At 34.1% G+C, this 118,519-nt stretch overlaps 14 protein-coding genes across 27 annotated transcripts; 7 read left to right on the forward strand and 7 right to left on the reverse strand.

Moving 5' to 3' along the window:
• Positions 1-23,325: 23,325 nt before the first annotated feature.
• On the forward strand, positions 23,326-25,793 carry LOC122602749 (S-adenosylmethionine synthase 2). Its single transcript, XM_043775341.1, has 2 exons — positions 23,326-23,423; positions 24,327-25,793. Exon 2 carries the CDS (start codon positions 24,336-24,338, stop codon positions 25,506-25,508), a length of 1,173 nt encoding a protein of 390 aa, XP_043631276.1. The 5' UTR covers positions 23,326-23,423; positions 24,327-24,335; the 3' UTR covers positions 25,509-25,793.
• Positions 25,794-26,795: 1,002 nt separating this feature from the next.
• LOC122605299 (pentatricopeptide repeat-containing protein At3g22470, mitochondrial-like) lies at positions 26,796-30,339 on the reverse strand. Of its 6 annotated transcripts, none has more exons than XM_043778211.1 (5): positions 28,453-30,339; positions 28,282-28,364; positions 28,082-28,162; positions 27,809-27,868; positions 26,796-27,153 (listed from the first exon to the last, which is right to left on the reverse strand). In XM_043778211.1, the coding sequence occupies exon 1, from the start codon at positions 30,279-30,281 to the stop codon at positions 28,578-28,580; it is 1,704 nt and encodes a 567-aa protein (XP_043634146.1). In that variant the 5' UTR covers positions 30,282-30,339; the 3' UTR covers positions 26,796-27,153; positions 27,809-27,868; positions 28,082-28,162; positions 28,282-28,364; positions 28,453-28,577. The 6 variants fall into 6 exon arrangements, with proteins under 6 accessions (XP_043634146.1, XP_043634144.1, XP_043634145.1 ...); XM_043778209.1 differs by having other exon boundaries at positions 27,809-27,997; XM_043778210.1 differs by having other exon boundaries at positions 27,809-27,997; positions 28,077-28,162.
• A 2,332-nt stretch (positions 30,340-32,671) lies between these two features.
• LOC122605331 (FAD synthase-like) lies at positions 32,672-39,067 on the reverse strand. Its single transcript, XM_043778257.1, has 16 exons — positions 38,795-39,067; positions 38,179-38,224; positions 37,942-38,102; positions 37,361-37,478; positions 37,134-37,216; positions 36,716-36,775; positions 36,240-36,479; positions 35,464-35,560; positions 35,298-35,348; positions 34,875-34,955; positions 34,574-34,645; positions 33,861-33,923; positions 33,605-33,754; positions 33,322-33,379; positions 33,176-33,228; positions 32,672-33,085 (listed from the first exon to the last, which is right to left on the reverse strand). The coding sequence occupies exons 1-16, from the start codon at positions 38,893-38,895 to the stop codon at positions 33,008-33,010; spliced, it is 1,512 nt and encodes a 503-aa protein (XP_043634192.1). The 5' UTR covers positions 38,896-39,067; the 3' UTR covers positions 32,672-33,007.
• A 1,196-nt stretch (positions 39,068-40,263) lies between these two features.
• Positions 40,264-44,772, reverse strand: LOC122605009. Of its 2 annotated transcripts, none has more exons than XM_043777870.1 (5): positions 44,616-44,772; positions 42,708-42,877; positions 40,853-40,940; positions 40,640-40,706; positions 40,264-40,563 (listed from the first exon to the last, which is right to left on the reverse strand). In XM_043777870.1, exons 2-5 carry the CDS (start codon positions 42,823-42,825, stop codon positions 40,516-40,518), a joined length of 321 nt encoding a protein of 106 aa, XP_043633805.1. In that variant the 5' UTR covers positions 42,826-42,877; positions 44,616-44,772; the 3' UTR covers positions 40,264-40,515. The 2 variants fall into 2 exon arrangements, with proteins under 2 accessions (XP_043633805.1, XP_043633806.1); XM_043777871.1 differs by lacking the exon at positions 44,616-44,772 and adding an exon at positions 43,579-43,670.
• A 3,224-nt stretch (positions 44,773-47,996) lies between these two features.
• Positions 47,997-48,574, forward strand: LOC122605164 (multifunctional methyltransferase subunit TRM112 homolog A-like). The gene has a single exon (XM_043778057.1). The coding sequence runs from the start codon at positions 48,120-48,122 to the stop codon at positions 48,489-48,491; it is 372 nt and encodes a 123-aa protein (XP_043633992.1). The 5' UTR covers positions 47,997-48,119; the 3' UTR covers positions 48,492-48,574.
• Positions 48,575-52,473: 3,899 nt separating this feature from the next.
• LOC122603840 (acetolactate synthase small subunit 1, chloroplastic-like) lies at positions 52,474-56,889 on the forward strand. The gene is made up of 12 exons (XM_043776663.1): positions 52,474-52,831; positions 53,556-53,769; positions 53,845-53,928; positions 54,027-54,095; positions 54,253-54,336; positions 54,486-54,635; positions 55,032-55,118; positions 55,443-55,547; positions 55,649-55,771; positions 55,902-56,054; positions 56,137-56,202; positions 56,540-56,889. Exons 1-12 carry the CDS (start codon positions 52,602-52,604, stop codon positions 56,621-56,623), a joined length of 1,449 nt encoding a protein of 482 aa, XP_043632598.1. The 5' UTR covers positions 52,474-52,601; the 3' UTR covers positions 56,624-56,889.
• A 561-nt stretch (positions 56,890-57,450) lies between these two features.
• Positions 57,451-63,757, reverse strand: LOC122603838 (type II inositol polyphosphate 5-phosphatase 15). 2 transcript variants are annotated; one of them, XM_043776662.1, is made up of 11 exons: positions 62,790-63,757; positions 61,706-61,961; positions 60,808-61,609; positions 59,987-60,117; positions 59,745-59,829; positions 59,498-59,663; positions 59,351-59,388; positions 58,959-59,226; positions 58,723-58,846; positions 58,277-58,637; positions 57,451-58,180 (listed from the first exon to the last, which is right to left on the reverse strand). In XM_043776662.1, exons 1-11 carry the CDS (start codon positions 63,610-63,612, stop codon positions 57,818-57,820), a joined length of 3,417 nt encoding a protein of 1,138 aa, XP_043632597.1. In that variant the 5' UTR covers positions 63,613-63,757; the 3' UTR covers positions 57,451-57,817. The 2 variants fall into 2 exon arrangements, with proteins under 2 accessions (XP_043632597.1, XP_043632596.1); XM_043776661.1 differs by having other exon boundaries at positions 59,351-59,391.
• Positions 63,758-66,628: 2,871 nt separating this feature from the next.
• Positions 66,629-68,753, forward strand: LOC122606272 (protein MARD1-like). 4 transcript variants are annotated; one of them, XR_006324846.1, is made up of 5 exons: positions 66,629-66,825; positions 67,038-67,102; positions 67,572-67,665; positions 67,875-67,970; positions 68,509-68,753. XR_006324846.1 is itself a non-coding variant. In XM_043779234.1 (3 exons), exons 1-3 carry the CDS (start codon positions 67,487-67,489, stop codon positions 68,561-68,563), a joined length of 330 nt encoding a protein of 109 aa, XP_043635169.1. In that variant the 5' UTR covers positions 67,286-67,486; the 3' UTR covers positions 68,564-68,753. The 4 variants fall into 4 exon arrangements, 1 of the variants encoding a protein (XP_043635169.1); XR_006324847.1 differs by lacking the exon at positions 67,572-67,665; XR_006324848.1 differs by lacking the exons at positions 67,038-67,102; positions 67,572-67,665.
• Positions 68,754-72,922: 4,169 nt separating this feature from the next.
• On the forward strand, positions 72,923-77,711 carry LOC122603013 (beta-hexosaminidase 3). Its single transcript, XM_043775624.1, has 15 exons — positions 72,923-73,031; positions 73,868-74,205; positions 74,352-74,426; positions 74,542-74,577; positions 74,676-74,787; positions 75,164-75,234; positions 75,449-75,579; positions 75,648-75,713; positions 75,851-75,951; positions 76,052-76,111; positions 76,258-76,291; positions 76,435-76,533; positions 76,613-76,672; positions 76,878-77,128; positions 77,326-77,711. The coding sequence occupies exons 2-15, from the start codon at positions 73,885-73,887 to the stop codon at positions 77,490-77,492; spliced, it is 1,584 nt and encodes a 527-aa protein (XP_043631559.1). The 5' UTR covers positions 72,923-73,031; positions 73,868-73,884; the 3' UTR covers positions 77,493-77,711.
• A 2,397-nt stretch (positions 77,712-80,108) lies between these two features.
• LOC122603791 (protease Do-like 10, mitochondrial) lies at positions 80,109-84,843 on the forward strand. The gene is made up of 8 exons (XM_043776600.1): positions 80,109-80,559; positions 81,811-82,056; positions 82,185-82,380; positions 82,504-82,763; positions 83,095-83,222; positions 83,382-83,585; positions 83,841-83,891; positions 84,301-84,843. Exons 1-8 carry the CDS (start codon positions 80,136-80,138, stop codon positions 84,541-84,543), a joined length of 1,752 nt encoding a protein of 583 aa, XP_043632535.1. The 5' UTR covers positions 80,109-80,135; the 3' UTR covers positions 84,544-84,843.
• A 1,245-nt stretch (positions 84,844-86,088) lies between these two features.
• Positions 86,089-88,517, forward strand: LOC122603593. 2 transcript variants are annotated; one of them, XM_043776341.1, is made up of 6 exons: positions 86,089-86,288; positions 87,361-87,439; positions 87,534-87,677; positions 87,808-87,881; positions 87,970-88,107; positions 88,284-88,517. In XM_043776341.1, the coding sequence occupies exons 2-5, from the start codon at positions 87,395-87,397 to the stop codon at positions 88,103-88,105; spliced, it is 399 nt and encodes a 132-aa protein (XP_043632276.1). In that variant the 5' UTR covers positions 86,089-86,288; positions 87,361-87,394; the 3' UTR covers positions 88,106-88,107; positions 88,284-88,517. The 2 variants fall into 2 exon arrangements, with proteins under 2 accessions (XP_043632276.1, XP_043632275.1); XM_043776340.1 differs by having other exon boundaries at positions 88,249-88,515.
• Positions 88,477-92,128, reverse strand: LOC122603591 (O-methyltransferase MdmC-like). 3 transcript variants are annotated; one of them, XM_043776338.1, is made up of 10 exons: positions 92,007-92,128; positions 91,351-91,633; positions 91,206-91,259; positions 90,788-90,871; positions 90,459-90,584; positions 90,135-90,187; positions 89,776-89,845; positions 89,578-89,643; positions 89,426-89,503; positions 88,477-88,980 (listed from the first exon to the last, which is right to left on the reverse strand). In XM_043776338.1, exons 2-10 carry the CDS (start codon positions 91,612-91,614, stop codon positions 88,939-88,941), a joined length of 837 nt encoding a protein of 278 aa, XP_043632273.1. In that variant the 5' UTR covers positions 91,615-91,633; positions 92,007-92,128; the 3' UTR covers positions 88,477-88,938. The 3 variants fall into 3 exon arrangements, with proteins under 3 accessions (XP_043632273.1, XP_043632272.1, XP_043632274.1); XM_043776337.1 differs by having other exon boundaries at positions 90,135-90,202; XM_043776339.1 differs by having other exon boundaries at positions 89,426-89,520; positions 90,135-90,202.
• Positions 92,129-93,673: 1,545 nt separating this feature from the next.
• Positions 93,674-97,646, reverse strand: LOC122603441 (basic leucine zipper and W2 domain-containing protein 2-like). Its single transcript, XM_043776141.1, has 8 exons — positions 97,502-97,646; positions 97,177-97,200; positions 95,745-95,850; positions 95,553-95,621; positions 94,901-95,394; positions 94,556-94,817; positions 94,180-94,388; positions 93,674-93,925 (listed from the first exon to the last, which is right to left on the reverse strand). The coding sequence occupies exons 1-8, from the start codon at positions 97,504-97,506 to the stop codon at positions 93,859-93,861; spliced, it is 1,236 nt and encodes a 411-aa protein (XP_043632076.1). The 5' UTR covers positions 97,507-97,646; the 3' UTR covers positions 93,674-93,858.
• Positions 97,647-101,556: 3,910 nt separating this feature from the next.
• Positions 101,557-112,320, reverse strand: LOC122603101 (sister chromatid cohesion 1 protein 4). The gene is made up of 16 exons (XM_043775717.1): positions 111,775-112,320; positions 109,287-109,548; positions 108,972-109,069; positions 108,840-108,883; positions 107,728-107,786; positions 106,441-106,507; positions 105,812-106,349; positions 105,550-105,720; positions 104,905-105,465; positions 104,673-104,814; positions 103,781-103,917; positions 102,579-103,633; positions 102,419-102,452; positions 102,223-102,331; positions 102,008-102,137; positions 101,557-101,930 (listed from the first exon to the last, which is right to left on the reverse strand). The coding sequence occupies exons 1-16, from the start codon at positions 111,896-111,898 to the stop codon at positions 101,832-101,834; spliced, it is 3,630 nt and encodes a 1,209-aa protein (XP_043631652.1). The 5' UTR covers positions 111,899-112,320; the 3' UTR covers positions 101,557-101,831.
• Positions 112,321-118,519: the final 6,199 nt, after the last annotated feature.

Raw genomic sequence — 118,519 nt, forward strand, 5'->3', positions numbered from 1 at the left:
AAACTTTCTCATGAGTTTCCCATGGCCCTTGAACGTCTGCGAGAAACTTTCCTATGAGTTTTGGGCCTCATGTAGTGTATTACTCTGTACACCTCTAACGACAGATTATTTTGGCCAATAATCAACACTTTTAGACTAGTAGTTATTTCTAGACACACTTGCTAAAATGTCACACTGCCTTGTGAGATCATTAGATCAGAAGCAGCTAGCCTATGCCTATCCCATCAATTAAGTAGTAGGATTCTTAGATTAGGCAATTATTTTGATTGTCACTGGGTCGATATATAGTGCATAGCAAAGTTAATACCCTGTTAATTTAGAACTTAATTAACAAATAAAGAAAATGTACATATGTACATTTGTAATAATCTCAAAGTTCATAGTACATTTTGAGCATATGATTTCTAATCATTTGCACGGAAGCTAGCTACTCGTTGTAAATAAAATAAAATCGGGCTTATTTCGTGATTTTGGAGTGATTTAAACCGACCGGACCAAACTGGGCTACGGCTAGGCCAACAACCGGGGTCGGACTAAAAGGTCCATTTGTACTAAAACGTAAAAACAAACTTTCCCAAGGTTATGTAGTATAGCATGATGGCTTTAATTAACTTTGACCGAATCTCAATATTCGTAAAAGATAGAGTTGACTTGTTTTTTAGTAATAAGTAATAGCTTATGAGCAATATAGTACAACATTTTTATTTTTCAAGTGGATATATAATACAACAATGGAAAAAAATAAGGTACGAAAATATAGATATTATAAATCACAATTGGTTTCAATTGAGGACAAACTAAGTGTTATCATGTCAAACATATATCATAAAATATGATCAAAGAAAGTTGACTTTTTTTATGTTTAAATCATACTCCGTAATTGATAACGGAGTTTTATGTTGTCATCAATGTGATCAAAGCTATATATTCACTATTTGTGGGTGTTTTTTTAATCACCTAGCTATTTGCATTTTTATAAAAGATCATGACATAAACTACTGTTGATGATGATCAATATCAACTTGTCAACCAAATCAAAAAATTGGAACAACCCTCTTTTTTTTTATATAGTTGTACTAATAAATATTTTTGTGGTGGTAAAGCAAACAAGTTAGGCAATTTATTTGATGGCTTGATGATGCGTATCAGAGCAAAACGATATGTTTTTTTCATGAGTGTTCAAACAAGTCAAGGAGGTCGACCAGTGATCGGACACGCACTTTCAGCATTTTCACCTTTTAGATGTTCAATTTGGCTTTTGATTATTTATACAACTATACGTAATTAGTTCCAACTAATTAAGTCACTTTGTAACATATATATATCGATATATTATTCTAAATCTCTATTACATGTGTAAGAAAGAGCATTGTATATATATATATATCTTAGTTGCAACCAGATATATTTGAAGAGTAACATCAAGTCATATAAGTTCGATCCCGTATCAACAAAACAATCATCTAGCTATCATCTATATGTAACAGAGAGAACTATATGTAACAAAGAGAATAACTTATATATATGGTAATAATACTCCAATCTAAATGCTACTAAGGGAAATTTAATCAATTCATTTAAACACACTACATATAATCACTCATTTATCAAAAGCATCTAAATTATATCTATACTATATTATATTAAAAAAAGGGACTATCTATAGACACCCTAAAAATTTGCTTAATACACCCCGGTGTTATTTTTAGCTAGTACATGTCATTAATTAGTTAATTATCCCACTAATAATATTATATTTATTTCCTCTATCTTGCTCTTTCTCTCTTCTCTTTCACATTAACAGAGAAGCATGCGCCTAACGTAACTCTAAATCCAGCTTTTTTCTAAATATCCACACAAGAAAAAAGAAAAACGAAAATTTGTACTAAAATGAGAGACAAAAATTGAGTAATTGACCCATGCACCTGTGAGCCATGACCTTTAAAAAAATGATTAGAAAATAAGTCAAAACGGGCATAATGGTATGCAGTAGGAAAACATTAGCCATTAGATTTACATTTGACAACATTTCAACCAAATCCTTTATTTTTTTATTTACACACTCTTTTTTCTTATGTATTTACGATCAAGTTTTTTGTCAATATTTTTCTCAAAGTATTACTTGTTTAGTCAACATCTTTGTTGTTTCTCTCATTAGAAGAGAATTTGGAATTCAGATTTACATAAATGAATAAAAAAGACAAGTTGAAAAAACTTTTTATATCTAAGAATATATTTCAGATAATTTATTTTTTTAAAAGATAAGAATAAAATATTATTGATTTGATTAGATATTTTTGGTAAGTAGTATTCTTGAAAAAATAAATAAAACTTTTAAAGTTATGAGAGAAATATAATTTAGGGGGTGTAACTAGTACCATAGGGACCTATAGCAGCTCCTTAAAAAAATAGTCTTCTTGTTGAAAATTAGGGGAGAATTGTCTAACATGCCCTTAATGATTAAATCCTATTATCAGTCATTTATCTTTTAAAAAATATATGCATTAACTTTTTACATTAATTAGTTTTACATCAATTATCTATACAACTCAACGTCATCTCTTCCACCAACAGTCGCCTCCACCACCATCGACTCTCCCCGCTATCTCCCTACTTTTCCCATCTCTCCCCAACCTGTCCTTACCTTTTCTATCTCTTCCCAAGCTCTCTCCACTTACAAGGATTGCCTAGCAACCCCTTCATATATCCCTCTTCACTTGAAAGCAGATAAAAGAAAACACAAAGGAAAATAATTAAGGTGACATTTAAGATGGTGACAAAAAACAAGAGTTCTCCCCAAAGCACTCACCACTTATGAGATACCCAACGGTCGGGATATATAGTGTTCCCTTGGAAGAAAACGGGTACCGGAAAACTCATCAGGGCATTACTAGTGGCCTCATTGTCATATGTATCAATAGAAATTTAAAAAGAACTCATGTAACCCAAGTGATGTGATAATGTTATAATCAATTTCTTACTAAAAGGACAAAATAAAATTCCTATATATCTCGTGTTTTATATTCATATTTCCGTGAATATTTTGTAAAACATATCAACTTATAGTCAGTAGTGGCTCAAAGGTAAAGCAAGTGAAACAAGGGCTTTAGGCCACAAAATTTTATAGGCCTCATAATTTAAAAATTATACATAGAATATAATACAAACGAAAATTAAAATAGCTTAAGAAAATAAGAAATACGTATAAAATGATGTACTAAATGATATGTGACCATATACCTACACTTACATGTATATAGGTGTGAATAAATCAAGTGTACTAAATATGAACAATTTTATTAATACGAAAAGCCATGTAATAAAATTCGCTTTAGACCTTTTATTTGGTTGAGCCGCCTCTGCTTATAGTGATAAACTGATAATAATAAATGTTACGAAGTTAACATGATTTTGTATAAGGGGAAAAAAAAGGCGGATGGTATCCCGACCAGACTTTTGGTAATTAAACCAGACTATTTGCAGTGATTATCGCTGCAAATAGTGGTGTTTTTGTCCATATCCAACTATTTGCAGCGATTACCGACAGGGGACCCGCTATTTTTTTGCCAGATTTGCCATTACAGACAGGGGACCCGCACTATTTGCAGCATCGCTGAAAATAGTAGGTGTGGTCGGGATACCAAAAAAGCTTGGTTGGGATACGGTGTGCGGAAAAAAAAAATCCATAAATGGAGTTGTTAAATGTTGGTTAAAATAAGTACTACCAGATTTCAAAGGCTATATATATAGATGAGTGGTTAATGTTGCTTTACCTAACAACATATCATTTCTTACTTTTTGTGCCCAATCATCATAATACTCCATATTTTTGTAAAGGAACCTGTTTTGGGTTGACATGTGTTCGATGTGTGCAATCATTAGCATCTATATACAACTTAACCACCTACTATCATAACTACCCAATCCTTTGGAAATATAGGATTGGCAATATCTTTAGCCTAGCTAGCTATCGCAAATTGTAATTGATACCAGTCTAGAAGTGGTTTTCCTCTTTTCCAACTACCAAAATACGAAATACGTTATTTACAATACTTTTACATAACCAAACGACCAATTTAGTCATATCTAAAAGACTGATAATTGAAGCTTACAGCCTTACACTAAAGCATGAACAGTTCATTCTACAAGCTGTAAAATGAAAAGATATCGACTAAACATTATTACAAAAAACATATGACCAAACAGGATATGGAGAATTAATACTTGTACTTCAAAAATAAAATAAATAAAGATTGGAGAATTGTATTTTATAATTATTATTTTTTTGTATCACAATAATGTGTATGTTAGCTAAGAAAACTAATGTAAAAATTTTGAATAATATATGAAATGTTTTTTATACCATAGATAAATATCATATGAAAACTTGGAGGCCAAAATGTAATGCATTATATTGAAGATATTTGTAAAACAATCAATAAATAATCATCATTGGGTCAATAATACAGTGATAAAGAAGTCTTTCATTGGGTTTAATTAGACAGGCCCAAGTTTGAGTCTAAAAACAAGGTTTTCTGACTTTCTCCTACTATGTTGTCGTATATTTGGACGGACTATTAGGAGTTTTTTCTCCTACTGTATTATATATTAGGTATTGGGTGAAGGGGCTCCCTAGTGTGAACAAAGTTAAGACGACATAGTATAGAGCATTCGTTGTGATATTCGATCTGCACCTGTCAAAAAAACAGTTATATTTTATAAGAGCTAATAACATATATAAGTGACAAGTGTTTGAGTTTTTTCCCTGAATCACCTGTAACGGCTTATGGTACATCTCGTAGTGTAGAGTACGTGCAGAGTTTCATCATTATACGGTGAGGTGTTCCCTGATTTCGAATTCTGAATAACTGTTAAAAACAAAAAAGACATATATATATTTCAGGTTTGAAACTTTCCGAAATAAAATCTTGAGCTAACTAACTATTTTCGGTCCAAGATGATCTGAATAAAAAACCGATATCCATTAACAGCATTATTAATACAAATTTTTCGTCCACAAGTACGAAAATTTGGAGATATACCATAAATGTAACATGACGACCTTTATTTTCCATGGTTGTGTATGTGCGCGAGTGAGAAAGAGAGCGCTATAAGACTGTATAGACTAAATGAAATCAATACTCAATAGGAGATTGACCAAAATCTAGTACGTACTATTCTTTATTCCCCATAATCAAATAACTAAGGAATCTTTTATTTGAAAATTATATCTATGTTTATTTAGGTGTAATGGATGTTTCAAAAATTCAACTCGACAGCTTATATCGACAAGAATAATTCAACGTATATTATTAATGCCAAACGTTTTAAATATCAAAAGCTTTGTAGGGTCGTATCGCTCCCATTTTTTAAATTTGCAATGGAAGAAAATTATATCATTTTGAATTGTCTATGTATCATATCGTTATTTTGTCATTGACAGCCACATTTGAAATCAGTAAATTAAAACAACTTTTTGAACTATGAAGTAAACGTTACATTATGAACATAAATTTATTAGTATTATTATTTTATTTTTAAATCACTCTTTATAAAGACGAGAGCAAGTACCTGCGCGTTGCGACGGTGAGATGGTGTGGTGATACCTAGGTCATAGAGTATGATAGGTTATAAGAGTTGATATGTCATAGAGTATGATAGTCAAATGCCTTAGCCGTACGGGCTCCGCCCTCGAATTTAAAAATTTGTCGAAAGTATATCGAATGACAAATCTAATGAAAGAGCATGAAATTTTAAGAACACCCATACAATTTTTATAATTTATTGATGTACGGTTTTTGAGATAAAAATTTTTGAATTAATTGGTGGAATAAATGATTTATGAAGGAGAGAGAAAAAAGATGATTGATTGAGATTTGAGGAGAGAGAAAGGGTATTATAGTTATTTTAAATAAATATAGAATAGATAGGAGGGGCATTTTGGGAAAGTACTTAAAATCAATATTGAAAATTTCAAATTTAATGTTGAAAATTTAGGAAAAAACTGCTTTATAATATAGTATAGATATAGATAAAGATAGCACAAGTATATCTAAAAGATATGTTACTTTTGATGAATATATTTTATGTGTCTGAAATACTAGTATGGCCATAAGCATTACGACTATAAACTTATAATTAGCAGAATTATCTAAAATTAAGTAGAATTAATTAACTAAACTTTAACTATATATAAGATAATAAGAAACGAATCATATAAAAAAACACTGATAGTTAACTTATAACATTGGTATGGTTTGAGGTTCTCTGAAAACAAAATTGAAATTGACCCAATCGATATATGGAAAATGTTAGTCATTAATAGTTACGTATGGCCCAGTATGTTGTTCTTTATAGTAGGCCTAAAAATCTCAGGAGTCATGCACTCATGCTAGAGCAAATATAATATACAGGAGACAAGCCCATTATTAGTTTGGGTCGATCATTTTAAAATAGAGTTATCCTTTTTGAGTTTTAACATCCTAGCATTCGTTATGATGAGGCCCATGCAAGGGCGGTTCTCTTTAGGAGCTAGTGGGAGCCCGGACCACCGTCGTTTTTTCGCTTAGTGATACTAATATATCCGTATTTCGTCCAAAAAAATTATATCTATTAAGTCGGCCTCCAAGGATTATTTTTTTAAAATTTTTAATAATTTTAATAGTCCAATAAAATTTAACTTTTTAGTTTTTATAACTCACAATTCACTTAATCTATTCACAATTATATGTTTTAGCCTACAATTTACAATCCACGTAACAAGGTCTTTCTTCCTTTTTTGATTTTTAGGCTTCAACAGAAAATAAATTTTACGTTTTTAGTTTTTATAACCCACAATTCACTAAGTTCATTCATGAATTGGTAATTTGAATGGAAAACTTAAATTATTAGTCTTATTTTGTTTGACCCGGTCCGATTTATTGTATTGCATGACCATAATATAATGTCTGAAACATAACAATGACAAAAGGAAAAAAAAAAAAAATCTAACCCCCACCGTTAAAACTTTCAAGATCCGCCACCGAGCCCATGAATTAATATGTGCCAATGCATGCGACGATGTTCCATAGTTTTATCTGGCTAAAGGGAAAAAAAAATAATAATCTCCTTACACACTACTCCGGTCATCCAGGCTGGCTTTACTTTAATGGCCGCACTCGGTGACCTCTTCATCTTGATTAAAAGGTGTAGATTGGGAGGGACTATGCTCTTTAATCAAAACATTAAGTTCCTATAATAATTTTTTTTAATTATTTTGTCATCTAAAAGTTTCAGAAATTGCTGAATGGTTTTTACATCATACATACTTACATAGAGGTACTAAAAAAAGCGTAAACAACGTTTTATTTAATTACATTTTAAAGGCTCGGCCCAAAACTTGGGCTTTTACTAAGGGTAGTGGGCTGGTTGCAAAGATTCTCACAGAAATATAACATAACCAAACAAAGATTTTTTCTACTAATTACTAAATGGGTTTTAGTTCCGGTCCAAGCTTTGATTACTTGGGCTTCAGTCAGTGTTTAGTAAATTTGCAAATCGTTTTGCAGATTTTCTGGGCGTTTGGTAGAAAAGAATCATAGAGAATGAAAATATAATAGAGAATGAAAATAGTGAGAAAGAGAATGAGTATTTGGAAAGAGAATGGATTTTGTTGTTTGGTACTCACAGAGAATGAATATGTAAAAAAAAATAAAATTTTAAATAATAATACATTTATTACATATAACATCTTTAAAAAAAAATCCATTCTCACCATTCTCTATAATTTGTAGAGAATGGAGAGAATGAAATTGATTCCCCTTTCTTCTTTCTCCTTCCCTTTCTCCATTGCAAACAAACAAGAGAAGTCTTTCTCATTCTCTTTCTTCTATTTTCATTCCATCATACCAAACACCCCTTTAAGAAGAAATCGTCTATTTTTATTGAAGAAATATTTGTTTGCTTAGCCCCTCTAAAATTTATTAAATGTACAATTTTCCGGTATGTGACTATGTGACTATGTGAGGGGGGACAATACCCAACTTGGGTAGTGCCACGTTAACAATGATATTCCCTTTCTATAAACTCAATTAGAAAATGAGTAATAATATATCTGATTAATTTGATAAGTTTACTTCTTTTTGAACATGAATTTTACATATTTCCTTTCTTGAATTTAGCTTTTGATCTGTCATACATATGTAAGCTTATCAAATTAGTCATATTTTTTCATTTTTCTAATAAAAAGTTTCTGAGAAAGTAGTTTCAAAGGTCTAATTATACAATTCTAATAAACTAAAAAGCCTATTAGTGTAACAAAACAATATTATTTAACAGTTGTTTTTAGTTTTGTTTTTAGTTTAGGGAAAAATTCATTAAAAAGTAACCTATTTACACAAATTTCTTATTAAAGGTAATCTATTTTGTTTTCGTCTATTTAAAGGACCCTATTTTAAAAAATTTCCTAATAAAGGGTATCTCGTTAGCTTTTGACAGACGACTCCCGTTAAGTGACACGTCACTGATTCCACGTCATCAGGTTTGTTGATGTCATCAGATTTGCCACATCACCAAACGAATATAAGCTAGTCAAAGTCAACTGCCATGTCAACAAATCTGATGACGTGACATCGGTGACGTGGCACTTAACAGACGTCGTCTGTCAAAAACTAACGAGATACCTTTTATTAGAAACTTTTTGAAAATAAGGTTCTTTAAATAGACGAAAACAAAATAGGTTACCTTTAATAGAAATTTTATGTAAATGAGTTACCTTTTTATGGATTTTCCCCTTTAGTTTAAAGGGCTAATAGTAGTATTAGACTATTGATTCACGGAGGATTAATATTAAAATGATAAAGTTTATAACTAATACTCGTATGATATTATGAAATGAAACACACACATATTCAGTGTCACGTTTTCGATGATTTGGATGGGTTATGAAACACATGCAGTTGTCGTATACTTTTTGGCAAATGATAATCGTACCATTTGTTTTGATGTTTTTACCATAACATTGCATTACTGACTTGTACAATCTGCTACATATATTGTATATAATGGTATATTAATTGAAAAGTGTGGTACTAATATCATTTCTCATACTTTTTACATATACTTGAAATTTGTAAGCAGCCAAATGATAATGACATGACAATTTGATTAGCACGTGATATATGGCATTACAATTGACCAAATTACGATGACTATGTCCTCCTTAATTATCATAATCTATCAACAAACGAAAAATTCAGTGCAATTAGCCATAATAATCTTCATAATTAGAATTATTTTGATATTCAATGGTTCTTCAAATTTTGAAACTCTTTTTTTACTTATGGGAAATGCTAAATACAGCCCTAAATGCTGTATTTAATGTGCATAAAAAAACTTGTACCTTCCATATTAAAAACGCGTCTCCTGATTTTCATGATAAATGTACCAACAATCTATAGACCTTAAACACAGCCCTAAAGGCTGTATTTAGCAAACCTCCTTACTTATATATACATTAATACCCAACGATAAGTTGTACATGTTGCACTTCTTAAGCAGATAGACTATATGATAAATTGGTAATTATAAAATATTCACATCGATATAAACTTTTGCATCTGATTTGACTTATTATAAGGGAATGACAATGAAACTCTCATTTTTCTCTTACCTTTTGCTTCCAATAAATCCCTTTATGTCACCTTAACTTTTTACTCATTTTTCATTCCACTATTTTGTTGGCATCTCATCTCTCACTCACCTCTTATACCACATAATATCTCGTATATAAAAGCCTCACAAAAAACAAATAACCTACCATATAAGACAAAAAAAAACACTCCAAACGGTCAATTTCGTACTTCCCTTTCACGTCAAAGCTTCCTTCACTTTGCTCCCCTCACCGTTGGCATGGTGTTCCCGCGCGATGAAAGGGAATATTCCACCTTCCTTCCATCCTCTTCCAACCCCCTAAATTTTTTTCATTTCAACAAAACCATCAAATGTAACATATGCCCTCTTGTTAGTAGGCGAAGGCATGTAGCATGCCTTTTATTTGTTAAGTACGTACCACATTTACTATATGTACATCACATAAGATCAAGCAAAAAATGGTTGTTTCCACGCTAGTCATATGATCCACAAGCGTGTGAAGTGGGCATGAGTTAACCTGTCGTTGGCATGGTAACCACAACTCGACACTTTGAAATGCCACAAAGTGAAGATGGTCACGGCCGTCTGCTTTGATGAGGAAGAGCGTCCATGGATGCCCCAATTCCAAACGAAGACAGCGTGTAAAATGAGGGGTAGAAAAGTCATTTTATGAAGAAATGAGTATGAATGGCAACTAAGGGGTTGTTTGGTTGGTAGAATTAAAGAATTCTAAAGAATTGGAGTTTAAATTCCAAGTTTTACCATGTTTGGTTGGAAAGAAACATGGAATTAGAATCTAAAATTTTCCTTCAAATCCCATGATCGAAATGCTGGATTTAAAATTCCATCATCATATACCAGGAATGTTAAGGAATATAACTTTTGACCAAAAAAACCTTCTTTCAAAATTAAACTCTACACAATCTCTTCTTTCTATTTCTTCTTATCATCTTCTCCATATCTAGCTTCTCTTCTTTTCTTCTCTATATCATCTTCTCTACAGACTATATAAAATATGAACATCAATATCTTTTTTCTCCTATTTACAAAAACATTCTCTCATATCAATTTACTTTTCCTTTTGATTTAAATGAATTTAAGCAAATCGTCAACATACCGTCAAATCCTTTATACGTGGAGCTTTAATCACATTATTTTATTTAAATAGTGTTTCTTTTTCGGGGAACCGATTGAAGGGGTGGGGGGTTGGTTCGATTAATTGGTACTTGGTAGTTGAATCACATGATTTTATATAATTAATATTTTATCAGATTTATATTTTTGGTGTCGTAATTTTTTTTTTATTATATTGTTATATTGCTATATTATTATTATAAGCTACCAAATTATTATATGTATATGTATATTTGATAAAAATTAATGTTAATATTAATAATACATATTATATATTTAGGTGGTTTTAATTATTAGGGGATAATAATGTTTTTTTATCTAAATGAACATTTCAATTCCGTTAATATACTTATGAACCAAACAGGAATATAAAGTTAGATATATATTCTAATTCCAATTTTAATTCTTTTTAATTCTAATTCTTAATATGAATTTCAATTACATTAAAAACATTTTATAAACCAAACACTTCTAAAACTACAAGGAGTAGCCCGTTCTCTCTCAATTTTCTCACCGGAAACGCTCGGGAACGTCCCCGGAATGCCGGAGCTCGGTCCCGGGGGGCGTTCCGGTTGGTTGAAAAGCGTGCCCGTTTGCATTTCGAACGCGTCCGGGAGGCTGCACTCCTTTGTCTTTTTCTCATTTTTGACCGTTTTTTTTTTAATTAATCAAATATCTCCATCTATATATACTAAACACCACCACTTCCTCATTTTTATACATTTTCTTCCATTTCTTCTTCATTATCTTCTTATTTTCTCCATTATTCTCTTTATTTTATAAAAAATCAAACAACAAATGGCTAGACTATGGACTGAAGATGAGACTACGAATTTAGCGAGAGCTTGGCTTGAAGTATCCGAAGATCCAAACGCAGCGACCTACCAACAAGGGAGAACATTTTGGCTTCGTATAAAGTTAGTGTTTGATAATCTACAAAATAATCAAGGCGAGGAAAGGACCATTTTGAGTTTGCAAGGAAAATGGCGGAAGATGCGTCGGGATATTATGAATTTCCAGCACATCGTGGCTCGTTTGAACAACCAAAACAACCAGATGGTTCTCGAAAATGCTTTAGCCGAGTATCGTCTCACCCATCCTGATTTTCTGTACATCGCGGATTGGAATATTCTACGAGCTAGTGCGATATTTATGAATTTATAGTTATCTATCTACGTTATTCGGTTTTAGTTAAGTTATCTATGTTTTATTTATGTTATGTATGTTTAATTTATGTTATTTATTTTTAATTTATGTTATGTACGAGTTTAGTGTTTTTATAATAAAGGTTTTTCTTAACACATTACATTTATTAAAAACGAAACATTACAATTATTTCAGACACTTAACACTTAACATGAAATTAAAACACTTAACACAGATACATTAAATAAAAATTAAACATCAGGAGAGAGTGGTGGGTAACGCCAACCATAAAGGGAATCGGTCGAGGAAATGTCACTTTCACCGTCGTTACGGCGCTGGTATTCGTAGTGATCTTCCTCTTCCGATCGAAAATCGTTCACGTACTCTTCACCAGGATCTGTCTCGTATCCTTCGGGTCTCCCGTCATTGTGAATGCGGTTCTGCCCTGGAATGCATGGCCTAAGTTGGCCGCTCTTGATTTGAGCCATGGTAGAATCCCATACCGCGTTCAACTCTTCATCAGTGAAGTCGTCTGTTGATTGCAGGTTTAGGCGGGTTGAAAACTGCGCCGTCATTCTGAACTCCAGACGAAGAGCATGCAGTCCTTCAGGTTCACGTCGGCGTTGAACAGAGGCACGAGTTGCTTTGCCTCGACCTCTGCCTCGTGTGGATTGCGGTTGTCCGCTAGGACGGGTTGGTTCATCTCGTGCTCTTCCTCGCCCAAAGTTCATCTCGTTTGTGTGTGTTTTTGAATTTTTGTTGAGTTGTGTTTTGAGAATGAGAGGATGATGGGGTATTTATAGATGAAAATTCTGAATTTGAAAAGTAACCGTTACTGTTTAATATATTCGTGAATATTCAAAATCTGTATTTATTTTTATATTTAATTTCATTATTTAAAAAAAATTAATAAAAAAAATAAAATCAGGAAATGCCTCCACTCCAAAGGAATGCCCCAAAATGAAGGAAATGCCCCCAATCATTTATCAGTGTCACGTGTTGGAGGGGCATTCCCAACTTGGAGGGAATGCCTCCACTCCTCCTAGTCTAAATATACATCATCAGGGCGGTCAAAACAGCTTTACCAACCAAACTTATAAGTCTATCACTGTCATGGCTAGACTAGGCTACCTTAGTAAAAGTCAACACAACTTTTACAAACTTAAAAAAAAAAGAATAAAATTCCAACAAGCAATAGCCAACAGCCACTGACCACTATTTTAACTTTTTACATAAAGTTAATGCTATAACTTAACATGTTATGATAGTGTAGTTTATTGTTTTAAATTCAAAACACCAATATACGTGATTAAATAACGAGTAATGATATATCAATTTAAAGATCAACCTAAAACTTTTATTATATGACATATGTAATCTACTCATTATCTCTCTCAATCTCTTCCTTTGATTATGCCAAGTGTCATCATCATATAGTTAGGTTGATTATTAGGTTGTTTTGTTAGGTTGATCAATCATTTTCCTTAAATAACTTCTAAATTATAATTAAAGGATCAGCAGAATATACATATCAATCATTTATTCAACAAGGTAAGGTTAATGTAAAAACCAAAATAAGGGTGAGAATTGTCAAAACCATTATTTTTTTTCGTTCTTTCTCATTTTTGATGTGGTTTTTAATTTTTTGATTTCTTTTCTTTTTTTGATTTTTTAGTATAAACCCATTCCAAAAATATAAAAATAATAATAAAAAAAAAAAATTTCAAAATAAGCATATGGGTTATGTTTTGAAAACGTATGAAAACGGTACGTGCATTGTCCTTATCCGTTCTATCCAATATTTGATGACGGTTGGATACGATACGAACATAGTATTTAACTCTAAGGGCTATATGGCTTTTTTAATGGTCTGACCTCTCACGATTTTCACCTTTTTAATTTTTACTTTATGAGTTCACTTATTCAATAATCATAAGTGTAATTGATAACTATGAAATAAAAAATAAATTTTTTTACTAAGATGACATATATGGTTTTTAAATGGTATCGAATAGAATGTGTTTTAAAAAAAAATCGGTAAGAATATGCAAATGGAATCACAATCAAAAAAGAGTTCTTCCGGTAATAAATATATAAAAGTATTATCGGAGAGCAATATTTCTATTGAGAATATATTTTTTAGACGCCAATATCACAATTGGTGATATGAAGATAGTTAGAATTACACAAATAAACTATGTGATTTGTAAACAAAAAACTGTATTGTCATCTCCAATGACTTCTTAAAAGGATCGGATCTTCTATTTTTAAATATAGAGATATTTACTTCCAACAAGTCACCTATATTGAAAGAAATTTTTAACAGAAGACACTTTTCTCCATATATTGAAATTTGAAAATCACTATTCATCCCTTAATACTATTTTTTTTAATAGAAAATTACTTGTTGAGTACAAAATGATAAGTAGTCATTAAAGCATAAAGTAATTATAAGATTAAGATTTTAAAGTAATGATTAGAGATGGAATTTTTCAGATAAAAAATATGACATAAAGTAAGGTTTTGAGTTTAACCCTTCCCTAATTATAAAAATAATTATAAAAATGAGGAAATGAATATGAGGCTGTTAGTAATTTAATTTGGGCGAAAAATACCCCACATTAATTTTTAATAACATAAAAAACATGAGGTTAATCATTTATTCAAAATATTAAAAAATTAACATGCGATAGGTTTTTCACCCAAATTAAATGTCTAACAACCCTATACTCACTATTCTGGCATAAAAGTATGGTTGCACACGACCAAAACATATTTCCAAATACAACCAAATAATAGCTAGTATAAAATGGTTTTAGTGTAATTATCTGCACAATACTAAAGTATTAACTTTGTACAACATGGTTAGCGTGACCATACTATATACTCTCGAAGTCTCGATATTATTTAGACAAATGTGAACGTTGGGCCGTTGGGGGGTGTTTAGGATTGCAAGCATTTTTCTGTTATAAAATATAGGCAGGTATTTACTTGCTTAATCAAGTTTATTGATTAAAAAAGAAGCAAATAAGGAGTATATAATATATTATTTATGCTAAAAGAAAATCAACAAGCTAAGAAATAAGTGATGCAAACTACAAAGATATTTATTGCATATGCATATATGTTATCCGTTCTTTGTTTGCTTCTGTGGGTTTGTCGGTGATGGGTTTGGCCGGTTAATAGTGTATATACAAATTTTGTTGCCCTCTTAACTATTTTCATTCTACAATTGTTGTGTGCCTGCCCTTTCGACTGTTGTTTGCTTTTGGGGGACGTTTTGGATTTTAAAAATATATTTAAAGTTTAACATGGGAAATATCCTTTATATCTGGAAATGAATTAAATCATCACTCACTGTCTATATACTATATATTATCATAAAGTATTTCTATCACTATGATTATCTAATAGTGTTTGATTCGTGTCCGCATATAAATATCTTGGAATTGTTTATAGAAGATAGTCGACTAAGATGACGGCAACCGGTTTCACCGATTTTCGGTATGTCTGGGATTCAGTGTTGATAGATGTTAGAAAGGAGTTATCACTTATAATACAAATTAATTTATACGTATTGGTTGGTTTCTCTCAAGTCCTTAAGATTGTCGTACTTAAGATTTCAAATTTTAAAAACAATTCTTAAATGCTATATACTTGTATAAAAGAAGTAAAAGTAATCGATTTTTATCGACAGGCCCATGGTCATTTTGATCATTGTAGTAGACATCTTTAGTAGGCGTTGGCACTGACATTTGATGGTAAAGTTGTACCTCATAAATTGTCTCAATTTTAATGGATTGCCTTTAAATATGAAAACAGTAAACACTATCAAATAATTTATCAAGTATAACTATCAAATAATTTATCAAGTAATCCTATATTTGTGCTTGAGATCTGATGTGAAATTGTGAATTATGAAGCAACAAAGAAGTGGAAATCACATGGGCAACCAAACAGGAATTTGAATATGTAATTGAATGTTGTCCCATGATCTTCCATGTGGGGATATAAACATCCCACCCACTACTTCACATGTTCCTCAGTTTATATCTTCTAAAAATTACAACTATTCACCTAAATATTATACGAGTATTATATTTTCATAAATCTTATTGAAAGTAAACCGTTAAAAACATAGTGTATTATCTAATCGCAAACCACAATTACTATTTTTTATAAAGGCATCAACCGTAACACCTCCACCGTGCGCCCATTTGTATTTTAATCTTTCGTCTTATGTAGTAGTGTGAACTCTACCATCCTTATAGGCTACAGATTAAGGAGTATAACTAACATCAAGGATGGAGCCTAATTATGCTTAGGCCTCCATCCGCAGCCTCCTTTAGAACCGGAACCTCTCGTGAGATCAACTTAAAAGTACGTTGTACTACAAATGACGTATGATTTTGGACCATCGTCAGACCACTTTGTCTTAACTTGGCAAAGGGACAAAGTTTGTTACACAAGAGTCCACACCAAATAACGTCCTCTTGCCTCGTCAGCGTTACCCTCAGATTCTAGATCCCTCCATAAGACACTATAAATATCCTCCATTGGTGACTTTAGAACCCAATGACAAATTCACACAAACACCATATTTTTACATTTGGTGACTTGAAGCAACTGTGATACTTCATACCAATTGGGAATTGGCAGCAAGTCCAAAAAGTCTTCCAATCATTTCCTAATACAAGATTGACCTCCAGTAATCAAGTGTAACTTTACCCTTAAACATTTATATAAATGGAATACAAAGTAATTCCATTATTGTTTCTTTTTAACATTCATTCCATTATTGAATTACACTTTACACTTCCTATCATATTTTTTATCCTTCAACATTAATGGACATCTAAGGAATTGCTTTGATGATTGAGCAAAAAGTATCGTTCATTCCGTCATTGTCCCATTCACATGATCGACCAATCAACCATCCATTCAATTGCCTGAGCAATGGGAAGTTTGTTTTTATATAACTAACTAGATTACATTCCGTGTTAACATGTGACACAATTTAAATAATTTAAAAACTTTAAACATATAACAAAATAGATTTTTTAGTTGTTTAGTTGTGATTTAAAATTAAAATTTAAAAAATGTTTCATTTATAATCATTAAATATCTAAAAGTAATATTTTATAAGCATAAGTAAATAAAGTTTTCTAAGGACGTAGGCAATGGATGAAAGATAGGTGAATGGTGGGTGTGACACCACGCTGAAACGCCGCCACCAACTTTCCACTACGAGTGGTGGTGTCAAATTGAGTTGTCAGACCACGCACTTCATATTCCATGGGAGCAACTTACGAGGCATCATCAACGGCTAGATTCCTTGTGATTATTGTATTTTTTTTTAAACTTTATTTTTTTTCAATTGTAGTAGGTGGTGAATTGAGTGGTCGAATGCCAATAAAATTTGGATGAATGGCGAGTGAGTGGTGGAGTTGAAGTGACATAATATGATTGCTTAGAAGTGAGTGGTGAAAAAAGAAATAGGAGATGGGATGTCAACCCTCTAATTTATCTTGTTTTATCTTTTAAGGAAAAATAAATACAAGAAATATAACATATATATTTACTTTATTTTTGTGTGTTAACATGGGTTTAAATCTAGTTAAATAAATATAAATATGATAATGTTAAATTAAAAAAGAAAAAAAAAAGTTAGAATGTGAGGTTATAATTAGGCAAAGATAGTAAAATAATTAAACAAAGAGTGTAAAATATAAATTTTAATGACCTTTATGTAATTAATAGTATAGAATTATGCGGATGTGTTTGATTTCAGGCCAATCAGTCTCATTAGGGTTCAATACAAAATTATATCAAAGATCCTTGCTGACCGACTTGCCAAAGTTGTTAATCAAGTTGTAAGTCCCCAACAAACAACCTTCATTAAAGGCAGACATATTTTAGATGGACCACTTCTCTTAAATGAAGTCATTGACTGGTACAAGAAGCGGAAGAAAAAGTTGTTGTTCAAAATCGACTTTGCTAAGGCGTATGATTCCTTGTCTTGGAACTTCTTGTTCACTATTCTATCAGCAATGGGATTTGGTCAAAAATGGATAACTTGGATCAAAGCTTGCTTATGTTCTGCAAGATCATCGGTTTTGATGAATGGAAGTCCAACTGAGGAATTTCCAATACAACGAGGTCTGAGACAAGGAGACCCAATGGCTCCATTTCTTTTTATCATAGCTATGGAGGGTCTTCACGTTGCGGTTAACAACTTGGTAAGACGTGGTTTGTTTAAATGTGCTAATATTAACCAAGTGCTGGTTTCACATCTTTTTTATGCAGATGATGTAATGTTAGTGGGGAAATGGTCAAAGACGAATCTAGAAGTTATATCAAAGGCTTTTAATTTTTTCTACTACATTTCGGGACTTAAAATTAACTTCAAGAAATCCTTCATTATTGGGATCGGGGTTGAAATTGCAGAAGTGAACCAAATGGCTCATGAGTTCGGTTGCAAAGCCGAATCACTACCATTTAAATACTTGGGTATACCTATTGGGGCAGCCTAAAAAGGATTGCTACATGGAAGCCGATTATCTCCAAGTTTGAGAAACGTCTTGCGACTTGGAAAGCTAATATGTTGTCAATCGGAGGTAGGTCCACTCTTATATCCTCTGTATTGGGTTCTCTTGGAATTTATTTCTTATCTATTTTTCGGATGCCTAAGAAAGTCAATCAACTTTTGGAATCGATCCGTTGTTCTTTCTTTTGGGGTAGCTCGAAACAAAAAAGAAAACTTGCTTGGGTTAAATGGGGTACAGTTTTAGCATCCAAATATGACGGGGGTATTGGCTTTGGAAGCATCGATGCAATGAACCAGGCACTTATTTACAGACGGAGCTAGATGGCGTGCCCTTGATGAACTGCACAGTATTTGGGTGAAAGCTCTACAAGCTATACACGGAGATGATTGTTTTTCTAACTCGTATGCGAAGAATAAAGGGTTGTGGCACTCTATCATCGAGTCGATAAAACATACTCATGGAAATTCAAATTTGAAGCTCAATTGGATAAGCCGCAAAGTAGGGAATAGATCATGCACCAAATTTTGGACTGAAGCATGGTGCGATTGTGAACCTCTAGCTGTTAAATTCCCTAGACTAGCAGCCCTTGACTTGGATAAAAATTGTGTTGTTAGCGATCGGCGCGACGATTCTGGTTGGATTTGGAAATGGCGCAGGCCATTAAGAACAACTCGTGAAATTGAGCAAGTTAATCAACTCATCAATATCTTACCAAGTAACCTGGTTAATGAGGACCATGATAAATGGAGTTGGAGTTTTAATGGGAAGAGCTATTTTTCTATTGCTGAAATTCGTAAGTCAATTGACCACTACTGTCTTCCTATTGATGTCAGCATGAAAACCAAATGGAATTCTCTTGTTCCAAAGAAAGTCAACATTTTTATTTGGAGGTTGAGAAGAAATTGTATACCTACAAACGTGAATCTCTTTGCTAGAGGTATTGGCGTGTCAACATTTCGATGCAAACTATGTCAGTCAAGTGTTGAAACCGTTAACCATCTTTTTAATTGTTGTAAGATGGCGAAAGATGTAACGACTCTCCTCAACAAATGGACTAGGCTGGTTATTCCGAACACATCTCTTGAAGACATACTCAAATGGTGTGATACTTTGAGCATCTCTGGTAAGAATCGGAAAAGACTTGAAGTTATTTTATACACTTCTTGGCGGTATATTTGGAAAGCGAGAAACAACGTTCTTCATAACAACTTGAAAGAAATTACTATGGATATCTTTAATGCTATCGTTTCTTGCTCGTATCTTTGGGTTCACAACCGGGATAGAAAGGATTCTTACGTTTGGGAAGCGTGGTTAGACAATCCTTTTCATATTGACTAATGCTTCAGGTCACAATGTTTGTAGCCTTTTTGGACTGTTTGATTTTTGTTCGATTAATATTGGGTTACCTGTACCTTGATACATGTTTGGGATTACATCAAAAACACCACGAAGTGAAAACCGGTGGCTCGGCCTTCGTTGGTTGGGAGTTTTTCTTATGTCTTGGGTCACCGTAATCGGCATAAGTTTTTTCACTCCTTTTGTAATCATAACAGTTAATGTATCGGGAAGAGTCTAGATTAATTGATATTAGTACTTCCTAGATTTCACTTGTATTTGTACTTTTTGACAACTAGCACCTTGCTAGTTATGTATCTTAATAAATTTCTGCCGTTCTAAAAAAAAAGAATTATGCGGATGTGGATAGAGTTTCATTTAGATTATTATTGGAACAAAGAAATATAGTGAAACCTACATATAGTGTTCGGACTAAGATATTTTATTAATTTAGTGAGTTATTAATTTATCGATTGTTAGTTTTCACTAAATCCTTTAAGTTGGGTATGGACCAATTATTAATTTTATCGAGGTATTAATTAATCGAGTATTAATTTATAGAAGTTCGTTGTATTTTTTTTATTGGAGACTTTTTTTTATTGGAGTGCAAGAATTTGGCACCTCTTTTAATAGGCCATTTACCAAGATTTTTATTTAAAAACATAAATTACTACAGTAATTCTTATGGGCTATTCCTGCTAGAAAATAAAAAAATAGATACTTATAATACAAGTAGTTATTATACATCTAAGATCCAAAAAACACTAAAAATCATATCAAATCATAATCTTTTGATTGAAAAATAAGAACTTTTACCAAGTAAATTAACCTTCTATGATAAATCGACATTTTATATGATGTCTCATATTAGCTTTGTTTTAAGAACGAATTGCATTTTTGGTCCCTGTGTTATCAAACTTTTTGCAAGTTTGATACAAAAATGTGAAAAGTCACGAAATGCATCCCTGTCATATCACACATGTTGCAATTTTGGTCCAGAAGTAATGTGCCGTTAGAATTCAGCCGTTAATGCCCCAATGTGCTTGTCACATGGGGGTAGTTTCGTGCATTTATTGCTCATAGGACCATTTCTGCACAAAAAAAAGGAGAAAAAATAACAACAAAAAGTAATTTATATATATCTCCTTCTGCTCATATTCATCATTCTCTTATTCATTATCATCATCAATACCAATATAAACAGATTTTCTATATATACATCATTCTCTCTTATTCATCATCATCATTAACATCAACAAAAAAAAATGCAATTAAAACATATATGTGTATCTATATATACATTATCATCAACATCGATATAAACAAATTTTCTTCACCCCCAAATCCAAACTTTATGAGATTTCTTCAATCTCATTAACACCTATATATATATACACACTATACATAATTACACACACACACACACATATATATATAAACACATACAATTATTTTTATGCATGATAGTAATTCAAATTCCTCCATATACATACATATACTTATTCTGTTTGAATTCTTACTAGCCACCACCATCACCGCTGCTAGCGATGGCCTATTCATTTTTCGGCGAGAGATACATATAAAAAATAAGGTGAATAAAACGGATGAGATAAGATTGTTAATATTGATGTTGATGATGATGAATAAGAGAGAACGGGATATATATATATATATAATTAGTTTTTGTTGTTTTTTTTTCTTTTATTATAATATTTTTTTTTGCGTGCAGAAATGGTCCTATGAGCAATAAATAAACGAAACTACCCCCCATGTGATAAGCACACGGGGGCATTAAAGGCTGAATTCTAACGACACGTTACTTTTGGACCAAAATTGCAACCGGTCTGATATGACAGGGATGCGTTTCGCGACTTTTCACATTTTTGTATCAAACTTGCAAAAAGTGTGATAACACACGGACCAAAAATGCAACTCGTTCTTGTTTTAATAAGCCACAATTATAACCCCAATTCATTAGAATTGGAATTGTTTAACATTAACATAGCGCACCAACTTACTATTAATGGCAAAGATGTTGATCACAAGATTTGCACAGCAGCACAGGTTATATTGCTACCCCTCTCGGTGGGTGGAGACCCCCTCAAGTTATTTTTAACTTGAGGGGTCAAATTGGAAAAATTTTAGCCCTTAGATGAAAATTAAGGGTTATGATTAAAAGATCATCTTTGAATCTTGTTTATTGATTTTCATTTAAGGGTCAAGATCTTCCTAACTTGACTCAAGTTGTGATATCAACTTGAGAGAATCCTCATCCATATAAAACAAGTCAATTTGAAGCACAACCTGTTTTAGCTTACAATCGCCCCCCTTCAAAGTGTTTATTTTCTTGCTAATATAAGGAAATGAACCATACACAACATAAATTTACCATACACAACAATATATGCATTAAAAGGTTGTACAATACAACTGTCTAATGCATATATTATTATGTATGACAAAATTGTGTTGTGTATGGATCACCTCCCATTAATTAAGGGGCGATCGGTTTGTTAGTAGGAAACATTATTATGGGTAAATTATTCACCATAGGTTTAAATGAGATCAAAAATCAATTTCTAAATCCAACCTCTTACGTGGATTTTGTGTACGCTTATTTTCAGAGATTTGATACCTAATTTGATATGCAACATAAAACGAGGGATCGTTGTTCAAGCTATCCAAAAACTCTATTTCATTTCAATTGTTGTAAACCATACACACCATAGTATAAAACAATGGATCGTTGTTCAAACTATTCAACATAACTAGGCTTTGGCTTTCAAAATGTATGAAACCTAATCGATATTTCGTGACTTCTATTGTGTCAGTTTCAAGATAATTTATCAAGCAAGGTTCCAACTGAATTATTATTTTTGCCTATAACGTTCACTAATTTACTAATAATATATATAATGGATATAAGCCAGTCTATTCTCGAGCTTAATTGGTACATTTTGAGTTTTATACAAGTATATAACTTATATCTCTTAAAGAGTCAAAGTTATTGGCATAGAGATTGAATTAGCTTCGAAGACTAGACTGAGCGTTTTTACAAATCGAGCTATATGTTAACCTCAAGTTCATTTTGACTCGACTCAAAATGAGCATTTTTAAGGTTTTTTTTTCTTTGAAAAGTAAATGTCGTTGAAAACTTCATGTTGCGATTTGACAACAGGAACATTTTTCAAGTTGTACCGACTAACCGAGCGTGTAGACACTTTATTATAAATGTTAACATCTTCCATCTAAATATAGTAGAAAGAAAAAAAATAACCGTCGGTATGAAGCGTATTTACACAACTCCAAAAGCAAAAATGATTTAGACCCTCATAAAATTGCGTGGGTAAAAAATCGCGGGATGGTGGATAGGGTTGGTGAAGAGGGTGGGGACCACGAGAGGAGGTTGGTGCGGGGCCCACATACGTAAGAAGAAGAAAGAGTAGGTGAGTGGGTGTATGGCTACGCGCACAGCACACCTTCTCTCTCTCTGATTTTCCTATAAATATACCCCCACTTACTTGCATCCAATTCGTCTCACTCTCTCTATCTTTCCTCCTCCCCAACCTACTACACATATCTCTCCCCATCTCTTTTCTGGATCCGAACTTTATATCTCCAGAAAAAAAAGGTACACAACCTATAACTAACATTTTCTCATTATTACTGCTACATAATTTATTTACAGATCTGTTATTCTAGTTATAGTATCATTCACCTATTTTTGTTAGATCTGAATTATATACCTAGTTACCTACCGATCTGCTCTAAATGTAATAAATAAATAAAAACGTGACACTTGTAGTACTCCCCCCCATCTAGCTTCTTACATACAGATCTTGTCATTTATGCTTACTATTTTTTATCCTAAAATCTTAATCCAAAACTGGTATAGACAACTTATTAATTTTATACATAGACAACTAATTAGTTAGCTCAATACCAAGATCCATAGGATATATATATATATAGTTTGATATGATTGAAAGTCAAAGTCAACCACTCAACTTTATAGGTTTCGATACTACTCCATTAGTTTTAAGGTTTTCTTTTTTAGTTGTCGGATTGACTGCTTATTTTTTTTCTGTTAGATACAAACTTAAGACTATGCTATTTTGAGTTCCAACATTGTCTCTCATGGATGTCAATGTTTGGTAAAGTGTTTATATATTAATGTAGATACCAATAACCTGTTTGTTATTGCCATATAAATAAACATCATCAATTTAATAAGAATATTCAAAACACTACTATTTTATTATAACTAGGATATGTAATATTTGATCATTTTAACCCTCAAATCTTTAGATCTACTTAATTAGGTATCGAAAATGTTCGCATCTTTTACAGATCTAATAAGTGAGTTTCAAGTTTTAACTTTTTTGATATGAATAGAGTATATATTAAGTAATTTTCTAGTGTGTAAGTCGAATTAGTTGGTAAAATGAACTTCTCTATTTATAAAATATGTTTCTGTTTGATTTTAAATCTGATGTACTAATAGATCCCCATGTATATATATATAATTGTTACAGTTAAGAGATGGAGACCTTCCTATTTACCTCTGAGTCTGTCAACGAAGGACACCCAGACAAACTTTGCGACCAAGTCTCGGACGCCATCCTCGATGCTTGCCTAGAACAAGATCCCGACAGCAAGGTTGCCTGCGAGACTTGCACCAAGACCAACATGGTCATGGTTTTCGGTGAGATCACCACCAAGGCTACCGTTGACTACGAGAAGATCGTCCGTGACACTTGCAGAGAAATTGGATTTGTATCTGCTGATGTTGGTCTTGATGCCGACAACTGCAAGGTTTTGGTTAACATTGAGCAACAGAGTCCCGACATTGCCCAGGGTGTTCACGGACATCTTACCAAGAAGCCAGAGGAAATCGGTGCCGGTGATCAAGGTCACATGTTTGGGTATGCTACTGACGAAACCCCCGAGCTTATGCCGCTTACCCATGTCCTTGCAACCAAGCTTGGTGCTAAGCTTACCGAAGTGAGGAAGAACAACACTTGCCCGTGGCTCAGGCCTGACGGTAAGACCCAAGTCACCGTTGAGTACCACAACGACAACGGTGCTATGGTTCCTACCAGGGTTCACACCGTTCTTATCTCCACCCAGCACGACGAAACCGTGACCAACGACCAAATCGCTGCTGATCTTAAGGAGCATGTGATCAAGCCAGTCATCCCGGCTCAGTATCTTGATGACAACACCATCTTCCACTTGAACCCATCAGGTCGGTTTGTTATCGGTGGTCCTCATGGTGATGCAGGTCTCACCGGAAGGAAGATTATCATTGACACCTATGGAGGATGGGGAGCTCACGGTGGTGGTGCCTTCTCCGGGAAGGACCCCACCAAGGTCGACAGGAGTGGTGCTTACATCGTTAGGCAAGCAGCCAAGAGTATCGTTGCATCAGGACTTGCACGCAGGTGCATCGTCCAGGTGTCGTATGCTATTGGTGTGGCTGAGCCTCTATCTGTTTTCGTTGACACATACAAGACCGGAACAATCCCAGACAAGGATATCCTTGCCCTTATCAAGGAGAACTTTGACTTCAGGCCCGGAATGATGGCAATCAACCTTGACCTCAAGAGAGGTGGCAACTTCAGGTACCAGAAGACCGCTGCTTATGGCCATTTCGGACGTGATGACCCTGACTTCACCTGGGAAACCGTCAAGGTCCTCAAGCCAAAAGCCTAAAATGTAACAGTTTCCCAAGAACGATTCTTTTGCCCCTTGTATCGGCCCATGGAGAATAAACAAGTTATAGGCATGCTGTTTTCCTTGAAGCCCTAAGCTGGGCAACACTTAAAAAACATACGTTACAGGCTTTTGATTGTTTGGTCAAATGTTGTGTCTGTTTGTTTTTCATTTTTATATTTGGTTGCTGAGAAACATTTAGGATTTCTAAGTTTTCGGTATTGATGGAGAAGCCTATGTTATATGTACTCTGAACAAATTTTATCTACTCAAGTTTTTGAATTATGATAATGCTGTCAATTTTATTATCTGTTAGCATGCAGTGTTACAATTTGAACAATTAATCAGCAATTTATATGGATGGTAACGATTAAGAGTGCAACCAAAGACGATCATGCAACCCCTCATCACCAGTGCCAACATCTCATCGACATGCTCACCATCTCTGGGGAGCTGAAAGTAGGCATGTAGCGGATATTCTGAGTTGCATCTTGTCGTTACGGGAGCACTGCCAGCAGACATGACACCTGCAATTGGGATCTACTGATTAATTGTCCAACTTCATTTCAATATGGAAATACTATTTACTTTATCCGCAATTCCAAATGTCATAACAAACTAACAGATACAATAATCATTAACGGTGGCAACACCTTGACTAAGAATGCAGTATAAATGTTCTTTTATCCCGAATTAACTTATTTAAAAATGAACAAGATTACTGCTAATATATGGTGAAAAATATGTTAGTTGCTATCACTTAGAAATGACTTGAGCTTTCCAGTCTTGCCCAGTTTTGGCAAGTCAATGACCTCCATTGCACTTAGGAGGGGTGCGCCCTATGTTTGGCCCAAGTTTTCGAGCCTACTTTATAATGATCATTGAAAGATACTTGATAGCTCTATGGATATTTCAATCATTTAATGAGACCGACTTTAGGTATAGATAGCCGAAGAAGTTGGTCATTCTAATATACGACTTTAGGTGTAGATAGCCGAAGAAGTTGGTCATTCTAATATACGACTTTAGGTATACATGTTCGTATTTGACACTCTTACGTTGTACCTCCAAGGTCCAAACATATTACATTTGTGACACGAGATATCTGTGCAAAGCGTAAACAATGAGTGTTTTGTAACTTGAAAGAGAAGTCAAGAACAAGACTTGTGGCAGGCTTGTGATGTTGAGATGTAACTCCATACAACAGGATCTCATACTAACCATCAAAGATGTTCAAAAAGCATACATCTTAATAAAAAAAATGTATTAAGACAAGTAAAAAAACTATAATCCTGCAACATTTTTACCATAATGCATTCATTTGCTTTAAAAATGACCCACATGTACATTATCTGCACAAAACCATTTTGGTGTCCATGGGGTTTTGGCAAGTTTCGTGGTGGTTGGTTATGATTACAATTACATATCAAGTTGCAGTATAATATTTGCTATAACAGTAACCATAGTGAATATCGAGCAGCAATCACCCACACAGAATCAACTGACATACTTGACGAACATGAGCCTTGCGTCGTTGAAGTTGTATGTTTGATTTCAGCTCTGGAAAAGGGCTGAATAGACCTGGTCATCTTCACATTGATAGTCGCTTAAACCCCAACAGCAACTTCAGGGATAGTACTTGTTTCTGCAAGCAAACCAACACGTCTCGTCAAATTTAATTAGCTTCTTTCTGTGGTCTCTAATCTAACATGAAGAACTTGTGCAACACTAAATCCTTAATTATCTTCAGAAATCTCATCGCAAAGCAAAATAAAATACTTAAGCCAGTATTACACCAGATTATCATGGCACCTCATCAAACAGTAACTTTAATAGGTAAATAGTCTATAGTGGTGGTGAATCGTTACCCTTTATTTGACATATATGATCCTAAATGTCATATATAAGATATAAGAATCAGACTAATGCCGGTTAATGTACTCTTATGTATAACGTAAAAGAAAAAGATTAGAGTGCAGGCCTGAAAACAATTTGCTAGAAAATAGATCACATTATCTTGCAGTTGCTCCACATAACTGCATCTTTTTTTCTTTTTTTTTTTCTTTTTCTTTGTTTGGTAAAACAAAACTGCACAAGTATCAACTTTATTTAATTTTCTCGTGACCACTGCTTTGGTTAGCTAAAAACATAAGCTTAATAACAGATAAATAGCCTTTATAGTAGTGCTACATAAGGCTTCCTAAAATCAACACCCTTAGATCATACATGAACACTCCAAATAGATCTCTAAGATTTAAAAATGAAAATGTTCATAACGAATAAGATTGACATCTAGATACCTTATTATTCCCAAAGCATTTTCCACCATGGTTTACAATGTTCTTTAACTACTCGATTGGCTGCATGTACTAACATCATAGAGTTATAATCAAAGAACAATCACATAGCAGTGACCATCCGGTGATACAAATTCGTACATACACTACTCCTAAAAGTTCGTTTGTTATGCACTTATGCTACTACATAACCTGGTTGGAAATGTTGGATCAGCATTGGCTGGAATTGGTGGTTAAGCATAAAGAATGCAGTAAATGTAGAGAAACTTACATCACCTTAAATAGTAGAAATTTGTAGCTCAACTTATTAATTGAAGGCCTTGAAAAAAGGAAAGGCCTTCATCAATTCCAGGGGAGCTACAGGAAGAAGAAAAAAAAGAGAGCACATCAGGAATACCATAAGAAAGAAAAAAACATTTAAGGGGTAAAAAACAAGAATGTGATATATATCCAGTTGATTAAGCACGTAAACATACCTAGTGAGCAGTCCCAGATCAGATGAATTGTAGTGAGATGTAGCCTATCAAGACAACTTTGAGAAGACCCACTGTTGAACGACCTACACTTACTTACAAGTTAGACCTTTGAGACTTAAAAACCATAAAAGCCAGCATTGTGAAAGAAATTGGCAGAAGATTCACACTTACATCAGTAGGATAAGCGAGTCAAATATCTAGAAATATGGCTCTGTTTGGTTTAGCCTCCTGCAGTGTCTCCAGATCATTCCAATAGTTTAGAAAGAATCTTCAGTGTAAAGATCATCATATAAGTTCTATGTTATTTTATATGTAAGCCGGAAAAACGTTTTAAGCACTTCCTTAGAAGCATAATCCAACTTGTTTGAGGTCAATACGGTGACTAGGTTTGTTGACGTGTGAGCATCTGCAGAAAAGCCAGCATCAAGCATTCTTCTAAGAAATTGAATTGCCATTTCCGTTTCATTCAGTCGAAGAAGTCCCTGAATAATTATATTAAAAGTAAAACCATCTGGCATACAACCTCCAATCAGCATTTCCTGAAACAAGTCATCTGCCTCCTTGAGTTTATTATTCTTGAATAATCCATTCATCATAATATTATATGTACGAATATTAGGCTGCAAGCCTCTAGAAGGAAGTTTCCGAAATTCCTCCAGAGCGAGATCAACTTTCCCAGATTTGCACCTTCCATCAATGAGAGTGTTCCAAAAAACAATATTAGGAATCACTCCATCATCATCCATGTCTCTCAGTAGTTTAGAAACATTATCAAACTTTTCAAGTTTATATAACGAATCTATCATAGTAGAGTAAGTAACAATATTAGGAACAAGATCAGACTTTCGAATATCATCAAGAAGCAAATATGCATCCTTGACTCCGCCAACATGACACTCGCCGTTGATGAGAGTGTTGTAGGTCACAATAGTAGGACCAACTTTTATCCCAGACATTTCCTCAAAAAGACTCCAAGCTTTATCTATCATTCTACTCTTACAATAAGCGTTAATCATAATATTATAAGTATAGAAATTGGGTTCCAATACCGACGACGCAAGTAGTTCTCTAAAACGTTCCTCACCGGCATCGACTTTCCCGGCTTTACACATACCATCAATAAGAATATTATACAGATTAATATTAGGAACTACTCTAAACTTTTTCATATCCATATACAGTTCGATTGCCTCATCATATTTACCATCTTTAAACAAAAAATCAATCAAAGTAGAGTAAGCAACAACATCTGGAACAAGCCCACAACCCCGAATCTCATCAAAACACAAACGTGCATCTTCAATCCTACCTACCCGACACAAACCATTTATAAGAGTAGTATACGTCACAACATCAGGAACAATTCCCTTTTCCGTCATTTCTGCAGAAACACTCAACGCCTCATGTACTCTTCCATCTTTACAATACCCATTAATCAATATATTATAACTAACAACATCAGGCATACACCGATTCACCTTCATAATATCAAACAAATTCCTCCCTTCCTCGACCCTCCCATCTTTACAAAGCGAATGCAATAATATATTAAAAGTAACCACATTCGGCAAAACTCTTCTCGACATCATTTCACTAAACAAGTTTTCTGCTTTTTCACATAACCCCAAATCACATAAGCATTTAATCAAACAATTAAACGTCACAACGTTCGGGTTAACCCCTTTCACTATCATTTCACAAAAAACATCATACGCCTCGATAACCCGCCTATCCTTACAAAGACTTTTAACAATCTTATTATAATGTGTTATACCACCTGGAATTTTAGTTTTCTTTTCATACATTGGGGGAGTTAAAGTAGTTTCATTTATTGGGTTTTTGGGTTTGTTAAGAATTTGAGGTGTACAAGGGAAATTAATTTGTGGGTTTAATGAAGAAGATAAAATAATGTTGTGATTATGAAATAAGAAAAATGGGAACTTACTTGTATTTCGATGAAGAACACAAGCAGATTTCCTCATTGATTTGATGACATACATAAACCCTAAACCCTAATTTGTGAGACATTAGTTAAACCCCTCCCGAGGAAAAAATGGAATGAATTTAACAAAGTAGTAAATTGTTAATACAACATAGTGTTCAAGAAATTTAAGATTGTTTGGTTGAAGTTATTATATACATTTGTCCGAACCTAACCCCTTGTTCAAGAAGTTTGTTTGGGGTAAATTTCATCAAGTCCTTGTGTATATCTTTGAGTTAATTGCATTAATGAAAATCATATGTTTAAAAATCAACCTAAAACCTTAAAATTTTATATTTGTATTTTATTAATTTTTTTTTCTAATTTTACCCCCTGATTTTTCTATATGTCATCATCTTAGTATTTTAGGTGGTTTTCCACTTTTCGTCCATATTACATCTTTTCGGTAACATTTCCTCTGTTAAATGGCATCACATGCCCCACATGTGAGGTTTATTCGTCTTTTCCTTCCCCACATAGATGTTTTATGCAATTTGGTTTGAAAAAAAAAGATAAAATAAAAGATGTTAATTGCATAAAATGTTTTTGTGGTTTGCGCAACAAACGTCCGTATGAAAAAGGAAAAGACAAAAAAAAAAAAAAGAAAACCTTACGTGCGGGGCACGTGATGCCATTTAAAGGAGGGAAAATGATGGCGTCACCAAAAAGGATAAAAAGTGCTAAAAAAACTTATAGATGAAAACCATTAGAAAAACTTTGAAGAGATGTACACCATGGCTTTATGCAAACCACAAAAACGTTTTATGGAGTTAACACTATATCTTTTTATTGGATTATAAAAAAATTAATCAATAATAATTACAGGTTTTCCGAACCGATTAAACCTTGAATCACTCCTTAATCCGGTCTCACCTTTGATCTTTCATAGCATCACATAGTAGATTATCCATAATAACATTTAGTAAAGTAAATATGTATATTAAAGTAAACAATCAAATTTAAAAAGTAAAAGCATTCGTACTTGGGATTTAGTCCAACTGGACATTTAATGACTCTTATGTCTTTCAGCTAAATGTTGGTTACGGGTTTAAAACCTTTGAAAGACATATTGGGAAATCTTTGTATGAGGGTTTTTATTCTAGCATTAGCTAGTTTCCTCCAGAACGGTAGTGGACTTCCACCGCCAGTCATGCCCTTGGATTAACTATGCTGGTGACGTGGTCGATCTCTACCGGATGATGAGAGGCATACCGCTGAGTCCAATCACCACCGCTGTTAAAAAAAAAAAAAAAAGTTAAAAGCATTCCATCCGGTTTGATTTTTCTGTTCGTTTGGTAGAAAATTCAACCGTCAAGTTTGCTTTTAAAAACACAAAAGGCAAATTGTTGGTTGATAGCTTGTTTCAGTCTTTTCAAGATATGTTGTATTCGAGAAAAACTTTTATAATGCGACATTGCGACACATTGTATATTAATGTGTAACCGGGTCTGTATTGTGGTCTATAGTTGCACTATATTTTCAACTTGGTTTAATTAAGCTTTAGTAATTATTTTTTGCTCCAACATTTTTAGGTGTACATTTATAAAAAAAAATTTTATCACGAGTTTTAATTTTAAAATTTTATAATAATAGATGTTGGTTTGGAAACTTGGGATCGAATCTTGATTCCTCGTGGTTTCGGATATTTACCTATTGAGCGTGTGAGCGTACGTATTACGCAGGAGTATTCGGAATCCAACTGCTAGCATATTTGCTCACTTTTGAATGTCAATGTTGGGGTTTAAATCATTAACATCTAACACTTCTCTTAAAAAAAAAAAAAAGTTGAAACTTATTACTATTCAAGCTAATGTCAGTCGTGTTTTTCAAATTTAAACTTTACGTTCGATTAGTTCTTGCCCTTACGTATAGTTCTTGTAAATGAGCACTCTGTTCTTTAACTTTTGGTATGCTTCTATCATATATGAAACTAAAGGCACATATAATGTTTCCACCTTATATACTTCCATACTTCATCAAAACCTTTATTGAACCACTCATGAATACACAAAAGAATTCTGGGTTGAAACCGATTCTTTCCATCATCAATAGTTTGCCTCAAATTTGACTGAATCTACGTATTGATAGTCATACTAATATGCAATACTCCCTCCCTATAGTCCTATGTTGTCTTTCTTTCTATATTGAGTTGTATCAAAATTATTGTCCATTTTTTATATTCCACCAATTAGATGGTAAAGATATTGCAGAGTGTAATTGCACTTTTATTAAGATGTGGGATTTTTGTCTTGGGAAGGATGGAGTACGATGACTGACAGTCTCTCACCCCCCATAAACGACTGCCACTGGAGAAGTGGTGACAAGAAATCTTGTCAAGACATGGATTTACAGGATTTATAGTTGATACAATCTTTTTCCGGATGTTCCCACATTGTTCAAGACAAGTGCTGATATTTAAGCCCCGGGTATAGTATATAGATAAATATGAATATGCAACCGTTGATTGGCAACTCTAGTCAAAGTTATCCAAAAAAAACAGAATGTGAAGTACAACCCCTCCAATAACCAACTGCCATTCAGTGATGCTATACATTTGTCTATATATACATCCTGATAACAAAAGTCAGTTGGTCTCTCCCCAACCATATATCTAATTGTTAGCTTCTTCGTGTCGTCACAACTCTCAAGACAAAATGCTGGCTTACGGCATCACTTCATCATCTCGAGTCTCGACACATGAATTAAAGTGTTCAATCATTAAGCCATTTATGATGAAATGAGCCCTTAAACAGAAACTTGTTTCACACCAGATGATAACTTCTTGGAAAGCGATTCTATGGCTGCTTCTACTGTTTCTTGATCCTACAAGCCAACAAAACAAGCAGTTTTAGAGAGCTCTAAAGAATTTTAAGAGTTTTTTTTCTTATATAAGAAAGAACTTACAACCATTACCTTCCCTTCAAGGGTTATAACGAGAGGCCCAGCTCTGGATTTACGATAGCACCCTTCAATTTGACCAAAAAGACATAAGAAACACATGTTTAGAGACACTAAAGGTAAAGATCAACTCACATAGCTTGATATTGATATATTCATACCAGTGTAGATATCTGGAAATTCGAAAGAAATCTTGGATAAAGGCTGAGCAACTTCTAACTGCAGCACAATTAAAACATAAAAGGCTGGCAATTAAATAACAATCCAACATTGAAGGCATGGTTTTGACCTTTTAGGACAAACCGATATTATTTAACATTCTTAATCAGATAGATTTTATTCCAATTTAACAATCTGCATTGGGACCTTTATCATAAAAGGTGTCCATGTAACAACTCAATGGACAAAGATAATTAGATAAAGCATTAGATATAAAGATAATACATCGGAGAGGGAGGTCGTCAAATGCTTTGAATAAAATGGTCCCGTTGATGCTAGGAGATTAGTAGACCTTAAATCAACCAAAGCATCCCATTGCTGGTCCAGCTCATCAACATTTGTTGCAGTAAGAACGATCACATTATGACACTTGATCTACAAAAATGAGCAACCAAAATGATGATTAATGAATCACCTATCCACATAACAATATATGCATAAATGCAGGTAAAGTAAAGGGTGATTAATATCTGACACTTACCAATGGTACTGGAAGCTTTTCATGTTGCAACAATTCTGTAATGCCTTCAGGCAGTTGGGCCATCTGGAAAATGATAAATATACGTATTTTAGACAACATACAGTAACATTTAAGCGCCAATCAGGTATTTCTAAGTAAGCAGCTTTGCCTTAGTCCACGTGAAGCCCCCCCAATCTCCCCTGCAATTGCAAAGACTGACCATAAAGTCTTTGACTATTAGTCCAATGACTTTGATACCCCTTTGAAAATAAGACTATCTTATGGACCCAAATTTGTATAAAATTTTGTAACAATGGGGATGGGAAAAAAAAGGTCACCACGTACTTAAAAGCCTAATGTTTCAGTTTTCATGGATAAAGCAATAAAATTTTCTTGAGACAGAGCGAGTACTGGATCTATGCACAACCCCAGGTTGTTGAATCCCAGTGAAAATGTGATGCTTGTTTCATCCATCAAGAAAAGTAGCATTTAATCTTTACATGAGATAATGTGACAGCTACCTTTTTTATGTTTATTAAAAACGTAGGTAAATTCACTATTATATCTTAAGAAGGGTTGACATTCTAAGTGAAAAAAGGGGGATCAGCTAAATCACCTCTAATGTATCTTATTGCAGCAGAGGCTATATTTGAACAAAAGTAATCATATTACTTATAATCTACAGTAAAATTTACTGCAATGTTATTGGATTTTCTGATTTGGCGTCCACTTACCTTGTTCCGTTCGCCAGTGCACTTATCACCAAACAGGTGGCTGAGATATTCTTCGTATTCTTCATCTGGAGCCTGTATTTACATATTAAATCTTAAAACCAAAAAATTATGTCATTTTTATGGGCATAGACCAATAATTTTAGGATGCAACGGATTAGCAAGTTATTATGGCCATGAACAACCTAGGGTTCCCTAACACGTGTGATATTGGTAGAGTAATTAATTATGGCCACAAAAATATTGAGCATCAAGAAGATTGCAGCAAAGCATAGAATATACCAAATGAAAAGATTTGGCTCACCAAACGAACACCAAATGCTTTCGCAACCCCTCCAGAAGTAACATCTGAATGTAACGGGCCAACCCCTCCATATATGAACACCTGTGTCAATCAGTGGCAATCGAGCAACATCAAAAAAGGGTAAAAGCATCTATTGTATGAAACAGATTATATATCCTGTTAGGTTAGATTTCACAGGCTAGATCACATTGAATTCTTTATGGAATGTCCACTTTCATCAACTCAGACTCGGATAGAATTCATTAATTTTGAAAAAAATACTATTACCATCATTATCATTTTATTATCTAATTTTCATTTGTAAATTTAAGAAAGTTCTATGACTATTGCTACAATGATTGATTATAGTTATAACTTATACCAGTGTTAATGGAGAACAGAATAAAGATATGCCAGGAATCCACAGAATTAACAATAACCTACCAAGTCACTCTTAGACTTCCACCTTATAACTTCTTCAGCTACAGAATCTAACTGTACGAAATAACCAAGTGACATTGATTAGTTATCTCCAAATCAATGAATTCCTACATGGATTAAGTTTAATGATTCACCATTTGGGTAATAGCTAATAGCTAAAGTAATTTACCTCATTCTGCACAGTAGCAACTTGTGAAACCACCCAACCTAATGAATGAAGCTTTTTACACAATAAAGGTCCCAATTTATCCTCAACTATTCCAGAACTGAGCTATGCAACAAATAATATATCACACGTAAAGAAATAGCATAATATTAAAGTTTAAAAGAGCAAAAAAAGAAGATGGTAGAATTGTTACAAATGAGAAAATGTCCGGGGTAAATTGATACCAAGTAGGAACCAAGCATATTATTTCCCATTCCAAGAAACAATTTCACCATTTTAAGTTGTAAAGGTGACAATTTCGACAAATTAAGTTATGAATAACGGAAGTTGTAACATGGTAAAACCACGGAAAACACAACTTGAATGGGTCAATTTTGGGTTGGGTCTCGTAACAAACGATTAAAAAAAAATACATTAGTTAAGAACTGGTCAAAAGGGTTGAAAATCATAAGTGTTTCTTTAAGCATACAACTTCCTACACAGTCAAAGACAGATAGAACTGCAATACTGGTGTTCTTTTATCGCCTCCCATAGATCTTTATCATCATTAAGACATCATTTTCTTAACAAAAGAATACATATAGAGAGAATCGGTGTATGTGGTTCAACCCATCCTAGCTCATCTTGACTGCACGCCAAACTGACTCATTTAGCCGTTTCCCATCCCATCCAACCAACCCACCCACCTTGCCACCTCTATTAAACTGTAGTGAGTCATGTATGAAGCTTCCCCAAATAACTCTTTAAATTATATTCATCAAACTGGAATAAGAACTTACAGAATTTCATCACCCACAGCTACAATGGAGGCTGTGAGGGCATTGCTCTGATGTGGTAACAAACATTTCTGGCCATTGCAGGTAGCAGCAGTAGATATTTTTCTTGCTCTGCCTGCTCTTTCCGATCTACCATCAGAAAGCATATATGCGGGCTTGAACCTTTTTTCGCCAATTGGAGAATCATTGATAGATAGTAGTGCATTTGGAACGGTGTCATTAATACTTCCAATTGATGTGTAACTGTAAAGGCGGAAAAAGATTATAATGACAGCAAAACTGGCTAATATATCTGAATATGTACACCACGAGTTCTCGTATTACTATTAATTCCCCCGGTAAAAAAAGGCAACGTTGGCATGGAGTTACTTAAGTGACCACTAATAACCAAATACCTAAAATACTCTATAATAATATAGAATTCAAGATATATCTGAATCAGAACTAAGACTATGCCAGATTATATGGAAGAGAATTACCCTTGATCATAGAGACCACAGTATTGAACCTTGCACGCCAACAGAAAAGCCCATACATCCCTGTTGAAGTTTACAGAAATCATAGCTTCTCATAAATGACAAAAGGAAAAGGTCACTGATTCTGTAAGATTAACGGCTGAAGCAGAAGAATCATCTATTTAAGAGAACAAACGCAAAACCCAAGCAACGCACTACATTTATAAACACGTGCATTGTAGCAACCGACAGCAAAATGAAACACATCGCAACATAATTTTCTAAAAGATATATAAAGGAAAATCCTGAATGTAAAATATAAAAGATATCACGAGCCGCACAAGTTCAGACAAACTTGGTCCAAATACACCACTATTAACTACTATTACAATAACTTTTTCAAACTGATTTCTCCAGTCGAAAAATAAGAGCGTAGATGTACCTGTATGACCAGTCCAGGATTGGATTCACTCTCATGAAAGGTGGCCATCCAGGTGAGCTAGGAGAGAATTGTTCCTGACCAACCTATAAATGATGGACAACTTTTACCACTCTTTTATTAACCATAACAAACAGATGATAATTGACAACCATTGTCTAAGTGCTTCAGTTTCGTAAAAAGAATAAGTATGAAAATGTAAAACAAATTCTTGAAGACTAATTACTTACGGCAGTGGGATCTCCAATTCGAACACCAAGAAAAATAGCCCTGATCGGTTTCGACTTTAAAAGTGCCTCCAAACCAGACTTAAAATCTTCACGAAGGATATCTAACTGCACACCATAACTGAAAAATCAAGGACAGAGTAACGTTAACAATCAAATGCTAAGCACTCTGAAAAGGCCCCGTTACTATTATGTAATCCTTCCATACCAAAATATATACATTTTAACAATCAGGATGTTCCAAATCATGCCACACTTCCTCATTTAGCAACATTTCAGTGAAACTTTACTTTTGCCAATGGCCAACAGCTAACCAACTAAAGCTATTAGCTATGGATCACTGACACTTAAGGCAAACTTTGATTATTTTTATTCACTAGAAAAAAAAAAAACCTAGAAAAATAGCATTGATTTGGTCAACAAAGTTCCCCTATTTTGTCATCAGTGAAGGATAGTTAAATTAGTGACACACATTCAACTTTGCATTTGTAAGTTAGCAAATATTATACTACAGTAAAAGATAAATTGGGCAAAAAGAGTACTCGTAAGAAAAACAATATAGTATAAAAAAAAAAACCCCCCACCTAGCAGCTGTTTCATAAGTGAATGAATTGATTTCAGGGAAGACAGAAGAGGTTTCAAAATATATTGTCCTTATTGGAAACGTAAACTCAGCATCAGGTAGATCCCCATTTGAATGCCCATTATGCAGAAAATATCCTGCCCTAAGCAGGTGGAACAAAACCTACACACAAAGGACTGATCATTAGAGCTTATGAAAAGAAAACTCTACCTCTTTATAAATGAGCATAATTACTTACAGTTGAATCCTTTCCTCCATTAAAGCTGAATGCAACCTCTTCGATACTGGTAATAGAACAATATAAAAAAACGCCTAAGCCTCGTATATCAACTAAATGTATGCAAGTGAAGTGCATGACACATATCTAAACGAAGCTAAAGATACCCATATATCACACCATTAAAAGGAATACATTTTTTGTTAAACACCAGGTGAAACAAGGATACAGTAAGCTTAGTACAATAATATCTCTAAAACCGAAAACATATCTAGTTAAATTTATCATTAACTACATTACACTTTCAAACGTAAAACCAAGGGATAAAATGGTAACTGCTCTACGTAGTGTGAAAGGAAAGTAGTAAAAAACTAAAGCATACTCCTGTTGAATATCACTATCAGGCATAAGCAAACTAGATAAAATGTTGGCTGTGATGAAATTAACGGGTATTCCTATGGTCGTTTCAAACGGGGTCTGTTTGAGACCTCCTTAGCACTGGGTCAACTTATATCCCCTTACCTTAATAATTGATGGATGCACTATCAAATTAACCGAAAACCAAACCTCAAAAATGCCATTATACATTAATTCTAACACAAAATTCTTCCAAAAAAAAAGAAGAAGAAGGACTGACGAGTAGAGGGAAAGAGCTCGTTGAATAACGTAAATGGCGTTGTTATATTTGATCTTCAGCCTTCCATCTTCGCTTTCTCTCACTGCTTTATCGATCTCCATCTTCTTCTTCTTCTTCTTCTTTTTTTTATTATTATTATAAAAACAGATCAGTATGATTTATCTGTTTTATCAAACCATAAAAAGATTCAACTCACTCTGTCAATCAAGTTTTTATTTCTTACAATTCCGTGTGTTGATTTTTATTTTTTTTTTGGTTACTTCGTAATTTCGTATAGATAAATAAATACTGTGAAATGAAATAAAACAAGTTGGGATATTTTTCAATCAAAATACAAAAGTTAGTATTTTATTTAAAAAATTTGTATGTATTGATTGTTAAATGTTAATTGTCTTTTATTAAAAAAAAAAAAAAATCAACTTGTGTCGTGATGGATGACCAGTAAATGCCAAAGTGGGTTTTCTTTCATAGATGGAGCAAATTCTCGTTTTCTTTTGGCCCTGCACATGCACACAAAACAATGTTTTGTTATGGACCTCACAAGTTTATATCCATTTCATAATTTGAAAACTTACCAAAAAAAAAAAAATATGCGAAATGGACATTACACATTTAATTAATTATATTATACATATTTAGTACGAGTACCTTTTAATATATCCATATAATCTTATTTAAATTAATTAATTTTATATCAATTGCTATCACCTAAATTATGTGGGTATCCCTCTAGTTTTAGTTTATTTTTATGATATACGGATTATTATACCGTACAAGTTGATAATATAGTTAAGAAAACAAAGTTTGTGTTATCGTCTCCATTAAATGTGTAATCAGATGGGTTTTTTTTTAATAATAATTTTTTCACTATGGATATTAATTGGAATTTCTTTTTCTTTCTTTTTTTAGAAAAACCTATTGGAATAATGTCAGGTTACACAATATTTCGAAAATTTTACTCATCTTCAAGAAAAAGAGTTTTACATCACCTAATTTATCAATTCTATAAAAAAGATAACGCATCGTTCATCTTTTACACCATCCCCAATTTCACCTCATAACTCATCTCTTACACCACCGCCAATCGTCATCTCATCATTCATCTCTAACACCAGTCACCACAACAATTGGCCACCAACCCGCCACCTAGCGAAAACCATGCTTGCTTATATTTAGTGACTTTTAGAACTATATAAAGCTATTTATAGAATCACTAAACTTTTTCATACTTTGTAGTTTGAAGGACTGATAGATAATATAATACGAGTATTGACATGTTGAGGGAATCACCAAATCCAAACATCTGAGTTACCACCATCCACTAACCACCATTAACCAAATCACTATTAATAAAAATTTTTCTAAAAAAAAAAAAAAACTCACTTTGAATACCTTCCATCCGACCCATTTCCTGTTAAGTTCATATAACTTTATATCATCATATAACGAAAAGTAAATGGTCAAAAGTGCACCTTTAAAAGTTGCTAAAGCATGATATTGCCAACAAGTCTTTTCCCACAAATTGTTCTACCACCTCAATAATTTAATAACATTACGGATATTGTATTTGCTGTTCTTCTCATGCACTACATATATAATCAGATTACATATACTTTACAATGTTTCCACGACACTTATAGATATTGTTTAAATATGTTGTTTCAACTAAAGAATGACAGTTCTCTTAATAATGTAATGCTCTTGGGGTCAAAATATATGACCTAGGAACCTTCTTCGTCCCAAATGTCAACTAAAAGGTCAACGACATCCTACAAAACCAGCAGTTGCTTAGCAGAAATACACATGCTTGTTGGAAATGGCACATATAGAACACATCGAACTTACAGCTAACTGAATTGGGTCGGGGAATGGTTCACCGGATGCGAGAAAATCTTCAAAACTTGTGGTCCAACTGTAGCACAAGATATAAACAACTAACTCATTATTAGGCAATTTCAATATATTATCTTCATTCATGGGTCAAGTCATGGGCTGATGAGGCAAGTAATGGGACACACGGATGAAAATAGGATACTGAAGTTAGAAGAAATGTCAAACCTTAGAATTGGCTGTCTAAATTTGCTATGTGATGTTTGAGGTTTATCACCAACCCAGGCTCTTCTTATCTCATGCCAAGCTAACTCAGCTGCATGGTACACAAAAATTGGATTTTGTAACAAAATTAGTATATGTCTATAGAAAATGTCTATCGGGGGAGCAAATAGTAAAAGACAACTCCTAACTCATGCCATTGTAATGATAAGATAAGCAAGTTTAATTACACAAAGATTATATGAGTGAAAAGAAAGAAGATAAGAGAGATTTATAAATCACATATAATCTCAATCCATACCAAGAATGGAAGCATCCAAAAGATCACTTACAAAGAGCATAAGAATTAATGCAAACTTAAAATCAGAATGATTCAGTTGAATATGGAATGTAACTGTGCAAAGAAATTTTTATTGCAAAAAAAAAAAGAAAAACAAGTAAAAGACAGATAAGGTGAGTGGAAACGAAAAAGACATGATCTTTCATGTCAAACATAGGAATATAAAATCTAAATGATATTGCCAAATTATACATGTAGCTAATGTACGTTACTTGTGTGCAACTCGAGTTGAAGTCATGATAAAAGTGTCACTTAGTAGTTGCATAAGTGTTTGTACTTTGTAGGTTCATTCAATGATCATGGCGGAAACTGCACTTATTTGGATGCAAAAGTGGCCAAGTAACGGCTTAGAAGTGTACATGAGTGATAAGATATTGATCAAGCCGAGTTTGACACGTGTCCAAGTGAAGAGATGAAATTTGTTTGCTGTTTGAAAAATAGGTGCGACCCACCCCCTAGTTGTGTGGCGCACAAATGAGGTTAAAATCCCCTAAAGTTGAGCAAACCCACATGCAGCACACCCATCCTTTTGTGCGGCATACAAATGAGGCCGGGCAAGCCAGGAAATGAAGCAGCTCAAGGTGTGATGCACCTCTTTTTCAGTGTGCCACGCCTCTTCTTGAGTGCAGCGCACAAGTGAGACCGAGATATCCAAAAGTTGAAGCAGCCTGAAGTGCACGCACCTCTCCTTTAAATGCAGCGTACCTGCTGCAGTTTTTATGCACTTGGATTTTTCGTTCAACTTGTATTGACTGTGAATTGACCTCATTTGACCCGGTTTGACCTGAGGTAACCACTAAACCACAACCTACCTAGTCATCCTATGAACCGAACCAACCCATCTCACTAAACCACCTACATAAATCCTGTTACCCCCATTTTTACACACACCTTATCAATATTTCACCTTTCACACACACTAATCCTTTTAACCTCGACCCTATTTCACTATTATCATCATCCATAAAATCATCATCCATCCATCACCACCTAGATTCTTCCATCATCTTCATTATCACCATCACCTACACAAAACCCACAAACCACGTTTACCCATTTGTTGAAGAACCGCCACTTTTGGGAGATTTTGGGGGCTGAGTATAGTGGAGGCTTGGAAAAGATGAAGGAAATTACCTTCCACCTTCATCCTTTATTTAGATTTGATTTTGGGTTGTAATCTTTTACTCTTTTAATTTTTATCTAGTTGTAAAACATCCAATTAGGTCATTTCCATGTTTGATATAATACTAGAACACATGAGCAAAAGGCCGTAAAACGTGAAGTACAATGGTCAGATAACAAATCTTATAGTACAATGAACAAAACTTATTTTGCATGATACTAGATGTAGTGTCTATACCAAAGGGCCTTGGCCAAAATATAGGTTCAATTCCCATTGTGAACAAATCTGTGAATAATGTTGTAGTGTGTATATCTTTGCTATCAAAAGAAAAGATGCAAGTTCTATAACTGAAATGTTGCTTATAAACAGCAAATAAATGGAGTAGTTGGAGGACTAACCATGGTTCACGAAGAGAGGATTTGAAAACTCACTCATGGACTTCTTTTCCTCATTGACGGATTTAGAACCCCTTGAATTCTGGTTAACATTAAGGATACGATTGCTTTCAATATCCATCTTGGATGGTTAAAGAACCCTTAATTACCCAAAGGTGCAAAAAAAAAACAATCTGCAATTTTGGATTAATGACACAGAAAGAAAGCATAGTGAGAAGATCATTTATGTTACATGAAAACTAAAATCACAAAAACTGGTTGTGGCTTCCGCAGTATTATAATACGACTTGTTCATTACTTGACGTTCTTGCAGCTCATTCCTAGTAACATTACCGAATTATAGCAGTTCACACAACAGACCTTTTAGGTTTGTTTGCACGTTTAAGAGTATGCATACTCTTGTCCATAACCCACACTTGCAACTTGAAGTTACGAAATGTTTTTTTTTTCTCAAGAAGGGTATTACGTTCTTGAAATAATTTATTTACTAATGAAAGAGGTGAATATGATTAAACTTGAACAAACACCGTTAAGACTCCATAGTCATGGCAACTGTAATCCTTTTATCAACAAAGAAAAATAGTCAGTCTTTAAGGTAGATCTCTTAAGGCTTCACATGGGATCTAAATGTTAACAATATTGAAACATATCATCGTCTAAGCTATTAAAGATCACAGTGTCAGCATGGCAACAACATTTGACAATAGTGCATATCGGCATCTGGTGGTAAAAATTCTCCTAAAGCACTTCCTTCATAAATTATGATACAAACAAGATTACTTTTGCACTTCTATGAAGCATGAAGATTGGACATGTTACTGGATTTCATAATGAAATTAAGAACCAGCACAAAAAGAAATAGTACTGAGATCACCAATTAGAATCATGGGCAATCATGATCATTTTGCAACCAAACTCGCTCAACTACTCTACATGCATGCACGGCATCCAATTATCAAACCAACTCTGGTAATAAGTGAAATGAGTGAAAATGGTGAAATCAGAAAATATCAAATGACTGAAGCTAATGACTAGTGTCCTAGGTAGAACTTCAATACTTGCACTCACAAATGGCTACTAATTTAACCCAAAAAATAGTGAAGAAACCATTTTTACCAAAGTATTCAACCTTTAAAGTCGTACTCTTCCAATTTCAACAAGTCAACAACTTTGAATATTACACACCCTATAAAGGGTATGTTTGGTAAAAGCAGATTGTAATTGGAGGTTGTAGTTAGTAGCTTATAGATGGGGATCTTTTGAGTATGATGTGTTTGGCAAACTAGCTGGAGCCAACAGTTATAAATATAAAATGACGTACAAGAAAATACATATTAATTCAATAGGATGAAAATACAATTAATTTGGGAGTTTTTAGGTAACTCATTTTTCTACAGGCTCGAGCTACTTCAAGTATGCTTTCGAGCTTATGGAAATCATAAGCTACTAATAAAAGTTTTGGTGACCAACACTTGAGCTAATGAAAACCATAAGCTGAGACTCCCATAAGCTCATATAAGATGGATATCAAACACGCCAACCGACATCCTAGATTCCTAATAATTTCATTGCCTTTGGGTTCACACAGCATAAATCACTTAGTAACAAATAACTATCACAGTTGCATACAAATAGTCAAAACCTGAGTTTTTAAGGTCAATCAGATCTTCTTTATAACTTCACATTTAACAAGTAAAGTATCCTTTGTATCTATTAATGTAATAACTACATTCTTGTAAGAAACAAAATGCATGCAATTGGATCTTTAATTAATCAGTGGGTGTTATTATTAATGGTAACTATGGGTACAAAAAATAATAATAAATAAATAACAAACTAAATTTGTTTAAAAAATTAACAAATGGGGTGGACATAAATAGCGATTTGAATGCAAAAAGATTGAAACTTTACCTCTATATCAAAGCTTCAATGGTGGGAATGCAGCAACTAGGTAGCTAGATGAGGGGGTTGATACTTTTCTAATTATATTACTCGTGGTAAAATATGAACTATGGATATAGAATACAGGGTAGTCTAGTGTTCATAATTTTCTCAGGGTTGGGGAGGCAATAGTTTATGAATATAGAATCCTCCAGGAATTTGTGGGTTTACAAATTCGGACCACAATTTGGTTTTTGATTGTTTTGACCGGTCAGAAAACGGTAGCTACAAAATTTTTGTGCCTTGCCCAAACCGACCCTAAGCTGACCCGAACTTAAACCGGTTATTCGTCAACAAGGACTAAAATTGGATTTGACCATACCTCGGCTTCTAACCGGTTTCTAGTCAATGTGGACCAAATACAAACCATTTTCTTTGAAAATTAAAACTTTTTTATAAGTTTTAACAACACCACTATTTTCTATTACTCTCATTTTCTTTCATACCCGTTTAAATGCATCTCATTATTCACAGCCTTCACGAGGATATTCGCGACCCTCTGGTAGATTTTCAATGTCCTAATAAAATTTTTCACAAAAACTTGTTACACTTCTTATCATATTATACGCATGTTATGTTAAAATAAATGTCATAAGTTTGTTAATTAGTTTATTGCTTAAGTTATTTTCCTGTATTGAAAATAAGAATTAGTCTAATAGTTAGACCGATTATTACGGTTAGTTGGAGTCAACATTATTAGTGGGACTAGTGGACGGCTAGTTAAGTATTAGTGGTAGTTATGTTATTGGCCTATATATATGGCATTTTGTTTACTCAGTTAATGCAATCAGAAACTTAGCAAAATACTTTGTGTTTAAGTGTGTGTTTATATAAATTCTGATTCAACAATTGGTATCAGAGCGGGTTAAGAAATTGGGCCGTTTTGAGAGTCGCTTTAAGAGAAAGGGTGTAGCCCTTGGCTGCAGGGTGAAGGCAGCAGCAATAAGAACCCAATTTTGGTTCGTGGGGCTGTGATAAATTGATCACAAATTGAAAACAATAGAAGATGGTGACCCGAAGGTGGCTCGTGCCAATCGATGTAGCATCTAGAATACCGATTGAGTTGACGGGGGACGAGTGAACATCAGTGTCACTCATGGCTGTTACTTGCCATGAAAATAGAGGAAGAGAAACTGCTAGCTATTGCTAGAAGGTAAGATTAAAAGATGTGTAGAATTTGTTGCTACTGTTGTCATACCAGCAACAAAGAAAAACAAATGCAGATTGTTTCAAGAATACCCGGGTGAATAAGACGACCCGGCAGAGAATAATACTCAGGCAGAGGAAGAGAAGAAACCTGCCGCAGTTGTTGAAAAGATCCATCAAAGTAGAAGAAAAACCAGAATCCGATCGCGGGTGTGAAAGAATTCGGATCGAAGAAAAAGGTCTGGAACCTGATCGGGGAAGAACCTTAACCTGGTGTTGTTACTGTTTGAGAAAAGCACTGTTCATGAGTACCACCGTGAAGAAGAAAAATTGGCGAAGAAGTAGACCCGGCGAAGAAGAGAATAGTGTTGTGTGTGCCAACGGGGAGGTCCGCCAATAAAGAAAGGTAGACGGTCTGGTTCGCCGGATAAGATGACCCGAATCAGCCCTTGTGAAAGTCGTCAGGGAGAAGCTCTGGTAAGGAAGATGAAGATCGTCAATGGTGGTTGGTCGCCATAGATGAATGAGCATCAGAAACTGGCGTTGGAAGACATCAGGGTAGATGACATGAGATTGAAATATGGAGTGTTTGAAGTACTGTGTCTCCAAAGATAGAAAGTACGGTATTAAAAGACGAAGTGGCAATCTAAAAGATGGAGTGATGTTTAAAGTTCCAAGAGAGACAGGTAAAGTTCATATGGGTACCATTCTCAGTATATACATTGTACAAAGTAAAGACTTTACAAGAAAACTGGAAATAGTCACGTGGAGGACTAGAGGTGTAGCAAAGATGGTGATGGTATAAGAAATTAAGCGGGACCATACTAACATCTTTGTTTTGTAAAGTTTTATTCTGATTGTACAGATTTTCAACAAGTTGGACCATCCAATATTAATAATGCACAAGCTTCAAAGTGTGCATGACACTCCCCAAGTTCAAAGAAATATTTTCTTTGTATGTGATTCTACATTACAGTATTATCCCTCCAGGTTGAAGTCCGATCAATGTTTGATGTTCCATCCTCGTGTGTGTCGGGATAGTTTATGAGTCTCCTTGTGTCGGGGAGCTATCACCGCGTGTGTTGAGATGGCTAGGAATCTCCGTGTATCGGGGAGCTATCACCGTGTGTCGGTATAGTTTTGGTAGATTGACCGAAGAAAGAAAACTCATTCAAATAAAGTATTCAAAGGCAGTCTGACCAGATCTCGGTATACCCTTTGATTGAATTTGGTTGAAGGCGGTTGGAATGTATCCCTTCTAATGATTGAATGAGTTGAGGCGAAGGGTCACTTGAAGAGAGGTTCGAGGATCACTTGAAGAACAGTTTGAGGATCACTTGAAGAATAGTTCGAGTACCATCTCAAGAGGGAATAACGTTCAAGAGGGAGCTTTGGAAGAATTACAAAATGGATGTTGATAGGGAATGTTGAAATTAATCGCTGAAACATGTCAAGAAGATGGGAATGGTTGACTATGACATTTAGAGGGGGTGTTAAAATAAAATGTCATAAGTTTGTTAATTAGTTTATTGCTTAAGTTATTTTCCTGTATTGAAAATAAGAATTAGTCTAATAGTTAGACCGATTATTACGGTTAGTTGGAGTCAACATTATTAATGGGACTAATGGACGGCTAGTTAAGTATTAGTGGTAGTTATGTTATTGGCCTATATATATGTCATTTTGTTTACTCAGTTAATGCAATCAAAAACTTAGCAAAATACTGTGTTTAAGTGTGTGTTTATATAAATTCTGATTCAACATGTTAGATTCTAATTTGTTTATTTCAAATCTATCCGTTTTCAAATATTTTTGTAAGATTCTTGACTATATTGAAGTTAGAAAACTTTTGTATATTTCAATTTGTGAAATCATATATCTTCTTAAATTTTAACCTAAATTTTATTTTTTTAAAATAATAAAACAGGGAGATGTTCTATTTATCTTTGTTAATTTTACCCATTGATTTACTACTTATAGATTTATAAGCTAATTATTTAAAATGATTAATTATTTTTCAGTGAAGAGTTGAATTATATTTTAATTAAATTGTTCATTGAAAAACAAATTATTTTTTACAATACCTCTTATGCATTTTTAACATGTTTTTAATAGGAAAAAAAAAACTTTTTTCAGAAAACACAATTGGGAGGCTTTTATAAAAAGTTATTTGAAATTGAAATATTAGGGGGATAAATGAAAATCATCAGCGTAAAAATATAAGGCCACATCATCCATTAAAACCCCTCAAAACATCCATTAATTCTGCCTCTCCGCCGCCGCCACCAACAACTCCATCAACAACATATCAATCAGCCAACCAAAAAGATGAGGCTGCTAACACACAACATGCTCGCATCAAACATCAAAGGTGTAACCAACGGCTTCCCTCTCCGCATCGAGGCCGAAAAGGTCGTCGAAAAACAAGTCGATTTCAACCCCGATTTCCTCAAAAACATGTTCTCCAAAATCGACTGGAAAGCGCTGTCTGATGCTTGTAAGACAATGGGATATGCTGAACTCCCTGAAGAAACTCCTGACCACACTCTCCTTGATTCTGATGAGTTTTTGCAGAAGCTTCATCACGCGCTGCTTGAGCTCCATCTCGAAGAAGGCGCCCTTGTTTGCCCTGAAACTGGCCGCAAGTTTCCGGTTAATAAGGGAATTCCGAATATGCTCCTTCATGAAGATGAGGTCTAAAGCGTTCATTTGTTCTGCTTATTTCTATATCTATTTGTATTGGAACTCTGTTTGATGAAATATTAGGGTTTGTTTCGTCTTTCTTTTCCTGATTTTGTGTTGCTTTATTATTTTTAACCACAAATGTTAATAATTGTTAGGAGTTAGTTTTTTCAAAATTAGTCTTCATTGATTAGAGTTGATAGCCCATGAGTGCAAAACAAAAAAACAGAACTTTTGAGTTGGTGTTTCAATATCAAAAGGGATTAATAATTAAATGCCATTAAAGTGTTTCTGTCCATGTAGTTGTTGATAGCTCATTGAGTGAGTCATTGTGATGAAAAATCATGGTTGTAGATTGTGATAGTGATACAAAATGATTGTTTTCGTCCAATTGTTATGACGCCAAGATCTATGAATGTAGTTTTAGATGTCTTGGTTTTCCTTTACAAAAAGGATTAATGGTGCCCGTTTATATCCATGTAAGTTGATATATTATCTTATTGTTAATAGAATTTTGATCAGAAACAAAAGCCTACAATCTGTTGTTAATTTTCATGCAATGGCTATATGTATGTATTAAACAAGCGCCTGCGCCCCAAAGAAGGATTGTAGATTGTTATATCTTGTATTTGGCCTGAGAGACACAGATTGGGCACTTGTGTTTAATCGGTGTATTGGAAATGGTATACACATTATCTGTACATGCATACCCTACCTTGAACATTGGTCCAAATGTGAATTAAGTTTTCCATTTGGGAGTTTTTAGCAATAGGCAAAGAAGTCAAACTTCATGCTATCATTCTTATAATTGTATTATGCTTGTAAGGAGTGAATCTTTGCCGTAATAAAAGGAGATTGAACTTTGTTAGTAATTTGATGATCATAGTACCGGTCTACTCATTCCTTATGCTAGTTAACTTGAAAGTTGATTTGTTTGACTGACCAAGGTTTTGGCTGGCTCAATCTAGAGTTGTGGTTCTGGTGCTGTTCACACCATAAATCAGATATTTAATATCTCCCTTTTGATATATGTTATGGAATCAAAGTCCCCATTCTATATGCAAAACACAACATAAATTAATGAAGATATGCAGCATTTATTTGTAATACCTTAATAACCTTGACTATGGATAAATGTATAATGGAGTATGAAGAAATGTCTTCTCCCTGTTGGCGCAAATATGTTTTTGTTAAGTTTATTCAACTTATTTCATTTTAACTATTTAAGGATAGACGTAAAACCATCTCTTCCCCTATTAGCCAACCGCATTCTCTAAATTTGTGCAATCTACTTTTTCTCCCGGTCAATCAACTATGATAGGACCGGGGGGCAACTAAGGTTGATTTCGGAATTTCGATAGCCTTTGATCCTTCGATTGCAATACCATTTCAGAAACAGCAAAGTGGAATCAGGTATTCAGGAAAGGGAATCAATAACTTAACCTGGACTCCTGGGAAACTACGTTCCCTTTGTAAAGTAGGCCTTTTGATAACTATAATTAGAGTTGACAGGATACGAGATCACCGGTGCTCGACCTAGTGGTATTTTTATGGGGATTCTATTTATCGCTATAACTAAAAAATAAAGGGAAAATGATATATGCTTCACCAAACAGGCAACCCCTGTTTTTCCTCTCACAAACCAACTAATTATATCCCTATGTGTTTAAATAACCAAGAAATTTAAAAAAAAAAAACATAAGAATTTATGTTTGAAAAGTAGGCAACTACCTATTTAGTTTAGCAGGTATTATATCCTCAAAAATAAATGAGTCATCTGCATTTGGGACACTGAGATAACAAGAACATCGGGAGATTTTACTCTACTCTTTCACCTCACTTCGGCAACCGGCGCCTAGTCTTACCTCCCTAAACAACAAAAAATGAGGCTACTATAAAAGTACATTCTCGTGGGAAACATCAAGTGTGTAATTGAGGCAATCCATCAAAAATGCAAGTTAATTTCAATGTTTCGTTACATATGAGCTTCATGTCGAAAGAAATACACTCACTTGCCTTGAAACCAATCGCCCCCTTGTTCCCATTATCAGTTTGCCAACATGTTTAATCGTGGTGATACATTTCCAAGAATTTGCAATGGGTAGGTAAGTAAAGTGTTTAAAAGTAATATCTTTAAAAGAATTTGTTATACCCATCTAAAACACATTGAAAACAAATCTTTTAAGAGTGCATTCTTGAGTTTTAATTTTATGGATAAAAAAGGGAAGGAGATGAAAACTTATGTTTTTGCATTCTTGAGTTTTTTGATTAAAAGAAGGGAAAACTGCATAAAATAGAAAGCAACTTTGGTCCAATTCACGTAATTAGCAGTGACCTTTAAAACTTGTCGATATTAGAAACGATCTTTCAAAAATTACTCAATATAGCAATATTTTGCCCCGTCAGCATGTGACATGACATTTTTGGTGACATGGCAATTCACCTCCTCTCCACCAAATCCAATTACATTCGCTGTCAAAGAATACATACAATATTCATATACATCAATCCACATATATATATACATTCATATGTATTTACAAATAACAATCATAAACATTCATTCAGAAACAAAAAAAAAACAAGACACTTACCGAAACTCCTTATATCGATAATATGATAATATGAATCAAGGGCCCATCCTTGATGCTTATCCGTAGCCATAACCGATAACGAAACCAAAACTCAAATACCCGAAAACCCAATACCATCTTTTTCAGCATCCCTTCTTTCTTCGGGTGACCTCCACCTCCGCCGTCCGGTCGTAACTACCTCAGGCGGCCGTCCAATAGAACACTCATGTGAGCCATAGTCCATTTTCTTCATGGGCAGAATTTCATTTTTAACATATCGGTTCACCACAGGCACCGGACATGGAAACAACGATGGAAACCTAGCTCCGGTCAAATCAGTTAATGGGTTTAATGGCGAAGATCCATTTGGTTCCAGTTCTGGGTTTGGTTTCGAATCGGGTTTAAGTTCATCTCTATCAGGTGAGAAGCCATGGCTAAGTGATGAGAGAGCTGACATAAATGATACGGGAAAATTTTCCGGTGATCTTTGTGAAGATGAAAATGGTGGTTTTGATTGAAAGTAACCGGAAGAAGTTGTTGCCGGTGACTCATGTTTTTGTTTAAGTTATTTTTCCATGACTAAATAATAATAATAATAATAACAATAATAATAAACAGGAGGAAATTATGATATGTAAGATTTGTAGAGAATCAATGTGAGTTTGATGGCGATGAGAAAGAACAAAGGAAAGGCGAAATGAATTGGGTGGGGTGGAAGAGGAGGTGGACTGTCATGTCACCAGAAAGGCCATATCACACGCTGACGTGGCAAAATATTGCTATATTGAGTAATTTTTGAAAGGTCATTTCTAATATCGACAAGTTTTAAAGGTGACTGCTAGTTGCGTGAATTGGACCAAAGTTGCTTTCTATTTTGTGCGGATTTCCCTTAAAAGAAAGGAAAGTGATGGAAAGGAAAAGTGAGGGGTTTTAAAACTAAAAACTTTCCTTCCATATTTGGCATGATTTGGATTTTGAAAGGATAAGTTATAAATTTATCAATATATCCTTCAAACTTTTATATGAACTATAATAACTATGGGGCTATAAATGTAATATTATGTATTTTTATCCTTTCTTATTCTTCTCTTTTAACTCAAGAATGCCTTTAAATCCTTTTATTCACTTTCTTTTATTTTAAATGATAAAACTCAAGAATGCAATTTATAAATATAATTTTATATCCTTTCTTCTCCTATTCAATCTTCTCTTTTATTCTCCTTTAATAAAACTCGAAAATACAGTGTTAGGGTATTGCCAAAAGTCAAACCGGCAGAGTGCATATATATTGGAGGTGTTAGCCATTTATTTATAAAAAAAAAAAATCTGTACGGGCGTGAGTGCATATATATATATTGCGGTTTGGAAAAAAAAAAAGAAAAACCTTTAAACAAAAAAATATGATTGAGCACGTTGACATAAAAATGTAATGTGTACCGACCACGGTCAATATGTCCTTACCACCCGCCGCCTCCACCTTTAAGAGAGAGAGAGAGAGAGAGAGAGAATCATTATCAACATCATATAATAACACCGGAAAAGCAAAGCAACAAAAATGAGTGTCACAGCCACATTGCAGTCTGTCTCTACTCCGGCGTCACCACTAAGCCAGGGCTGCAGATTGGAACTACCACCTAAACTGCTTTCTTTCACTAAATCAAGTGTTGGTCGAAGGCTTGCTTTTAAGCTGGTTAATGCTATCTCCGACTCCGGTAATGGAGCTCCGGCTTCACTTCTTTCTACTTCTTCCCTTAATGGAGTTACTGCCCCGCCACTTTCTTCCAAGTATAACTCTTCTCTTTTCTTTAATTCCTTCTTAAATTACTAGTAACTATAATAATATTTGTTTTTATAGAACCTTTCATGTTTTTCTTTACCCAAGCAGCTTATAATTAATAACTTTTTGCAAAAGCTTAATTAAAAAGCATTTGTCATATAATAGCTAGAAGGAAGGCAGGATTAGCTTTCAAGCAGTCTTCAAGCATGACATGAATTCAAGACAGTCTGCTTCTGAGAATCTGATTCTACTTTCATGCCACATTTCACTTCCCCGTGGCAATGCCTTTGATTCTGGCTTTAGATTAGGGTCTTGCTTACAATGTTGTTATTTAAATTGTACATTTTTGTCAGTAATTTTAGTGTAACCGAGGTATTTAGCTCAACTTTTTTTGGGGTTAATTGTTTCAACTACTCGTAACCGAATTTTGATTGTTGTTTAAGATTCTCTTGCAACAAAGTTCTCAACTTTAAGCCTATAGTATGAACATATTTCCTTGGAGTTATCCCAGAGAGATATTCGAGATACCTAGGCACATACGGGTCAATAAGTTATTTAGGGAAAATGATTACAGTATTTGGAGGAATACCCGTTGCACCGAAACTCTTCCAACATGTGCCAGTACATTTGTAAAGTTACTGCAACTTAGTAAACTCTATGGGTAATACAACCATGTGTTTACAGGTAGGAGTATCTTTTTGATAAAATTTATTTGGTTTATGTATTGACCAGGGTGAAGCGCCACACTATCTCGGTGTTCGTAGGAGATGAAAGTGGTATTATAAACCGAATCGCAGGAGTTTTCGCTAGAAGAGGTTATAATATCGAGTCACTTGCTGTTGGTTTAAACAAGGACAAGGCTTTGTTTACTATAGTTGTTTCTGGAACTGAAAAGGTCTTGCAACAAGTGGTGGAGCAGCTCAACAAGCTTGTGAACGTCATAAAGGTTTGTATGACCATCAAATGTGAATCTTGGGTGCTCTTTGAACTTTATACATGATTAACGAGTTTGATGTATCAGGTGGAAGACCTTTCCAAGGAACCACAGGTAGAACGGGAATTGATGCTTGTGAAGCTTAATGTAGATCCAACCACACGAGCTGAGGTTTTAGTGTTTTGCATACTTCTATGATATTCAATTATAGAAAATGGCAGAGAGAATATTTTATTTGAGTCTGATACAGGGTTACTTTTACCCTTTAGATTATGTGGCTAGTAGACGTCTTTAGAGCCAACGTTGTGGATGCATCAGAAAGCTCGTTGACTATAGAGGTACGTAGCTTCTTATTCATTCAATCTGAACAGTTGCATACTCCCACAGTCTCACTGTTTTGTTATTAGAACATGCGTCAACAAAAAAAAAAGTTTGTAATTTTGATAATATTGCTAGTAATTATGTAATGCTAATTTTATCATCTGGTCAATTTAGGTTACCGGGGATCCTGGGAAGATTGTTGCTGTTCAGAGAAATTTAGCCAAGTTCGGAATCCAAGAGCTCACTAGAACAGGAAAGGTATGCAAGCACAAGCATAAGTTTTCTAAATTTCTGTTATGTGTTGCATCTATTTCATAGAAATTTAAATTTTCTACCAGAATGATAGTTGGTCGCAAAGACCATAAATGTCCATTGAATCTCCTGACTGAATTTGTTGTAACTTTTAGATCGCTCTAAGACGGGAAAAACTGGGTGAAACTGCTCCATTTTGGAACTTCTCTGCAGCATCTTACCCAGATCTAGAATCCGCAACTCCAATTGCTACTTCTTCAAGTGTTACTTGCACTGTTGATGAGGATTCGACTGCAATGTCAGGGGTAACCTGTCTAATCTTTAAAGGCTTTCCTTGCAATGTTTTGCTCCCTAATTGCATATCACCACCTTATAACTCTATTCTGTTTAGCATTTAGGAATTGTGACAGAGATAGAAAGGCAATGTATAAAATATCAATGATACAATTGAATGATAAAATGATAAAGACTTTTACTTTGATTTCTGCAAGACACAATATATGTAAGTTACTAAATCTGCAGTTTCACACAACAATTAATTCTTTAGTTGGCACACTTTCACTGTGTCTGGTACTGCTTAGACCAAATTTCTACTTATTTAACACTTTAATCTGTTAAGTGGTTAACAAGATTTGAACAACCTAGTTGTTAAATTGATTTTTGATTTCATTTGAGTTATTAATAATCTTGTTTGAATGAAGGGTGATGTGTATCCTGTGGAGTACAACAATAGCTGCATAATGGATCAAGTTCTTGACGCCAATTGGGGGGTAGTCTATGATGAAGATGTAAGATATCAATTTATCATCTTTCATTTGTTCCTTATCGCTATATTTATACTTGATCCCTTTATTGATGAAAGACAATTATATCTTAGATGGATCATAACTTATATGTTTCGCCAAACACACTTCTAGTTTCTAAGATAGCGAACAGTTCAGCTTAATTAGTTAATATTCTTCAAGCTAAAGATGTATGTTGTTATTCTCATTCTAACACCCACAGGTTGTTACTATTTAGAAAAGGGGAAATAGTTATGGCATATAATCGTGTTTACTGAGGCTTGTGACTACTCATAGATTTCACTTTTGACACCCAAATTAATGTTGCAGTCAACTGGTCGGCAGTCTCATACTTTAAACATTCTGGTCAATGATACTCCTGGAGTTCTCAACGTGGTCAGTGGAGTTATATCCAGAAGGGGTTACAACATTCAGGTTCTTCTTCTTTTTTGCTAATTCTGAAGATACAATTGTTTTAAAGTAAGATGTAGTTTGCAAATAATACTAATAATCGTCTTTGGAACTGGTGTCAACAGAGTCTGGCCGTAGGTCCAGCAGAAATGGAGGGTTTATCTCGCATTACGACTGTGATTGCTGGTACAGATGAATCTATTTACAAGTTGGTTCAGCAGTTCCGCAAATTGGTGGATGTTCATGAGGTGAGATTTATTTCTTTAAAGTTAAACCTCTTGAAATTCTCATAAAATCGACCACTATAATTTTCGCTGTATCTTACTTCAGGCATGGAAAACTTATAACTTAATGAAAGAAAATATTGTTTATATTTAGGTCAAAGATATCACCCATCTACCATTTGCAGAACGTGAGCTAATGTTAATTAAAGTTGCTGCTAGCTCTGCTGTTCGAAGGGATGTCCTAGACATCGCCACCATCTTTCGAGCCAAGCCTGTTGATGTTTCTGATCACACTCTCACACTAGAAGTAAATTTTCTACGTATTGATTTTGAGGTGTTTCTATGTCAAATATTCTTGTTTCTGATATCTTCTGTTATTCATATTTCAGCTCACAGGAGACTTCAACAAGTTGTTTGCATTGCAAAGATTGTTAGAGTCCTATGGAATTTGTGAGGTTCGTTCAAACTTTTGACCTCGAACTCCAATACTGGGTTTCACTTTTCAATCTTCTGCACAACTTTATTATGGCCTGCTCCTATCTGGTTAGGGACTTGGGGTTCTCCCCAGCAATTCATTCTCTCAAACCCCTAGTCTCGACATTGTATCATGCCTCACTCTGATATATCTTCTATTTTGGAGCTGTATTACTATCCAAATTGTGTTTATTACACGAAATATTATTACTAGTAAAAACAATAGTCATTAAGGTATAACTGTGCATGGTCTTTGATGCTGTTTTCTCTGCATTGCATCATTTCCCTAATGGTGCCTAATTGCATTTTAATATGCAGGTCGCAAGGACTGGTCGAGTGGCATTGGTGCGAGAGTCAGGGGTCGATTCTACATATCTACGTGGGTACTCCCTTCCGTTATAATAACACCGGAAGTTATCCCTCAATTGTATGTTGCATTATTGTAGCTGCAAGTGAACACAACTGTTCAGTGTCTTTTGCACTGATGGCTGCGGATGTGAGAGTATGACTTCTTGCTAGAAAAAGAAAAAAGGAATGTTTAGTAGATCAATTTATGTTGTATTATGGTATGCCGTGTGATGTCAAAACTGTAACAGCTTTCATTCATAGAAGTTTCATACTTAAAATGTGATGTTAAGCAAATTTATAAGTAATAATGTTTGTACTTCTATACTTCTATATAAAAGTTATAATCCCATATTGAAAGTTAAAAAAAATAAGACATACAAATTGACTAAATTACTTTTAATGAATTAAAATCACCACCCTTTAATATTAAATTACACCATCAGCTCCTTATATTATAAAAGATTTATATTACCTTCTTTAAATCAAACACGTTTACATTAATTACCTACACCATTTGACGTCGTGACCACCATCACCATCCGTCGCCGCCATCATACTACCACATTGCGCGATAATGTGCTAGTTATATACCTAGAGATTATTGGTGGAATTGGTTGAAATATACGAGTCTTTATTTTGTCAACGTTATACACTCGAGGGGTAGAACTGAACAAATTATGTATGTACTTGGTGGAACGGTGGGACAAAATGAGGAGAAAAGCTATATAATACTTGTCCCTGACTTCTTGAGCCATTTTAATGAAGCAAATGTCCTCCAAAAAACCTTTTTTCTTCGGGTCGAGCGTTAGCATCATTATAACATTTTAGACTAATTTCTAAGCATTCCATTATGATCCTCAGTATACCAGACTTTATACAGCTTTGAGAAATAAAACACTTGATATTTCTTGCACAAATATTTGCCATTATGATCTCAGTATACCAGACTTTATAAAGATTATATATACAAAACCCAAGTAACCCAAGACTTAACAACATTCGACTTCTAACCTTAATAAGTAATACATCACATACCCATCCCCATCCCATCCACCCAAAAGCCGAGAAAAAAAAAAGTTATGAACACATAATTAACACTTATACTCGAGGCAAAAAAAACTCTCAATAACCATGCCCTCTTCTGGAGACCTGGACAACGTATAAGAATCATTCTCTTGTCAAAATGAATATATATCGAGATCAGGAAGATGATCACCTCATCTTGTGAATAACTAAGCCAGATAACTCTTAAGGAGTATGCAGATCGCGTAAATGGTCAACAACATCACGTGAACCAGTCAACCACTTGATATCAGAACGGTGAAGTACATTTGCATGGACACGGGCTGAATTATCAGGTTTCTGCTCCATAGGCATTGACCTCTCTGAAAAGCTGTGGGTATGGCGCACACGAACTCTGTGACATTTTGTTTCTGTTGTACAGCTGCCCCTCACTTCAACCATCAACATAACTTCCTTATCACGAACGTCTTCGCACCAGCAGTTTTGCGGAGCACCATCTACATATTCCTCTAGGGTTTCATATCCTTGGTGATGAACTGATATCTCTACAATATGATTTGGCTCTATTATACCCACTGTTGGCTTGACCTGGTTCAAAGCAATAGACAATTGTTAGCTACCTTCACCGTGAGTGCATCACAACAAATTTTTTAGTCCAATGTTCAATGCATGTGATAAATTCACCTCAAGCCATCGTGGAAAGCCATAAGAACCTCTTGGACGGTGACTGGAAGCCTGTTTTCCATCTTTAATAGTACACTGGCCTTCACATATAACTTTAAACAGAGCTTCATCTTCCCCGCATTTATTGGTAATCCTCAAGACTGATGAATCCCTGTCATGAAGAATTATATTGTTCGTACTGGGAATAGCTTCTGGAACATTGCACTGTTCTTCAAGAATACTCCTAATTTTTTTATTAGATTTGATAACTTCTCCAAATATTTTTCTTCTTCTTGACTCATCTACTCGAGCCAGTTCCACGTTAAAGATGCAACGCACAGGCTTATGATCACTATCTGTCACATCCATACAAGCCTCATACCTGATCAGAAGTAAGCCACTCAGTCACTTATAATCATGATGATGATGTCATGGAGTAAAGCACCATCTGAATGGAGCAAACTTACTGTATAACAGAAGAAACTACAGGACAGTTTAAATTGCATGTGTCTGATGAATCTGGACGGCTGTCACGATACAAGACTCGATCACACCATGCAGGGATTCGCTTTTTTTCACCAGAATCATACCCTACAAACATAAATTTTAGAACATTAGACAACATTCTAACTATCTAATTACTCCATTTTGGCCATAGAACAATTATAGATACGAGTATCGACAGATATACAGCATCATATACCTGCTAAACCAGCTTGATGCCTTTCAAATTTGTAGGTGGGGGGAAAAGTAATAATAGCTTCACGCATTCCTTGAAAAACACTTCCAGCTTTCATTTCAATATGCAGCTGATCCTTCTCCCTGAGCCAATCAAAGCTTCTTTGAGAGATAAAATCCCGTGCTTCATCATACGATATATCATCGAGCCGATAATTGAAGTCGCCTAAAAACACAACCATGTCTGCCTCAGATAGCTCTGGCGACTCATCCATAGACAGAGCACCCAAAGCCTGCAATAACATCATTAATCTCTGACCATTTATGGAGTGTAATATTTTCTAACTTCTAATGATCGGGCGTTATTCACTTTCCTAAAAAAGGGTTATTGACACAAGTAAAAGAGCATGTACCTACATTTACAACACGGGGCATTTGGATTGCAGATGAGACTCCTGCTGCAAAAAGTAGGAAGGGAACCAAGCGAGAACCATAGAGAATCCAAAATGAGAAAGATGAGCAGGCAAGCAAGCAAGCAAGATAAGAAAAGGTATGGCACCATACCAGATGATGCATTCACAATATTCGGTGACCGACTGAAGGACATTGTCTTGTATACATGATCAAAATCAGCATTACGACGATTAACAGCGTCCAGGTGTGCAGCAAAGTGACAATTCACGAAACATATAACCCGCCCATAGATTCTCATCCTTAAACCAACTCCTCCCTGTACATACCAGTACATTAGTAATAAAATTCGATCTCAAGTAGATCAAATAAATTAGCATGATTAAACTGCAGCATATACCTTATTACCAATAGCTTTTCCAAATCCACATGGAACTGCTGCAACATCAATATCTCCAACATTACCTCTAATATTATTGCTGACCCTGAAATGACATTCAGTAGTCAAACATTAAAAATGACAAGTCAACTGAAACTCAATTACTGCTACTGAAAGTAAAACATTCTTCATTACACGAAGTTAAAAAAGAATAGTATGATTTAAACCCAAAACAGAATACCCAATCCTTTCAAAATACTCACCACACTGCAATAAGCATGCCTGCCAACTGTCTTGAACCAACACGATGATAACTAGAACCTTCGTCCAGGGTTCTGCCAATCATGTCCAGCCACCACTGCCCCGCATTACTTCCCTCAAGACCTAGCTGCATCTGCAGGAAAAAAGAACATCAAAATCCAGATGTCTCTTGGTGGAACAAGATGTAATTCATTAGCTTACCTTACACTCACATTAACCAAGAATGAAACAAGAATGCAGAAAAAGAGATGATACAAAAGTTTTTGATTGGTTTTAGAAACCTAGATATGTAATAAGAGACAAACAGATAAAGAATTTGCTTGCGAAATCTTTCTGGCTAACAAAATTGGATGAATTAAACCACTTTTAGGCACAATAGGTGACTGAGAACTGGTATGATATATGGGTGGCCCGACCCGACTTGTGGGACAAATAGGTTAATTTAGTAAGCATGAACAGATGCAACACCTAACAACTAATAAACTCATAAGTTAAGTATTTCTTTCACCCCAGAAAAGAAAGCAAGAAAGAACATAATGTAAATCCAGAATAACCATCATGTGAATAAACTCTAGAAATCAGAAGATTCTTAACATAGCCATCAGTGAATAATCACCAATCATGTTTATTTGATGTGATTGGCCATCGCAATAGAGCATCATGTTAAGTGCGATGCAACCATAATAAAACATGCTTCAATCATATCACAACAATGCCAATTAATGAAGCTTCTCTAATTTGATCTTTAAGTACGCAAAAGCAAATGAACCAAGAAAACTATGTGAAACATATAATTTCAAAAATATGATGTAAACCATCTTACACTTTCTCTAGCAGCAGACATTGCAAGAAACCCAGCACCCATTTCAACCTCCTGTAAGCCAACAGCAACAATATCAACATCTTTGGCTGCAGACCCCAGCCAGGATATAAGTGAATCATGTGTGGCTCTTCCTTCGGCAACATTCCATGTACCAGCCAAAATTTTAAAATGTTCAAGTCTTGTGTACTCTAATTCTTTGACAGATAACTCTGCACGTAATAATTTGTCTAGAGGCCCTGGAGACGATATACTCCATCCACGTATGCCACCATCATTCGCCAATGTAAAGATATAACCAGACCCCACAGCCATATCAATGATAGAACTGCGATGAGCAACCCACTCACCAAGCAAATTACCCTCAAGATCCAATACATGTAGGGTCCCACTCGCATACCCGACCCATACACGTAACCCAAATGTACATAAGCAACGAATAGCGTATGAGTGATACTGGAAATCTTGCAATCGGTTTCCATTTGTATCCCACTTCACTATTAGTCCATTTGCAGATCCAGTCCAAACGGTTCCATCAATTGTTATGATCAATGATTCAGTTCTACGAATATCATCACCAAAAGCCCCTTTCGCAGCAACTCGAAGAACAGCATCAGCTGCTCCCATTATTGCATTACGTGAACGCTGGAAGAAACTCATTGAGCTTGGTGCTTTTTCTTTCTTAGGATAAGATGCAAATTTCATCTTTGCCTCTTCTTCTGCAGTGAGATCCTGTATTACTGTCAAATTTTCAGCAAGACCATCGATATTGAACACTTTCAACAACTCCCTTGTATATGCATCCCTGCAGTTAGAAATATTTTTTAAAACTTGTAATTTTTTTCATTGAAGAACTTAGTATCAATAACTAGTGTCCTACAAATAACAACTAGTCCATTACCATAATGCAAATGATAGAGGTCCTGCACTCCAAACTTTTGCCCCTGAATGATCAGACAACAGATATTTAACGTCCGCTGTAAGCACACTACAGGAGATGCCTTTTGTGGTGACTTGGTTCTTGAGATCGATGTATGACCTCTCAATTACCAGAGATGACATATGTTTCTCCTCTTTTGTCAGCATGTAAGCTTTTTCCAGTGATTCCCATGGCCACACAACTATTGAACCACCCTCAGATCCAGACCATAGATCACCTGGATGCAGTACAGTATCAGATACCACCAAAATATAGCAATTTGATTAATGATTGTACAATAGTCATTCTTCTAACCAGTTTTAACATCATAACCACATATTTCTAATTTCTCCTTATCAACATAAGTAAGAAGATATCCGTTCTCATGAGGGACACAAATCATCAAAGTTTTAAGTTCTTGTAATGTAACATTAGAAGAAACTCAAGAAAGTCACAAAACATGACTTGTATGTACAAGGGAAAAGGTCTCTTGTGTGTAATCATATACGTTTGGATCAGATATCTAGAGGCATGAGCTGATGCGGTTTGAACTAAGCTAGACAGGATGTAAGTTGGGGCATGTAAACCAGGGCAGTGAAAGTGACACATGATTACACATCCAGGTTACCACCATCATTGACACCATATCCAGTCTCACTTGTAAGTTGCAACTCCTTTTATAGTTTTTGTTATGTAAAAGAGGTTTATGTACCACATAGTGTCCATTTAAGGAACTTATGCAATATGGAACCGGCAATCACATAAATTTACAGACCTAACATGATCCGAGCCCAAAGCATGTAATCTTTTCATAATCCTCAAACTTGCATGAGATGTTACCCAACGCGCAATAAATTCTTAAAAGTTCAACATGCTCATCTAAATTAGATCTAACTTAAACATATCATTCTAAAACAAAGACCTGGAAAATATATATCAGGGTATTCATGAAACCTATATATGGCCAATTCTATGAACTTGTAAGAGTGAATCATATTCATAACATTCAAAGAAACATTAATGCTAAACAATATCAATCAAAATTCACAACGGCAAGATACATTACCATAAGACGAAACAACCATGGATAGCACAGGTCCACGATGCGCCTGCCACGAAACACACTCTTTAAAACAATCATCACCTTCATCAAAAACTTCCAACATTTTCCAACACCTAATCTTCCCATCCTTATGTCCACTCCACACCACCTTATTCCCATCATCAACAACTAAACACAATGTCGGCGAAGTCTTAACCGACTCACTAAAGCGCACTTCCACTTCCCCTTCATTATACATATCCTTAGCATCCCAAACCCTTACACCACACTCTGATCCTGCCCATAATTGCCTCCCGTCCCCGTTCCCTTTTAATAACCTCAAAAAGCACCCAACTTGTGTCTCTTTAAACGGATGCGGCCTAAATTCGATGTTCGGTGGCCGATTCGGATGCACCGAGCCTCGAAACGGTAACTTAAACATTCCTAACCCTCCACCACTACCTATAAACTCCGGCAACGCTTGTTTAACATCAATATCATTATCCTTTTCATCAACTGTCAATAATTTCTTATCTAAATACTGCATCATATAATCTAACCGATTTCCGGCCGCCTGAACTAGCAAGTTATCGCCGCCGGCACTTCCGGTAGCTCCGCCGTCATCGGAAGATGAATCGTAAAACCGATCGAAAACCATAAGCGGTTTATTAGTATTAGTATTAGGATTAGTAGTGGCAGTTGTGTAATTATGGTAACTGAAATCAGCTTCATCGTCGAAATTGATTAAATTGGGAGAATTGTTGCCGGAATTCAGCTGAGGAGTTGACGGGGATGAGTTTAAGGATGAGAATAAGTCATCGACGGCGTGGTGGTGGTTGTTAGTCATGACGGATGAAATTTGGAAGATGGAACAACGACGCTGTTTTGAGGGAGAGAATATAGGGGGGTGAGAAGAGATCGTGGGAGTTTGTTATTGTTTCGGAAATGTTTTTTTGTTGAATAATTGAAGTAAGCTGGAAAAGAAAATGCAGGGGTGGGGAATACGGGGAGAATAAGAAGGTGAAAGATAGGTGAAACCGGAAAGGGAATTGATTCCTGGTTGGCTGGTTTTAATTTTTACAGTAAAGTAATTTACAAAATAACTGCTACAGAAAATATACTCCACAGCTAGATTAATTTTTTTTTTAACCGGAAAGGAGCTACTTGAGCTAAGCCCAGGGGCTATTTCATAGCACGACAAAGTGTCACACCGAGTATACTACATTGTCTTATCCAGTGTTATTGTCTGGGTAACTTTCTAGACATGTCAACTCGAATGTTCGAACCCAAAACCCCAAGTGCATCTGTCAGTGATCTAGCTCTTCTTTTTTTATTTAATTTTAACTGTAGTTTTTTTCATTTGTGTTATATATTAATTGACATGAAACGTATAAATGATTTGTGTTTGAACATTAATATATATTTTTTATCGACCGGTATATAATACTATAAAAATTTAGTTAAAGGTAAAAGATAAAGTTGAGGATCTTAAGTTGTTTTAGAGGCAGCTTAATCCTTAAATTAAAATTAAGATTTAAAAATCATTTTTAAATTTAAACCTTTAAAATTAATCTAACGATTAGTATTTTCAACTTACTATAATTTCAATTTGAGAAGATATCAATCTAAAAAGTAATCACTTTCAAAGTAAAACTATGATACTAATAAAATATATAAGATTCACACGTGTCCTTTTGTATTTATGAATTTTAAATGTAAAGAACATATTATAAAGAAGTTTATATTATGCATATTTGGTTTTGTGCAACAAAATGAATATTGACATTAGTGAAACTCCGGATATAAAATTTTATGTCCTCTCTAGTCTTCCAAGAATAAGAGACCATGCATATAAATGTAGAAATCTTTTTCAAATACTTAATTACGATCACTTGAGTTTACTTCTGGCCAGTAGCGGTTGTACTAGGATGGTCATCTCATCACCCCCTTTTAACCAACTCATTATTTGTCATTATATGTTGCGATGATTGGATTCACTTCATGCTAGATTCAGTTGAATTTTAATAACTAAAAAAAAATGTTTAATTTATAATTACTTTTTTTTTTTAAAGTTAGTTTCGATTCAAACGTGTTAGAGGCAATTTTAACCAACAATTCACTAGACCTCCAACCCCCTCCTTATGGAAAATACCTTGAGATGAGAAACCCAAACCTCAAACCCGAGACCTTGGAGAAAACTAATCAACTTGGATTCAATCTTGACATTTTTATCAAAAAATTTATAACAATAAAATATATTTAAAAAATGTATATAATGTTTATTATGACACAATAACCTAATAATATTTATATAAGATTAACTATTACATTATAATAAAAAATCATTTCATTCCAATAATTGGTTAGGGCTTTAATTAAACATTTAAATGGTTATTTATTTTTTAAATAATTTAAAAATCTTATGATATCGTAATTAAAATAGAAGTTTTCTAAAAGCTAATATAGGCTTGTTATATTATAAAATTTTCAAATCTTTATATATAATAAAGGAAGATTGTTTTTTAAAAGTATTTTTAGAAAGATTATTATGTGTCAATATCACATATTGTTTAAAAAGGTTTTTTCTTATTTATGATGTCATACTTAAAAGAACCCCATTTTAATGCTTATTTAAAATTTCTAATCTTTTAATTGAATATATATATATATATATATAATGTAATGAAATGCCTTTTATTTCTTATTAACAAAATAGGTATTATTATTTTATATAGGGGGATGGGAATATAAAGCTGTCGGGTATGTAAGCTTAGGTGTGGAATACTCACATATTGTTTTTTTAATCCATAAAAATCATGGGGGCCCATGCATTTATTCATTAAACAAGTAATAATAAAATATTAGTATGTGAGGGGTTCCACACCTAAGCTTAGGTGTCAGACAACCTTATATTCCCTTTTCCCTTTTATATATCATTGTATTGGTCGATTCATGTTCATATCAAGTTATAATATTAATAACAAAAATTACATACATTTTTATATATATATATATATATGTTTTTTGAAAGTTTTAATTAAAATGTCCGAATTAAACCCGGGGTTATTAACTAGTATATTTGTAAAAAACAATCTTCTTTATAATAAATAAAGATTTATGTTGCACTATTAGATGTAGGATCCATCCACTTCATATACAAATAGCTTGGGCTTGTTTAATTCTATTGGGTCGATTTCTTTCTTATGGTACTTATGGATCCATTATGATATAAAGAGTAATTTGACTTGGGAAGAACTAGTTTTTAATGGTCATGCGTTGTAACGGCAATGACTATTTCAAAACATGCATAATCGTATACAGACTAAGAAAAATGTTCCTCTTGGTATGTATTTAAAATATAACTCCTCAACGTTAAAATAAAAGTAAAATTATTTTATTTACGTCAATGACAATGACAATCCATAAAACTATAATCGAGAATAACCAATAAATTTGACAAAAGGTATTCTAAAAGCCATATTTGATAGAAAAGTACAATAATAAATTTGACAAAAGGTATTCTAAAAGCCATATTTGATAGAAAAGTACAATCTGAATAACACTCAATACAATGTCCGACTAATAAAAGAAAAAAGTTTATAATGATACAAATGATCATTTGAGAAAAACTCATTATATTTAATCTTTTAATTTTATAAGCTGAATAATATGTTGTAGTATAATCTATATGATTATTAAAACAGTAGGAATCCAAACGATTCTAGAGCTTCTAAAAACTCAAACCTATTTTATAATATTGTCACCTAAGCTTTTATCCTATGTGTCATTCTATAATTTTTTTTGACAATATTTAAATAAAAAAATATAACAACGCACGGATCCTCCATAAACCCGGATGATACACCCTAACCTCCTTCTCCTCTGTGTTAAACCAAACCCCAACCTCCTTTCTTCTTTGTCTCTCGACACATTTATCAAATCTTATTTTCTATCAAAACTTATTTTTTCTTTATCTCTCTCATCTTCATCTATTCTTATACGAAAAGTCAAATAACCTCTTTTATTTTTCTTGGATTATCATATTATTTATTCAATCAAGGTATGTATTAGGGTTTTTGGCTTTTTAGATGTATTATATTTATAATCAGTTTCATGGTTGCATTTTTATTTGTTTTTACACTATTCGATGCTGTTAAATTTGAGTACTGGTATTTAGAATCAGCTTGAGGCAAATGCTAAAGATTTTGTTTTGCTTTCTATATGTTTTTATTATGAGTAGAAAATAGTATAATATGTAGGTTTTCGAAGCAGGTTTTTAAATGTAAATGAAAGGAGTGGTGTATATTCGAGACCAGTGTGACATGTCTCGACTTCAGGTCTGTCTTTTCTACATTTATCGAAAACTCTTTGTTTTTAAACATTTATAATCAAAAGATGGTCATATATTTGAATTTTATTAAGGCATAATTAGCTAGCTAGAAAATTCAAGGAACTGCCATGAATGCATATCTTTGTAGAACTTTTTGATTATGTTATTTGTATTCATGAGTGTACATATTATGACTAAAATGATATGGCCCTTGCTTTTCAAGAGAACACTAAAGACAACACCTTTAAGATTAATAGTATTAAAGTAGAAAGGTTTTATTTGCATCAAACTTAAAGATCCAAATCCCAACACACTCACAAGAAAATTGTTATGATTTTGGGATGGATTCGGACCAATTAGAAGTTCAGTGGGTGGTCTGTCTTTGAGTGAAATGGGACTGTCTGAGGAATATAAAAAAGTAATCTCATATGGGTCTAACCCAAAAACAACCCATACTTATGATAACTATGTCTTAGATTCTGACCCCAAAACTCCATGGCAAAGCTTCCTTAGTTTCTGTCACACTTGCAAGGAACATCTTGAAGATGGTTGTGACATTTTCATGTACAGGTTCGTCTAAAGTTTGACGCTTTTTTGTTGAATTCGCAAGAATTGAAGTGAAAAAAATGGGTAAACATGTTGATGTTACCCTTTGATCCAGATGGATGCTACCTAACTGAGATTTTTACAAGTCTTTTCGAATTAAAGTGAGAAAAAGTTTCTTGTAAATGTGTTTAAGATTATGGTTGGTGATTAATCTTATTAAATGATGATTGTAGGGGTGAGAAAAACACAAATACACCAAGTTTCCGAGTTGAGATAGCCATGGAGCACTCGAGGAGAATCACTGGCTTCATGATGGTGCATATCTCATGGTAGGTATTGATTGTCTATTTATGTATATTCGTTGTTTGATATTGATTTGACTTTATTTTCAAGTCAAGCTATTAAACAAGTAGCATAATTTTATATCAAAATTGCACCACCACCAATAATAATTATTTATAATGTAACGCTAAAAATATTCAATCCTTACAAGGATTAGTCTGATTTATGGATATTTTGCTTTTGTAAAACTTTTAGGTAAAACAATAAAGATTTGTAGTCAACTATTGAATATTTATTTCATGATGAAAGCATTAGTACTTTAGATTATATTAGCAAGTGTTATTCTCAAAGACTATGTGTTTACTCGATTAGAAAATTACAAAATAGTTCAAAGATTGTAAACTGGTTATGTGTTGGTCAGCATAATCCTACATTCAAGTTAGTCTCAAGTGTTTATAAGTTTGCAGGAGTAGCATAGAGCTTCACTATGTTTTGCTTCAAGCATACCTTATCTGTTTCAAATATAATTGTTATGCCATTGTATTTTAAATGCCAACTTTTAACTTCAATCTGAATATTGTCTAGGCGTGCACCTCATGGAAACTACAAAGTTGCACTAGCAATACCTTGCAACCGTTAATAATCGTGGAATTGCATACCCATGGCTATGTTATTGGACGTGATTAACAGGGCTCATGTGTGATTGAAAACATATACAAGTTTACATATACTTGCTAATTAGGATTTATGTTATCATGTTAAAGAGTCCATGTGCTAATTAGGATTACAAGATGTTTATTATTCTAATATGCAAAATTTCTTTTTGGTAATGGACAGTTTTTTTATCTTATATGATAATGCAACGAACATTTATTGGTTGTTAACCTTTATTTGAGCTATTATTTATAACAACTCGCGCAATGCGCGGGTAAAAGACCTAGTATAATATATTTCAATTTTTATGTTCAATGCATATCTTCTACCAAAGTACGCTCGGTGCATTTTTAAAGTTTTAATAAAATAAATAGTTTTATTATGTAAAACCATGTGCTGGTTTTAGGAGCCATGGACTACACTTTATCTTTATCTTTATCTTTACTCCTTGTAAAGGAAATGATCTGTTTTTATTTTAGGTAATTCTACCAAAGTACTCTTGACTTTTTATGTTTTGCCCATAATGAATTATAGTTTACATTCTAAATCTTTATTTTTAATAATAAACACTTTAAGTCTTTATCTACTAAAAATTTACACTATCACAATTACATCAACCTACACCACTTGACACCACCGCCAATAGGACATCACCGACACCACTAGACCACCTTCTCCACCGCCGCCGCCGCATTGCGCGGGTATCATGCTCGTTAATATGAAAACAAACAACACATATTATCTTCATTCCACTTTCTACGAAACGGTGGTTTTATATACTACCTTTCTAACCTTTAGGGGGTGTTTGGTATGATGGAATAAAAAGGGGAGAAAGGGAATGAGAAAGACTTCCCTTGTTTGTTTGCGACGAAGAAAGGGAATGAGAAAGGAGAGAGGGGAATCAATTCCATTCTCTACAAATTGTAGAGAATGAGTGAGAATGGAAAAGAAAATTTTTTTTTTTTAAAGATGTTATATGTAATAAATGTATTATTATTATTTAAAATTTTATTTTTTATATATATTCATTCTATGTGGGTACCAAACAACGGAATCCATTCTCTTTTTCACTATTTCAATTCTCTATTACATTTCCATTCTCTATGATTCCCTCCTACCAAACACCCCCTTAACATTTCTCTTCACCATATCTCACTTTTCATCACCACTATCCACCTAGATTTGGCTAAGGATAAGCCTACAATTACAAAAGCAGTATGTATGTCATGGAGTGAAACTGATTTTCCAGCGTCCAAAGAACCACGATGGTGGTGGTGCACTGGTGCATCACTCGTAGTGGTTGGATGTACACACCGTTGACGTTGATGACAATAAACAGCGTCATTTGCCCGACACGGGTTTCGAATGTCACTTTTTAACTCTTTTTAAATATGGTGTTTGGCGCCGATGGGTGCGATGAACGAAAAGATTAACAGATGCCGGTGGTGGTTAATGGCGACAATTGTTCCCGACGATTTAGTCTGGCGACGATTCATCCCAGTTGTTTGTGTTCACAGATTTGTTGGGTTAGGTTTGAATGATGTTGTATATGCATATGTTTTTTTGATGGATTTGTATTCAGGCACAAATTTGATGTTAATTACAAACTTGTCATTGTGAATAAGATAAAATACTGAGTTGCTACAGTTTGGTTAACCCGACCCGGTACTGTAGCACCCGACTTTTGGATTGTTATATATATATAATGGATCGCAAATCAACTTTTTCGTTGAGTATTTTTTATTATAGGTGTTTTTTTTCTTCCCTAAGAATCTGTATGGGGTTGCATAAAAAAAATCACGAAGTAAAAAGTGGTGGTTTGGTTTTTGTTGATGAGATTTTTTCTAATTTCTCGGTATATCTGTAATTGTCATAAGTTATTTTCAACCATTTTGCAACTTTATCAGTTAAAGTTCCGAAATGAGTTTAGGTTGTATATATTTGTTGTATTTATAGATTTTTTACTTTGTATTTACTAGCATTTTGTTAATCGATTCTTTATTTTATTAATAAGTTAAAAGAAAAAAAAAGACCTTGAAGATTACCATACCCATTTTTGTTTCATATCTATATTATGGGAAAATGATCCGTACTGCAGACTTTACCTAAGCTTAGGTACTGCCATTTTAAAAAAAGTTACAAATTAAATCTTTGAATTTGATAAACATACATAGGGTGTGTTTGGTAGGAAGCTTTTAGGAGCTTTAAGCTTCAAGGTTTTGGGAAAAAGCTCCTACTCGACAAAAAGCTTTGTTTGATAGAAGGAGCTTCAAGCTTTTAAATTAGGATAAAAAGCTCCTATCTGAAACGCTGATAGGACTAGCGTTGAAGATCAACTACAAGCTTTTAGTGATGATATTACTTAAATAGGCTTATTATGAATTACATTACATTACGGTTTGTCTTTTGTCTATTTTATATCTTTCTATATTTATGAATCAAGTGTACCAACAGTCACCAATGATAAAAACACAAGCAACATTTTAAGTTTTTCGTTTAATATGAACTTACATAAGAACCAAAGTGAGCTTTTTTAAATACTTTATACATAAGTATGAGAAACATATTTAGTTCTTTTGATATATTAATTAACTAAGAAAACTTATATTAAAACTTATATATATACATATAAAGTATAATACTAAGTTTTTTTAACTTATGTCTATATTTGTCATTTTACATATTTTATTAAAAGCTACAACTACTCTACCAAACATCGAATTATACCAAAAAAGCTTCAGCTACCAGCTTTTGGCTACAGCTATCAGCTACCAGCTGACAGCCACTAGCTACCAGCTTACAGCCACCAACTACCAGCCAGTTTTGCCAAACATACCCATAGCCTCCCATGAATTTTACATAACCTCCCTCTGAGTTTTACAAAATCATCTATTGCTTTATCTAAGATAGGTACTGCATGCTTCACCTAACATTTCCCCTTATATTATATCACCTTTTCTATTTTTGTTTATCTATACTTTTTTTATGAGTGTAAGCTAAAATTGTACAACTCTCATTAAACACATTATATTATATACTCTAATAATTGAATAGCTTGTGAATAACAACTCGTCTGCGTGGCGAGTTACTATTTTTCAATGTTTATCATTATTCGGATTTTACCAAATCGCATTCGGTTTGAGATTTCTAATACGAGTTACTTCATGGGTTTTCCATATGTTTTTCCTTTCGGGTTTTTAAATAATTATATTGAAAATGTTATTATTACTTTTTTTGTAATAATATTCAGACTTTACCACATTAGATCCATTTCAGATTTAAAATTACGGGTTACTTATTAGTTTTTTTATATTCTTTTCCTTTTGGGTTTCAAATAATATATCAAAACTAATTTTTTTGTGCTATTGCCTTTAAATAAATATCATTTCATATGTCAAATATTTTAACAAACATATATAGCGACATATCATCAATAACAAAATATAATCGTTTTCAGATTTCCAAACAATATATTAAAAACCTCTATTATTTTTCTTGTGATATTGTCTTTGAATAAGTATATATTTTATTTGTCAAAGTTCTTAGAAACATTAATCATCAATAACAAAAGGTAATCGCACTAATTGAAACCACGTAACAAACAAAAACTATTGTAGTTTTGCTTTTAAATAAATATATAAAATATTTATTGGATTTGATAAACTTTTAAATAAACTTATCTATGACAAAATATTTATTCATTCAATGCAACTATTTACTAAATAACACAATCATTTTAACACGACAATTAATGTCCCGTAACGCGGATAGAAATTCCTTAGTTACTAATATCATATCATATCAATTTAATAATCATATAATATGGTCCCATCTCATAATGAGATGCTCATTAGTCAAACAACTTTAAAATCGACAATATCTTTTCCTAGATAAGTCAAAATAATAAATCATCATAATCAAATATTTTGAATTTAAATCTTTAAAATAAAATATAAATTTCATAAAAATACGGTGAGTGTAGAAAGTTAGGTATTGGGCAACCAAACTTGGCCAATGAATCGTAATCTGTGAAAACAGATTATGGCGGTTTCTCTCTCTCTCTCCTTCTCACGCACAAACATTACACTTTCTTTCTTCTATTTTTTTTTGTCTTAAAACTGTCATTAATAATACAATAATAGCAATAGTAAATTAGTAATTAACGACATAAAAAAAAAAAAAACTGAATAAAAACAAAGAAAGAAAGACGAAAGAATCGCCACCAACTGCTCTTTTACAACGTAATAGCTACATACACACCAATCCACAATCTGGTTAATTTTTATTCTATAATTAATTATAAATATGAATTAATTAATAATAGTCTAAAAGAAAATATAAAAAAGAAGATTATGGGCAAGAGGGCGGACTTACTTACAGATCCATACATCTATATCCTCTCCCGGTCTTTTTCTTTCTCTCTCACACCCATCATCATTTCCCATTTGTGACAGGTGCGTTAATAATTTTAATGTAGATTGTTTTTATTGTCATATATCTCATATATACCTTTCTATGTGTTTTCTAATCTTTATTCTGTTCAAGTTAAGAGTTAAAATGTATTTGGAGGAGATAACAGAGGAAAAACTATACTTATAATAACAATATGCATTTCCTCCGACATGGTATTTTGTGATACATAAATTTGTAGTGTTTTTTGATATATATATATATATATATATGATATAAAGCTGTGTACTTTTTGTAACAATAGCTTTTATAAAGTAGTCATACTACTGTTCATTGAAAAGTTTCCTTTTTTAATGTTTATGTGGAAATTTTCAAGCCAAAACAAATCTAAGTTATCATATATTGATCCCTACAAGTTACAACTTTGGTACCGGAATATAGACTATATGCACGTAACCGGGTTGGTTTCAAAGGAGAGGACTTTGCGATATCAAGTTTTCTAAATGTGTGAATATTTTCGTACACGTATTGTACTTGGTATAGGACGAATGGGGTGGTGAGTGTAGCCGGTTATCAAAGTTTTGTGATCATTGATTTTGGTCCTTATGATTCTTAATATGTGTCATGATTGAAACATGTTACAGAAATTTGACTAGTGGTTCATAAAAGTTTTGAATCAAGTTATATGGATTGTGTTGTACTACACATAAATTGTCATCATCCATCACTTTATATTCACTAGAAACAAGAGATATTGGAATTTGATTCATGTACTTTACTAAGCTATTAAAATTTTATGGATTGTAAATAAAGATTCCCCAAGCACATTTGAAATGATTAATAAAAAAACAACAATTTTGAATTTTTTTGGTTGGTGTAGATTGCTGAGAGGGAAAGATGAGATGGCAAACCATCGTTTTTGGCCTTATGCTTCAAGTTATTTTGGTATTTGGTTCTCAATATCCAAAAAATCTCAACATATGGCCAATGCCCGAATCAGTAGAATACGGCAACCAAACGTTTTATCTAAGCAAGGATTTCCATCTCACGACTGATGGAAGCAAATACAAGGATGCATCTGGGATCCTCAAGGATGGATTCGCTAGGTTGCTTGATGTTGTCACAGCAAACAATGTTATTGAATACAACTTTGGAAAAGTTTACGACTCTTTCCTTTTACAGGGAATCCACGTGGTTGTTCATTCAGAAAGTGATGAGGTATTGTTATAACTCACTTTTATCTCCTAGTATGTAACTTTTCTGTACTAATTTGATTTACCGTTTATATTATCCTAGTATGCAGTTATGGTAATTTTCGGGGTTTTTCTTGATTCATTTTGGTTACTAATATGGCTTCTTTGCAGTTGCAATATAATATAGATGAGTCCTACAAGCTTTATATTCATCCACAAGGAAATCCTGTCTATGCCAATATTGAGGTTTGTATCAACAACAGTTTGACCAAGTTAGAATTTGCAGCATTTGCATTCAGTGAAATGGCAAACTTATGCAATTCTTATATCAAGTTTTTTAATTTGATAAATCTTAATGCAGGCAGCTACTGTCTATGGAGCCCTACATGCTCTGCAGGTTACTTGTTATGTTACACACTTTCAGAACATTTTGTTGTGATCCAAAATTTTTTGATGGTCTTGCTTTACTAATTCTTGTTAATATAAATATGACAGACTTTCAGCCAATTGTGCCATTTTAACCTTAAAACAAGAAAGATAGTAGTTAATCAGGTACCATGGACCATTACTGATCGACCTCGTTTCTCATATAGAGGTCTCTTAATTGGTGAGACATTTCTTTTTTCCCCTTGTCTGGAATACACAGTTGATTTGACTTTTTTGTTTATTAGTCATTCAGTTTTTGTTTTAAAATTCTTACATTACATTTGTTCAGGAGAATATATTTTTGATCTTAATTACAATTATCTTGCACCCAAAAAATTTCATCTGTTTAGCATATGTTTGTTGCTTACATATCTAGTTGGTTCACACTACAAAAGAGTGCTGCAAGGCCTGTGATATATTAAATACTATTTCACTTTGTACAGTTGTAGTGCTATTTGCTTTACATAAGCATCATCATTAGTCATAAGCATCAATATTGGGAACCACTTTTGTTTATTAAAAATGGTTATGCTGAGATCTTGGTGACAATGGTGCAGATACCTCCCGGCATTATCAGCCCTTGCAGATGATAAAGAAAGTTATTGATTCTATGGCTTATGCAAAGCTGGTAAGCTTACTTAGGCGTTAACCATGATTATGCTAAAATTCTGTGCTTTTAATGGCTGACTCAGTCAATAATGTGTGTAATGAGCTTGGTACATAGTCTGACTTAAAGTGTTAAACTCAGAATTGGAAGATTTGCTATTACTAATATTTAGCACAAAATTTCACCTATTTGTAAAAAGCATAGTAGTTTATGAACTTCTGTTAATTCAATGCAGAATGTTTTGCACTGGCATATAGTAGACAGAGAGTCTTTTCCTTTAGAGATACCTTCATTTCCCAAACTATGGAATGGTGCCTATTCCATAACTGAACGCTATACAATGGCTGTTGCAGCTGATATCGTGAGGCAAGTAAATTATTGTCTTGTTACATAAAAGAAGGATATATATGAATGAATTTCTTTGTATTTTGTAGTTATGCTAAAAGAAGGGGGATCAATGTGCTTGCTGAGCTTGATGTTCCTGGACATGCTAAATCCTGGTATCCCTTATATATATATTACTCGCCTTTTTTCTTTTTTATGTTTATAAGATCTTCATTCAACTTTGAAAAAGGTTTTATTATGATTGTAATACATGATCCAAACACCTTGAAATTTATAAAGGGGGTTCTTTCAGGGGGGTTGGTTATCCTGCATTATGGCCATCGAAGAAATGTCAAGAGCCACTTGATGTCAGTAGTGATTTCACATTCAAATTGATAGATGGAGTTCTTTCAGGTGCATCATATCTCTTTATTTTTAATCGTATCTCTGCTTGTCACTGACCCATAAGGCAGCTAGATAAATAACCGATTAAAATCTCTTTTTCCTGCTTCAGATTTCAGTCAGATATTCAAGTACAGGTTTGTACATTTGGGAGGTGATGAAGTTGACACCAGTAAGTTACTAATAATCTTTTTTAAGCAGAGAACTATGTAATTTGACAAACAATTACTCGTATTTACTTTTTAGTGAAAGTAACCTCTATAGGAAGGAATATAAGGTTATGATTTGTACTATAACTATTGGAGTTTAATATGTCAGGTTGCTGGAGCTCCACTCCTCGTATACAAAAATGGTAAATATCATACAATCTCTGTTAACTTTTTTTACCGTCTGAAACTAACGTCATTTTTCGTGTTGCGATATTGTATTAATTTTGACTTTTCTGATGGTAAAGCTGTAACAGACAAATACTCAAACCATCATTTTCTAATGCAGGTTAGAACAGAAAGGTCTAAACGAATCTCAAGCTTATGAATATTTTGTCTTGAAGGCACAGAAGATAGCTGTGTCTCATGGCTATGAAGTTATAAACTGGTGCGTCATTATCCCTTATAGTCTGCGCCCACTAAACCAATATACAAAATTGCATCCTAATTTTGCTACTTTTAAACAGGGAGGAAACCTTTAACCAATTTGGTAGCAAACTGGACAGAAAAACGATTGTCCATAACTGGTATGTGCAGTGTGCTTTAAACGTTCACTTTAATTCTCACTCTACCTTGCCTCGTAACTAGAATCATCCATTGATTTTGGAACTTGAATCTAATAATTTTCAAAATTTATTGTTTAAGAATATTTTGGGTCCCTGAGTTACTTCATTTATCAAATATACGAGTTAAGACTTAAGATTTATTGTTTACCTTCAATGAAATACATAGGCTTGGGAGTGGTGTTGCTGAGCGAGTTGTTGCAACTGGATTGAGGTGCATTGTAAGCAACCAAGACAAGTGGTATCTGGATCACTTGGATACTGATTGGTCAACATTTTATATGAATGAACCCCTTACAAATATTACAAATCCTGAGCAACAGAAACTAGTTCTTGGTGGTGAAGTCTGCATGTGGGGTGAAACTGTTGATGGGTCGGACATTGAACAGACCATATGGCCACGTGCCGCAGCAGCTGCAGGTACTTAGACTTATTCCTTTACAATTAGTCTATATCGGGATAATACATGAATGTTCAACTGCTTTCTTGCATATAAGTATATATATATATATATATCATTAAATCCATGAATTTAAACTCCTGCTTAGTGCTTACAAATGATCTGTCAATAACACTTTCTTGACATTTGTTTTTAATTTTGTTTGTTGTGATTTAAGAGAGGTTGTGGACTCGTTTTGACAAGCTTCCCAAAGACCCAAGTCAAGTCGCCTCAAGGTTAGCAAATTTTAGGTGCTTGCTAAATCAAAGAGGAGTTGCAGCTGCACCATTGGATGGTCTAGGACGTGCACCACCGATAGAGGCAGGCTCCTGCTATGTTCAATAGTAGCATGAAGGTGGATAAAGTACAATTCTTTCGATAATCACAAATAAAAATGGTCAAGTTATAGTGATAAAATTTGGGAAACTTGAGGTATAGACTTTGGAAAAGGGAGCTGGTAAAAGCTGTACTAATCAAGACAATGAAATTGTAAACTATGTGTATTGTCTATGTAAACTACATTTATGATGCAATTTGTGTTCATGGATGAAGTAATTGCTACAATCCACCTTTATGGTCTTTCTTATAGTACAGTATGTAACAAGAAAGACAGTATGCAATCTTTCTTAGTTATTGCTTTCTTTTAGCTATTTCCAACGCCATATTTCCAGAGTACTGACAGTACTAGTAGAGTAGTAGTTATGATTACCAAGACTCCTGTTGTTTTGATACCAACTGGGTTGGATCAGTGATTGGAGCCATTGTCTCAAGATACAGAGGTCATGGGTTTGATCCTCATACCCAGACCAAGGCTGGAGGTACCTTTGGTAGAACCTGAAAGCAGTCTCTCTACCTTTGGTAGGGGTAAGGCTGTCCGCTGTCTATATCTCAACCTCCCCCATAAACCGTCGAAGACGGTATTAGGACCCAAAACCCATAAAAGTTACACACTTAGAGAGTTACTTTTTGTGGTATTATGAACATTTGGCTAATAACTAACTTTCATCCTTTTTTTTCCTTTTTTGAACAGTACTTTGATCCTATTATTGAGTGGCAAAGTGACAAATCAACCACTCAACCAGGGCCTAATTTTTGAAAGAGATTCCCTCAAATTAAACTTGACTCAAGTTGGGAAGATCTCAAGGGACAAAATTAAAAGATTATCTTTGAATCAATCAAGGGTTAAGATTACTCTAACATAACTAGTCATGTTAGAGTAACTTGAGGGAATCCTCTCCCTCCTCCCTTTCTATTTATTTTAAAAATAAAATAATTTAACTATTAAAATTTTTAATCCTTTTCATTACATTTTCTTATACTTCCTTTAAAAAAACTTAAAATATTGAATTATTATACTTTCCCAGCTTTAAAATAACAATAATGCCCTTAACTTAAAATTATCAAAAACCATTTTGTCTTTACATCAACAATCAAAAACCATTTTGTCCTTACATCAACACAAACCATTCATATTATTGTTTAATACCCCACTACCTAAAATAGGCTATTTTCATAAAAGTTGCCGTTGACATTACGGGGTGTCAATTTTCACAAGCGGTTTGGAGAGTGGTATGTCAATGGTGTAATTTCGCCTCATTTTATGCTTTCTCTATTCAGGATGTGCTCAAGTTTCATTATCATTACCCGGGGTCGAGGAAGAGAAAAAGGGTAGTTTATGCCGTTGTCCTCACAGTTTTGTGGAGTATTTGGAGAGCAAGGAATAAGGCAGTTTTCAGCAACATTCAACCAACGATAACTAGCGTAGTCGAGGAAGCAAATGAACTGTCTTTTCTATGGATAAGAAGCAGGTCGCGAGTGGCTGGTCTAAGTGCCTACCAATTGAGACTTTTCGACCTGGAATGTTTTGACTAATAATTAGGTGCTATCTAATACTTTTGCTATTGTAATAGTAAGCATTATCCGGTGATCACATGTTGTATTTAACTGTCGTACGTTTTGGTGATGACTATCCACTTGGTAGTCTTTTGTAAAATTGATGTTTTGTTGCTCGTTAAAATAGAAAAGTTACTGCTAACAAACCATTCTCTTTTACTTATATAAATGAACACCAACAATTAAACCTTTTAAACTCACCGTCTATTTTTTGCCACTACTATTTAATAGACATATACGGAGTAGTTTGAAATTTTCTTCTATGGCAAACATCAACAAAATATAGAACATTTAACAAACTTACGTGTATAAAAAGAAACTTAACCAATGACACCGTCAATGGGGTTGGTGGCTCATTGGTAAGGTATTTGACTTTGGTATGATCAACCTGGGTTCGAGTTCTACTATTCACATTTGTAAGGGTGGATTAATAGGGGGTTTTCGAGAGTTCTGGTTTTCAGGCATACGTGTAATTTAGGAATAGGAGTAGAATAGAATGTCATTCAAAAAAAATGACCAACGACAATCCATCTACTAAATGTTAATGCAAAGTGTCGATGGATGATTGCAATGTGGAACCATAGAACATGTGGTGACACTCTTCTCCGTGTCTTAGCGCAATATAAATCGTATCTGGCATAACGTTAAACTTCAGGTTCAGTTGTTGACGTATATTTGAAGAGGACTAACGTAGTTAGAAGAAAAAAGATACAAATCGAATTTACTCATGACTCATTTTAGCAATACCTAGAATTATAAACTTAATCGAATTTGATATTTGAAGCTCTATTTTATAGATTAAATAAGTTATAAAAATAAATTAAAAATCATTGTTAAAAACAAAACTAGATTGATAATTTAAGCTTGAATTCACCTAGAATTAAACTTTTAACTAGTAAAAGTCATAATAATGAATTCCAAAAACACCTCTTTAAACACTAGTTTGTTAAATTAAATAGAACTATAGGTAAAAAGAAAAAATTGACCTAAAACTTCATAAACCCCAAAACAAAACCTCTTTGAGTTTGGAGTTTTAAGTTGGCGTATATTTACAACGAGCTAGTCCTGCTCAATACTTTGACTTGTTTAACTAATATGCTCCGACCAATCAGCGGCGCTCTTCGCCACGCCGCTTCCTCATCCTACCACCATGTCCGCCGGCGAGCTACCACCTTCAACCACCCGCCACCACTACTCCGACACTACAACACAACCTCTCGTAATATATCAAACATACGAACATGTTCTTCTTGTCTTCAATCCTTTTTATCAAGTTATAATAATGTAAATCAATGTAGACCCATCACTACCACCGCCGCCACCACCACCACCAGTCCAGCCATCGCCGCCGTGGAGCCACTAAATTACGGCAGAACAACAGCGATAGCGGATACAATAGACGCATATTCAGCTATAGAATTAGCTCTTGATTCAGTTGTTAAAGTATTTACAGTTTCAAGTAGTCCTAATTATTTCCTTCCTTGGCAAAATAAATCACAACGTGAATCCATGGGTTCAGGTTTCTGTCAAATTTACCATCTTTTTTTATATGTTTAAATTCATTAGTTATTGTTTGGCATCAGGATATAAAGATATGTATCTCATGCTTTGAAAGACCATCACTTTGGTATAAAAAGCATAAATCTTTTCTCTTTATTTTTTCAAGTAAGTTAATTAGAGACCTTGTAGATATAGCAAGCTGGACTTGGAGAATTGTTTTAGTATAGGTATAAAAAAAGGTTTATATGTGAGAATTAATTGGCAAAATGGCAAAAGAATTAACTTTGCTAGGTTGTATCGAGAAGAAGTTATTAGAGTGAGAAGCAAGTAACCATACCTGTCGGCCGAGTATCACCTGACTACATAGAAGTAGAAGTAGAATAACAGCACATGTGGCATAACCGCCTTAGAGCTTATCCAACAAAACGTAGCAAATAGGAACCCATTTGGACATAATTATCCACAACATAAAAGCATATGTACACATAACCACAAGCATAAAACCAAGCAATTGAGGCGATATCAACTATTAAGAGTGACATGTGCAAAGATAACCTTATTCCCCTCCCAGCAGCTCATAGGAGCAAATAAGAAGATATTAACGAAGAAGTCAAAGGGTCCGATGAGCCCTATTATAATAACGTGTGCTAAACAACCTATGTTACAAAGTAGCTTAGGTCGCCTAGTTTGCAAGAAAACTACCCCTAAAACCTTTATGAATATTTTGTCTTGAAGGCCCAAAAGGTAGCTACCCTATCTACCCTATTCCTCTAAACTAATACTGGTCCACCAGGTATTGTTCCATAGGTCATGTCCTTCTATTAGTGTTACACGTAGATTAGTGTCCCATAAAATGTGAAGTTGCTAAAAAATAAATTAAAATTCTTTCTTATCAAAAGGAGCAAATGTTTAAACTTTGGCAAATTTGAGGACTCAATGTATGATTTAGTTCTGGCAAAACCTTTGTATCCTAATGAGAAATCACTCCTTTTAGTGGGCAGCTTTTTTTTTATACTTCACGTCTTCACATTTTCAAATTTGGGATCTTTGTTTACCTTTATATCTGATTTTCCCTTTATTTTTGGTGGAAGGCATGCATGATGGATTCATCATTCACATTCTAGATAAAGACATTCATAAAAAAATCAGTTAGAAGAGTAGTATGAACTTTTAGAAGTAGTCTATGGTGGTTGTCGGACTTTGGTTCTGTTTTTCTGTTTTAATCTCAAAATCCTGTTACTGAAACTGCATTCCTCTTACAAATGTGTAGGATTTGTTATATCTGGGAAGAGGATTGTAACAAATGCTCATGTAGTTGCCGATCATACATTTGTACTTGTTAGAAAACATGGTTCCCCTACCAAGTATCGAGCAGAAGTTAAAGCTGTTGGTCATGAATGTGACCTTGCCATTCTTACTGTTGAAAGTGACGAATTTTGGGAGGGTATGAAGTTTTTGGAGCTCGGAGATATCCCATTTATGCAGGAAGCTGTTGCTGTTGTTGGATATCCTCAAGGTATATAAATCACTGTTACCAAAATATCTACGTTTATCATTATATCTTAATTTTTAGAAATAATTGCATGTAATCTGGCATAATTTAGTACCCCACTGAAGTACTTGATCTCAAAAGCTGTTTTATAGGCGGTGACAACATTTCTGTGACAAAAGGGGTAGTTTCAAGAGTTGAACCTACACAATACGTACATGGAGCTACTCAGCTCTTGGCAATACAGATAGATGCAGCCATAAATCCAGGAAACAGTGGAGGACCAGCAATCATGGGTGATAAGGTTGCTGGAGTAGCATTCCAAAACCTCTCGGGGGCTGAAAACATAGGGTGAGTCTCATTTAGTTTTCCATCACTTTGACCTATTTTACCAAATATATGTTCTATTTAATTGAGCCCAATAAGTTGTTTTTGCTGTTGGTAAATGTTAATGATGAAAAACTAATCTGGCAGCTACATAATTCCTGTGCCTGTGATAAAACATTTTGTCGAGGGTGTTGAAGCTAGTGGAAATTATTCTGGTTTCTGTTCTCTAGGCTTGTCATGCCAACCTACTGAAAATAGTCAACTACGTGAATACTTTGGCATGCGCCCTGATTTGACTGGGGTGCTTGTGAGCAAGATTAATCCACTATCTAATGCATATAATGTCTTAAAGAAAGATGACATTGTTCTTTCATTTGATGGTGTTCCAATAGCGAATGATGGAACAGGTACAATTCCATTTTATTTATTTTAGTCTTTTGCTATTATTTTAGTTTGTCTTTTCATATAAAGTAAAGTAGGTTATAATGGAGTAACGTTCATTTGAGAACTATTCACATACGAACATAAGTAATATTAGTTATGACTTTATATGTTCATATTTGCACACAAATCTGTTCACATATGAACATCAAGTTATAATTTAAAGGTTCTCATGTTTCTTCCAATTCAAATGGTTCTCACATGAACCTTTTTCTGTTATAATGTATTTATCTTTGTCAATACACCCTTTCATGTATGTAACCTTGTATCTACACTTTACCTCTTTGAATTCTGCAGTTCCTTTCCGTAATCGAGAGAGAATAACCTTTGATCATCTGGTTTCGATGAAGAAGCCAAATGAGACAGCTAAAGTTAGAGTGTTGAGAGGTGGTGAAGAGCTTGACTTGACAGTTACACTTCGTCCAGTAAGTCTTATTCATATATTATTTACTGCTTTTTACTTAGATTGTATTTTATTTTGTACTGTGTATGGTTTCCATGAATTCATTATGAATAGTAAGCTTTTTTGGTCTGCTTCTATGCTTTGAGTATAAAGTGTTTGGAAAATCTATTTCGGTTTGCAGTTGAAGCCTCTGGTACCTATCCAGCAGTTTGATAAGGTTCCTAGTTATTATGTATTTGCTGGTCTGGTGTTTGTGCCTTTAAGCCAGCCATACCTTCACGAATATGGAGAAGACTGGTTCAATACCTCTCCACGTCGGCTTTGTGAACGAGCATTGAGGGAGCTACCTCAAAAGCCTGATCAAGAGCTTGTTATCTTATCCCAGGTGCTTCAACTTCTTTTACTTTACTTTACTTATTCTTATTTCGTTTTTATCTTAGAGGATTATATTGTCTGCATATATGCATTACGAAGTACTAAATTATATAGCTAATTAGCTATGTGATCAGATATTGAACTCAAGGAACCTATTCCTTAATTCTATGGCTGTGTTCCTTGTAATGTAATCTTGAGCATATCCATTTTCGTTATCACGGACTTCTGTTATCTGATAACAAAATTTTCTATCTTGTATGGTTAGGTGTTGATGGATGATATAAATGTGGGATATGAGCGTCTTGCTGAATTACAGGTATAACTTTAAAACCATATGACTTACCTAGTTACCTTACATGTCCTAGAATCAATCCATAATTGCAGAAAGATAGCAAATTACAGTTTACCTAAATGGACGGTTTATCATATATCATCAATGTTTATTTTTCTGGACCAGCAGTTTACGCATCACTAAAACTGAATTTACAGTAGTTGTTTGGCCTCACAGATGTATTTCACTTACAGCATGAGCCAAGTTAAACGCCTAAGTTCTGAAGAAGTGGGAAAATTTTGATTTTGTTGCATACAGTTACTGCCATTTGGCATCATCAAAGAATGTTTCTCAACTTTTGACGAATATATTATATATACTGTATGAAGGCAATATCCAACCTTACTTAGCTCTTAATATGCTTTACCATCCTTTTGTTGTGACTTGTGAGCAGGTTAAGAAGGTAAATGGCATCGAAATTAACAACCTGAAACATATGTGCCAATTAGTTGAAGACTGCAAAGAAGAGGAATTACGGTTAGATTTGGATGACGAGCGAGTAATTGTTTTGAATTATGAAAAGGCAAAAACAGCCACATTTCAGATCTTAAAGCGCCATAGAATACCTTCTGCCATGTCCACTGACCTTTTAACCCCAGAGACTGCACCTCAAGTGACTGCTTCTGCTTCCGCTTAGGCTGAGTCACCCAGTAGTATTTGTATTTTAGTTATTCTTTCACATTGTAAAATTTTTGACTGATGTAGTAAGTCATTCATATTTTCATAAAGCAGCAGGCAGATGATAGATAGCAACAACCTTTGATAAACGTGTACTGTAATAATGTGATATGCATGAATGCTGCAAGGGTGGTGGAAAAGGGCTCTAAAGGATGAAAACTAGTATGAGATAAGTCCTCTTTGGGGCAGATCGATTCATTCAAGAATGTATAATCTAATTACAGGAGATTGTGGAGATGGCATACCGTATTTTCCCTAATCCAACTTCATTCATTAATTCTACTTTCTTTGTTACGAATAAAACTACGTACTAAGAGGTTATGCCAGTTATGCGATGGTCTGGGTATCTAATCTGATAGTATACCTTTATCAGTGCATCAAGAGCCGGAATGTAACAGTCTTGTGAGTAGAAACAATCTATGGTATAGAATTATATTTTAGTGCACGGAGGTTAAAATAACGATTTTAGAAGATTATGTTTTACCTTAATTTTTTTAAAAAATTTATTTTATAACTGTTTAGCGATCCTCATAGACTACACGGATATCAAGGTAACCCAAGACTTCTGCCGATAATTCATTGCCAACGATGTAAAAAATGAAATGGTATGCTTGATAAAACTCACAAAAATATTCGATCTTATTTAAGTTATATAAATTAAACTTTATAAATTATAAATATTTTTAAAATAAGATCTAATATTTCATAACTTTACGTTAAACTATATTTAATACATTGTAAAAAAATATAAGTATAAGATAACTAATTAAGAAAACTTCATTCTGAGTAACCTAATATAATTAAAAAAAACTAAAATATTTTATGGTTTATTTAATTGTTAATACATCTGTTTTTATTATTAATATATGAAAATACAACTCCTTAATACAATGTTATGAGTAATGCCACTATTTTTTTAACATGGAAATGAATATGAAAGAAAAAATAATTGTATTTTTCTTTTTATTTATTTTTAAATAAGATTTTAGCAAATTTTATATGAATTTCTAAATTTAGAAATATATTAATCCTCCTAATATAATAGCCTAAAAATCCTCCTAATTTTTAGATGATGACATGTGGAAAAATCAAAGGGTAAGATTAGGAAAAAAAATTAATAGTATCCACATGTCACCATCTAAAATTATTAGGAGGATTTTTAAGCTAATCATTTAAGAGGATTTTTAGGCTAATCTTTTAGAAGAATAAATCATTTTCCATTCAAAATAAAAACTGTTTTTAGAATTTTATGAATTTCATGGCCACAAAATTAAATTAGCCACAGTAAAATTAAAGGAGATATAAGATAAGGTAAGTGATATTCGTACCACCAAACTTAATTAACTTATCATATTGTACAAGTATTACAATACACTGTATAAACAGTTAATGTATAAATTAAGTGGTACTAATATGACTTCCCATAAGATAAGTTATATGTTTCCTGCAACCATTTTAAAGGATGGATGCAATTCGTATATCAAATAAAGTTAAAGGGCAGAAATAAAATCTCTTTTCAAAGCAATCTTTATAAATAAATTCATATAAGCACTGAACTATTCCCAAAATTAAAATTCCCCAAATAAGAAAGAAGGCGGGAAACCTATTTTCAATCTGCTTATATATCGGAACGAAGCTCATCGTCAGCAGCAGCAGCAGCATCTCGACTTCAATCAACATCTCTCGATTCCTTTATCGGTCGAGGTACGTTTCGAATTCTACTTTCCGTCACTCTCGTTCCGTTGTTGATTAAGATGAAACCGAAACATACATCATGATTCGCAGTTAGTTAATCATCGGAATTGTTGACTTCAGCTCGTTATTTGTGTTTGTTTTTTTTTTTCTAGAAAATTGATGTTAAATGTTGTAGGACGATTATTATATACATCTAGTTTGTTGTTTATATCTATGTATTCTGATATTTGATCATGTAGTGCTCGAAAATAATTGACCTAGATCCATTAAGTTAATTATTATTAAGCGAATTCTCATTTAATCGCTTCAGTTAAGACTAGTTTCACAATCGAGAATATGATTTCGTTTATTGCTACATATAATTGCGATAGTAGTTATATTGTGATAGTAGTTATACATACTTGTGTACATGTTAGATGTAGATTTGATTCCCAATAATAAGTTAGGGTTCCAGTTACGCTATACATATCGTAGATTTGCAGTTTGCACAGTTGATGTTACTATCTCAGTTCATGCTCGCTTTAAGAGATGCGATTATACTTTTATTTTTTTGAATGTTTTGCCTGCTATAGCAGTAGAGCATATTTTGTCATGTTTGTTTTTGATTTTGCATATCTCATTAGGGGAACTTTAAAGAGTGGATCAGGATGTTTTACTTGTCGAGTATTGAATTCCTTATTTGCTGAGGCAAATGGTAGGACCAAAACTGGAACCGGTGAAAATCACATTCGTATGGACTTATCGTCTCATATCAGTGTAGAATTCTTTTAACATGTCTGACCAAGCTACTTTAATTTTGTATGTAGAGTTTATTGGTCCAACCTTGTTCACAGCTACATATATAGAAAAGTTTCTTTTTGTTGTCTAGTATTTACATTGATCTCAAACTCGACAGATCTGTAGGTAAATTGTATTCAATATAGAGTATCCAAATTTACTTGTAGAATACAAGTAATATATATCACATCGCAGATGTACAAGTGGTTCACATCTAAATGTCCTCCCTCTCTTTATTTATCATACTACTAATTACTATCAACAACTTTCTGACAAAATCTTATTTGTTCTTGATTTCCTATAGTGTGGTTACCTGGTCTTTGACAACTACATTGTAAATGGAAAGTGAAACGAGTGAACCCTTGAGGAAACGCACCAAAATTGTATGTCTTGTTGGACCCTAACTTGTATTATCTACATTAAGAACCTAACCAAAAGGAGATTAATCATTTGTTCTTGGGCACTGCTTTTGATCAGGTTGAAGAGGAGGAAACAATGACCGAAGATGGGGCTATAGTTGAGGTTGCAGAAGAAGATCCAGAAGCAAATCCTCCTGTATCTGAACAGATGGAGGTTTATATCAGTCAAATTCTTGAAAAGATTGATAACTTTACTCAGCAGGTATGCATGTTAGATACTAATCATTGTTCAGAATGCATCTGAGCTGCAAATTTGTTATCTGTAAATGTATGCATTGAGTTCATCTCTAAGTTCAATGAGTTTTTGAGATTCCGTTGATTCTTTTATGAAGGTGTCTGAACTTCTTGAATCTGGGAAATCGTTCTTTAGAGATTTGTCTACTGAATTTGAAGAAAGGGTGATAGCGTGAGTGGTTATATGTGCTTTTGAATAAATTTAAATATTCAAGGTTGGCATATGCTATAATATTTGTAACGAAACTTCATGCCCGCAGAATACACAAGGAACAGATGGAGAAATGGCAAGAGGAAATCAAGGAACTTCGCTTCATTGATGCTTCAAATGAGGACATTAATGCCGTCTTGCACAATGCTCAGCTTCTACTTCACAACGTCAATAATGATCCTTGAAGGTAGAAGTTCTGCATCACTTTAATAGTTTTCTGACTTTTGTATTACAGCAGGTATATAGTTATTAGTATTATTATTTCTACCACATTACCAAGACTTTTGAATAGTTTTTAATTTACAGCCTTTCTCCCCATTTTTGCCAGATTTTATGAAACTTGGCTGACATCATATTTAACAGATCAGCATCAGAGATTTTCCATCAGCTTGAAGAAATCATCAATAAAGTGTACAAGCATAGGGAGTTGGGCGTTTATTTCATTATGCTGAATTAATAATAGTAGGGACCTCTGATATTAAAATCACATGCTGTTTCAATAAGCACTTCGTTTATTAGTAGTAAGAATAAGAATAGTTTTCATATGCAACATTTCTTGTGTTTCTTGTAAAGAATTTTCAACTTGAACCTGCGTACTTCAAGACTTTGTTTTTGTCTTGATATTACAAAATTAATTGCAAAAAATGATAGTATACAAGAGGTTTTACTTTATAAGAAGGTTTAGCTTTAGCCTTCAAGTACAAAGTACTACTACAATGTTACTATTCAGGGTTCACAACCATCTCCTTTTCACAAAATTCTTCAAACCCCTGGCATTCCAAGTCTGTGATGTTGTATGCATTAAGTCCCGCTTTTTTTACTTCGGTTATCAACTGAAATTCATGTACCTCTCATCACTGGTGATACACTCAATTATCATTTGAGCTTGTTCCTTGTGAAACCCAAGGAGCAATGGATTTACAGGAGCCAGGATGTGCCAAAACAATTTCCATCAAAGGATATTCTAATGCCAAGATTCTTTGAGATTCAATACTTGGGTTTTCAAGCATGTGATGAATCACCTCTTACGACATATTGTCATGCCATCACCGACAGGAACCTAGCAAACAAAATTCCAAGCAACACATTAATGCACTTTGGTCGCAGCTCCAAAGTGTGTATGGACAATGTAAAGGGGTCACACATGTATTTAATGCACTAACAGATCAAAGGTGTCATGCCCTTAATAAAACTTGACTAATCATAAGTTGTTTAATGTAATCTGTGGACGAAGGCAGATAGTTAAAGCAGTAATAATACATTGTTAACTGTCTTGCTAATGGAAAATCTTAAATGGGCAGGATTCATGTATCTCAAACGATGATGTACCCTGTTCTTCTTTTGGGCATTCCTAACAAAATTTATTCAATCCAAATTTTACTTATTTTTACTTGAATCACAAATTCTCTAAATAATCTTGTTATTAAGAATATCTTTGGTAGATATTTAAGCTATTTGACAACTCAAACGTGAGGGTAGTGAGTTCTTTTGGAGAGGGGGCATACCATACTAATGCTAACACGCTGATCATCCATTAAAGCTCTGTTAAAGCTTCGTATGCTCTCGGTCTTTTTGTCGTTGAGCTGTAGAAATAGGGAACCTGTAAGATTTTAGAACTTAAAGATGCAGAATGTATAGTCATGCCAGTTCATTTTACCAGTGGATCAGCAACTTTTCCATGCCAAAGCACATTATCAATTACTATAACACCACCTACTCTCACCTACATACCAAACAAGTAAACTAACGATTAACATTTCATGGAAGGGACTAAACGTTCGACAGTCACTTCCACGCATACATATGTTAGGCTAAAAATGTATGATTGCTTAAAGAGGGAGTGTATGTTTCATACCAATTTTAGCAGCAACTCAAAGTATTCCTGATACATTCTTTTCTCGGCGTCAACAAAAGCGAAATCATAACTGAGAGTGGAAGACAAAGATGTAATTACACTCCAAGCTTCATCATGATGAAACAAAGACTATCATATGCTATATAACAATAACATTTGAGATTCAAAATATCCCAGGCTAAGATGTCTGCTCCATAAATTAAGAAAAGTATGAAGACCATTTTGGGGAAAGAACATACTACTTGGCAGATTCAAAATATAAAGATGGTTTAGATACAATCCTCAAAATTTCTGTTTTCCTTATGAAGCTGAATGTTACTCACTATATAAAGTTAACTAATTATTTGATAAATATTCACCTGCAACCTTCCCCATTCTCTAGTAGCGATTTTAGAGTATCTACAGCTAGTCCCTGTCGTACATCCACCTTATAAGCAATAACATATATCAGTCATTAATTAAGCAAATATGGATATGTTACAAACTTAAGGGATAACTTTGGTACACCAAGGCTTTTTGGGTTTGTGAAGATCAGGAGGATAGCTCTCAAAAGAGACTGCTCCCCAGTAGTTTGATCGACCTTTGTATAACAAATGTCAAATGGAGTAACACTATCCGTTGTACTAAAAGGGAGGGATATAAAAAAAAGAGAGAGAGAGAGAGAGAAAAAGAAAGACTTTCACCTTGTGTGAAACACCTGCTCGATCATAATACCTTTTTGCAACCTCAAGTGAGTTCTTGTCCCTCTCACAGGCAACTAAGATCCCCGACTCTGGTAGGACTAGAGCAACAGCCAAAGACGAGTATCCCTGTACAGCGTGTATTAGTAATTACTTCAGTACATTTCTTTTGAAATGGAAAACCAATGCAAAGACCCGCGTCTCTAAATCGAAATAAATTATGTTAAAGCCTATCTGATTAAAACTCAAAAGTGAACTCTTTTTTGGTGATAAAGAGTAAACAAAGTGTATGAATATGAGGCACTCGACAATCATAAAGTCAGAATACTTACAGTATAGACCCCAACTTCAATGCATCTCTTAGCCCCAAGAATCTGCACAAGGATTGCAAGTAGTTGTGCTTGATCAGGGGATACCTGTTGAGAGGCATGCAAAAATGATTAGACATGTCTCATAGAGCCACACATTATAAATCAACTAATAATTAGCATTTCAAACCATCAGGTGTCACTTCATTCCTAAACAATAAACAAATTTGTAAAATATCAAAAAAGGATAAAAACACTCTCAAAATAATATTTAGGTCAACTTGTGTGTTACTTTTTCCTCTTTGGCAGTTATATTGGTTGTGTAGATACGACAAAATAATAACTATAAGATCAATATGTTTTTGGCACTGCCAAAATACAAACTGATGCGGTGTTCAGGTTCGTATAATGAATCAGTAAATAGTGAACAGAACCAGAGTACCTGCATTTGACTCCCACGCATAGCTGCAGTCTCCTCTCTAAGTTCTCGCAGAATCTAAAACACATATAAATTCATATCTATCACTCATACCAAATTTGTCACATATATACATCAAAATACTCCATAAAACCACGAGAGAACTTACCGGTGGTTCTCTAACATTAGTAAGCAAGTAGTCATATATCCGTGGAGTAACACTAATCACTTGCTTATTGCCATATGTGTAGTCACTAGCAATTGTCACAGCCATATCCCCCAAGCAATGTGTGGTTAAAGACAACGACTTTTGATGTCCAAATAACCGGCCATTAGGCCTTGTAAATGCAATGTACCGAGTGCACAACCGGCTAGGGACAGAGCTCGATAACGGGACGAACGCCCACCCACCATGAATCGCAGAACAAGTCATGAATGACCACACCAACAAACTGCATTAAGTTCAGTGAAATTAACATGGCTTTTTCATTAGATTAAATATTACAACTATCCTTAAATTGTATGGTTATTGAAATTTATTATTAGGGGCGGTTACTTTTATTATACAACCTTTTTTCATAAGAATTATCAATATTTGTTTTTATTTTCCAAAATAAAAAGATGGAAATTAACAAGTAAACTTTTTTTTTTGTGTGTCTAGTGCTATGAACTAACTAACCCCGCCAAGAATCATGTAAGGAAATCATTTTTTAAATTTATTTATTCGTTAATTGCTATTTCGTAACATTTGGCCAATTAAATAGATGACAAACCCAAAATAAATAAATATATAAATAAAATTGGGGGTAAAGCTTTAAAGATTACCTTTAAAATTGAAGGCTTCTGTTCAAAGACAATTTGCACAAGCTTTGATGGCTTTTCTGCATAAAAAAAGAAAAGATTTTTGTCACCTGGATAATTTATTTTGATTTTAAGGTTAAAGTTAGTTAACACTCGCTACTTTTATTAGTGCATCTCCATGCTGGTGTAAAATAAGAAATTAAGAATTATAATATGCTTTTTATTTGGGTGCATTCCCAAATTTTTACCCCGATTTAATTTTCTCTCTAATATTGAACATAAAATATATACAAAAAAAATAATAATAATAAAGAAACACTCACTTTGTATACGAGTCATATATAAATTAATCTACACATAACTAATGTATAAAATAAAAACAAAATGGAGTATTTTATAAAATGTCCAAAAGTTTAATATTACGTTAAAAGATATAATATATCGAGGGGTGTTTGGGATTACTAGATTATACATTTAATGGCTGCATTTTGCAAAAGCATTTCTTGGTATGCTTTTTCAAAACTGCGCTTTCTATTTATGAAAACACAAATAATTAATTATCTTGTCAAACATTTTTTTCATTATTTGCGTTATTACGCAATGATTATATTATTAACATAAAACGTAATCACCAACACCCAATGAGTAACTTAGTCGGAGATAGTAGTTTACATCAATTTTGTTGATTTTATGGTTTTTACTTATATAAAATTAATTACATTGTATTGTTATTTTTTAGAAAAGCAACTACATTACTTACATAATTATATGTGATGACTAGGAGCTAAAGTGCAATGATAACATACTGTTACTGTATTTAATTTAAGGTGGTAACTAAATAACACCAATCTAACATATATAAATGAAATCGCAAGTATAGTTTGTATTTATCGTACTACTTCCTAATTTCGAAAGGCGATAACTAAACTTATAAAGTTGTTAATGATATGGGATGTTAGTCCTTTATTTTTTCTGGTTAGTGATTGGTAATATGTGTGCTAAAATATATCTACTAACCTAAAATCAAGAATGAGACTTTTTATACAGGATAGATATATAACTAAAAACAAGCAATATGTTAGAAGTTTTAGTGACACTAAAAGCGATAATTCCAATCAATCAAACTGTAAGAAAGAAGCTAAAAGAATTAGAACTTTGAATTATAGAAAAATAAGTACAATTCAAGTGATGGCCCATAAAGTAGAATTTCAAACCAACCAGATGGTTTCAGGCTCGTGAATTATTAGCAAGTAGTCAACTACATATACTATGTTGATGATGCGAATAGGTCAGTTGAACTCAATTATGAGATCAAATGGTATCGATTTCATTGTTGATTCCAAGTCCACCCACAGTGGAGCTGATAATTACTATCAGTTACGTATAGCCAATTTATCAACCCATGGAATGGAAATAAATCATACCTTGGGCATGTCCAGTAACCCAAATTCAGTCCGACCCAAAACATGACCATGTACTTTTTTGATAAAGCTCATCATTTTAGTGACTAAAGGCTTAACCACCAAGCCAGAAGCGTGAGTCCTGCTGGCAGTTAGGTACAGTATCAAACTAGTTTAGAGTTTGCACAACTGTACTGAACTGTCAAGTTCAATTTTTTTGTTTTACCACTCTTCCTGTTCTGGACTTTCGTACAGGAACATCAAAAGATCAAAAGAAAGTACAACACAAGATTTTAAAGACATAACCAAGCTAATTATGAGCTAAAGTAGGATTAGTCAACAAACACAGATTATTGAAATTAATCCAGCAAACTTTGACAAATGACAGCAATTGGAAAAAGTTAAAAGAGTACACACGAAACATCTCAAGTTTTAACACTGATTAGACACAAGTGGAGATAATAGGACGAAGACGTCTATTCCTCCTCTTCTGCCTCTTCCAGCCACTTCACAAACGGCTCCAATGCCTTCACAAAACTTTGCCTAAACCATTAAACAAACACCACATTAGATTATTACGTGACACTATCACAACCAATAATAGCAGACATTCAATACGGACGTAGATAGTGCTCAGGATATCTAAACTCTAGTTTTCTTCCTTCTATTTAGAGGATTTCAATGGCATGTGCAGAACACCCTATCATCTATTACAATCTTTGACAGTGTAACTCGATGTCTGAAATATTGGAGGATTTAAAAAAAAAAAATGTGCATAAACTCCAGTAACTGCATACCTTCCCTTTGGGTTGGTTCCTTTACGGAACCAGTGAAGAATAGTGTCTTCAGCAAGAACATCTTGGTCATAGAGCGATCTCACAATTTCGGGGAACAACTTCATCAGTTTGGTATCTTCATAACATTGGACTTGAACCTTGTAGAGAAGTTCTAGCTCAAGCTTCCCGCTTGTACAGAAGGCGTTCAATAACTTCGCCCATGTCTTCACCTGCACATTATTCCATAAAAAACCACTTTAACATAGCTGGTATGTGTGTCAAAGTAAAGACATTATTGTACTTCTATTTACAGTTTTCTGTAAAAGCAATACCATAAGTAGATATAACCAAGAGGCTAACATGTAACAATCTAACACAAGTAATGAAGCATAACTACCTGGCGGAGAGCCAAATTAGCATTCTGTTGTTGGTTCTTCCCTGACCATTGAACAGAATCCATCAAAACATCCCACAGGATCCTCACCACTTCAATTTCTGGCAATTTAGCATCCTTGACATGTTGCTTGACAGTTTCTATCACTTCTGAAATATCAACTTCCTCTGAAATCTGAGTTGTCAAGGCAGCTTTCATTTCCTTCACCTTCACCTCAAAGATCTTCTTGTCATTATATTCAACCAAAGGGGCCATCCCTGCTTTGCTGCAGTTTGACAAGTGAACTATTAGACTTCAGCACAATACTACCCTATTAGATAATGCAACAAATAACAAACTTTAACTTACGTGAAATGCTCAGAGAAAGCTTCAGCTGATCTCTTTCCGGATGGGAAGAAATCAAGGAGATTGTCCTCCATCTTGCCACGTTTCAAGATGGAGATGAGATCATCAAGGCTGTTATCAATCAGATACTCCTTGAAAAAGTCAGTTATAAAAGTAAGAACAAGCCCTTTTCCAACTAGGTTATCCTTAAGAAGTGGCTGGAAGACTGTCTCTGGTGGCAGACCAGAGAGCTTCTGGGAAAAGGCAAGCGCTGTGAAAATTGCAAGCTTAATTCGTTCATTTTCCTCAAAGAATTCAAGGGACTGAAGGAATCTTCGCATAACATTTTCAAGATTCTTAATGAGAAAAGGCCTTCGCCTCAAAATCTTCTGTATGTAGATTACAGATGGTAAAATGAGTTCCCGCTTAGCTTCGCAGTCTAAAATAGAGAAAGTATGGCGCTCCCCTTCATCAGGCTTTGTTGTTCCTGGTTGAGTACGGCCACCAGTAAAGACAACCTGAAACAGTAGAATACATAGCATAACCTCATCATGGGCATATAGAATCATAGAATACTCGGCATAATTATCAACATCTGAGCTGATAGATAAACAAAGTAGAGCCATAAACTCTACACACCAAAAATAAAAATTAGAAAACAAAGAAAGAGCCTTGCCTCAAAAAAGGTGTCACCATATCTGCTGAAGTTAAGGTCTGAAGATTCAATGCACTTAGCAATTAGTTCCTGCAATTTAGTAGAAGTTTAATGAAACTGATGTTGGGATCTTAAAAGTAAAGCAGCTATAGAAAGAGGAGAACGGAAGGACCACTAAATAAAACGTATTTGATCAAATTAAATGTATAATACCAAATCACCAGCATTATCCAGATAGATCTGGACCACTGCATCCGCAAATGCTGCAGGGTCCAGAGGGGCTGCAATATTCCGTTTGCGGGTCTTGATCCGCTGGCCACTATAACACAAATAGATACGATCAAGACCAAATATTTCCTCAGGCTACTAAGAGAGTTATCAAGTCTGACACAAAGGAGTGTTTGTCTACATTAAAATTGGCACAACGGCATAAAAATGAACTCCCAAGCATATAGACTTCCTTGGTCCCCATATGCATGTTATAAACTATGAAACATGTAATAAGGAAAAAAAAATGCATGTTATAAACTATGCAACATATATACGGGAAAGAAAAATAACACACTAAAAACAACTTTAAGATAAAACCATCTTCCACAACTCGTGGGTTATGCTAACATGTAATTCTGCAACTACATGGGCTAGAACCATAGTTCGGTTAGAATAACAGCCGCTAAACTGTAGAAAGTGAGAAATAAGACACATGAACCTCATGGGGCTCATGATAGATAAAGTGCGACATGGATGGTGCAGTCGACCTTTTGACCACTCTGGCAACTGAACCTCATGATAAAGTGCATCTATGACATTTTGTCCTTGATTAGACTGTTGTCATAATCTCTCATAATCATATCATTCGTCCTCGTCAACATATATCCAAATAATGAACAAAACAAATCTATATGATCATATCATTTTAAAACAACACCTAACTACTCTATCTAAAACCATATACTTGTAGTAAAACAAAAATAGAAATTATTAATGAAATCATAGTTTAATCTGTCTATCGAAAATTCGAACCCAAAACTAACTGGTGCAAATGTTACCTATGCTCTAATCGATAATCAAACTATTAGCTTTCTAGAAAACGAAAAGAGTTCTGAGCCAATATTCACAAATATGTATCATAAATTTTTTTTGGATATTGCAACATAAAAAAGATATCACAATACACGAAAACACAAACTTAGACATCAGATTAACGAAGATTACATCTCCTTCTAGATAATTAACATTAACAGCTAATTCATAAAACTATAATAAAATAAACAGATGATCTGTCAGCCAAACATTAACCTATCAGAATAGTCAAAACTCAAATAATACCAAACACTATTAAAGACTGCCGATTTTCAATTGCTAAAAGATACTAGTATACAAACAATAGGATCACCCCAAAGTCAAAATCACATTTAATAAAACACATATCAAAAAGTCATCATGCATTTAAAATACTATTAACGTAAAACAACACAATTAATCATTTCCCCTACGTCTATACAGTATACAATTATTAATATTTATATAATATATATAATAATCATTTCCCCTACGTCTATACGTCTATACAGTATACAATTATTAATATAATATCTATAATATCTATATACGTAAAAAAGTTGTATATAAGAGCATAACTTACCCTAGAGTGGGCTTCTCCTTCGAGCTGCAAAAAAAAAAAAGAAAATTGTATCAAAACAAGATCCAACAATATATATGCAATATATGGATATAGATATACATACATAGACAATCAATCGGAGATTGAATCTATATACAGAATCTAAACCCTAACGTTTCGTTTCGACCTAATATAATTATATATAATTATATAAAGAAATCTTCTTTCGGATGATTTAAATCACAATATATTGAAAAAATAGATCTGGAAACCTAATATCACAAAATAAAATTAAAAAAATAAAAATAAAAATAAAAGAAAGAAAGAAAGAAAGAAAGATCAAGACCTCATAAACCAAGTCGGAGTTGAATCGAATAGCAGGCGAGTCTCGACAACGAGGACTCACGGCGTTGTTGATGTGAATCGGAAAATTAATTGATATATATAGAGAGAGAGAGAGAGAAAGAGAGTAAATGAACGAAATGCAGAGAGAGAAAGAGATATGAGATATTTTCTATTTTTGAGGGGAATAAAAAAAAAAAAACAAAAAGGAAGAGGAAGAAGAGGGTTACACTTCTTTATATAACAAACTCTTGACACGCCCCGCCCCTTTTTTTTAGCTTAGGTGCACCGTTTGATTGATTGAGATGTGATGGTGGTAGCTTTCACTTTTTAGGTCAAATCCCCACTACCTTTTTTGGCATGATTTTAGCGTTACAAGTTTTTCATTTTAAGCTTTTAACCTATTTGTTTGTGTAAAAAATAATAATAATAATAATAAATTTGTACTACAGTAACTAGCACGGTACCCGCGCTATGCGGCGGTGTTCGTAGCGGCGACGGTGTTGGTGGGGGACGACTGTTGATGGTAGAGGCGGCGTCGAGTGGTATAGATAATTGATGTAAAAGTAATAATGTAAAGAGTTAATTGAGATACTTTAAAAGATTAAGGACTAATGGTGTAATATATCATTAAGGTATAACGACCGGACTCGATAAATCGAAAATACAAAATTTTTTTTTCCTTACCCCCACTGCGCCGCAGTGGGTTGAGAACTCTCCACTGCGCCGCAGTGAAAAAACTCGGCACAAGAAGGAAAAAGCCCCGCTGCGCCGTAGTGGGTTCATCACACTCCCACTGCGCCGCAGTGGGAGGAATATGAATTCAGGTCCGAAGAATTTCACTGCGCCGCAGTGGGCAAAGCTAGCCTCACTGCGGCGCAGTGGCCTATCTACACAGCAACATTCAAATAAACAATTTTTGTACCAAACCCAAATCCCCAAATTACAACCCAACTTCAACACATGACATATTGCAGAATTTCAAACAAGTATTTGACACCATAACGTACATATTTACCAATATCATTTGACCCAAGGACAACTACACCATCAAATGGGTCAATTACCAAATTTGACATTTTCACGACCATAAGGAGTAAACTTTGCCAAGCTCACAAGACATAAAAGAAACCATTTACAGGAATGTACCAAAATGCGACATAAAACTACCAAAGCATCAAGAGCCAAAGTCGGGAGGGACGTCTAAGTGTCTAACCTAAAGAATGCCATTCATTCGAGAATAGCCAAATACCTTCCAAAACCACTAGCAACCTTCTCTCTAGCTTCCAACCAATTCAAACCTAGTTCCTTCTTCCGGAACTACCTATAACAAAAGGGGAAACATCTAAAAGGTAAGCGAAAAGCTTAGCGAATATGCTTGCATAAAATCATATAAACGAAGGAGGGCCAATGCACAAAGGACTATTGCATAAAGACTATGACACCGTCGTGTCATATCTAAAATGCTCACCTTTGTGTCAAGCGCATTACATGGATCCATTTAAGCAAATGATTACAATCAAATATCAAATATAACAATAACAATGCTCCACATGAGCTATGGCCACCAATTAGGCCCGTAATCAAAGAAAGCCACTACTTAGGCTTAACGCCAAATCAATTACCACACATGGAACGACTCAACATCATATGGTAATTGACCCGACGATTATACAAAGATATGAAAGTATACTCACCTCCTTCACGACACAACAACAAACCAAGGTAACCGCAATTTGCAACAATTCAAGCTTTTAACCTATCAACATATCATATGCACATATAAGACAACATTCACATTTCCTAGCTATTTCACTAAAACTAAGCCATCCTTTCACTAGCATTCCTAACCTTAATCCCTCCCATTAAGTCATTGAGTTGCTTATTTAACAAAAACTCATATTAATCCAAGAACTCATCATCATCAACATCATCATTTAGCTAGCAAAGCCACCCTTTCCTTATTTGGGGTTTTAATACCAACATTCTCATTATTAACGATTTCAACATGCAACCCAATGACATAATCATAATATACAAGAATTTTAGGGAAGAATTCATATAGACACGCATTACTAGCAAAATCTCCAAATTTCACCTTACAAGAACCCTAATTCGTAGAAAGGAAAAGAAATTAGGTTAAGAATTCTATACCTCAATGATGGAAGATAAAAGATTAGGGTTTTTGAATCACAATTCCACCCCTTTTCTTCCTTAATTTCGGCACCACCACCACACTCCAACTCAAACCCTAACTTTTTGATTTCTAATTTAATTTGAGATAGTTAATAATGTTATTAATCTTGGATGAATTACTTAAGTTGCATGAAGGGAATAGATTTCTTGATTGATTTGAATTGAGAGGAAGGTTGGAGAAGAGTTCTTGAAGGAAATGGAATTATGAGTCATAGGAAAGAAATTGGCTGGCACTTCTCCTTAGTGCCACGCCCTTACTCACAAAATAGAGGGTATTTCACCCGCTATTCACTAAAGTTCCAACTAAATTAACCCCATATTTAAAAATAAAATACTAGGAACTTATTTTAATGTCAAAATTGTAAGAAAAGTTAATTTATTACCTTAAAATTCTTGGGGTGTTACATAAGTGTATTTTAGACATTTTCCTCCATGTGACTTTCAACATGGGGTTATTCTTTTTATAATATAGTATAAATAAGACCGCATGTTTAAAATAGCATTAAATAAACTAAAAGTTTCTTTGAATAATGATGATTATATTTAATTGACCACAAAATTTACCAATTATCTAGTGTCTTCGTACGTTTACATGGCATATGTTAGAATTTTTAAAAGTTTATGTTGTAATTAAACTAAATACTTATTGTAGGTAAACTAGCATAATACCGCGCAAATGCGGCGGCGGTGGCCACAATGCGATGGTGACGGGCGACGGTGGCGACTGACAGTGGTGGCGACGAGTAGTGTGGGCTATTATGTAAATCAAATTAATATAATGGTTAGTATAGTTATTTTAAAGGTTGAGGTATTAATGGTGTTTTTATTTCATTTAGAGTGGGGTTGTATCGTATTTAGAATGTATTGTTTTAATGGAAGGCAATTCTGACATTTTCTCCATGTAACTTTTAACAGGGGTCTATTCTTTTTAATAAAGAGTATAGATATATATAATTTTTTTTTATATGATATAACCTTGGTTGTGAGGATACAATAATAAATTAATAATATTGAATTTTTAATATTTAAGTGAAAGCTCGAATATTTATATGGTAGCACAATATAAGTAAAATGGGTTGGGCATTGGGCTAGTTTGTTCGGCAATTACCATGACGTGTCATTTTGCATCATAATATTGGTTATAATGGAGGGTGTAATGTTGGGTTTTGAGGCAAATTTATATGATAACCATTAATTGAAATTTTGGTATGGTGTATGTGGATTGTTAAAGAGCATAAAATTAGAGAAAGTGGCATTTAACATTAAAATAAAAACATATAAGTTCTTATAGAATGTGCGAAAGTATTTCTTCCGGATCCTCTTTTAGTTATGTATTAAGAAAACTATGTTTACCTTAACAGGTACAAGCATATTCCAAGTAGTATGGTGGCTAGTGGTAATGTTACTCGAAGAATTTCATTACTAATGATGTAACTTTGCATGATCTTCTCGTTAAAAAAGCTTGTAGAATCAATATTGAGCCGTCAAGAGTTGGTTCTCAAGAGCGCACATGAGCAACTAAAAAATTATCTGGAGACTGGATCTGGTCATGACATTATCAATTTGAGTGATCCGAAACAACTGCCTAAAAATTTATCAATGATGTAATTTTGCATAATCATCACGGTTAAAAGGTTGTAAAAACCCGCCAAGAGTCATTCCCCTCCAGCATGAATAGTCCTTGGAGCTCCATGGTTATCAATAATATAATGATTAATATGCCAAGTATTTGACTACACTCAGTGTCTCAAATAAGCGAGGCCATAGTCAAGATGTCGTCAACAAGTTATCAGAAACCACCGCAAGTTAGAAGGTTTTATCAATCACAATTCACAACTTTGGGAGATCGCAAACACGATTAGATTACATGATAATAACAGTAGCAATAAATTAGCATTGATTAACTCTATATACGTATATACAAATAAATATGATCCATAAAACATCAGACTCTTAACAACCATATCGAGTGCTACATAATCTACTTGACTAGTTGACTCCATGGTTAAAGCTACCAACATAACTTAATAAGCTACAAGACACGACATTAAACAAACAACAGATCTAAGTAAGGGCAGTAATCCACAGCTCCAAGCAGTTCCTTGGTTTTGCCAGTGTGCATAATCCGTAATTTTTTATTAAAAGTCTGATTTCAAAAGCTTCGCTCGAGGAAATACATTGATGTTTTCGTATGGATCTGGCTGCTCCACGTGGATGTAATCCTTTGTCTTAAGAACCTGCAATTGCATATATTCACCTATTACTTGGCCCTGGTTAGAGTGATGCAAATACACGAATATCATGACGAACATACCAGTGTTTCAAAGAACATCCTTGATGCTTCCTTGCGCGTTTTGCCAACCAGCAGGTTGTTCACACAAACCATATTCCTTCCACGCTCTCCTTCTTTGTCAAACATAATTTGGAGATATTTTGCAACGGCCCTACCACGAATTAAAATTCTCATAAGGGTAAACATATAACCTTTAATAACGAGTACCCTACAGAATAGCATGTACAGATACATACTTTGTACGTGAAGACCATCCAGTGTTATCAATAACCCGGGTTGTTTCCACATCAGGCGCATAATCGCCACCAGCATCATCATCATCAACATCATCAAAATTTAGAAAATCTGGAGAAACACATGTTAATTCATATTGATGCCACCATGCATTTAGAGACATTAAAATCAGAAATAAAGAAAAGCAAGAATACACACCTGTATCAGGTTCAACTACAGAATGAGTATACTCCTGCACCAAGAAAACAACAATGAAAGTTTCAGTTGCTCATTCTTTTATAATATTTGAACTAAAGAATAACATCGTGAAACTTTGTAAGCATCATATGACAATTTTCATTATGGTAAATGGACTTGCCTCATCGTCAACCCTTTTATTTTCAGCGTTGTCTTCTACGTTCATTTCGGTTGTCGGGAAAGTAACCTGATGACCTGAATTTTCTCTTTCTTCCACAAAAGCATCTACCATCACCGGATTCACTTCGGCATCGTATGCTCCAGCCGTTACATAGTCTTCACCAAATATACCATGATAGACCAACTTCTGGGCATCAGACTCGCCATTTGGATTTGATGCTGCACCTTCGTTTACTGCTTCTTCCTCATCTCTCCTGATTTCATCGTCATGTTTTTCCCCTGATATTTCTCCAATGGATGCAACATCAACCCTTGCTTCAGATGTCACACTACTTCCAATATTGCTATTTATATTCATGTTAGCAGAATGTAAACCCATATTGTCATTTGAGTGGGCACCTTGTTCAGCTGTTTGCTGAGAAGCATCAATTTGGTTAATGTTTTCAACAACATCTGGTGTTGCCGACACGTCATAATTATGGGTTGGGACTACATTATCATGTGTCAGTGATTCAGCCTCAATAGGCATGACAACATCTGAAAAGCTTTTTGGATCAATCTCCATTGCAGTTCCCTGCTCCATAAGATCATGTTCAGAATTGAACGGTTCAGCCACATCTCCAGAAGTATGTATCGGTGTTCGACTCTGGTAGTAATCTAAATTCGTTGTATTGTTATCGTATGTGTGGCTGTCCGTCACCAAAGGAAACCCAGGTGGCCGCCCTTCATATACATCTTTATCTCCACCAGTCACCAAAGGAAACCCTGGTGGTTGCCCTTCATAAACATCTTTATCTTCACCAGCCACCAAAGAAAACCCAGGTGGCTGCCCTTCATAGCCGTCTTTATCTTCACCAGCGTCTTCTTTAGAAACATTATCCCCAGCCGAGACACCCATGTTGTTTGTCCCAACTTCAAGTTGAATGTTATTTTCATTATTATGAGGAATTGATTTTGGGTCAGCTCCACCTTCTAGAGAAGCATCACTTTGAGAGACAACTATTTTACTTAGATCATACGGCTGACTGTGCAAGGAAGACAATTTGAACGACACCCCTGTAATAAAATGTATTATAACTTGGTGAGTCCAGCAACCTCCAACAGAACGTTCTATTTTCCATACGTGGAGATATGATCAATGAAAAATAAAATACAAAAAAAAAAGCAAGCAAAACATTCAGAATTGGTCCACAAACAGCTCACCTGTGAATATGGGTTCAATAAAAATTTCATCTTCCCAGAATTGTTTTTCAAGCATTGAAATTTCAGAGCGAGTGCATGGAGCTTTCTTTCTTAGTCGGCGAATGTCTTCAGTGTTCGTCAATTGCTGGCGTATTGTGCTGTTTGAATAACAACTTTATTAGCAATTACAGACATGAAAAAAATCAACTCAGCAGTGATTGCGACTAAAGTGGCATTCATGTCTCCCATAGTCCTCTTACATTACATAAATGGGGTTTCGATCTTCCCGACATTCATGTTATTATCCTTTCATAGTTTCATGTCATTTTTTACTATGTAGTTCGGTACTTGATATATACAGATGTCCAGAAACACTAAATGTGAATCAAGTGGCAACCAATATCTCCTATATCTTATATAAATTATGGGGTTTTGGTCCTCCCCATCTGCATGTAATGTTTCACTCTAATTTGCTTTGATAATTTATTATCACAACTTTTTACAACACTTTTTCATCTTAACTTTACTCTAGCTTTAGAACACATACAGGGCATACGTGGAACTGATCTTACTTCTATAGATACACACAAACAATACATATATAACATTTTCAATATATGATTATACTCACAGCAGCAATATTAAAAACGCAGAACGATTTGAGGTTGACCCTTTGAACGATTCACCTTATGATATTTTATGTGAAGTAATTTTTTTAATGCAGCACTACTTTTAACTTCCTCATAATGATTTTCTTACTTAATTGTAGTTTAAATTATCTAAAACGCTGTATATTAAACAATGCCGCAATTTTTTGGGTAACTTGCACAATTAGATGAATGAAGGATATAAAATTCAAGAACCAAGAGCAAACAGTGGGCCTAACTAAATTCAAGAAAAGAATAAAACTTACTCGCCATGCAAAACCATATAATCATCCATGAGCACCTTCCTTTTCGACATGCCAGTTTTGGGAGTCTTGGGAGCAGATCGACGTCGCTTTGTAGATACAGGAGGAGTGGGCTTCATTTTTAATATTGAAGACTTTCTCCCAACTGCACACAAATGAAAATCCTTATTGAAGAACTGTTTACAGAATGGCATTTAAAACAAAAATGAAGAGAGGAGAGGGATGCCATGCATACCTAATATTGAAGACAACAAATCACCATCATTCAGAACGGACTGTTCAGTCCTATTAGTGGTGAAAAAAGATTGGTCAGTCCTATTTGTGGTGAAAAAGGATTGATCAGACCTATTTGCGGTGAAAAAAGATTGTTCAGTATTATTTGTGGTGAAAAGGGGCGGCTCAGTCATATTTGTGGTAAAACGAGATTGTTCCATCATATTTGTGGTGAAAAAGCCTGCAGACTGATTCAAATCCAAACTTTGAGCAGTCATCGAGCTTTCAGCAAAACTGCGTTTTCTTCCGGAGGTTTCTGTGCATTTTTCGCCTGGTGTAGTTTCTGGTACAAAGTTTCTAGGTACATCTGAAAACCCTTGCGGTAAAGAGAGCAGTTTTTCAGGAGCAGGAAAGTCAGAAGTGTAGTTGATGTTATCAACCTGAACCTCACTTTCAATTATGTTGTCCACCTGTCTGTTTGATACATTAGATGCCAACTGGACGTCATCATTCAGACTAGTTTCTGAAAGATGAGCTTCTGGCAACTTTTTATGGAATGCTTCAGTTACATGTATCCCTTCCCCTGGAACATAATTAAACAATTGGAATGTAAGTGCGTGCAGGGAAGTTAGATTGGATGGTAAAAGAGATTTAGCAAGATTCTTACCATTAATTTCATGATTCAGGAGAGTTACACATGGCCTAAGACTTGGGAAGGAAGCACTTGACATGCTTTCCTGAGTAGACTGAGCGAAAATTATGGGATCCTTGGGTTCCAAAATGGGTTCAGTGTTTGATTCCAATTCAGTGGTAAGGTAGCCTAAATTCTCCTGATCCCCTGCAGCATTAAGAGAAATTGATATCCAAAATAAGAGAGATCCTTATAAATATATTCAACGTGACTACACGAGTAATGTCATTAAACATGCCTTGATGTCCAACACAATTTTCACGGTTATCATAAACAGTCCGAACTCCAGGCTCCCCATCCCTACCATGTTTATCTAGATCTTCTACATTGGCAGAATCCTTGGACACAGGAACAACAGCTTCAGACATGGACTTAACATGGTCAGCTAAAACGGATTCTGTAAAAGGTGCTGAACCAAGATCGTCCATCAGCATCTTTTCTGTTGCATCAATGTGTGGTAATGATTTCTCATGTGGCTCAAAACCATTATGATGTTCATGAGACTCGGAATTATTGTGATGTTCATGAGGCTCAAAGCTATCATGATGTTCATGATGCTCAAAACTATTATGATGTTCATGAGGCTCATTAGTGGACGCATTCTCTAAGTTCTTCACCGCGAATTCTGTTATGGTATGATTTTCTGGTTCCTGGTGATCATCACATGCAGAAGTTTCTTGAATGTTGGATAAATTTGGCTCCTCCCATAGTCCAGGAGTACACGGAGCCTGGGCATAGTCAGCTGGTTCATTGTCTCCATCATCCTCTTCCATTTGCTAATATAAAAGAAGGCACGAACGTAAAATTTGGGGTTTTGAAATCAAAATTAGAAAAAAATATAGAAATAACTACAGCTTTCTTACGGACCTGATTTACAACACCACTGGATGCGGGTGCTTTGAATTGAAAAGATGCATGCGGGTCAACACCGTAACTGCAATACGTAATTATGTTAGAACCACGTAGCCTTAGATCAAAACATTAGATAACTGACAGGAAGAAAAGTAATCTAAAGGTATTGAGGATAACATTTATTATAAAAAAAAAATAAAATTTAACCATCAACATCAGGAGACGCAGCTGGTAAAACCGTTATTAGTATCATCAAGCAACAAAAAGTTCACCATTTACATGACCACAATTTTCCACAAAAGGTGCCTATGGTCGTGACATAAGTATTTGATTAAACACACACTAGAAAATATATAAGAGAGGACGGGGAGCAAGTATCATTAAATTTTAACCACGAAAAGAGCTGATTGCCTGATTACAAATTGGTAAGTTGACTGTGAGCAAACCCTTAGAGCATCGGGTATGCATTCATAGTGGTCTTTGGAGTAGGAGAGGATTGCACACAAGGGTCTGTGGTGAGATGTTTTTTTTTCCCTCGGACACATTAAATTATTAAAAAATCAGTGGGCCTGGGGTCATTCAGGGTAGGGATGATGCACAACAGTTGTAAAAGTGGCGTGTCCTTAGTGGGATGGGGAAAATGATATGGCGTCAGGGTCACCCGGGTGGACTACTGCACACCCGAGGCTCTTAACAAAAAGTTCATTTCATATCATGCTTTGGAATTCCATAAGCATATATGCCCATACATACATAGAAACTGGAGTTGCTAAAATTTCAGGTATCAAGTATAATAAATGTAATGATTATACATCAAAAATACAAAAATGTCCATTCTTAAATTACAAATCCCTTCAGCTTTCGCGACCATTCTACACACGCTTAGTTAAAGCTAGTTGATGAAGAAGATGAAGGCCAGCATTGACCAGATAAAATTTGTTACCAAAGGAAATTTTGTGTTAGCGGATAAAGCAGTAAGAACCCAAAATGTTTGTCTTATAACTATAGAGAGTAAGAGCATAAGAGTTCGATGTACTGGTTGCTAAAGAATAATACATCAAGTACAATGTATGTAATGACAATACACAAAGATAGAATAACCTCTATTCTGAAATTTGAAACCAAATTCAACTTGGGGCCATTCTACATAAGTTTGGTTAAAGTTGGTTAATATAGAAGATGGAGGCAAGTTCTAACCAAATAGATAATTAGATACGGTAAGAAAGAATCTTTGTGATCGGTAAATAAAACCTAAAACTCCGTAATAGTTATATAATATAATCCAAAAGAGAAAGACCATACTCTGAATTCGATGTGCCAGTAGTATGTTCAGCATTCGCAGCCTTCTCAACCAATAATTCCTGCTTGCACCAAATTTTTTAAAAAAAACTTCAGATAGACTTATGCAAAATGCAAATAGCTACATGGCCAAGCAATATACTTATCTTCAGTTTGTACTTGAAGTTGCATAGCTTGTGTAAAAATATAATGAAACACTTTAGATAGACTCATACAAATAGCTACATAGTCATGGAATATACTTATCTTTAGTTTGTAAAGTTGCATGATTTGACTAGAAATTTGATGTTTTTACTAGCAACAGCACTAGGTGTGTCACTAATGCATCATTACATATAGGAACTGATGCTTTGAATTAAATGTACAATATAAGTGCACATAATGCATTAGTGATGGCCCAAGGGCCATCAGTAGCAAAGGGCCAAAAGCCAACATTTAATTAGCAGATCATGTGATGTTATATCCTCAGGATATGAGATATTCTAATATGATGTAAGATTTAAAAGTAAGATTATGGGTTATGCTTTACGTGTGGCCGTGGGTTCCAATTAACCAAACATTGCAAATATACTACTTTGCAATTGCTTGAATATTTAGGTGAAGAGCAAATACAGTCTGAATTTCTTTGAAGTTTCAAACTCAACTCCTTGAATATATAAATGGAATAAAACCGAACTCCAAAGTGAGCTCTTAGATTGAAAGCTCCTAACGTCCATTAACCATCATACGAAATCATAATTATTAGACAGATTATTGACGATACATTGCTAATGTCTTCACGAAACCACTATCAACAGAAAGTTTTCTCTTCTTAGAGTCCAAGCTAAAAGTCGGTCCCCAGCTATAGATCACGAGGGAATATTAGACAGATAATTAACGATACATTAGCCTGGCCCAAAGTGTGTATTAGCCAATTAGCCTGTCCCTAATTGGGCCTGTTATATCTATACATATGTAGCTCTCCTTGTATTCTATCATTGTACAATAACAATTGAATATAATATACCGCTTCATAAGATTTTAGTAATTGGGTCGAATAATGGAGAAGTCGTTATTATATTTTTGCTAAATCTAAAAGTGACTAATCATTGCAACCAGATTTCTCGCATTGTTACCTCGTCAAGGTCCAAACCAGATGCATCACCATCACCAAACCTCTCTACAAAATGGAACATATTTTAAAGATCAGATTTGGAAAACTGCATGAAAAACTATAAACGTCTTTCAAAACAGAAACAGATACCAACCATCAAGCCCAAATTTGGATGTAGAGAAAACAACACCATCCATAGTATCTTGAAGCGTGATTTGCTCTTTTGAACTAATGTGGTGATCAACGTAATTGCTGCAAAACATGCAGATCAGCAACCAAACATCAGTACAAAGTGGTAAAAAAAAAAAGTACCAACAGGGACAATACATGTTCATTCTAACTGTCTCATAAAAGTTCAGCCTTCAGATTTTAGATACAATTTTTGAATACCACAATGACTACACGTGCAGATGCTTTACTTGAATATCTTAAAAAACAAGAAACAAAAACAAGTTATTGACACACTAACCCATGCAAACTTTCACTATCTGGAAGCTCAAAATCATCTAGATCAAAAGTCTCTGGCAGGGTGATTGAATGATATGGAGCAGTAGATTCTTCGGGTGGCAAGTCAACCGCTGTAGAACGAAAGGCTTGCTTCACTTTAAGCAAAGCCTCACTGCAATCATCGAAAAGGTAATTGACTTTTCTTGAGTATATCCTAACCACGCCAAGCAAAAGATGACTGGACAACCGAAGTGCAATAGGCATCTCAGGGAAGAGAATCGAGTCTGCCAAAACCAAAATTAATTAAGAAGTGAAGCAATTTATATTGTTAAAAGCATGAGTCCAGCCAGCCATTTGTTTCTCTATCTATTTTCAAGTACTTGCTTGTATTGTAATACATACTTAGACTAATCTTGATCTGAAGCAGTAATACACAAGGATAAAAACTGACCAACATAAATATAAAATATACAACATATCATTTACCGCGTGTTTACATATATAGCGACAGTATGAGTGTAAGACACACACTTAACATATGATTCAAGCCTCAAGGATACCTATATAATGTTACGATCCCACATCGGCCAAGTACAGGATTGGTTGGTGGTTTATAAGTCTAGGTGTCCCCTCCTCCTTTGAGCTAGCTTTTGGGAGTGAGCTCTACATCTAGCTTATGGCTTGATGCGAGCCTATCATGCGATGGGTTCGTATCATATAACAAGTTCACAATGTTTAACTAACATCTCTTTGTGGATATCCAGATTTGTTAAATGCACAGCTTTTATGCATAGAATACTTTTCAAAGACTTTCTCGAGTGTAAAGATGCCAATGACTAATATTCAGTTCACAATATAAAAAAACAACCATTATTTTTATGTAAAGGAAATTAGTGTGAGAAGAGTTCATGAAGCTGGATTTACTGTTGAAATGAAAGTGGCAAGTATGCTTGTTGATGGCAAGTGGAATCGGCCAATAAATTGGGTAACAAGGTTTCCTATATTAAGGGAGATTCCTATGCCTGTAAATTTAGAAAGAAATGACAAAGTGGTTTGGCAGCAAAATAATGGGAATTATGGAGAGTTTGCTATAAAAAGAGTGTGGAATGATCTCAAAATAAATAGTTCTGAAGTGCATTGGAACAAAATTGTATGGTTCTCTCAAGGAATCCCAAGTCACATGTTTATCCTATGGATGGCAGTTCAAGAAAGATTACAAACTCAAGACAAAATTGCAGTGTGGAATCATGAAAATAATATGAAATGTTACCTCTGCAAATCAAGTATGGACTCTCATAACCACCTATTTTTTCAATGTAGATATTCTAAAGTAATTTGGGAGGAATTGTTGCAGAAGTGCTCACTTTAGCAACATAGATGGAGATTGGCAGGGCATTATCACATCAATGTCAGCAAAATGTGGTAATAGTGCAGTTGCAAATGTGATAGGGAAACTAATTTTAGGTGCATCTGTTTACTATTTGTGGCAAGAGAGAAATAGAAGAATGATTAATGGTGAAGAAAGAAGTGAGAGGGCAGTAACTGAATGCGTTTGTGAAGCTGTTAGAATGAGACTTATGGGGCTTAAGGTTAAGAAAACTATGAATGTGATAAAGGAATACAAGAAGTGGGATGTAAAACCAAAGTTTGTAGGGGATGAATAGGTATGGGAGTGAGGAATCTGTGCTTTAATTAGTGCTTGCGAATTGGAATAGTGAGCCGTGAAAGATGAGGCTACTTGGTCCTCTTCTAGCACTGATTGTGGGATTGAGAAGACTTGAGTTTCTGGTTTGTTTGGTTTTGCAAGGTGTCTCTGGGATGTATAGGAGTTATGAATCAGTCTGCACTTTGATTGAAGTACTTGGGTTTGTCCAAGTTACTTATATATGTAAATATGTAAATACTTTGGTTAGTAATATAATTCACATTTTCAACAAAAAAAACCACCATTATTTTACGATCAGGAGTATTACCTTTAAAGTAGTGGTCATTAGACGAATTTGGTTAAAAGAAAGCTACCTATAGCAATATTGCATAAAGCTTCTTATATGTTACACCTATTAATCTGTAGTTCCATAGGATGCATAAACGTACACTATAAGAATAACGTGGGTTTCCTAGAATCAGCAGGTCCTGTTTCATTTGCTTCTTCCAAACAAAAAAATAAGTCTACCAATTCTTCCTTAGAAGACTAAATCATTTATAAAACTGAAAAGCAAAAACATGGAACTTAAAGCTACTTGGTACTCCCTCAGTCCCCTAGTATAACAAAGGTATGATTCTCGACAAGTAGGCCGCAAAGTTCATAACTTTTAACGGTGAAATGATATTAAAAGACTTCAAGGCTACAAACCACTTTCCAGGTTCTAAACTACTCGAATAAATAGATACTCAACAAAGATAGATAAATACTTTAATAAATAAACAGATTAATGAACTTAATACATATAAAGTAACAAACTTTATGAAAAATCCAAGTTATAAATGATGGAAAAAACAATAAATATTACCTACAGATACACCAATATCAGTATCTGCAACTTGATTTTTTCTAAGCTTCCTTTCCAAATGAGCTGCAATCCATATAGTCCCTAAAGGACCTTTTTTAGCTAATATAAACTGTGAATAAAACATCTTTCCTTCACAACTTCATAAAATGGTTAAAAAAACCCCAATTATTTTACAAAAAGATACAAACTTTATCCCTAAAATCACACTAATTCCTTAACTTGACTTCAAAGGCTGATGTTTGGTAGCTCATAACATAATCAATTACTAGCTCAATTCAAAATGGAAACCCTAATTACTTAAAATCCCCAAAATTTGAAAATGGAAACCCTAATTTGGTGAAACTTGAGAGCGGATCTAATTATGTTTTGGAATTGGGAAAGCGAGCTGGAAGTAGTAGGTAATTAATTAATTATGCGGTGGAATGAAATGAAAAGGGGGCTTAATTTTGGGGGTGTTTTTGAGATTTGGGGGGAGCTTTTTGGAGAGAGAGAAGAAAAAGGTCAAAGAGTTGGTGTCGGAGACTTATTTTATGTTGATTGGATATGGTTTAAAAAGTCCGGGCGTACTCATGCCATGTTGTTGTCTTGTGTACTTGGAACTATCCCGGTACCAATCCTGACGGTACAGTTCCAAAAATTGCCAAAACGATTCTTGACCTGAACCCGAAATGGTGTTTAGTACCGGTATTGGATAGTAAACCGGTCTCAATCCCACAAACTATCAATAATGAATACTGGTCTCGATCCCAATGGACGAGATTGAGACTTTTAATTTCTTGACCATCCCTGTTTATATTTTGTATTTGGGTAAATTTAGCCTCATGTCAAATTGCGAGTTTAATGACATTTTTAAAATAAAATGATCATAAGAAAAAACAAACTGGTAATACAAATGAAAAGATTAAAAATAAAATGAAATAAAATAATGTAATTCTAAAATACTATATATTTTATTTCAAATTATACACGAACTGATTGTCTCGTTACTACCAAACTCAAATATGACTAAATGTGGGCAATGATTTGTTTTAATGTTGCAAAAGTTCATAGTCTTTCTACATTTCCTACACAAGGTGGGGTATTTTATCAAATTTTAAGGATAACATTGGGTGGGTAGTAACACACTTGCTTCTTATTTCCCTCGACTATATGCATTGTAAATATGTATAAATGTTAAAGTTTGTCATAGATTATGTGATGGTGTATTAATATGAAATTCGTGCAGGCGAATTCAAACGGGGATATAGGATCTATACATTAGTGAAATGACCCAATTACTTTGCTTCGTCCAATTGGTTGATAAAGATGATGTTTGGATTTGAATGTTCCTGGTCAAGATACGTTTCAGTTGGAGGTTTATGTTTCATCATTGTTCGTGTTCTTATTCCTAATGAACCAATAACCATATATGATATGGAATCCCTTGGTCCTTAAATAGATTAATGTATTCATGTGAAGATTATTTAGAGATCATCTAACTGCGCAGTTTAATTTGAGTCGAAAAGGTTGGGATCTCCTAATAATGTGTCATGGTTGCTCTTTCCATGTGAAAATCGCCACACACACATTTGATTCTTGCAATTTTGCTACTAAAGTTAATGCCCACATGGCCGAATGGTTTCAAATGGATATTCCAAATGCCCAACCGTTGGGTATGATTTCAAAATAATTTGTTTCCAAATAAGTTCAAGCAGTACTAGAGGCAACTATTTTCGTTTTGTGGTGGTCGTTATAAAAGAATCGGAACTTGATTACCCATGATGATAGCGTAAAAATATGTAGTTTTTCAATATTTTATTTCATTGTCTTTTTCGTGGATATTTAGTCATAGGAAAAAGTCTAATGTTTCTTGGTCGTTATGGTCAATGAGTTTGTCCCTTATCATGTAATTCCTTTGTAATTGCTTTTGATTTTACGTCAAATAACGCTATATTATACATATCTAAATAAGCGCTATCTGGTCTTTTTAAATAATATTTATAACCATTTGATCATAGATAAATGTATTTTACGTACTTATCATTTGCATAGGTGTTTTGTAGGTAAAAATAAAGACTTGAACAATAATCGGTGGAAAAATAGATCAAAATAAGTTAGAACGGATAAGGAAGTCAAAAATTGCACTAAAAGACAATACATGGAAAACCTCAATAGAGGGAAGCATACCTCGATAGAGGAATATGAGTTCGTCAAAGGGGCGTGCAGATTCAAGATTTTGAAATCAAACTTCTCGTCGTTTTAGCATGATTTAATTGATTGTCACTTAGTGTAGGTGTTGTACCATTGTTGATCTTTAATGAGAAACATGTTACCCCATCAATAATGTAACATTGAAGAGACTCGGGGTACTGTGGCTATAAAAAGAAGACGCACTCGTAGAAGAAACCGTACATCGAGGGATCCAAAATCTATTACTACTCCATTTCTATTCAGTTACTGCACTACAACCACCATACGTCACCATCCACAAAACAAGTTTACGTTATCGTAACTTCGTTCACAAATTACCATTAACATACGAAAGCTTTCGGTTTTGTCCCAGTTCCAAATCATAAACACCAACACCTCCACCATTACTTTCAGTCACAAACAGATGTTAAACATCGCTAAAACAATTACCCTAAGTCTCGTAAAGTTTCGTTGATTCATTTACAAGTTATCAATAACAAGCTTGAAACTTTCAACTTAGTTTTAACTTTTGTTCACAAAATAAAAACACCTCAAATCACTTTGTTACTGTAATATTAAGTATTTAAAGTGTGTTGTAATGTCCATAAGGTTACCAACAAGAGAATCACATATTGATTATTGTTGTTTTTTTTTCCCTTCAATAGTCAGCAAAGAATGTTTAAGAACCAAACTCATTAAACTAAAAACCAATTTTTTTTTTTTTGTGCTGGCCGTAAACTTATGGTCCATGACCGTAAATTTACGGCTCAATTACAACTAGCCGTAAAATTTGCATCGTAATTTGCTCTTAGATTTTTTTCGTCCCTGTTTGAAAACAACTCAAAATTGCAAGGACCGTAAATTTATGGTCCGACCTGCAGAATTCCATTTTAGCCAAAAATCCATATTTCACTTTTCATGCTACAAAATCTTTAAACCAAAACACCAAAATGAGTAAAATAATATATTACAACATAATTGATAGATCCATAACCTTAACCATTGAAATATACATTAAAACGACCAAACGGGTCATTCGCCCAAAACGATCTTTCAAAGCAAAACGATCATGTCAAACTTTAAACACCATGTGAACCATTTGCAAATCAAATTCCAGATTTTATCCTAAAATAAGTTAAACCAAAAGAACATTGTATCATGAGTCATCATGGTTATTAGGGATAGTCTATCAACAATTACCCAAGTTGTCAATTCTTCCAAACTTCAAAACTTGAACTCTAACTTCACGTCACCGGCTCCTTGTTCTTGCTACTACTACCTACTCCTATAAAACATCAAAAAACTAAAAGTAAGCATTAAAGCTTAGTGAATACATATGAATATGACCAATATTATCTTTACAATGATAAGGTATACAACAAATTAAGCCATTCAAATATCAATCAAAACAATAATAACAACAAAGCATGATCATGTCTTTTCTACTTGACCAAAGATATATGCTAGTAAGTATCTCATGATCTACTAGTCTTTCATATAAAATGTGCTAGTAGGTACATTATCATCTACTAGTCTTACACCAAACCAATGTATGCTAATAGGTATATCTTCATCTATTAGTCTTACACAAATTTTACACACAAATGGTGTCATAGTGATTACTCATCTATGAACTCCATAACACAAATATAAACACAAACATATGTACTCACCTTGATTTTTAGCTAATAGATTCTACTTGATTACTATGCTCAATGTTATATTCTCCACCACCTCCAAGGACAATAATATAATTGAAATCTAATTTCCTTCCCCTTTTTCTTGAAGAATTCGGTCACCACCACCAAAGATGCAAAACCCTAACTTTAGATTTTTGCTTCTTGAAGATTATTAGCAACTATTATTGTTATTGTTATTTCCCTAGCATAATCCTTTGATAAATTTTGAGTTGATTACAAAAGAAAATTTTGATTTACTTGAATTGAATATGGAAGAGAAGTATTGGAAGGATTTAGAAGAAAAGAATAAGATTGAAATTCATAAGATGAAAGTTGACTGGCTATTCCTCTTACTAGCCACGTTTTCTTAAAATTTTTAGGGGTATTATACCCACTAGCCACTAAAGTTCCAACTAAATTAACCCCTTATCTTTAAATAAAATACTAAGAAATTTATTAAATGTTAAAACTACAAAAAGGGTTAATTTTCTATTACCTTAAAAATAGTGGGGTGTTACAAAATGTATTTTCATGTCATGTTTGTTTTATTTTAGTTGATTATATACATTATCACATATGAATCTAATACACGGATTGTTCTCAATTGCTTTTATTCTAACTATTATATATAAATATAATATAATATATATTCTTTAACTATTTTAATATGTTTTATTTATTTATATATACATGTATTTATTAATTTTTTTAGTTAAAAAATGAGTTATGCTATAAAGTTATATTTATTTTTCTGTTGATTTACTATGTTTATATACATACTTAATACATTATAATATTTAAACAATCACTTAATATATCTATTGGTAAACATTTTCTAATCTTTTCATTTGGATATTATTAATAGATTGGTTATTATTCATATAGTATTTAATTTTCAACAATGGTTAATATTGGCTACTTATTAAGATACCTTAGTTATTATTGATTATTTTGTAATGGTATTACTCTTGGGGCAATCATCATTCTATTTGTTTACATATAATTCGAATGTGAGACAACTTTATAGATTAATTATAAATAATTTTATAGTGAGTCAACTCGTCCATCGCATAAGGATAGTACCTATTACTCAATATAAGGGGGTGTTTGGTTCGTGAAATTCATTGAAATTGTTATGATTTGAAAAGTTGAATTTCATTCTTGAACATGTTTGGTTGGTAAAATGATAGAATTGTATTTACTTGAATTCCTTCAAACAAGGGTTTCAACATTCATTTGGTATAGTGAAGAAAAGTTTAAATTTACAATGGAATCTATCTATTTGACCAAAAAACCTTATAATCTAAACTTTATTTTTTTCCTTTTTCATTTTGCCTCCATCATATTTTCTAGCACATTTTCTTTCACACTTCCACACATCTAATCCAAACACCAGTGATTTCTTTGTTGTGGGCTACTACTATGCCCCTACCATCTCATTATCTCCATACCACCATGAAAGCTACTGCCAACAATTAGAACCAGTCATGCTACAACACCTCTTTCAACCCCTTTCATCATCGATAAATTAAATGCCTACCTTGTTCGCCTGAAAATATTACCCCAACATCCATTACTCACCGGCCATCGATGTATTTTATGGAGATAGATCTATGTGTATATTATGAATATATTCATATTATTTATTATAATTCTATATGTATACTATTATACCTATGTGTATGTTCTCGATCCCCGACTTCCCGCTTGCCGCTTTATCATTTGTAGAAATCTTCATCATTTGTAGAAATAGTGAGTAAAGAAAGCTGATGGTACAATATATAATTACTATCATGGTTTACTCTTTGTTGTGAAAGGGTATATGACAGTGTAATGCATATTAATGTTACTACTACTATTATTAAGGTTAGTTTTGTCCTTTTACATCATTTATATTAAAATTATTTTAACTGAATTTCATTGAGTTATATTTTAAAACCTTTCAAATTTCAATTTATTCAAAAATATTATGTGAACCACGACTCTAAAGATTGCTATGTATTGTCTATTTTTTTCATTATTATAGCTTTTAGTTAAAGTAATTAATAAGGGTTTGTTACTTAAGATATATTAAATAATTGTATCATAAAATTTTTAGGAATGAGCTTTGATATGAATGTACGGTGTAGTACAAACTAGTGCATTTTAACATGTTCCAACTAATAAAAATAGGGACAATTTCATATTTACCCAAAAACACACCCTAATATCATATTTACCCAACTTTTATTAATAACTTCATATTTACTCAATTTTAATTCACATTCTATCAGATCTACCTAAATCACAAATTATATTATGATTAAAACTCTAATTAATTTTATACTTATCCATTAATAATCTAATCACTAATATACCCTTTTATGAGCGGCAAAAAAAAAAAAACTCCCGTCAAATCGCCGATTAGCAGAACGCGTTTATTCCTCCATGGCAGTTGATAAGATCAGTAATATTGTTCATCTCGATGATCTCTCAATAGACATACGATCATTAAGGTTTGCATCTCAATGAAAGATGTGCAATATGAGCTTGTTATTTTGCAAATAGCTCATTGAGTTCTAATAAAACGAATAGTGTGTATTCTTCTCAGTTAGAAGGTGTTGTTAATCTGCAACTGATCTGACAAGGATTACAACCTGCATGCTTTCATTTTTTTAAATTTTTTTTATTTTATCAATCTACCGTTTTTTTTACTATAAAGTTTGTTCGCATTTCTTTTGTATGGTCACAAACTTTGCAAACATGTTTGGTCTCTGGGCATTTCTTTTGTTTTTAGCTATTGTGTTCTACTACCAAAGTTGTGTTTGTAGTAATGACAGGAGTTGTTTGTTAGCTACATAGATCACTATCTTTGTATGATGCATTAGTTGTTTCATGGTAAAGTATTAATAGAAAGA

This window comes from Erigeron canadensis, chromosome 6, assembly GCF_010389155.1.
Source record: "Erigeron canadensis isolate Cc75 chromosome 6, C_canadensis_v1, whole genome shotgun sequence".
NCBI classification, from domain to species: Eukaryota; Viridiplantae; Streptophyta; class Magnoliopsida; order Asterales; family Asteraceae; genus Erigeron; species Erigeron canadensis.

Coding starts and splice junctions, on each gene's coding strand:
- LOC122602749 (XM_043775341.1), top strand. CDS start 24,336: ATGGAGACCTTCCTATTTACCTCTGAGTCTGTCAACGAAGGACACCCA.
- LOC122605299 (XM_043778213.1), bottom strand. CDS start 30,281: ATGTATGTCATCAAATCAATGAGGAAATCTGCTTGTGTTCTTCATCGA.
- LOC122605331 (XM_043778257.1), bottom strand. CDS start 38,895: ATGGAGATCGATAAAGCAGTGAGAGAAAGCGAAGATGGAAGGCTGAAG. Junction 35,349..35,463: donor TTGCTACTGTGCAGAATGAG/GTAAATTACTTT, acceptor TATTTCGTACAG/TTAGATTCTGTAGCTGAAGA. Junction 33,380..33,604: donor TGACGACCTCCCTCTCCGAT/GTATTATCTTTA, acceptor ATTGTGCTGCAG/TTAGAAGTTGCTCAGCCTTT.
- LOC122605009 (XM_043777870.1), bottom strand. CDS start 42,825: ATGGATATTGAAAGCAATCGTATCCTTAATGTTAACCAGAATTCAAGG. Junction 40,941..42,707: donor TCCTCTCTTCGTGAACCATG/GTTAGTCCTCCA, acceptor TGTACCATGCAG/CTGAGTTAGCTTGGCATGAG. Junction 40,707..40,852: donor TTTAGACAGCCAATTCTAAG/GTTTGACATTTC, acceptor CTTGTGCTACAG/TTGGACCACAAGTTTTGAAG.
- LOC122605164 (XM_043778057.1), top strand. CDS start 48,120: ATGAGGCTGCTAACACACAACATGCTCGCATCAAACATCAAAGGTGTA.
- LOC122603840 (XM_043776663.1), top strand. CDS start 52,602: ATGAGTGTCACAGCCACATTGCAGTCTGTCTCTACTCCGGCGTCACCA. Junction 53,770..53,844: donor AGCTTGTGAACGTCATAAAG/GTTTGTATGACC, acceptor TTGATGTATCAG/GTGGAAGACCTTTCCAAGGA. Junction 56,203..56,539: donor AGTCCTATGGAATTTGTGAG/GTTCGTTCAAAC, acceptor TTTAATATGCAG/GTCGCAAGGACTGGTCGAGT.
- LOC122603838 (XM_043776661.1), bottom strand. CDS start 63,612: ATGACTAACAACCACCACCACGCCGTCGATGACTTATTCTCATCCTTA. Junction 59,392..59,497: donor TATTGTGAATGCATCATCTG/GTATGGTGCCAT, acceptor TACTTTTTGCAG/CAGGAGTCTCATCTGCAATC. Junction 58,181..58,276: donor GCTTTCCACGATGGCTTGAG/GTGAATTTATCA, acceptor GCTTTGAACCAG/GTCAAGCCAACAGTGGGTAT.
- LOC122606272 (XM_043779234.1), top strand. CDS start 67,487: ATGGGACTGTCTGAGGAATATAAAAAAGTAATCTCATATGGGTCTAAC. Junction 67,666..67,874: donor TGTGACATTTTCATGTACAG/GTTCGTCTAAAG, acceptor TGATGATTGTAG/GGGTGAGAAAAACACAAATA. Junction 67,971..68,508: donor ATGATGGTGCATATCTCATG/GTAGGTATTGAT, acceptor AATATTGTCTAG/GCGTGCACCTCATGGAAACT.
- LOC122603013 (XM_043775624.1), top strand. CDS start 73,885: ATGAGATGGCAAACCATCGTTTTTGGCCTTATGCTTCAAGTTATTTTG. Junction 75,580..75,647: donor GTTGCAGCTGATATCGTGAG/GCAAGTAAATTA, acceptor TGTATTTTGTAG/TTATGCTAAAAGAAGGGGGA. Junction 76,534..76,612: donor GGCTATGAAGTTATAAACTG/GTGCGTCATTAT, acceptor ACTTTTAAACAG/GGAGGAAACCTTTAACCAAT.
- LOC122603791 (XM_043776600.1), top strand. CDS start 80,136: ATGCTCCGACCAATCAGCGGCGCTCTTCGCCACGCCGCTTCCTCATCC. Junction 82,057..82,184: donor TGTTGTTGGATATCCTCAAG/GTATATAAATCA, acceptor GCTGTTTTATAG/GCGGTGACAACATTTCTGTG. Junction 82,764..83,094: donor AATAGCGAATGATGGAACAG/GTACAATTCCAT, acceptor TGAATTCTGCAG/TTCCTTTCCGTAATCGAGAG.
- LOC122603593 (XM_043776341.1), top strand. CDS start 87,395: ATGGAAAGTGAAACGAGTGAACCCTTGAGGAAACGCACCAAAATT. Junction 87,440..87,533: donor TGAGGAAACGCACCAAAATT/GTATGTCTTGTT, acceptor GCTTTTGATCAG/GTTGAAGAGGAGGAAACAAT. Junction 87,678..87,807: donor TTGATAACTTTACTCAGCAG/GTATGCATGTTA, acceptor TCTTTTATGAAG/GTGTCTGAACTTCTTGAATC.
- LOC122603591 (XM_043776337.1), bottom strand. CDS start 91,614: ATGACTTGTTCTGCGATTCATGGTGGGTGGGCGTTCGTCCCGTTATCG. Junction 90,203..90,458: donor GAGCAGGTGTTTCACACAAG/GTGAAAGTCTTT, acceptor ATTGCTTATAAG/GTGGATGTACGACAGGGACT. Junction 89,846..90,134: donor GAGAATGGGGAAGGTTGCAG/GTGAATATTTAT, acceptor TTCCACTCTCAG/TTATGATTTCGCTTTTGTTG.
- LOC122603441 (XM_043776141.1), bottom strand. Junction 94,389..94,555: donor CTAATTTGGCTCTCCGCCAG/GTAGTTATGCTT, acceptor AATAATGTGCAG/GTGAAGACATGGGCGAAGTT. Junction 93,926..94,179: donor GGAACCAACCCAAAGGGAAG/GTATGCAGTTAC, acceptor TTAATGGTTTAG/GCAAAGTTTTGTGAAGGCAT.
- LOC122603101 (XM_043775717.1), bottom strand. CDS start 111,898: ATGTTTTATTCACAGTTTATATTAGCTAAAAAAGGTCCTTTAGGGACT. Junction 105,721..105,811: donor AAATTGTGTTGGACATCAAG/GCATGTTTAATG, acceptor TTAATGCTGCAG/GGGATCAGGAGAATTTAGGC. Junction 105,466..105,549: donor CCTGAATCATGAAATTAATG/GTAAGAATCTTG, acceptor ATTATGTTCCAG/GGGAAGGGATACATGTAACT.